We start from the raw sequence: 121,896 nt of genomic DNA, 5'->3' as shown, positions 1-121,896 counted from the left end.
TCGTTTTGTCATTTTCCTATATTTCTGTGTTTCAAGTGTTATTTGAAAGCCTCCTCAGGATCTGTTGAAAATCCCCTTCTATGTTTGCAGCTACTGAGACTCTGGCACCACTCTACCCCAGGCCATTGGGCCTGCAGAACCAATGGCCCTCCTCTGCTTGTTCAGAACTCCGCGGTTCCAGACAAGCTGGGCCTCAGGGACACTGTGCGCCCACCTGCCCCTTGGTAGATCCACAGCTCTTGGATCGCAGCCGGGTTAGGGTACTCACCACAGACCGCAGTGCCTCAGGAGCCTGTGATCCCTCCCTGCTTGCAGAGATATCCACAAACCTCCAGACAAAGGAAGGGCCTCCTGCGGGCACTCCGGATCTACCCCGCTCCTCCTCTGCACGCAGATGGCTATGCGTGGCTGGGCTCAGGCCGAGGTGCCTCAGGAACCCGGGACCCCTCCTCCTCCAGACAAAGGAAGGGGCCTCTGCAGGCGGCTCCGGATCCGCGCAGCTCCTCCTCCGCACACCGATGGCCAGGCGCGGCTGGGCACAGGCCGAGGTTCCTCAGGAACCCGGGACCCCTCCTCCTCCAGACAAAGGAAGGGGCCTCTGCAGGCTCTCCGGATCCGCGCAGCTCCTCCTCCGCACACCGACGGCCAGGCGCGGCTGGGTACGGGCTGAGGTGCCCCAGGAACCCGGGACCCCTCCTTCCCCAGACAAAGGAAGGAGCCTCTGCAGGCGGCTCCGGATCCGCGCAGCTCCTCCTCCGCACACCGACGGCCAGGCGCGGCTGGGTACGGGCCGAGGTGCCTCGGGAACCCGGGACCCCTCCTCCTCCAGACAAAGGAAGGGGCCTCTGCAGGCGGCTCGGGATCCGCGCAGCTCCTCCTCCGCACACCGACGGCCAGGCGCGGCTGGGTACGGGCCGAGGTGCCTCGGGAACCCGGGACCCCTCCTCCTCCAGACAAAGGAAGGGGCCTCTCTGTTTATTTGTTTTTTAGTGCCAGGGATCCAATTCATGACCTCGTGCTTGCCAGGCAGGTGCCTACTGCATTTAGTATTTTTAAATGCTTTATATTGCATATTTGTGTCAAAGGTATATATCACCCACTTGTCAGACTAATGAACAAAACTTGCAAACATTTTCCCAAAACAAAACTTGCTCATAAGTAGAGGACAGACTTACTGTACTAACTTTGTACCAACCAAGTAACTTACTAAAATTTTATTGGGCTTGTGGTTAACATATGAGTCAATCAGATTGTGAAGAATTAAATCATAAAATATTAAGTCTTTCTACATATGAACATTGAAGCTCTTCCTATCCACAAACACTGAATCCCTTGGATCTTTCTTGATTGCATTCATCAAAGGTGTGCAGACTTCCTTACATAGATCTTGTACATATTTTATACTTATACAAAGGAATTTTTTCTTCTAATGCAGACTACATTCTTTTTGAATTCCAACTGTTTGTTGCTAATATGTAGAAAAGCAAATGGTTTTTATATGTCAACCTGTATACTGCAATAATCTTACAATTGCTTATTTGTTCCAGTTTGTGATTTTCTACACAAACCATCATGTCATTTGTTAACAGTCCCTTGCCAATCTATGTATTTTTTACTTTGTCTTACATTACCTGGGAATTTCCATGTTATTATGTGGGAGTGATAAAAGGAAAAATCCTGATCTTACAGAAAGTATCCAAGTACCTTCCTTAAGAGCTGAGGGAGTCCCTCATCATTTTTTCAAATCACTGAATGAGTGCTGGAATTTGTCTAATGCTTTTTCTGCATCTACTGATATGGTTATGTGATTTCTAGGTTAGCCTGTTGATATAATAAATGTTGTTTTTTGAATGCTGAACTAGCCAGCCTTACAAATCTGGAATAAATCTCACTTCAAAATGTTATATAATTGTTTTCACTATGGGATTTCATTTGCTAATGTTTTTTGAAGATTATTGTATGTACATTAATGAGAGATATTGATATAATTTTTTCTTACATCTTTGTCTTTTTGGAATTAGGAAACACTCCATCTACTTCTATTTTCTGGAAAAGGTCATACAGAACTGCCATAATTTCATCATTAAATGTTCAATAGACTTCAGTCAATATGTTTGGGTCTGGTGCTGTTTTGGAAAGTAACCTTTGATTCAATTTAATAAATACAACCTGTTCATATGATTTACTTTCATATTAAGTTTTGGTAGACAGTATCTTTTAAAATTTTAACTATTTTGTGGTCACCAAATTTATGGATACAGCACTGTTCTTTTATTATCCTTTTAATGTGGGTGGAGTCATTGGCAATAATCTCTTATTTCTCATATTAGTACTTTTTGTCTTTTTACACTCTTAGTTTGACTAGTTGTGTCCATTTTATTGATACTTTCAATGAGCTAACTTTTGGCTTGAGTTTCTCTGATTTTCTGGTTACATCTATATTGATTTTTTTTTCCAGTTTTGAAATTTAACCTCTCTTTTCCTAAGCTACAAGCTTCATGTTTTACATATTTTCCTTTTATTCTAATACATTCAATTCTATAAACTTCCCTCAAAGAACCTTTCCTTGAATGAAATTTGATAAAATTTTGATTCCATTTTACAGTTTTTTTTTTTCCTGATGGTACTGGGAATTGAACCCAGGGTACTTATACTGTTAACTGCATCTCTAATCCTATGTATGTATGTATATATGTATGTATGTATTTATTTATTGTGAGACAGGATCCTGCTAAGTTACTGAATTGCTCTGGCTGTGCTAACTTGCAGACCTTCTGCCTCGGTCTTCCAGAGTAATGGGAGTACAGGTGTGCACCACTATGTCTGGCTTAGAAAATATTTTACATTTTTCTTTAGACTTCGTTGACCCATGTGTGATTCAGAAGAGTCTTGTTTAATCTTCAAGAATTTTGGGGATTTTCTATCTTTCTGTTATTGGTTTGCTGCTTCACTGTTGGACACATACACATTAAAAACTGTGTTTAGAAGAATGGACCCTTATCATTATAAATTCTTCTGCTTTGTTTAAAATGAATACAGGGACCTCAGCTTTCATTAGTGCTAGTATGATACATTTACTTTTCTCTCTCTCCCCTTTTACTTTTTTTTTCCCCCTCAATCATGTTCACTTTACTGATGATCCAATAAAAGGATTCTGCATTTGTTAGTTTGTATTTTTAGAATTTTACTTTTTCTTCTGTTTCCCTGCCTTTATTATCCATCTGTTCTTGCACAATTTATATATTCTCCATTAGTGCTCTTATCACATTAATCAATTTTAAATTCCCAATCTAACAATTCCAACCTTTAATAGCTGAGTTGAGTTCTGATGCTTGTCTCTTCAAACTATCTTTTTTCTTTTTTTGAATCTTGAAGTTGATGTACTGTACAAAGTAAACTCCCATGACTACATCCAGACTGATGTGGTAACAGGAAATAAGGAGCATTCTATAGTTCTATGAGGCCTTTAGTGAGAGTAGGTCTTTACACTTTTTTTTTTTTTTTTTTTTTTTTTTGCCCCTAACAGCTTTTAAGATTCTATTCTTGTGTGTTGAATTTCTGGAATCTTGACTATGATACGCCTGGTTTTAGATTTTTTTTAATCATAGCTAATTGGAGTTCTGTATCTGTGTCAAAATTCTTTTTTTCTACCAGGGGAGTTTTCTGTCATGATATCTATGAACAGTTTCTAATATCATCTTTGCTATCTCCTGTTTTTTTCTTTCCATTGACTCCAATCAATCTTAAGTTATTCTTCTTTGCCTCATCTAGCAGCTGCTGCATTGATTTCTCATAGTCCCTTACTATTCTTAAGAAATCTTTATTTTCATGATAGCTAACTGCAAGCCTGTCTTCTATATCTGAGATTCTGTCCTCACATTAGCTTAATCTGTTGCAAATACTTTCACTGGAATTTTTATTTTGCCAGTATCTGCCTGAATCTGCATTATGGATTCCATTTCTTTCCTATGCTGAGAATTCATGACTTTCATAATTTTCTTAACCTCATCTATTTTTTTTATCTGTATCTGCTCTAGAGTTACTGAGTATGATCTTCATTGTGGATACTATCTCTGAAGTTATTTGAGAAATTATTTCTCATTTGATTTTTTCCAGAGCCTCAATTATTTTGTTGTTACCACTTCAGAGAGGTCAGGTGGGAGGCTTTTGGAATGCCCCATTTCATTGTCCCCTGGGTTTGCCTTTGGTCAACTAGATGTCTGAGGTTACAGCTTCTTTAAATGTCTTCTCATTTTTTTTTCTTTTTTTAGTTTAATTCCTGTGGTGATGCTGCCTATGGTGGGTTGCTTTATTGGTAGTATTTAGAACCTTTAGGGAATGACTACCTCTGTGAGGTATCTTCTAGCTGTAGCTGGTTTTTGGATTTTGAGTCTGTTGAAAGATCCTACCTCTTCAATTTGTGGGGAGATGAAAAGTTGCTGCTTGTTTGACCCAGTACCTGATTCTTTATACTTTGCCACAGTATTTTCGGTGACCCTCAGTCAATCTCAGTCATGGAATACCAGGAAGAACAGCTGTTTAGAACAATTATATCACTTTTGTTTACAGTAGTACCATTAGCATCAGAACAGCCTAGAAAATGACAAACTGAGATAACCATTAATTTGCCACTTTTAACCATATGAACTAGATTTGTGGTTATATAACAAAGTCTAAAACAAACTAGAAAATTATATGTAGTTTAAAAGTCCTTAATGTATCAATTTTGCCCTCAGGGGTTAAATTTAACATGGATTAAAGAGAAAATAAAGAAGTGGAAGAAGAGGAAGAGATTAGAAGCTGGAGGACAAAGGTGATCATGTTAACTTTGGGAAACTGGTGCAGAACACTGGAGTGCAAGAGAAAAGGAAGAGATAAAGAAAACAAGAATAGAACAACCACCACAACGAGTAGAAACCACATTCATACTCATATAAAAAGATCAGACAATGGAGAAAAAACCCAAATAAAAAGTAAAAAACAAAACAAAACCACAACAATGAGAATGATGAGAGAGAGAGAGAGAGAGAGAGAGAGAGAGAGAGAGAGAGAAAGACAGAGAAAGAGAAAGAGAAAGAGAGAGACAGAGAGAGAGAGAGTGTCTATTTCCAGGTTTGTCTCTGCCATCACTGGTAGATGTGTGGAGACAGAGTCCTGATCTGTGCGCATCCATTCAGCAGGCCAGCAGGAACTTTTCAGGGGGCTACTGGATAATTTCAGTGAGCCTGCACTTTCTGGCTGAGACTATTCATTTGACCTGCAACCATCCACACACCTGCAGGCCTGAGCACAGTTGGAAACCATTTGATGGAGCCAGCAGCAGCTCTGAGTTCTGAGCTCAGCTGGACCCTCTCCTAGATGGCTCCTGGTCAATCGCTGTCTCGTGTGGGAGGACTGAGTCCTCAGCACTCACCACCAACTAGTAGTCCTTCCTGTCTGTTGCTATCCTCCACTGTGGCGTCCCCAGCTTTTTGTGTTTTTGAGATAGGTCCTCCACACTGGCTCAAACTTGCAATTCTGTCCTGCTTCATTCTCCTGAGTACCTGGAATTACAAGTGTGTGCCACCACATCTTGCTTTTCAGCTATTCTAATAGGTATTTAGTCATATTTCAATGTGGTTTAAATTAACATCTCCCTAGTGGGTACTGATATCAAACGTTTTTTTCATGTACTTATTTTCCATCCATTTTTAAAAAATAAAGTATCTGCTTTTTGCCCATTTTATTAATAGATTTTTGAAAACTTATTGGAGTTTTCAATGTATTCTAGACGTAAGTCTTTTGTCAATACTTTTTCTTAGTCTGTATATCTTTCATCATTTTAACAATATTTAATGAGGAAAAGTTTGTAATTTTGATAAGCTCAATTTGATAAGTTTTTCTTTTACGAACATTTTTGTTCATAATATTCGAACATTACGAATATTTAGTATAAACTTTTTACTAGAAGATTTTTTCCCAAAAGATTTTTACATTTAAGTCTATGACCCACTTTTGAGTAGTTTTTTGTAGCAGTGAGGTTTGGGTGAATCAATCAATCAACCAATTAATCAGTCTCTCTAATGAAACCTATTGTTCTTCCAGATAACTAAGTTTTATGAATCATCCGTATCATAAATTATCATCACAAGATAATCAGGGTACTCTTTACTGAAGTACCTGGCTGACAAGAATATAAGTTTTGACTGTGATAAATGTGGGCCAGATTTGATTTTTTGTAATTGCAGTGCAACTATTTGAGACACTAGTCATTTAGAATTAAGCATAAAAATACCAGAAGGTAAAGGTTCAAGAAGGGTAAAAAGAAAACAAGTTAAAAAAAAAAAAAAAAAAACCACAAAAAACAAACTGTCTTTCTTTTACTAGGGATCAGTTATGGCAAACCTAAAATTAAAAACCAAAACCAACCAATCAAACAAAAAGCTAGAATAAATTTTTATGCAACCTATGCTAAGGTATAAAGCACATCTTAAATAAGGTTTTACCAAATAACAGTTATCTCTGAATTACCTTAACAATTTGCTATATCCGCTTACAGTCAGGTATTACTTCATTATTTTTAGCTTAACAGGGAACTATATAATTTCTTTAACATTTTTTGTTTAACAGAGAATATTAATATTACTCCCTTAAAATTGATGACATACGTACACATGGTGTCAACACACTCATCAACTAATGCTTTAGAGACTGGATAGCATACTATGATTTATTACAAATAATATCAAGATTAGGTGATCAGGATTACTTTCCTACATAAGTTTAGCATGAAATCACTGCTCAATTTTACTGTGAGAATTTGAATGTAAATCTACTATTTTCATTAGAAATAAGCATGAGGTAGCAAAATGTTGCACTAATGGACATGAAATGCAACATACTTTGATAACAGTACACACAATTTTGTTGAAATTCTTTTTATGTTGTCAATACTGTTACTTTCATTTGTAAGTGGACTATCTGGGAAAAAGAAAAACTGTATACTTGACTTTTTAAAATCAAGTTTATCATCTATCAAATCTAGTTTATCATCTATCTATCTACCAACTTTCCACAGAAGTAGAATTTTATGTCCAGTATGTCCTGGACCAATACGTCCTGTTGATTAACATTTTTTTTAAAAAAAAGAATGAGCATAGTCAGGTTGTCTTAGTCTTAAGGATTTCTGGATTTCGTCCTTGAAGGAGATCAGGATCTTCCCAAGGCCTTGGGCCGCGAATATTCTTCCAGTCTTCAAAAGTAGAGTCTTTTATTTTCTATAGAACCACAAAAGTTAAAAGTATACATGTTAGGGTAGGAGCCTGTGGCTTTCATTAGGAAATCACTGAATAAATGAAGAGAAAGAATCCAATAGGGCCTCAAATAGAATTATAACACACATGTATGCTGTAAACCAAACACATTCACTGAAAAAGTTGTATTTCTTAGACTTTAAAACTTTTCTTGCTTGCTACTAATGATAATGGCTATGTTTTTCACCCAAAGTAATAAAACCACTAACACAGAAAAAAGTGTCAACATGCTTTATTTTTCAATAGCATAAAGAAAGGTAAGAAGCTAGGAAAACAACATAAATCTGAAAGGTGAACTAGCATAATAATTACTAAAAAGGTTAGCGTAACTGATTTTTAGAAAAGAAGCAAAGAAAACCTAGAGACCTGAAGTCTTCTATAAGAGACCACTATGATTTGTCTTGTACCTGAGAAATAAGCCTGAGCTTAGCCATAAAAACACTTTCCCCATATGAGCAATATCCTTCTGAGTAGTTAAAACTTGTTTCAACCACAAGTTTAATCATTTTACTTTCATTTAGTCTGAAAAGTCTCTCAAACACAGGAAGACAGGATAAAAGGAAAATAAAATGTTCCTTCTTGGGGCTGGGGGTTTAGCTCAGCGGCATAAGTGCCTGCCTTGCAAGCAGGCAGTCGTGAATTCGATCCCCGGTACCGATAAAAAGGAAAAAGACAAAAAAAAAAAAAAATGTTCCTTCTTCCTTGTACTGACCTTCACTCTGAAAAGATTTTTTATACATTTACTGCTTTGACTGTTCTGGAGTAATTTAGTAAAACAGAAAAAAAGAAACTAATACAATACAGGATAACTTCTAACTAAAGATGGGAAATATGGTCTAACTTTACCTCAATGTTTGGGTAACTAAGCATTATGGTTTTACTAATTAGCTATATAACCTTTAGCATTTATTTAAGCCATGAAGGCATTGATTGCCTCATAAGTAATAAGGAAAAGACAAGGATAAACATTTGATATGATTTTTTTCAGTGCTCCAATTCCATGGTTTCTGTAAGAACCAGAAGGAAAAATCTGCCAAATACATTTTTGTAGCATCATTCCTGATTTATTACTTACATATCCTCAAGTAGCAAGTAATAATTTCTGACCAAATAGGGAAGCAGTGAATAAAAGCACATGAAAAGACTGAATTAAATATGTATGAAGGAACAAAATTTTATTAATTTAGTATGGAAGAGGGTATTTTCAAGTGTTGTTATGAAATGATCTCAAGATATGAAAAGATTTTAATATAATAATGGCCATTAATGAAATGAGATGCATACACTAGAGAATTAAAATCAATCTTAGACAAGCAAGATTGATAGAACGAGGTCATGTAAAAGTTATTTCTACAAAAGACAGTGAATGAATGCTAGATTGTACGTGTGCGCAAGGAAAGACACTTAAGATCTACCAATTACTAGCTAAGTGCCACAGGAATCAGTGTGGAACAGACACAAGAAATATTGAAGAACAGCAATGCCATGAAAATTAGATTGTGAGCCTTGGCAGACTATGGACCTCTCCTTACTGCTAGCTAACACACCTAAAAAGCTGCTCTTTAGGAGCGGGGATTATGCTTGAGAAGAATACCTACTTTAGACTTTAGAAGAATATGACTCCATTTCATTTTCTTTTCAAATGACTATATACAGCAAAATTTAAAACCCAAGCACGCCCAAGGTTCTCTGGGGAAACAGTTTGAAGAATGAGTGCAACATCAAGTTACAGCCATCTAGGAAATGCCACAGCCTTTCTACAGGTTCTCCCTTTTAAAACACAAACCCAAGTTCAAAATGATCGCCAATAACTTGGCTGCCAGGTAAAATGAGAATCAGCACTTTTCAGAAATCTCTTCACGTCCAACTTTCAATAAAAAAATGGTCAGACATACAAAGAGGAGAATATGATTCAGTCAAAAAATGATTAAACTATAAATGGTCACCTCATCACATCCTGTAATACAATGTGCTATTAATATTAAGCCTTTTGATTTTTGCTAATCAGATTGATTGAAAATGACATCTTGCTATAATTTTATCATTACTGTTTTGGTAAGTTAAGCATTTCTTTATAAGTGTCAGAATAAAATATTATTTCTTTTCCTCTAAACTCCTTACATGTTTTGCCCACATTTCTACTGACCAACTGATTTGCTGACCTTTTCTGTTTTTGTACCAGGGATTGAACTTGCAACTTCTTGTTTGTCCCATACGCCACTGGACTAAATCCCCAGCTCTGCTGACCTTTTTCATACTGATTTGTAGATATTCTTCGTATTTATATTAACTAATTAGCCATGATAAAGATATAAAACATTTTTAGGATTTCTCATTTAACTTGTGACTTACTCTAGAATTTTTTAAGGCTGAAATTCTGGATTTTTAATGTATAAACTCATACATCTTCACTTTTGCAGTTTCTGGGTTTTACTCCATATTTAAATAGGCTTCTCTGACTTAATATTACAAAAAAATCTGCATTTCCTTCCTCCTACTACATTTAGTGTTTCGCTTAATTTTAGATCCTTGTTCCATATGCAATTTATTTATTCATGGTATATAAAATATGACTCCATTTTCATTTTCTTTTCAAATGACTATATACAGGCTGAGCATCCTTTAAAAATCTGAACTCTGAAAATTCTGGAGTACTAACACAATGCTCAAAAATTTCAGGTTTTGGGCTAGAGAGTATAGCTCAAAGATAGAGAACTACCTAGCATGGGCAAGGTCTTGGCTTTAATTGTCAACACCACAAAAAGAAAACAGCAACAACAAAACTTTTGGCAGTACTTTAGATTTTTCCAATTAGAGATGCTTAACTGGTAAAGTCTATCTGAAAAACTAAAAATCTGAAACACCAAATATTTCAGATAACAGATATTTAATCTGCTATTTATCAATACCATATATTTAAAATAACTAATTTTTCTACAATATTATCTTAAGGCAGAGAGAACCAATCATGACCACAGTAAAACTGTTATAAAACATAAACTATAACATCATACCTCATATTCTGACTCTAAAGATATTTTGTTCATTTTCAGCTTTTTTTCCAATTCAGGATCAACCTACAGAAAACAAAGAGGAACCATAAATTATTTAAATTTCTTACATTCCATTTTTTACTTTAAATCACAGAAGGGATGACTGGGCTAGTGTGACCAATTTAAAACACATTACAAATGTTCTGGCCTGTTATCTAGAGAGGCCCCCAAAGCCTTCTGTGCTCATGGGTGGGATTTTTAGGACTGGTACATGGATATGTGATACTGGATTAATTCATTTATTGGTGTAGCATTTTTCTAAGGTGTGGATGATGAACTTAAAGGGAAGACCTATCCTGGGTACAGGTTTCCAATTAATAGGCTTGTAGCCTGGATCGAACAAGAAAAGAGGAAAAATGCTTGCTGCTTCCTCCCCGCCAAATTAATAACTGTTTCTCTTTTGCTATGCCCCTTGCCAGGCTGCCCAGCCTTAGAATCAGCTGACTATGAACTCAAATCTCTACACACTAAACCTTTCTTCCTTTAACTTGTGAGGGTTGGATATTATGTCCCAACAATGAGAAAAGAACTAAGAAAGAGTTTGACACCAGGAGTGGGGTCATTGCTATGAAGCTCCCTGCCTTTGTGGTTCAGAAGCCTTTAGGAATGGCTAGCATGAGGATTTTGGAAAGTTTCAGAGATTCTAACTAAGAGCAGCCCTAGAATGCTGTAAGCCAAGCTGTTGGGAGATTCTGGTTAGAACTCTGAAGACCAGAATGTTGACAGTAATGCAAAAATAAAAGACCAGGCTCAAGAGGTTTCAGTTGAGAGAGACTCTACTGGCAGCTGCACTGCAGGCCATGTTATGCTTTGGCAGAAAATTTGTCTACATTTTGCCCATGTCCAGAGACACTTCAGAAAACTGAGCTTAAGGGAAAAGGACTAATCTGGTGGACCTTCAAGGCAATCTAATGTTGATGCAGTGGCAATGGCTACTGTTGGGGGCTTTTGTCTAACTGTATTTTGAGATTTTCAAGAGCAAACACAATAATTTTAAAAGTTTGTATCCAGCCAAAAAGGAAGCTCCAATAAAGTTGTGCCTATAAAGATGGAGTGGAGGACAACTTAGTGGCTGAAAAGATTAGTATTAAAAAGTAAAGTACTTCAGAACAGGCCAATAGAAAAGATGGCCTGAGATATCACAAGAACCAACAGTTCTTCATCCTTTGCAATCTCAAAACTAGAAAGGTAAAAAAGACTTTGTGCTAACAGGAGAGCGCCATAGCTCCATATTCCAGAATGGTGATGGCCTAGGTAATTTGTTCAAGATTGAGTTCACAGTGCTCAGCAATCCAGGCACTTGATTCTTACAGCTAAGAGAGAAGGCTGGTTACTGCTCCAGCTGGCAGCAGATCTGGACTTCATCCCATTATGCAAGTTTTAGGTGCATGAAGAACACAAGAGTTGTAAGGTCAGGAAGGCTTTTACCCAGATCTCAGAAGGCCTAGGAGACTAGGCAAGGTGTCCCTAAGAGGGCAGTGTGTAAAGCTATGAGTGTAAAGCTGCAGTGGAGAGCCCGTAAGTCTGGAGAAACCAGAAATATGACTCATCTGAGGAAAGACATAAGAAGTGAGCATGAGTGAGGCCATGGGGGCTGCAATCACCAGCACTGCTATAAGGTGGAACCCCACAAGCCCTCTGGAGCTCACATTTTGCCACAGGTTGCCCTGGAGGCTGGGGCAAGAATGCTGGGATTTAATGTTTGCCTTTCTGAATTTTGGCCTTGCTTTGGTCCCATTCCTTTGTAGTCCCCTATTTCTATCTTTTGAAATGGGAATGTTTACCTTGTGCCATTGAATTGTGGAAGTGTTTAACTTTCATTTCATTTTTACAGGTCTTGCAGTTACAAGTTATCCTTAAATCCCAAAGGAGAATCTGGACTTGGATTTTTCAGCAATGCTGAAACTGTCAGGAAACTAGCATCTCTCAGAGATAGACTAAATGCATTGTGCATAAAGGGATACACATCGGTCTTTTGAGGGGCTAAGGGTCAAATGTTACTTAGATGGCCCCCTATTATGGTTTGCATGTCCCCTCAAAGCCTTTTGCAGCCATGAAGGGCAGGCTTTTCAGCAGTGGCTGAATCTAGAGTTTTTGATTCATTCATGGTCCAGTGCTAGAATTAAGGGTATGAGTGCTACACCTGCCCTAGAGTGAGTAGCCTGCATACAACATAAGGGACAGAAAGAGCCTTGTCCTTTTTCTCTCTTGTTGCTTTTGCTGTCTTCTACTGCCATGAACTATTGACTTCTGCCATGTGCCTACCTTGGAGCTAGTTGATTATGGACATAAATCTGTACAAACTGTGAGCTAAACAAATCTTTCTTCTTTTAATTTTGGGTATAGGGTATTTTGTCTCAGCACTGAGACAGGTAACTAAAACATCCTCCAATCCACATACTTTCATAGGTGACTGCCATGTTGCCTTGCCTTGAAACCAGGTGACTATGGATTGAGATCTCTACAAAACTATGAGCTAAAATAAATCTTTCCTCCTTTAACTTGTGGGTGTTGGGTATTTTGTCCCAGCAATGAAAAAGTAACTTAGACAGCAAATCTCCACTTCAATCAGATAAAAATAACTAATATACTACCATCACTACTACAACTAAAAACAGCTACTACCTACTGAGCATTCATTATGTGTCAGGCATTTTGACATCTTTGTTTAATCCTCACAAAATCTAAGAGATATTATTTTTATCTCTATTATGACATGTAATGTATAGAACATAATGTGTTTGAACAACCTGTCAAAGAGGTAGAACATGTTTTTGAGCCTTGGCCCTCTGACTGTGGAGGCTAACCTAAATTACATTATATAGCAATAAGATTAATGATTCTAGTAAATATAATACGATACTTAAAAACTAAAAGAATACCTTCCAACAAGCAAAAATAAGGACTGTTAAAAAATAAGATTCCACAGTAGTACGTGGGAGTTTATATCATGCTACTTTTTATGGCATAGTCTTTAGGAAAGACAAATGTGACTGCTGAAACAAACAAACCACAAATTAAACAGAACACTGGATAGCAAGTGACTAAATGGAATGAGAACAAAGTAAACTTGAAGGATAACCAGAGGATTCCACTAGAAAGATGACTTAAAGAGATTAAAATGATGTGAATGAAAGAAAAGATGTACAATAAAAGCAAGACCCAAAAGTTCCAACATATGTCTATTTGTGGTTCCAAAATTACATCAGTACTAATTTCAGTTGTGTTTAATCATGTGCTACTAACATACATTAAAAAAAAAACCTCTACCTAAGATAGTATTCTACTGTATAACCTTTTGATTATCTTCCTGTGTCTTTCTTTTCAGTACATAATAAAATTAAAAATGTGTCCAATGATGTTCAAGTAATTTATAAAACAAAACAAAATCCTAGTATTGGCAGTCTTTTAGGGATTAAGAGACAAGACTCATTAGTGGAGCTTCCGCAAGAGCTGAAAATTAAAAAAATGAAAACCCATTTTACCCCCGTGAGTGCACTTGACAAACCTGGCACAGATTCAGAATCAAAACCAAGGAGAGAAACCAGGTAGATGGGTGCTACTTGGGGTTAGATAAATCATCACACAGAGCTACAATGAAAAAAACTGAGATTAAAGGACATACAACAGGAATCTCCCTGACAGCAAACTCAGACTGTGAAGTATACTAAACCAAAACATGTTATAGTTTGTATCTAGATAGCTTCACAAAGTCTCATAATCATGAGACATAGTTTTAGATGGAGCTTTTTCAGAAGTGGCTGAATTTAGACTGTACAGTGCTGGGATTAAGGATGCGTGATTAGTCAATCAGTCTACTGCCTAGTTTTGCATAATTCTGGCTAGGATTAAGGAAGGGTGTGAGCCCTACACCCATGCTAGGCCAGGGAGCCTGCATACAATATAAGGGACAGAAATAGTCTTGTCTCTCTCCCTTGTTGCTTTTGCTATCTTGTGGGTGCCATGAACTGTCCTTCTCTATGATGGCCCTTTGCCAACCTATCTTCCCTTGGAGCCAGTGATTATGGACTGAAACCTCTACAAACTATGAGCCAAACAGACTTTTGCTTCTTTATTTTTGTGTGTCAGATATTTTGTTTCAGCAATGAGAACAGTAAATAAGCATATACATATAAAGACATAAGTAAAACTCCAATAGAGTTCTTACTTTAATCTTCACAGCATCATATCGGATTTGTGAGAACTCACGGAGACCAAAGGAACCTCCAACAACCAGCAACTGAAACAAAAAAATCAGTTAAACTGGATGAGCAGAATGTGATAATGGCTGTAGAATGGGGAATATACTAAAAACAAGTAAGTGAACATTGCTGGAGAATTGTGTGTGTGTGTGTGTGTGTGTGTATGAACAAACAGGTCACTAGTCAGTTTAGAAAAGTAAATTCTAAGGGTTAAAGACACAGTATGGAAGTTGAAACAAACATTTTCAAGTGGTTTAGAAGACAGGAAAGAGTATTATTAGCATACATCTGGTAATCCAAGTCCCCCTCTATATTGTTGAATAAAGAGTACTAGGAAGTATTAATAAACAGAAAGAAAATACTGTAATTTCAACTTGAATATAAACACAGTAGTGATGGCATATTTGTCTAACACATGAGTATGAGGATGTGTTTCTTGAATTCATTCCAATAAAGTTGGATATTAGTCTTGAATACAGAATTTTGCTGTATGAAATTATTTACAGGTGTGGGGCCAATATTCAGAAACATGGCTCCTAGGTCCAATAGGATTCACAGAACAGTGAATCCTTCTTGGGAAGAAGTACTGAGATACTTTCCACTTCATGAAAGGAAAATCCTACAAAGTACTTCAATGTATAACAGTTTCAAAACCTTTGTTTTGGTAATTTTGAAAGGTGAGAACATCAAAAATGATTTCCATAGGGGCATGCTGAGGACAAGTCAGTGACCACAATCACACTGTTTCAAAGTGGCAGAGCAATCTGCAGAGAATATTTTTTTAAACATGCGCTATCTCTACATAGATATAATTACTGTTATTTTATAAAGGCAATTCTCCTCAAACTCTTCAAAAATATATTTGAAGTAGTTTCCTAGAGATGAAAAAAACTCAGATTCATCAGATGAGGGAAAAAAAACCTTTTAAAATCACCTTTTTCCCTTTAGTCCTGCTTAAATGCAAAAGCTGGTTATCTTCACCTGTGGCAATAGCTATACCAAAGCAATAAATTACTGTGTATTTTTTTAAAAGCTACTTTTGTTTATATGCTTAAGTTACTTTATTTATAATGACACGGAGGCAGAAGCAAAATAACTAGTCTGTGCTCACACAGCAACTAAAGCCTGTCTGGATTCCAAATCGGTTTGGTCTTATGTCAACCTAAAACTACCCTCATGACATCTTTCAGCAATTCAGCGCAAAATTCAATGCAGCCATATGAACACCAAAGCCGTTTCAAAACTTGCTTTAGAAATGGTAACACAGCAACCCCTTGAGGGCCCACTGTGTAGCGGATACTGTGCTAAACATTATTCCTGAGGTCTTGTTTGGTGTATTACAAAACCCTATAAACAAATTTAGTAATCACAGACACTGGGGTTACTCTGGTTTCTCTGAGACTTAGTTTACTCAGCTGTAAAACGGAGATAATAACAATCACATTCTCGATGGGAAAGATGTCACAGACACACTGGTAACTAACAGGAAGAGATGGGGGTGGAGGGATACTGCTATGTAGACGACTAGAAGTGTCTAAAAGTTCTCAGTCTTCGAGAGCTCGTTGCTAGTTTACATCCTATTTTGTTTCCTCTTATTACAAACTCGCCAAAGTTCTGATGCAGCAAACCGGGGGGGGGGGGGTCCCACTTTCCTCTCACTGAACTCACCAACATAGGGACTCCGTAGCGAAGGGTCTTGTTCTTACGCAACGCTCGCATCACCGCGGGTGTGAACATAACTGAAACTTCAGCCCGTTTAGAGTCACACCAGCCGACCTAGAGCGCCCTCCGACAATTCAGCGTCCTCTTACAACTCACCTCCTTTTCCTGGTGGTGTCCTCCCCTGATAAGTCTCCGGCCAGACAGAAATAATCGATCGATGAGTACACATTCCTTTGTCCGCCCAGAAATTTGAGACCACATATCTTTAGTTCCGAGATGGCGCTGTGTAGCTGGAATTAAGAGGCCGGAATGCGGTTTGCTGTCAATTTGATATGGAAGCCAGTATCTGGCGTATTCTTTTTTGACTACGTTTTCTTGGCGCAATAAACTCAAGTGGGGGGAGCAGTATTCTGAAGCTAATACTCTGGTCTGTATTCTTGCTTGTGGGTTGGGGAAATTCACCAATTTAATAAAGTGTTTTAACAGTAAATCGTTAGAAAGTTTAGAGTGAGCGTAACCAGTGTTACGTTTTGCTTAGCACTAACATTTCTGTTGTGAGAGCCTGTAATATTGTCATTTATGAAAACCTATTTTACAGGGTTCAACAATCATACAACTTTTTTGCAACCATTTTTCCGGAAGACTCTAGGAACACAAAAAAAGCTATTCTTGCCTTAAAGAAACTGGCTTTCTAACAGTCTAACAAGGCATTTCGCATTTCGAAAACACTGTGATAGCTTAGAGAACAAAGTCCTTAGAGTTCCCTTTGGCAGAGTGAATCAGGAAGCTTCACCCATTGTGCAGATAACAGAGTAACACCTCCTAGTCTATATTTGAAATCTTCCCATCTGTTCCTTTCTCCAATGAACTGAACTGAAATGTTCCTGGTTATCATCCTCATACCTATTAAAATAGTCCCTTATGTGGTATTTATAGGAGAAACTTCAGATCTATCTTTTAGACTGCTTCAATGATAACCATGCCTGGAAGACTATAGGGTCAAATAAAAAAACAAAACAGCTTCTTAAATCAATCCACAGTATTGGAAGACATACATAATAATCAGATTCCCTGATTTTGCTTACAATATCCACTCTATTTTCTTAGCAAGGCTTAAATTCTTTATGACTTTTGTGGAGCTGCAGTGAGACAATCAATGTGCAGTACTTATATGACTGTTGCCTTTTCGCCACTGTTCATTTCCATATTCCATCCTGGAAAAGATACTATTCCTTGAGTAGGCCATGAATTTCATTTTCATTACACAGCTCTGGGAATCTGAGTTTGTGTAGTACTTCTATTTATACAGGCAATGTAAATTATTCCCTCCTCAGAGCTCCAGTAGCCTCTCATACATAAGACAGAATATTGCTACACTGGATTATTTAATATAGTCATTATCACTCTGACTAGCATGTGCATAAGATGAAAATAGGTAAATGAGAGTATTTCAGAGTTTGAAGTTAAAAATTGGGAGGGAGCTCCATTTGCATTTAATCCAAGGGGGACTTTAATCAGGTCAAAGTTTATTAAAATAAGACAATTTGCTAATCCCTTTCTTCACCCTCTATTTCTCCACCTGACTTGGAAGAGAGTATTTGCAAATGTGAAGACTAGAACAGAAAGATGAGAGATCAATCCCAAATAGAACTGAACTCCCTGTAGAAATTGGAGGGTTTTTTTGTTTTGTTTTTGTACTAGGGATCGAACTCATGACCTTGTGCTTGCCAGGCAGGTGCTTATGCAATCTGCGCCCTGAGAAATCAGTAATTTTTAAAATTTATTTTAATTTTTTGAGACAGGGTTCTCACTACACAGTTCAGGCTAGCTTTGAATTCACTATGGAGCCCAGGCTGCCGTCAAACTCTTAGTGATCTTCCTAAGTGCTGGGATTACATGGTTGTACCACCAAACTCACATAGAATTTGGTAATATTAACTATTTCCTTGGAATTCACTCCTTCCACTCCAGTTCAGACTTTTGTTACTGTCTTTAGGATTGTAAACTGGAGTCTTTATTTCTTGTGCCTAAAAACTATTAAAACAGAGACTGCTGGGCCCTGTCACTAGTTTGATTCAGTAGGTGAGAGACTAGATTGAAAAAACTGCTTTTGTAACACACTTGAAGGTGATGCTTATCTGTGAACTTCTCTAGATAAACTCTTTCACTTGGGTATCGAATTTTTTGACAATGCAGATAATTTCTGGAACATTTCCAGAAATGAGGATTCTTAATGGTTTTCTAACTTTTCAATATCAAAATCTCAAGTTTTATTTTGGTCCTTCTCTCCATTTCCTGTTCAGTCCAATTTGAAACCAGTTAGTCCCATGAACTGCTTGTCCCATGAACATTTCTCTTATGATAGTGATTACAAATATTGTTTTAGAATATTGTCCTCTATTGTTCTGTTGTTTTTTATGATATAAGCTATAAGACAGTGATGGTGAATTTATGGCATATGTGCTGCAGCACTGCTGTATCACTAAAAGTTCTAAAAGGATCACAGGATAAATGGAATTCTCGCTGGCTTGAAGTAAATATCCAGTTCTGGCACTTACTAGCTATGTGTCTTGAGAAACTCACTAATTTCTTTAACTGTAAAGTTAACTCATCTCTAAAAATGATAACATTGATGCTGCCTTGCATAGTTGTAAGAATTTGCCATTGGGTATACAAAAGGGCAGCCCAGTGCAGTATGCTGAACCATGGAAAATAGAGTGTATCTGGAACTATAGGCGCACTGCCTAGGTTTAAATCCCAGTTCTGGCACTTACTAACTGTATGAGCCAGGCAAGTTACTTAACCCCTCCCTGTGTACCTCATCTGTAAAATAGGGCTAATAGCAGTTATTTAGAGTAGCCATAAACCTTAAATGAATAGATGTGAGGGGCTGCAAACAATAACCAAACTTCTAACAAAAGATTAGTAACTGCCAATTTTATTATTAGCAGTATATCAATGTAATATCCCTTACCTCCTAAGTCAAAGCTAGGCTTCAAAGTGATGATTCAGATTTCATCTTCCCACTGTTATGTCAGGTATTTTTCCAAGGAAGTAGCAGAAAAACAAGATATTTATTTAATGATCTTCAAGGTAAGGTGAAAAAGGATTATAAAAATTCAATGACAAATTCAACAAGATTTTATTGAATGCCACAGTTCACAAGGCACAGTTAGATACATTATCTCATTTGCTGTATCTGGTCAAATGGCAAAATTTCAAGTTATCATAGCTTTTGACAGCCACATTAACATACTTAATTTGTAGTGATAGTTCCTAAAATGGTTTTACGTCCACATGTTTTTCACATTGCTATTGGGCACCTATATGATCTGAGATATGGATTTGTATTTATGTCCAGGGATCTAAGCTGACATGAGAATCAGGTAGAAAGGAAACAAAAAACACAAAGTTTATAAGGAAGATATTCTTATAAGAACTAACACAGACTGGAGGTAAAATACAGTTCAGTAAATAGAAACTCATTCAAATCAGCATTGTAGGCACAGCATTAAAATGAGATTCACTTCTCTGTGTTCATTTGCAAAACTGCAAGTTAGGAAGAAAGATCATCTCCATTTCCGGGGATTACTCAAGAAATTTATGAAGGATTTGGGTGTGTGTGTATGTAAATAAACCTACTCCCCCCAACTTGAAAAATAAAGAGAATATTAACAGTGAGGAAAGCTTTTTATAACAGGCTGTAGTGGTTGCAATAATCCAATTTGTTACAAGCAGCAATACCATGTTATAATATAGATTCTTATCAAGTGTGTCAGGTTTTGTAGTCTACAAATAAATGTAAGAGAATATGGCAGTTAAGAATCTGGTTCCAATCAGAAATGAATTCCTTAAAATACTGTCTTCCTTTAGATCATAATTGATCTTTTGGATGTAAATGCTGGTCTCAAAAAGATTTGGGGTTAAAAGAGCAATAGAAAAAGGGGTTTACCCAGGGAAAACAGCCAACTCTCGGAACTTACTGTGAGAGGTAGAAAGCTTCAGAATTCAACGGTCTGCTTCTAGGTGATGTTAAAAAAATATACTTTAGCCTCAAGAGCCTCCACTCACATGTGCAATTTCAGCTTAGAGCAATCATATTTTATTTATCTTTCTATATTCAGGACCTAGCATGTGGCTGACACTCATGCTGAAGGAAAAAAGTTCTCATTTGTCCAAAGAAACATTTATATTAAAGGTGGCTATCATAAAATTTTTATTGGCTCTATAGAAACTACAGGGATTCTACTTGCCTCCATTTTCAACAGTCTATGGTTCTGTGCTTCATTTCTTCAAATTTATATACATTTAATTTAGTTTAGCTTTGTTTTTTAAAACAAGGTCTCACTATGTGGTTTAGACTGGCCTGAACTCACTAAGTATCCTAGGCTGGTCTCCAACTCAAATATATTTTTTAATTGCTTATTCACACGATAAAAAGAATACCCACTGCCAAATTCCATACTTCTGGGATTGAAAGAACTGATCTGACTGAGTAGTTAAGTTTTTCACGGATTGTTAAATGGAACCTCATGTTCCAATCATGAAGCTTAAAATATCCTTTAGCTGTCTATCAATTCTGGTCTTTCTTCAAAGTCCAAGAGAGAAGGAAATACACTGCGATAAAAAGGATAGTTTTGTGGGCATTCATCTAGTGGAAACATTCAAGACAAAAAAAGAGACAAAAAGGTGTATCTGAAACAGTCTAAGTCTGACTAAAATAAGGGTCATCTCTCTGAGCCTTGATCTTCTCACCTCTAAAACAGTCATCCTAGAACCTGTTTACCTTGTAGCTTTCAGTGTTCCATATTTGGATCTTAATAGATGCACAAGCTGAGATACTAATCATACATTTTGCTGGAGGCTGATCACTCTGTCCTCAGCACATCAAGAGCAAAACAATATTCCAACTTTTACTCCATATCTACACATGGAGCACAATCTCAAACAGCTGGGCTCCATTATTTTTATTGCTCAAGTGAAATTTTTGATCTTGGCTGGAATAGTGTCTATAATTTAATAATTTAAATAATATCTAGGTTTAAATGCCACAGAACAGTTTTAACTAAGGTTGTATAATGGAATCGTTTAATGAAATTTGTTTTAGTGCTATCTGAGTCTCAGATCCACAGAGTCCCATCTGAGATGCAGCTTGGGCATAAGGAGTTTCACAAGCAATTAAGGTGATACTAACCTGAGAAGTGGGAGAACTACTAACACATAGTGGTGAATCTTAAAACTTTAACATGAATTAGTCACCAAGAGGAATTTTGAAAAGGATTGCTGGGTGCCACATGCAGTGTTTTTCAATCAGTATGTCTGAAATGGAGCTGAGAATTTGCTACCTAACAAATTCCCAGGTAATGCTGATGCTATTGGCCAGAGACCTCACTTTGAGAATCATGGGTACTGAGGAAGTATCTCTGATGCTAGCACCTGAAGTTCTGCGTTTATCTCTTGATTCTATTATTACCACCTTTAGTATCTTAGGAAAGTAATTTACTCTCTAATGTTCAGTCTGTATAACAATGCTTAGATCTCAAGAGTTGTGACACATGAACCAACAGCATATACTGAGCAAAGTCTGGTACAGACTCTGGCAAAGAATGCAATAACAAACAAAACTTTTCCCATTTTACATAGTTAGGGTTTCAATTAATTAATGAAACCATTCACACAAAAGTTAAAACTTTGCAGTAAAAGAAATAATGATTGAAACAAGGAACATTGTATTACAACAGCATGTTATATATACAACACAAACATGGAGAAATAATTTAAACAGTGTCTTGAAAATATCTATATTTAATTTTCAAAACTTTCACCATTAATTTAGGTGGCAGAAATATTAGATTTAGTCTATACACAACATGATTATTTTACAACTTTAGTTCTCCATATAATCATTATAATGAATAGCATTCTTGCATAAAACTTTAAAATGTTTGGTTTTTGAATGCTGTTTCACATCCAAGAAAACCTAAATTTAGGAACTGACTACCAATGATGGGTCAGGTGTTTATTTTGTATACAAACAAACAAACAAAAATCTAAATTATTTTCTTTTCTACTTGCCATTTGCTCCATTTTGTGTCATAAGTTCTTTCAAGAGTTAATGTCCAAGGCCTGAGGGGAATCCTGGGAGGTAAGCAGGCCCACTGTAGCTGCTGCACATGACATCACATACAGGAGTGGGGAGATGAAAGCTGGAATACTGTTGGTGTTTCTCTGTAGAACCCACAATGAGTCTGATTATCTAAATGAGCTTCGAAAAGTATCAAACAATTCAGGTTGAAAGGCAAAAAGTATGCCAAGATTGTTTATGGTCAATAGTTGATCCAGAGGCAAGGATTCTTTATTTTTAAATGCCATATCTTTCCACTCTGATGCCATTAAGTGACAGCTTCCTTTTCTGAATTTCTAAAAACTGTGACAACAGTCATCTGCACATCTTTGTACTGCATCATGCTCTACACGGTTAACTTAATGGTTACTTAACCAGATGGATGATATACAGTACTCACCTATTTAGGAAATCTTTTGTTAACTACACTGTCAGCTCCTTAAGAGTCCTTAGTTTGTTCCCTTTCTCTGTGGGAACTTTCTGACTGGCCTCATTTCTCAGTTAACTTTTCTCTCTGCAATGTAAGAGTCTGCAATATAAAGCTGACACCAATTTACCAATCCCAACTTCTGCAACTAATTCTATTTTAAGTGTTTTCTTCCCAACTGACTCAGAAAGCCTTTTAGGATAAAGGTTATATATTTTCCTTCTTTGCAAATGAGTCTTAACAAAGCTAACATCCATCAGCATTTGTTAAATGGCTGCTTAGACTGTCCTTGCTAAAATTGGGTATAACTGATTATCTAAAGGACAGTTCTAATAATCTTAAGTCAAAATGATATAAAGCCTACAGTCTGGCCTGCTGTCTGGAGAATGGAAATTAAAGCCAGAAATTAGCCCATTTACTATCCTCAGGGCTTTAAAACTAACTTAAATACTACATGAAGAGGATAGATTCCACTTCACCAATATTCCTGGTATTTCATAGCTTCCATTCATCCATAGTCTATTCTCAGGTTTTCCCCAGAAAGCATCCACCAAACAAAACCCATTTTTTCCTTTTCCTGAAAAAGTTTCTTAACTTATCAAAAGCTGTTTTTTAAAAACCAGCAGTCCAGACAATAACTAACCCAGAACAGAGCTAATTTTATGCCTTCTTTCAGGTTTTGCCTGTTATTTAAAAACCAGAAATACTGAATAGTCTGAGAGGGTCAGATAATACACCTGAAGTACGACCTCGTTCTTTTAGAGTTGTCTCCCTGGGTTGGTTTGTCCCACTGCTAAAGCCCTGATCACAGTCATCTCAGCTGATCCTTTAATGCACTGCGGGGTACTGAGAAATCACTGTAATAGTCCAGAGGTAGCAGTGTGACTTATCATTAAACCTTAAGAGTATTTTTGTTTGGTTTGGTATTTTTGGTTTTTGTTTTTTTTTTTTTTTTTTAACATTCACTGAAGCAGGGCTGTTTTATGGCACTGCACCTCAATTTTACCATAGCTATTCTGAAAACAAATACTTTCTATGATTTTCTATTTGGCTGTTTATTTTTTAATGCCTCTGAGCATTAGTTTTTAAAGTTCACTTCCTCATTCCCGCTGTACATGCTCTACAAATAATTCTTTATATTCTTCAGTTAAAATCATTCCTTAAAAGAGAAACCTGGAAATCAGAGAGTAGCTTTCTTACCTCTTTAAGTCTCCACAAGATATCAATATGATACTATCATATTTGCACATGAGTATGTACTATATATATGTATTTGCTTTTTTAAAAAAGTAAAAAGCTCTCCTCAATATCCTGTGTCTAAATCAGGCACCCATGTATGTAATTAGAAATTATTTAAATAAAGGCCACAAACACTTCTCAAGGAAGATCATTAAAAGAAAAATCCCCTCTTCCTCTCATGTCTTACCACTGGCTTTCAAGATATGCCAGCTAAGAAAAAAGGTATCACCCATGGTGACAGGAAGACTGGACTTTTCCCTCTTTGGGTGGTAGCTGAATTTCTATTGGCAATCTTGGTAAAACACAAAACTCCCCACTTGTTCTAAGCAAGTCTTTTCTTCAGCTTTCCTTCAAACAATACCTTTACTCTCCCATTAGAATACAAAGGCTTGGGGATTTTGAACAGCAAAGTTCACAGTGGGAATCTTTCACTTTAAATCATATTTTGGCTACAAAGAGAGAAGGAAAGATATGGGAGAATGGTAGGGAAGGAAGTCGAGAGAAATGGTAAGTTCACTGGGAGCCAGAAGAGAACAAGCCTTTCAAAGCTGTTGCCGGTATCTCATGAAGGCCCAGGCTGCTACCACGGTGAGGGCAAACACTGGCAGCAGCACCACAGCTATGGGAATACTACTTGGCTCCCCTTCACCTCGATGGCTTGTAGGTCCATTCTGCACCTGTAACTGGGAGAGAAAGAAAAATGTTAACTCTAGTGACTACTGTATGTTTACCACAACTGAGTTGTCCAAGTTGATGCATCTCCTGGGCCTAAGGTCTGTAAGCCACACAAAGCCAGCAGAAGGAATTCTCTCTTTGTACTGAGCTAGTATATCAATGTCACAGACTCTCTGGAAAGAAAGTAGGTCTTATGGGGAAGGCTGTATAACCTTGTTGTCCTACTGCCCTAACAAGACAAGGGGAGGACAACTTTTTACTTGTTCATACTGCTTATATTTTTAGGAAAGTGTGTTTAATGTCAGGAAAATAAAAATATGAGATGAAACCTACTGACCCTGTGTGCAACACAGATGAGCAGAGGAAGGGAAATGAAGGAAGAATTCTGGAAATTTTTGCTTACAAAGATTATCTGCCCTCAGAATGCAGTAAAAGCAGATCCAGACAGTGTCAACACAAGTACATACTACTATTTGGAAAAGCTTTCCAATATTCAGGATGCACAGCTTCCCTCCCTCCAAAGTAAGGTCTTGTCTTTCATGCCCTAATTTATAGTACTAGACAGAGAAAAAGGCTCAGAAGTAAAAACATAAAAAAAAAAAAAAAAAAAAAAAAAAAAATCAACCATACCATCCTTATCTTTTCCATTGCCTAACTATGTCCCTTTGAGGCTGGATTGTCTATTTTGGTCATCTTTACCAAACACGGCCTTTCTTACTATCAATTTTTAATGGTTAACTTGCAGTCATTATGATGATATCTTATTTCAGTTAGTCAGTCTCCTTGCAGTAATCTATGAGATTCTGACATTCTGACCTCTGAAAGGTAAGATTCCACAAACTACCTTTTATATTCTCAATACCACCTTTTCATCCTTTACTTACGTCTTAATGAGATATCCTGACAGAATATGCCTTACATATAAAAAGACACAGTTTTTAGGTGAGACCAGTTCCCCAATCACCCAAGTTTATTTTATTATGAGCTATTTGTGGAGGTTTTATAAAATGAAAATTGCAATCACTTCCCACATACCTTCAAAAAGAACCCTATGTCTATAGTATGCCCTATCCTTACTTGCTTTTATCTGTTACATACATCCTCCCATGGTTTAGAAAGAGAAAAGTCAAGGCAGAAGCATTTGATGACCAATACTATCTCTTGTCAGTTTGTTTTTTAACCAACACACCCATATTCTGCTTGCAACCCTGCCTAATTTTTCAGATACCTTTCATGTTTTGCCTTCTCCATTTTTTTATTAGCTCTTTTCAGTCTTGAATGTCAGAGTCCTCACTCAGCTGCTGAGTAAGGCAGAGTGCTCCACTATGAAGGCACACTGAACCTGTGCTGTGAATATACATTCAAGAAATTCTGAGTGCTGTGGGATGAATTATGTTTACCTATACTTCTTCCATCATCTAAATTATAAAATAAGCAGATACAGGGACAGAAGCTGCCTTGATTGAATTCTGGATTTCATTTCCTTTTGCCTGGAGCTCCCTCTGAGCCCTAGAGCTTGGCCAAGAAGGTCACAAAGGTGAAAAGAGTTCATAGCAGTGACAGGAAAAAACAAATGGGGGAGACAAAAAAACTTACCATCTTTGCAGTGAGTTTTATCAGTTGGTTTTATAAATAATAGTCATCAGGTATGTGGGTCTTTCCTAACAAAAAGTAAAAGTGATTCTCATTCTAAATTATTTACCTATTTAAATTTGATTATCAAGTTTTATCTCTGAAGAATATTACCATTAAGGTACCAGAGGACCCCTGAGGTCAAGCTCTTCAATGTAGTGACAGTAACAAAACAAAACAAAACAAAACACATCCATGGATTTATTCCCAAGCATGATAGAAAAACCTGGCTGCAAGCAATACCTACCCTGTGTTGCACTTTCAGGGACACAGCATAGCCAGCATTACGGAAAAGGGCTACAGCATCTCGGTGCTGCAGGTTCTTTAGGTCGTGGCCATTTACCTGTCAAAAACAGCAAGAAAGAGTGGTAAGAAAAACAGAAGGGTAACTCTCATAAGTCAGCACTTTACTTTCTACTCTCATGTGGTCAAACTTGGAAAAAAAAAGAAAAAAAGCTCCTCAGGGTAAATTCCAACATCCTGGAGAGAACATGCGCAAAGTTACTTGGAGTAACTGTTTTCATTTTCAAAGTTATGTTTTCTCATAGCTGAGGTTCCATGGGCCATTCAAAGAAAATCCTGGTCAAGTTAAAGTAGATTCTCCTTCTCTGCCTGTGTAACAACTGAAATTCTGTTATTGTATTTGCATGTCTTCTGAGTTACCACCCTATTCTTTATATTCTCAATCCTTGGCATTGTCCCTTCAACTATGAAAATAATTCTATGAAACTCCCCCACAATTTATTTTGATATAGTATAAATCGATACTAGTCCATTTTGTTGAGCTTATCCTATTCTGAACAATTCTCCATGATTCTATGGTTACCCCAATTCTCCTCAAATTTACTAAAGCTCACACTCGTGTGATGACACAAACCTTTAAAAAATATTGGAAATGGGTCATTCGTTCCACTTAGAAGTGACAGGCATGAAGTAATACTGGTATTAATACTTTTTAGTGTTTGCACTAGCCCTGCCACAAGTGGTAACTTTCTATACAGCATAGCTTACTTGGTGCAGGATTACACATCTTTTACATTATGTTAATGATAACACCACCAACCACAGTAAGAACATTTATTTATTCTGATAAATTCTGTGCTTTATATACACTATCTCATTTAATCCTCAAAATAACCCTGTGCAGAAGATACTATTTTCATATTGGTTTTATTGAAGAAATGGAAACTTAGGGAGACCAATAAGAATAGGAACGAAGGCCAGAGCTTTTAAATAGTGGAAAGTACCCTCGCATGTCCCTGTTCCTTTTACACTATTGTTCTTCCACCCTGACTCACCAAGTATCCTCTGTTCAGCTGAACTCAAGCCATGAACTTTTTAACCCTCTCACCTTCCTTCTCATAACTGTCCTTTTCCAAGAGGTTCATAATGTTCCCTCCTACTAAGGTCTTTGGTGAATTCATCTGTCAATACTCTTACCTTGTAGACCATCTCTTCTGAAATTAATAGTTTCCAATTCTATTTCACTGTAGCAAATGCCAAATGATGTCATAGCTCCATATCAAAGTCATCAGTGCCAAAGTTTTATAGTAATATGAATGTAAAAGGGATAAGTGAGCCCTTCCATGGTATTTACAGTAGAAATACTGAGCTTAAAATAATCTTTTCCACATTGTTCAGTAATAACCGCCAGGAAATATTTAACATGTAAGGATTTTCATGTCTGGAATTGTTTATTCTTTCTACATATATTAACTTTAGACTTCAAAATAGTCCTTTAAGTTAGGATCTCCCACTTTAAAGTAATAAAACAAAAGTACCAACCGTGCAACTTGTCCATGGGCACACAGAATGGAAAAAGCAAACCCTAGATTCAAATTCAAGGAGCCTGGTCCCAAAGCCCTCGCTTTAAAAACACTATACAAACTACAGTATAAACAAAGATCTTGTTTCAGCAACATATCATTATCATATTAATGTTGTAGATTAAATTTTATGAATTTTTAATGTTTAAATATTTGAAAGTTTTAGATAAAATGTTAAATTTTTAGATGGATAAAAGCATAAGTTGCTTAGATATTGTATACACTGAAGTAACATTAAAACAAAAGATACAATTAATTGTCACTTCACTGACATAGTTTTTCTAAATACTGTAACTTCACAACATGTGTCTGATTTACTTCTTTCAATCTTTACACTATGTACTGCTCTTAAAGCTCAAATTGAACTGCCTTATATTATTCATTATTCTACTACAAGTAATGTGAAGAGGCTGTTATATGAACTCATCATTTGAAAGCCCTTATAACCCCTGAAAAGTACTTTGTATAATATGTAGGAAATGTCCCTTGCTTTCCTGAAGTTTGGCTGCAAAATATACTCTGCAAAAGCCGTAACTGCAGAAAGCCTGACTGATGAAATCTCAAAAGCATGCTGAGCTGAACAACCTCAAGTCCAACAGCAGCTCTACTTGCTAAAGATTCAGTGTGTTGTCTTTCATTTGAGTCTGATAACAGCAGGCAAAAAATACACTATAACAGAAATAAGCCTACAGGCCTCGTGACTGTCCTAGTTAAGCCTAACCGTATTACAATATAATTCTAATCACAACTGAAGAATGAAATAAGAAACCTTTTGGAAATATAAAGAGAATTCCTTTTTAAAAAGATAAAATGTTTCATATTCTTTGAGTAAGATAAACAAGCCTCATTAAACAAATCATGATTATGACTTTTTTCCCTTGATAATGTCATTCTGAAACCAAGACAGTAAAACAAATCTTTAAAAATCACAGCTTCTGTTTCTTAAAAGGATAAACTGTTCTCCAGCTTCCTCATGGAGAGGGCAGAAACTGTGGCAACCTAGCCCTGGTACCAAAGAGAACTCAACATCTCCTGGGTTCCTCTGCTGGGTCAAAGCCTCACTAAATTCACATGCACACTTCCTTGATTTTGTTCTACCCCTTCTGTAAATTGGAGTGCTTCTGTGAGTTCTGGAGGAATGGACTATCTGCCCTCTCAATTTGACTGAATTGTGAATAAGCTCATTTTTCCATTTTTTTTATGGCCATTCCTTGTACTCTTGTTAACATGGCAGGCAATCAAATCCAGATAGTTGCAGCCCTGATTCAGTACTCTGACTGAGTTTTCCAGGTAATGATTTCTACTCCAAAGTTTAATTTGCTTTTCAATACTTATCTACTCTAAGGATTTTAGAGTCTATAGATTAAGTTCTGTGGATTTTATCCCTAAATATTTGTGGAATTCATTCCTTTTACTACCATCCATCCTACCAGAGACAGTAGCTCTCAACCTCTAGGTTATTCTAAAGTTGAGTTAGTTCTAACCTACACCATCTCAGTCTTCCAGCTGGTTTCCACTCCCAGCCTATTTGTTCTATTTAATACATATTCCATGTACCTACAGAGTTTTTGAATGAATTTCCATTTAACTAGAGTAGTGATTTTTCAAATATCCATCTGCTGGCCCACTAGAAGACTGTGAAATTGATCCAATGGGTCAGGAAGAATATTTTTACAAAATGAAATCAAAAGAAAACACAAAAACATCAGCATTCATCACATACAGATAAATATTTTGTTACACACACACACACACACACACACACATGTAGTCCTATTTGATAAACAGAAAATATGTTTAATCATGATTTTAAAAGTTTGAAAGAGGCTAGGGATACAGAAAACACTTGCCTGGCAAGCACAAGGTTCCAAGTCCAAGTTCCACAACCAAAAAATTAATTAATTAAAAGTTTGAAAACCAGAAGAGTGCCTAATATAACAGTGGCTCAAAGTTTACTGTGTGCAGACTTACCAGGGGCAGTACAATGTAATGACAGTACAATTTTTATTCTGAAGCTCTGGGAAAAAGGCTTGAAATTCTGCATTTCTGCAAGTGCCCAGGTCTTTCCTACACAATGGTCAATTGGGCTTCGCTTTCAATACTAAGAGTTACTCAACTGACTAACTCCAGTTTCTTTAACCCACGGCATAACAAATTGTATTGAAACTAAGTTATGACAAATTTGCAATATACTAGAAAATTTTGCTGCCTCTGAATGTTCACAGAATCAGGATGGTGTGGTTCTAGTTAAGTGACAGGGAAACAAAACATTCTGGTTTACCTGTTGCTATTAACATCTTTTAAAATTGTGTTTCCTGTTCATACCTAAGCTGAGTTAAGATTAGTTTTCTTGGATGATTATAAATTTGAAATGCCTCAGGATGATGGAAAACAGGAGCTCTGACTCAAAGATAACATGAATATATAACAAGAAAGAATGGAACCTGTTTAAATGAATAATGATCTCAAACTATACTCTAAACACTTAAATTTTTTTACCAAACTCTTGAGATGAACTACTTTTTTTTCCTTTTTCCATCTAAGTTGAAAGAATTTAAAAAACTATCTAAATCAAATTAATCAGGCCCAGCTGAAAAAAAGTCACTGTCAAAATGAGAGTGATTCACTGACTAAACTAAATCAGATATTTACCCTACTGCCAGCTACAGATATATGCCCTGGAGAATCAGCGGAGAAGACAGACTCTAAAAGTGGTATTTTATCTAAAGGATTCTACTGTATACTTCAGTGAGTCTGCAGTTGACTGGATGAGAGTTTTGCTGGGTTTTACTATTGTTTTTTAATTTAATGGCAAAGAGAAGTCACATTTCTTTGTGAATTTCCATAGCACCTGGTATAGTATTCTGAAGGCTGGCAAGTACAATAGCTAATAAATGTTAACCAACTCATTCATTCATTCATTCAATTAAGAATTGTACTTGGAAAAAAAAAAAAAGAATTGTACTTAAACGTAATAAGAAATGCTGCTGGCTAATGGCCCAATCTGGGCTGTTTTGTTTTCTAAGGGATTTGGTTAAAATGCAGTATTCATCTTTATAGTATAATAACCACCTATATCACACTGAGCTTTATAACAATATAAAGTTCAGGAGGCTAGACTATGCCTAACTACCTCCTTTCACTTAGTTTACATTTCTTTTAACAAAAAGAAAATGTCCCTAGCTTCCATGGAAACCAATTCTAATATCAAACCATACTCATCAACACACACACACAAAACAATGAGTAAAGAATTTCCATCCCTCATCTGAACTTCAAAGTCTACTCTTCCATTACTAACACCTGTTTTTGTTTCAGGTGCAACAGGACCTTAAAATTTACTTACATTGATTAGTTAAAAATTTGTTTTCTTTTTTTGATTTTTTAAAATCATACACAGAAATCAAAAAATTACACTTTCAGAGCTGGGAAGATAGCTCAGTGGCACAGCACTTGCCTGGCAAGTGTGAGGTCATGAGTTCAATCCCTGGTACCAAATAAATAAATACACAACACTTTGAATAAGAAAAGAGGCAGGAGCATGACATACCCAGTAATTATTCAATTTTAGAACTTAAAATCAACATGTGGGCATTCTATCTGATAGAAAGATTAGTCAGTGATAGCTTACAGGAAATATACAAAATCACCTAATGATACTTCTGTTAATAACCTAAAATGGATGTATCCAAAAAAAGGAACACACTTTTAGTTTGGTTATCTAGCAAACGTTACTAGAAAAAAATGGGACATATTTTATAATCTAGGAAAAATAACTTACATCTGGAGAAAAACCCATAGAAAATAAATGGAATTTAATCTAATAAATATTTTGCACATTTTCTAGAGACATTAATGCCAATAACAACTGATTACAAGTATACTGTATCAAAAGGATGAAGTGAGCTAAACAGAGGGACCTACTTAACACTCATGACCTAACAGGGTTACTTAAGGACAGACCGACAATAGGAGTGAGTGAGGCAACAGAGACTCTTTCATAGGCCTCCTAAATAGAATAGAGAGGATATGCTGCCCTTTGCTCTGGCACATACTCCATCTTTGTCTGTCTCCCTTATTTTCTATATGGCTGTCTTCTACTTTCGCCTTTCAACTTCTGGAATTTTCTCTGCTCTTCTGCATGTTTTTTCATTAATTCACCAGAACAAAGACATTATTGTTTGCAATGTATCTCTTTCATATCTTTGTGATGTTAAATATATTTCTTCCATTTTTTATATTTTAAGAATGTAAAGTCTTCTTTGCTATAAATTTTAGTTCGGTGAACTAAGTTTTTTAGACATCTACTTTTCAAATCATGACATTTATCTCTATCTCTATGCCATACCCCCCTTTTTTTTAATGTGGAAGGTCTTCCAATAAGTGTGAAACAATAGCTCATGTAAGAAAAGTTCTTCATCTCATCTTTATCTAATACATTCTTTCACATTGAAGTTTATGTCACTTTTTCCTATTTTTATATTTCATAGAAAGATGAATTCAGTTTTTATATAAAACTATACATAACATCTACTGTCAACTCACCGGAAAACTTTTTTTTAAGATAACTAATCCCAGCTCCTTATTTACTTTTGAGAATGCATACTAATATACTGGATAAAATATTCTAAATTCAAGTATACAAAAAGTTTAGTTCTATGTCATTAGCATTGGGTAAGCTGTTTGACTTTGTCAAATTCAGTTTCCAGAACCACAAAATGGGTAAATAATAACCATACCCACATCATAGGATTACTATAATATTAAACAAGATTAAGTTTAAAGTTCCTAGCACTCGAGTTGTCATTTAGTGCCTGAACCTTCTTATCATTTTCACCTTGCAATAATCTACCGGTTACCAAAGCTTTTCAAATGCAGCCCTTTTCTGAAATCCTATTCTATTCAATTCTTTCTTTACCCACAGAATCCAGGCTCCGGTGTTTGGGAAGACTATGGTTTTATGTCAAAATATTAAATACACAGATTCTAACTACATGTTGTACCTTTATTTTAACAACCCGCTTCTCAATTTTTCCTTGTAATACCACTGACAAACTAATTCACAGCTTTATGATGCCTTTCTCCTGGGAGATATAGTACAGGAAAAAAGTTTGCTTCTAAACTCTTAAATATCCCTTTGAGAGAAAAAGTTGATTTTATCACTGTCTTTATTTCACACATACACAGGACCTAGAAGAATCTTGATAGACTGAAATATAGCAAATATAGTCCGTGAGAAAGACTGAAATAATGCCATCCATGCTACTACATTTATAATATGAATTTGGTAAGACATGTTCTTTAACTGGACACAGTGGTACATATATACAATCTCAGCTACTTGGAGACTGAGGCAGGAGGATCTCAAGATAGAGGTCAGGATGGCAATTTGCAAGACTCTGTCTCAAAATAAAATAATAAAATAAAATGGGCTGGGAAACTAATTCAATGGTAGAGTGCTTGCCTAGCCTGTGGGAGGTCTTGGGTTTAATGAGGAGTACTTCCAAAAAGGAAAAAATGAAGGGAGGAAGGAATGAAAGAAGAGATGGAGAGAAGGAAGGAGGGAGGGAGGGAAGAAAGGAAGGAGAAGGAAAAGGAAAGGAAAGGAAAGAAAAGGAGGGGAGGAAGGAGGGGATGGAAGAGGAAGGGAGGAGGACGGAAAGGGAAAGGACCCAGAGACTTCATACAAACTTCAATCACTAGTCAATTGAACTGCATGAAATACAATTCAAAGGGGAAAACGTAAAACAAAACTTCAAGAAGATTTTCTTATCTTGTGGAGACAGGTTCAAAATCTGGTATTTGAGACAGATACTTAACTCTCTTATCTAAAACTTTTCTTAGTATGTACGTCATTAATTTATTTCAGCGTTTTTCTGCCCTATTCAATTCATCAGAGAAAAGTATAGTTTTCTCCTTTTTAGACCACATGCCATGGTAATTTGCCCATATGGAGAAAAATGTAGGTTCTTCTACCATAAAAAGCCTTATGTTAAGCCCAAATTTCCCTTTCAGGATTGCATTTGAAGCCAGTTCTAATTCCCAGGAATACACCAGAAGGGTAATAGATCACCTTCTAAAAATGCCACCACTTTTTTTTTTTTTTTTTATTTTAAAGGTAGTAAAATACAACAAAACAAGACAGAACAAAACCAACTGAGACACTGCAGTGAACCTGCTACAGAACTTCAGAACAGGATACCGAGACAATAGTAATAGGTACCATAGTATATCTCATTATCTTCACAATAGTTGTCCATTCAATCAGGTATAGCAAAATCAAACCAAAAACATAACACTATGAAACCAATCAAAACAGAATACTGAATAAAGCAAAACAATCAGAACAAAGCAAAACAGTAAAAACAATATTTGCCTTCAAAGACAAGACAGAAGGAGATCCCCTATATTTGCTATATTGCATATGGTCATCCTCCCAAGGGATGCTCAGACCTCTGGCCCCAGGTCAGCAGAACCAACCCAACAGTACAAGCATTTAGTTGCTTTATGTACCTTAGCTGCTATCAACTCCGGCTGTCCTGGACACCAACCAGTTGCTGGGGGGGGGGGGGGCTTTCATTCTCAGTCCACTCTTGGGAGACACTGACTGGTTCTCTCCCTGGTGCATCTGCAGCTCGCTCACCCACTGCCACTTACCAGGAAGGAGGGCTCGTTGCTTTCTTGCTCAGCCTCCCAAGTTCCAACATGGCTGGATTTCAGGAGACGCTGACTTGTTCTTTTCTTGGCACGCCCAGTGCTTGCTCACGCCATTGCCGCTTACCAGGAAGGCGGGTTGGTTGCTTTCTTGCTCAGCCCCCCAAGTTCCAACATGGCTGGATCTCCGGAGATGCTGACTAGTTCTCTTCCTGGCATGCTGGCTGCTTGCAAGCAACTCTGCGGCTTACCAGGAAGGAGGGCTTGCTCTGTCCCCACTTTTTGTATCAATCAACCATATTGTTTCTATGTAACAAGCCGACCATATTTAGCTAGCCTTGACAGTTAATTTAAAAAATCTAACCCACATAACTGATATGTCATAATGATACTGTAGCCAACAGAGAAGAAGAGAAATGAAAAGTATAGCCAGAAGTATAATGCATTTTAATGCTTTTTAAAACTTATTTTGCTTGTAACTTGAGGTAAGCTTATTCTAATTTATGTTAAGGCTAGGAGTTCTTAGGCATTAACAGTTAACCATTTCATCTTTTCCTGAGTTTTCCAATTTGTTCATCTGTTATATATTAGGTACTAAGCTATAACATAAATGCTAAAAGAAGATATGGCTCTTGCCTTGGAGGAAATTCAATAAAATAACAAAGTTAATGATTACTATGTAAGAAACATTAACGAAGTAAAATAAGACTCAGTTGACAAGATATCCAAGTCAAACTGCATTCCAATTTTTCATCTTAATGAGCAAGAAAGGGATCAAAGTCTTCAAAAGATGCTTAATCCCCACATTCCTTCTTTGAAGAGTTAACTTCAAAGTTCACTCCATTTGTAACTCCAGAGTTAACTCCATATGTAAGAATCAATATTCCTTCCAAAGAAGACACAAATCAGTGTTGTAATCAACAAAAGAGAGCTGATGCAGCAAGGAAACAAACACAAAAATTGTGGGTTTTAAATCTCTTTTTCACACATAAAGTACTCACCTCCCTCTACTGTGGTTTTTGAATTTGGATAAGTAACTTCACATTTTACATTTAATTTGCTTTATCTGTCAAGTGAGGGTTGTACCATCCTCCAAACCTGAAGGTGGGATTGGAAGACTACTCAAGATACCTGCTATTCAACTATACAATCTGGATATTTGCAGATCCAAAAAAGGCAGGCAGTAAGCAGCCAAAGGAAGAGCCCAGAGACTAGGAGATCAACAGCAAAGGGGCTGGGAAATTAGCTCAGCGGCATAAGCACCTGCCTTGCAAGAAGGCAGTCGCAAGTTCGATTCCTGGTACCGATAAAAACAACAGCAAAGAAACCTGAAGCCAGTTCTCACCGAGAGGATCTTGTCACCCTCCTGGAGTCGCCCATCCTGGGCTGCAGCCCCGTTCTCTTTGATGCTGCTGACGTAGATGCCACTGTCATTAGAGACATACTGCTGATCTGTCCCACCGACGATGTTGAAGCCCAGACCTGAGAAAATCATAGAAGAGGAAAGGAGATGGGGCAAAAAAGAAAGAGGTTAGAAAACAGAGAAGAGAAAAGAAGAGGAAAGGAGAAGGGAGAGAAAGGAGTGGGAGAGAGATCCTTTTAAGAAGTAGCTGGTGAATCAGACTTCAAGGTAGTAATGGACAGTGGAGCAAATTCAATAAATAATATCACCCACAAGAGTCAAAATTACCGAGTTTCCTACTCAGATCAGGCAAGTCTAAAAATAGAAACACAGTGATCAAGATGACTTGTTGACTATAGAAAGATTTATAGACAATTTAAATAAAGAATCATGGTGATTCTTGTAAGGTTTAAGTGTATTTATTCATATTAAATTCTGACCTCATTGATGGTATTCAGAGAACCCAATTCCTGGTATTTCTGGTATTAATGTAACAGGATTAGCTATGTTCATGAAAAGAAGCTACACTTTTAATCAATTATCAAATTAACTACTACTAACAGAATAGGAAAAAGATTGCTAATTATACCATTTCCTCCGTAGTTTTCTTTTCCTAAGATTGGTAGAATTTTGGAAAAAGTGGTCATGGGATTTTTTTTTTTTTCTATTTTGTGTTGGGAGAAGGGACAGTAGTATAAAGAAAAGCCACAAAACACTTACAAAGGAAAACCCATTAGAACTACAGAAGACTTCTCAACTCAAACCTTGAAAGACCAGAGAACATAAAGTCAAGAGTTTCAAACTTTAAATGAAAACAACTTCCAACACAGACTGATGCATCCTACAAAACTATCTTTCTGAATTAATAAGAGAAACAAGATCTTTCTATGGTATACACAATGTTAAAGATTAATGACTAAAAATCCAGAACTCCATAAATTCTCAAGGATATCCGTTAAAGTGGCACCTGAAGCCAACAATGCCAAAAAGCCTAACAGAATGAAATTACCAGACAGAGTTAGCTATTAAGCAAAAGGGGAAAAAAGGCACAGGGAAATAATGCAATGGGAGCAGTAAATCAGTACCTTTTGATAATAACTCTGTGTGAATGGTCTTAATTCCTCAATGATAAAACACAGCTTGGCAGAATGAATTAAGAAACAAAATCTAGGGGCTAAGCTCAGCGGCATAAGCGCCTGCCTTGCAAGCAGGTAGACGTGAGTTCGATCCCCGGTACTGATTAAAAAAAGAAGAAAAAACCAAAATCTAATGGTATGCTATCTACAAGAAACATCTAGTCCGAAAAGAAACCATAGACTAAAAATCAAAAGATGGAGCTGAGAATGGAGGCACATGCCTAAAATCCTAGAACTCAGGAGCCAGATGCAGGAGGATTACTGCAAATTCAAGGCTGGCCAGTGCTAATAAATTCAAGGGCAGCCTAAACTATATAGTAAAACTTTATCTCAAAATCAATCAATCAACCAATCAAAGGTCTGCACATCCGGTATCTGAAAACAAGAGAGTAGCTATCCTATTTCTGGACACAGTAAAAATTTAACCCAAAATGTTCAGAAAAGGCAAAGAAAGTCACTAATAATTTAAGGGAAAAATTAAACAAGAAGAGATAGCAATTATAAACGTAAAAGCACTGAACACCTACACACTCAACTCCATAGAACAAACACTGCTAGACATATAAGATAAGATAAACATCAAGACAGTTTTACTAGGGAACCACAATAATCTACTACCACAAAAAAAAAAAATCAACTAGACAAAAACTAAAATCAACACAGAAATATGAGTTGAAACACAAAGGAACTTAACAGATATCTATACTTTGATCAATCCAACAATAGAATGCACATTGTTCTCATGTGGAAATTTCTCTAAAATAGACCACATGATAGCCCATAAAATATGAATACATAAATGCAAAAGAACTGACGTTATACCATGTATATTATCAAATCATAGCACAATGAAACTAGAAATCAACAGCAAAAAATAGAAATTATGCAAACCCATGAAAATTAAACAATACATTCTTGAATAAATCAATGAGTCACAGAAGACATCACACAGTTCCTAGAATCCAAGAAAAAGTGTGTACATCACTGTTTATAAGAATCAATGTAGCATAACAAAAGCAGGCCCAGGAAGAAAGTTTACTTCTGTGAATGCTGACAGTAGAAAAACAAAATGAGCCCAAATAAATAGCCTAAAGACCCACCTCAAGGTCACAAAAAAACAAGAACAATCTCAATCCAAAGCTAGTGCAAGGAAGGAAATCATAAAATCAAAGTAAAAATTAATGAAATTGAAAGTAAAAAGCAATAAGAGCATTAATGAATTGAAGGTGAAGTTCTTTGAAAGAATAAAAGAAAATAGAAAAATCCTTAGCCAATCTTAGCAAAAAGAAAAGACTGAAATCAATACAATTAAAAATGAAAAAGTTTGGGGCTGAGGATTTAGCTCAGCAGCATAAGTGCCTGCCTTCAAGTGTGTGGTTGTGAGTTCGATCCCTGATACCGGTAAAGAAAAAAAAAATGAAAAAGTTGGACTTAGCTCAGTGACTCAAGTGCTTGCCTGGTAAACCTGAGATTGTGAATTCAATCCCTAGTACCAAAAAAACAAAACAAAAAAAAAAAAAACAAAAAAAAAAAAAAAAGAAAGAAAAAGGTGAAATCACAGCAGGTATTACCAAAATTCAGACTATTATTAGCTATGACCTCAGAAACCTATACAGTTTGACAATAAACAGGAGAATTTAGAAGAAATAGAGAATCCTACATACATAATTACAAAAACAACCCAGAAATATAAAAACCCTAGCAATACAGTAAGTCAATAAAATTAAAGCAATAATAATTTTTTTAATCCTGCCAACTAAGAAAACCCAATACTTGATGTACTGACCAGAGCAACCCAGTAACAGGCAATGAAATTAAAGCCAATAACATTTAAAAAAGAAAGAAAGAAAAAACCCTAACCCTCAAAAAACCCCAGGATCTGATTATTGATTGCTGAATTCTATAAGAATTTTAAGGCAGATCTAATTCCAATACTCCTCAAACTCTGATGAAATTAAAAGGGAAGAAGTAATTCTGAAGTCATTCCTGAAAGCTAGAATCACACTGATTATGAAGTCAGAAAATGATCCAAATAAAAATAGAACTACAGACCAATCTGTTTAATAAACACCAAAGTCATCAGTAAGATAATGGCAAACAATATAATAAATCATCAGAAGGACATACAATATGATCAAGTAGGATTCATTCCAGGAGTGCAAGGATGGTTCAACATACACAAATCAATAAATGTAATATGTCATATAAACAGAAGCAAGGATTTAAAAAAAAAAAAATCACACGATCATCTCAACAGACACATAAAAAGCCTTTAACAAGTTTACACCCAGGGCCCAGGAATTTTGCTCAGGCATAAGCGCCTGCCTGGCAAATGCAAGGTTGTGAGTTCAATTTGCGGTACTAAATAAATAAATAAATAAATAACAAAGTTTACATCCATCCTGAAAAAATCCTGAAGACCACAGGTATCGATAGGCCTTATTTCAATACAATAAAGGCCATGTATGACAAACCTTTGGTAACATCATTAAATGGGAAGAGGCTGAATACTTTCCCTCTAAAAGCAGCAAGACAAAGATGTCCACTATCATCACTGTTGTTTAATATAGTACTGAAAACATTGGCCAGAGCAATCAAGTAAGAAAAGCAATAAAAGGGACACATATAGGAAAGGAAGAAGTCAAATTATCATTATATGCAGATACATGAGCTACAGAGAAAGCCTAAAAAATACCAAAGGATTTCTAGAATAACCAAATTCAGTAATGTAGCAGGATATAAAATAAATATAGGAAAATGAATTCCTATACACCAATACTAAACTGAGAAAAAATTAGAAAAACAACATTTACAATATCAAGAAAAATTATAAACTTAAGAAATAACCAAACCAAGGAAGTAGAAAAAACTCTATATGAAAGTCCTACAATTGCCTGAAAAAGGAGATCAAAGAAGATATCAGAAAATGAGAAGATACTCCCTGTTCTGGATAAGTAGAATCAATATTATAGCCAAAATGGCTGTACTTCCAAAAATGATACACAGATTTAATACAATCCCAATCAAAATATCAATAGCATTCCACAAAACTAGAGGAAAAAATCCTAAAATTTATATAAAACCATAAGAAATCTAGCATACAAAAAGCTATAATGCTAAATATCATAGAGTTTAATTTGAAAAACTCCAAATATTAATAATTTAAAGAGTAAGAGAGTAGAAAACAAGAGGTAAAATTTGTAGAGATAAAGATTTAAGGAAGGGCAATGATTAAGTGCAAGGAGAAGGAGAAATAAAAATGACCAAATGTGATTATGTATATATACAAATCTCCCAAGTGTTGGGAAACTATAAATTATAAATTGAATCTAGGGTATGTCCATACTTCTTATCTTGTCCTTAAACCAGACTGGAACACAGACACTGCCTGTATTTTTTTGGTCATAGCAGGAAGCCCTATGGCTAATGACTGCTGTATTGCTCAGAAAAGTAAGACCTGCTGGAAACTACTGGCATCTGGGGAAAGTACAACTGCCTTATGGCCTCACCTGTCTCTTCCTTGTCCTCATGCTTACAAGAATGCTTTGTTCTTGCTAGCCCACCACAGTCAACATTACTATTCCTGGAAACATCCATTACCCTTCACTCATTGTCCTTGACTCAGACATAAGGAATTAATATCAAGGATCTGGGTGGCTCATGGAGAACAACTGGTCACCCAAATCCCTGCTGCACCTCTATTTTGTCTCTTGGTCTCTTTCTTTTCACTGCACTCCATAACTCCAAACAGGAAATCAGGGACTCACCACAGGGATCTCTGATAACTGCCACTGTGAAAAGGGTCCCTAATACCTAAGACAAATGTAATTATCATGCATTCACAAACTACACCAACAATAAATACAAACATACATACATACATACATACACATCAGAAACAAGGGTGCATACTTCCATATCATATCCAACATTATACTGGAAGCTTACACACTAGAATAAGAAAACTTTCTCTGTTCACACCTTTAGATTAAACTATATCTCCAGCCTTTTTATTATTTTTTATTTTGAGACAGAGTTTGGTAAATCACTAATTTATCCAGACCAAGCTTGAACATGTTAATCCTGCCTCAGCCTTCCAGAGCACTCCCAGGCATGCACAACCATGCCTCACTACTAGCAGACATTTTTTGCAGAAGCTGACAAAAAACTGATTTGAAATTTACATGAAAATTCTTATTCATAAAATTCTACTTGAGAATAGTCAAGACATTTTTGAAAAAGAACAAAGTTGAGAACACTTATTTATTTCAAGGCTTATCACAAGCAACACTTATCAATATAGTGTGGTATCTGTATGACAATACAACAATGGATCCAAACAGAGATCAATATTGGGCCCACAGATAGACAACCAAATGACTTTTTAAAAAATATAAACAAGCTTTTTAATGGGGAGAGAATATTTTCAACAAACAAGGGTACGACAATTGGATCATCTGTATAAGATTTAGATAAAAATGAACTTCAATGCTATACTCAAACCATACGCAAAATTAATTTGAAATGAACCACAGAAATAAAGGTAAATATTAATCTATAAAATTTCTATTAGAACTGGGGATAGTGGCACACCCCAATAATTCTGGCACTCTGGGAAACTGAGGCAGGAAGAATGAAAATGTGAGCCCAACCTGTGTGAAACTGTGTCCCTTCGAAAAATAGGATTAGGGATGGTCCTTAGCACGAAGGTCATGGGTTCAATCCCCAGTACTGTAAAACAAGATAAAACAAAATTTCTTTAAAAAACACAGGAGAAAAATCTCTCAAGGTAATTTCCTTACACAAGATATAAAAAAAATTAAAAAAAATTCTTATGTTATTTTTCATACAACCTAAAACTCCCTACCTTTCAAAACACTCATCCTACCCCAAAACTGGAAAGGCAAGCCAAACCAGGAAAACATATCTGCAACACATGTATATGAAAAGGGATACATACCTCGAACATATAAAGAATTCTTATAATGCAGTAAGAAAACAACCTAATAGAAATGAGCAAATGAGTTAAATAAGTGCTTTAGAATATATATGAATAGCCAATTGGTATATAAAAAGAGGTTCATCATCATTAGTTATCAGGAAAATGCACATAAGAACCACAGTTCCACTCTATAACCTTTATAATAATTCTAACACCATTTTTTTAATAAAAAAAAAATAAAAGCTTACAAAGCCAAATGTTAACAGGAATGTGAAACCACCCAGACTGTCATAGTGACACAAGTAAAAATGATACAAAAACAGTTTGGCAGTTTCCTTTGAAAGATAAACATATACTTAACAACAAAATCAGCAATACATTCCTATGTATTAGCTGTTTGAGATAAATTAAAACATATGTCTGCACAAAGACTTGTACAGTATATGAATACTCACATTGACTTTACTCATACAGCCAAAACCTAGAAACATCCACTAATGGTGAAGAGATAATCAAACTGATACACATTTGTACCACAAAAAACTACTCAGTGAGAAAAAAGAAAAGCCTGAGTGAAAGAAATCTAAATGATTGTTATAGGACTTCATTTTCATAAATTTGTAAGACTAATCTAAAACAACAGAAAACAAATAAGTGACTATCTGAAGCATGTGAAGTGATGGTCAACTTTAGGGACACAGAATTTTCTGAGGTGACGGGTTCTACTCAGACATGAGTATTTAATCTGTCAAATTCCTCAGAACTTTAAACTTGAAATGGATGTATTTCACTGAATGAGAATTATGCCTCAATAAACTTGGCTTAAAAATCAACTTGGTGCGAGTTCCATGCCTGGTACTACAAAAAAAAAAAAAAACCATCAACTTGGTGATTGTAAAGTACAAAAAAACAAACTTTCTAAGTATTGATCATTCTCGCATTTATTATCAATAATATGAATCCAAGGTTATGCAAAGCACCAATTATTTGGCAAAAAACCAAGGGAAAATACTGGCGATAGAGTATTCTTTACAAAGGACCTGCTCTACCATTCTTTATGCAAATTTTTTAAAGAGAAAAGCAATAAAAAGAGACAAAATTTCAAAACAAGATAGTAAGAGTAACTGTTAATACATCGTGTATTGTTATCTTCAAAGTAGTTGCTCAGATTATAAGGTATATACATGAAAAATTAATCAAACAATATAAGCACAAACCTTCCCCTATGTAAATCTGATAAAATAATTTGTTAAATTCTAAGAATATCTCCAAGATTAAATGCTACCTTGAATGGTAACTGAACGTAAAATATAAAAATATTGAAATTTTTAAAAGGAAAATACTGATCTTGAAATTCAAGTTCCAAATGTACTTCAAAAGCTATCCCTGGAAACTCTCTAGTTTGCACTGTACAATAAATAAAATTTAATCACTGCTTTCTTCTTGCTTTTATGCTATCAAACTGTTGTACATCTCAAAAACTTTAGATATCTTCTTCCTTTTACCTAGAAACATACTTCAAGGAAATCATATGTGTAACTATCTCTTTATACTATGGCAATATTAGTTACCAGAAGACAAACTAATTAGCTTACATTCATTTTCATGTTTACTGTTCTGATATCCACGCATACATCTACCACACATACAGAACGCAATCGCTCTCAACTGACAATAATGGTGTTGGAAATAACAACTAGATTAGTGATTCCTGGCATTTCTAGCTGTGGGGGAAATGTAGCAAGGTTAAAAATGTCTCTATGAGCTTTTAGCAAGAAAAGAAACTGACAAACAAAAGTGATAAAGAGTGGGAATAAAGGAGGGAGTCTGCTCTGCCTGAAATTCCCATAACACAGGTTACCGAACTTTTTCTGTTATTCAGCTCTTGCCCACTAAACTCTTGCCCACACATCAGCAGTAATGACAAATGCCATCTAAATATGTTAAATGGATTAAATAGTTTACTTTGTGGTAAACTGCTTAGAAGAGTACCTGGTACAGAATTAACACTAATAAAAGTATTTCTAATAACAAAAGTGTTTAATCCTTGCAACCCTGAGTACATTCCAATATATTTTTATTTTATATCTGAGGAAACTGAGGCATACAGAAGTGAGGTGGCTTGTAGAATGTCACATTAGCAATTGCATAAGGTAGAACTGAGATCTGAAATGAGTTGTTCTGGTTTTCGAACACAATGGTACTCTTTTGTTCTGCTGCTTGCTGCAATGTACACTGTCTCAGAGTAGTGGCTCAAAAATATCTATGGACTGAAAACAACAATGAATGAGTGATTCAAATTACTAACAAGGTAAAATAATTATGTATTTTCCATTTAAAACTATTGTATGGAGAAACTCTCTGGTCCAAAGATAAAATGTCTCTTGTTTGTTCTCTCCTAGCAGAAACAAATACGCATTGGCAAACAAGTAGAAAATATTTAACCTCAAAAGAACAGAAAAGTTATGCAATAATAAAAGTGTATGGTGCCAAGTCAATCCCTCCTCATCCTAGTGCTCTATCTGACAAGGGAAGAATATGATGTAATTGCATAAGGTAGAGTATCTGCCAGGACAGTACACTGCAACTTCTTTATATTGTTTCAGGCAGTATCTGCCAGGACAAGTACACTGCAACTTCTTTATATTGTTCCTAATTCATTCTCATTCATTCTCGCGCTCTCTCTCTCTCTCTCTCTCTCTCTCTCTCTCTCTCTCTCGGGTAGGGTGGGGTAGGAATCGGCATAAAGCTTCTCTTTTAAATATCTATGTGGCATCTTTTTGTTTTAGAATAAACTGTTGCTCAGGTAAAAAATACATATGTTTGTTCTCTACTAGATCATACTTCTATTGAGTCTCTTGTTTTCCACAATGAAATGATTCCATGTCTTCACTTTTATCTCGTATTATATGAATTCATTTCACTTCAAGTGCCCTCTCTTCAACTTTCTCTGACCCAATGCTGTTTTATTTTTTGAATATTTTTGCCCAATATCTAGTAAACTGTACATTATACCAGGCACAAACATACCATGGTGTTACACAAAGGAGAGACATTAAGTATTTTTCAAACACTTCTGAAAGGCATGATAATTTCTTAGGTCTCTGGTCTGCAATGGTCCTTTGAATCTGAACCTATAAGGAATAGAACTATCTCATAAAGATCCACAGTTCTTTGATTATGCTACCTCCTGAGGGTATGTAACGTGCCCACTGTAATTATCATGTTATGTTTTTCAGGTGTCTACTAATGGCCCAGGTGTTGAAGGCTCACTCGCCAGCCTGTAGCACTATCAAGAAGTGGCAGAATTTTTGAGAGGCAGGACCTAGTTAGAGAAAGTTGAGAAAGTTAAGTGATATTGGGACCCTAGTCCTTCCTCTTCTTTCTTTTTCCTTAACCATTAGCTATGACCTACGCAGTTTCTGCCACACACACCCACCAGTGTACTTTCCTGCCACAGGGCAAAAAGTAACAAAGTCAATCAACAATGGAGTAAACTCTCTGAAACCATGAGTAAATTGTTATCTCAGGTATTTCATCACAGTGAGAAAAAGCAAACACATCTTTAAAAAGAGCAATCATTTGTTCTTTATTCCAGTAGTCATAATTTCTAACCACAGTGTAGGCACATGGCAAACATTAAATGAGTTTTAAAAAGCAGCTTCACTTTAATTTTGAGGGCTCTAAAATCAGTAATTCTGATTTTATCATTTAGGTATAGTTGGGTATCTTTTCCTCAAAAATCATTTTACATTTATTGAAACATAATCATTGTTTACTTTGTCTATTCATCATGTCGCTTCACAAAATGTTTCTATACTTGAACAGCTGTAAGTTTGCTTTTCTATTTCTTCAAAATAATGCCGAGGTATCTTACTTAAGGATTCCCTTGAAAAGACCTTAAGACTAATCCTTGAAGCAATCTCTAGACACTTGTACCATATATTCTCTTTCCATGGGATTTCCCATTTATTCCTTCTTTTTATGATACCTTACCTACTTTCATAGTAACACATTATGCCCAACCTCATTCTCTTTTTTTTTTTCAAATTGCATTTAGTGGAGAATCTGCTTTATGACTTTTTAAAAAATTTTATTTAAAGAAAGATTAAACAAAACAGAAAATGGATAGAAATAATACATACTTTCAAAGAAAAATAAACAGTAAGAAATCACTAGTTGATTATTACATATTGTCCTCTTACAAATAGTTATTCAAGATACAAAAGTGAAGCATATAAAGTGGGGATTCAAACAGCAAGACTGCAACCAGTTCTGTTCAACTATCCAACAAAAACTTGGTAATATGTTATCAATCCTATACACTTAAACATACATGCAGTTATCCAAATCTTCATTTATGCTGAGATTGAACAAACCCAAGCAGGCTAAAATCACTCTGAACAAAGAAAAATACTATTGCTGGGTTTCACATTATGACACTCCTGGTTCAGCACTGGGTACTGTAGTGTCTCTTTTTCTTCAAAGTATTTGTTCATTTCATCATGTGTCGTAAGATCAGTTCTCATAAACTGTTAACAGGTTCTAGCATGCATGAGTCTTAACACGTATTTCTATCTTTTCTATATTAGAGGGAGAAACAAAACAAAACATGGCAAAACAAAACATATTCCTATAAACACATGAAACAAAAAAAGACATATAAGACCACTGTACAAGGAGTTCTACCATGGTTATTGTGTTGTCTCTTGTTATCTTCAATAGAATTAGCTATATCATCAGACATAGTATAATTGAATATATCAGTACATAACAGTATTAATAAAAACACAACTTTGTATGTAGTGTAAAACTTCAAAAACAGGCAATAATCAAACCAGAATGGGTATCATAATGAGTCTTGTCATCTTCAGTGTAGCTGCCTATACTCTCAGACTTGATACTATCAATCATATCAGTTTTGAATAAAATCTGTCAATACCAAACAGCAATCAAACAAACCAGATTTAACTAAGATCAGTCATGATAAAACAGTATAAGTCATACAGGGTTCCAGATTAAGTTAATAGGAAATTAAAGATGATTACTGTGCTATACCCTGACGTTTTTGGGATAGCTGTCTGTGCCCTCAAATCTAATGCAAGTAGACAAACTGGGACAGAATAAAATCTATCTAAGCAGACTGGTGCAAGTAATATGGGTTTTAATTCTTGATACACTATTAACAATATCTTCTGCCATCTTTTTTAAGACTATTGCTCCCCTTTCACTTCCCCAGGGTGCACTGTGCATTTTTGGGCCTCACCAAGACACTCGTTTTTTTTTGGTTTTTTTTTTTGTCTTTTTCATTTTTATCAGTACCGGGGATTGAACTCACGACCGCCTGCTTGCAAGGCAGGTGCTTATGCCGCTGAGCTAAATCCCCAGCCCGACACTCGGTTTTAAATTGGGGGCAATCTGCTATTTACCTAAGTGGTTCCAAACCTTCTCCTTCCTGGACTTGATCTCTAATTGTATTACTTTACCTATTAAAGCCTGTCTTTCCAATCTATCCACAAATACTGGTCTAGTGGCCCCTATTACTCTCTGGTTCCCTGTCACATAGAGCATTGTTTTCTTATATTTGATTTTCAGTTCATGTACCCTTTTTCAGGTTAATTATATTTCCTATAAAGAGCATCTCGGTGGACCCTACCTTCTGATCTACTCTACCTGTGATTCTCCTTTTTCTTAATTTAGTGTATCAAGTTCATCTATATTAGAGATTATAGCCAACCTTCACTGCCTCATTTCTATTGTGCTCTTTGTTTGCCATTAGTTGTCTGCTTGTTTTCTTCATTTGCTTTCTGCTCCATTCATTGAGGCCTCTCTGCCACTGTTCCTGGAATCCTGGTACTTTTCTCTCTCTCTAGAATGCCCTGCAGTATTCTCTGTAGAGTTGAATTGGTGATTACAAATTTCCCCAGTTCCTCTTTGTCTTGGAAGCATCTTGTTTCTCTACTGATTTCTAGAGACAGGGTATATCAATCTGGCTGGAGGTTATTTTCTTTCAGGGCTTGGAATATTTCACTCCAAGTTCTTCTTGACTTGATGGTTTGTGTCACGAAGTCTGCCATGCCATGATTCTGATGGGCCTTCCTTTATAATTGATCTGTTGCTTGTCTCTAACAGCTTGTAATATTCTGTTCTTATACTGAATTTCTGGGATCTTGATTATTATATGCCTGGGTGTGTCTCTGTTTTGGTTGTAGGTGGCTGGAGTTCTGTATGCTTCATATATCTAAATATCATTTCCTTTTCCTGTTTGGAAAGTTTTCCTTAATTATTTCTGTAAATAGCCTTTGTAGTTCCTTTGTTTGTACCCCTGCTTCTTCATTCACATTCTTTATTCTCAAGTTATAGATCCTCTTGTCGTCTTCTAGCCTTTGCTACTGCTTGTTTCCTTGTTATTTTTAAAAAGTTTCTCCTTTCATAATCCCACATTGCAAACCTGTCTTCCAGTTTGGATAATCTATCCTTAGTTTCTTTCAAGCAGTTTTGCCAGCTTTCAATGGAGTTTTTAATTTCCTGGTAATCTCTTTGAATCTGCTTCATGTATTCTATATTTTCTTTATATTCATCAAATGGTTCTCTCCTTTGTGTTCTCTATTCTTCTGTCTGTGTCTTCTTGAGAAGTGCTTAGCATTTCTTTTATTAATCTATTTATATCTTGCTTTACTTGTTTAAATATTTCACTTTTGAACTCGTTTATGAGGTCCCAAATATATCTCTTTATGTCCACTGCTGCTGTGTCTGATACTGCCATGTTTGCTGTCCTCGATCTCTTTTGTATTTACCTTTCCTGGATCAATGTTCTCAGTGTTGGGGGCTGGGGCTTTTTGTTATTGCTTCCCAGTCCCCTCCCCCCCCCTTTTTTTGGCTCTGGTTCTTCTAAGTGCTAGCTAGGTGATCCTGCCTACTATACTGTGCTATTAAGGTGCAAACAGGGGCAACATATGCTGGTCCCTCCCCTCCAGGTCAGTCAACCTGCTGAGGCCTTTACTACATCAGTGCGCCCTCACATAGGGAATTGGTTTGGGACAGCTTATTGGGTCTCAGCCATGGGCGTGACCCAAGCTAAGCAAACCCCACCAATCTCATCTGGGCATGGAAAGACTGACTGAAGTCTCTGCCTTACCTTGTATCTGCCAGTCCTGCCTGGTTCCAAAATGTCATCCCCTTTCTCATGGAAGGGTTTTATTCCCAGGACTCACCACAGGTCAATGCAGGTTCCTTACCGGCTCTGTTCTCTGCTGGTCTTGCCAACCTCCAACTTCAGTGCGCCTGCGGTTCCCAACAGTTGAAGCAGCGGCAATTCGGGCAGTTTGCTGGGTAGCAGCCACACGAGTTTGGGCAGGCCAACCAGTGCAGTTCTCTGGTTCACTGCTCCCTTTTGCCTTCACATCTCCCCACCAAAGCCTTCAGGCTTGCCAGCCACCAGCTTCACTGGCCCATGCATCTCCAGGTTCCAACAGTGCTTCTGGCACAGTGGGACTAGCTCTGGTGAGAGCGCCACCAGCCTTCTTCTGTTCAAGGTATTCTTTTCAAAAATTCTTTCTGTGGGCCTCAATTCTCACTTTAGCTTCTTCCTGGGTCAAGGAGACCTTCATCTTTCCTGCTTTTCTTTTCCAGAATGCTATATTCCAGTACCTGGGCTGTTTCTCTCAAAGAGGCTTTTTACTTTGCTCCTTACTGTTCCGCCATCTTCCCAGACCCAAAGCTTTATGACTTTTTAAAAGTAAAAACAGGCCATGTTACTGGTTCTCTTAAAAACATTCTACTGTAGTATTCTGCCATCTAACAGTTTAATCATTTCACTTACTATTTTGTGCCATGTTAGACAAAGCATTAGGAAAACAAGGAACAAAATATGTATACTTTAAATCAGAAAACATCACAGTGAAGTGGAGAAAGGAGACACAGTGAGAAAGTTTTTAAAAAATTAAGTTATCTGTAGTGTTTCAGGATTTTTAAAGTCACACAGGCCTGGATACAATTCTTAAACCTGCTCCGTAGGAGCATAGCTCAGAGTTTCCTCTTTTATACTTTTATCACTTTATATAAAAAGTGATAATAATAACTACTTTATCTGCTCCTTGTTAGGAGAAGATAAGGCAAAATGCTTAGCCTGACAATTCATGGTAAGTACGCTATACATTATGTATGGTATTGGTAATAAGGAAATATCTACCATGGGTAAAGAAGGCTTCCTAGAAGAGCTGTTTCTGAAACGAAGTCTTAACCTATAAATAGGAAGAAGTATCAAAATGAAACTTTAGAGAAAGTTTAATTTTTACCCTCACACTAAAGATTCTCCACAATCCACTCTCTGCTTATGTTAACAACTTCTTCCCTTCTGAATCATCTCAACAAAAACTCTCTTCTGTTCAGCCTGATTTATTTAGATTGAGAAATACACTTTGCTAATTTAATTTTTCTACTAGTGTTAAAGCCACACATACCCCAACCCTACCATTATCCTAAGACCTGTTCACTGTATAAGACTAGTTTTTAAAAATTGACCACACTCGTCTTTAGCTCTTTTAATTTTTCTAGTATGGGATCAGATTACCATGCTCCTTTACACATTTCCTACTTACTTTGCCCTTCCACTATATATATACTTCTTACAGTAGTTAACCATTTGCACCTTCTATACACTGAAACTTTAAATTTGCATGTGAACATCATGTCTCTATTGGATTGTAAATTCCACAAAGCATTTTGCATATCCACAAAAAATAGGGCAAAGATATTAGCACTTCAGTGTAAAATCTATTTGATAGCTGAACACAAATAACAGATCAAAAAGCTGTTAGTAACAGGCTCATTGTTTAACAGAGTACATGACTGGTGTGTAAAAGTTTAAATGCTTGGATTTCATGAGGTTCCTGTTTTTAAAATTCTCACTTCCATATACTCTCAGCTCTATCAAGTGTCAACAACAAACATTTTCCACTGTGTATTGTGTTAGTAATTTAAGATGACTCAAATCCTTCTGGGAATAAGCATGATATAGCAAAATAAAGGCCAGGAGAAAAGGTTCAACATCTTAGCCGTGTCTTGTATAGTAAAAGGACAGAAACTGACAGGTATAGAGTAAAATCCTTTGAAACTTGCTGCCCTTAGATCTTGGTCAAATTCTTAACCTCTATGATACAATTCTCCATCTAATAGTGTAGATTAAATACCACTCAGGGTTCCTGTGAAGATTTTAGCACCTATAAAATATAAATATATACAGTATCTAACACACTGCTAGAAAGACATTTCCTTAATTAATCAGAATTATTATACTATCAACCATCCCTTCCTCTGCAAATCTTTTAAAAATAAAACAAGGAAATACTCTCTTCTTCCTTCTCTAAAAATGACATTATAAGCAACTTGTTGAAACCCATTGAGCCTTTACTCCTAAACACAGTGAACCCGAATATTACCCCATGTACAACAGGATTGTCATAGCCAAATTTCTACTTGTTACAGAGAAGAACAGTTACAGTATCACTACACTTCATAGAGTAATTAAATTTTCCCAACATTAAGAACTCTCAACTTGATAAAAAAAAAAATGAGAAGTTTACACTAAAAACAAGATGGACTCCTGTGGAAAAGAAAGAGAGATAATGTTTCACAAAAGATAAAAGATGAACTGTTCAACACAATTTCTGAAGGCATCTGAGATTGTTACTACTGCCTTTAACAATTCTTTAGATCCTCTAGTCCAAATGACAGGAAGTAAAAAGATAGGTAATAGGAAGCAGGAAGATAGATCTTTTACAAGTAAGAATGGGATATACAGATAAAGGGAAGAGGAAGGGGCAAAGGAGGTAGAGGGAAGGTGAAGTAAAAAGAATTTAAATGGTTAAGATGTGTTACATACACCACAAATGTAATCATTATATACTGCAAAAGTGTACTAATAAAAATTTTAAATATTAAAAAGATAAATAAAACACCTCCCATATACTAGCAAGAAACAAGAATCATTTGTTTGTTTGTTTGTTTGTGACAGGGTCTCACTATATAGTTTAGGCCAGCCCTGAACTTGCTGTGTATGCAGCCCAGGTTGGCTTCAAACTTACAATCCTTCTGCTTCAGCCTTCTGAGTATTGGGATTACAAGTATGTAAATAATTTAAAATAATGTGTAGTGGGCCAAAAATATCAAGAACTCTTGGAAATAAAGAGATTTCTGAAGTCACTTAAACCAAGCTTCTTCAAACATAGTCAAGAAAGTAAGCATAATACATGTCAAGCTTTTTTCCGCCTCATTAGACATTCACTTCGTAATTTTCCCATGATCTTATTTTTTTCTCTTGTACCAAGACAAAGTAGGTTCATTTGCCTTGCAAACTGGACCTAAACACTGAAAATATGCAAGACTCCTGCTCCTGACAACACTGGCATAGCAGGGCAACAGAACAAATATTCCTGCAGTAATCTGACTAAACCATCATGTCCCTGAGTAGGAAGATGTTAAAAAAAAAAAAAAAAAAAAAAACAAAGAGGGACAGTGCTGCCTACCAACAGAAATAAACAATTAGAATTACATGTTTTCATATTTCTCCTACAGAAACAAAGATCTCTATAAGGCTATCATTATGTAGAATTTTCTGGTGATAATTACTGACTTCTCCCCCATGTACTTTCTCAATGACACCATGAGAAAAAGCTGAATTAGGCTGAGACCAAGCTACAGAAAGTGATAAACAGAAACTAGCAACATTTCTTTGTTGCTGAACCAAACAAACTTTATTTTATTTTATTTTCAACAATAAAACCACCCTTCCTGCAGGCAGCTAGTCTGGGCAGAGAGAGCTAGTAGACCCGCCTCCACCTGCCAGCAGTGGCCATCAGAAGGCTGCTTCCTGTGGGCAGGGACATGTAGCCCATAAGTTCCATGCACCTGCAGGCCACCACTGGAGGTCCTTGGTTCCTTTGGACAGCTATCACCCACCAAGAGAATCAGACAAACACATCCCTGTGTGCCTGCCACCATTATGGGACTCTTGGTGTAAACATGCAGGCTGAGAGAAACAGCCCCACCACCATGCACCCCTGGCAATTGGGGAAGTCCCAGTGTAGCTATACAGGTCTGGAGAAGCCTACCCTATGCCCTGTTACCTCCCTGTAAATCTGCAGTCAGAGGAACCCAGATGTTTGTCCCATTCTCCTACACAGTCAAGGGATGCCAAGGTGGGAAGTGCCTGGGACCCCAAAACTGGCTTGTTGGGAGGAACCCAGGAGAATGTCAAGACAAAGAAGCAAAAGATACTCTCAGATCTCCAGCCCACACAGATCACACGTCTGGGAGATACAGTCATGGAAGAAAACAGAAGTCACATACCTAAAACCTCCAACAGGATAGCAACTGAAGTAAACAAACAGCTTCGTGACACTGTAAAAGCAATCAAACAAAAAATAATGTCTCAGGCAAAACAAGAAATCACAAACACAAGAAAACAATTGCTCAGCATATCTAAAGAAGACATAGACTTAAAAAAAGAGGAGCATAGGAAAATGATGGAAACCTTGAATGAACAATATAGAAAAGAATCACAATAAATGAAGCAGATTCAAAGAGATATCCAGGAAATTAAAAAGTCAATCAAAAGCTGGCAAAACCACTTGAAAGAGACTGAAGATAGACTTTCAAACCTTGAAGACAGGATTGCAGCCTAGCGATCATGAAAGGAAAGATCTCTTAAAAATAAGAAGTTAGGAAATAACAATTCAATGGCTGCAAGATGATGCAAAGAAACATAATTTAAGAGTGACAGGTATCAGTAAAGAAACAGGGGTCAACACAAATGAAATTAAAAGGCTATTTACAGAAGTAATAGCACAAAACTTCCCAAACATGGGAAAAGGATCTGGCATGCAGATAAGTGAGGCATATAGGACTCCAACTAGCCATAACCAAAGTAAATCTACACTCAGATATATAATAATGAGGATCCCAGAAATTCAACACAAGAACAGAATATTAAAAGCTGTTAGAGAAAAGAAACAGATCACCTATAAGAATCATGGCAGACTTGTCAACACAAATCAAGTCAAGAAGAGTTTGGAGTGAAGTGTTTCAAACCATGAAACAAAACAATTTCCAATCCAGATTGATCTACCCTGCAAAACTATCTTTCAAAGTTGATGGAAAAACACGTTATTTCCATGATAAAGAACAACTAAAGGAATACATGACTACCAAACCAACCCTACAGAAAGTGCTAAAGGATATTCTAGAGAGAGATAAAGATGACCATGGTTCCAGGAACAGCAAAAGGAGGATCATCAAATAAGACAGGCAACTGAATAAAGTGGAGAAGTAGAAGGCCAATAGCAGGAGGATAACAAGACAGAGACAAACCAATGTATGCTGGTTGTAACCATTAATGTAGACAGCCTCAAGACAGCAATAAAAAGAAATACAGGAGAGTGGATTAAGAAACAAGATCCATGTTGTTATGTCCTCTTTTATCTCAATCTCCCCCTTTTTTTAAAAAGTGTATTTATTGGGGCTGGGGATTTAGCTCAGTGGCATAAGCGCCTGCCTTGCAAGCAGGCAGTCGTGAGTTCGATCCCTGGTACCGATAAAAAGGAAAAAGACAAAAAAAAAAAAATGTATTTATTGGGGCTGGGGATTTAGCTCAGTGGCATAAGCACCTGCCTTGTGAGCAGGCAGTCATGAGTTCGATCCCCAGTACTGGTAAAAAAAAAAAAAATTTTTTTATTTATTTATTTCATTATTATTTTTTTTTAATTAAGGGAAAAAATTTTTAAAAAGCAGGATATATTATAGTAACTTTTTTGGTTTCCTATGAACTTGATTTGAAGGCCTGTATTGCTCCCACCATCTTGTTTTGACTGATTTTACTCTGTTCTTTTCTGTTTGATAGTATCAAGTTTGAGGGTATAGGCAACTACTTTGAAGGCAATAAGACTCACTATAACGTGCATTCTGGTTTGACTATTATCCTCTTTTGAACTCCTGTAATGTCTCCAATGTTTAGGTTTTATTGGTCTTGCTCTGTACTGTTTTGTTCAATTTTATTATACCTAATGATATAGGCAATTCTTTTTAAGGTAGCAAGAGGCATTATGGTAACCATTGTCGATTACATTGTATTCTGTTTTTACATCATGTACTATGTCCATCCTTTGTTTTGACTGATTGCTTTGTTTTGTCATATTTGGTTTTATTCTCTTCCAAAAAAAAGTAATAAGAACTATGGGAGTAATAAAACCCAAAATGTGTAAATGTTGTTGTAAAAAAGAGGGGAAAAAAGTGCTCTAAAGGCTACAACTGCAAGTGTGTTTAGGTGTGTTAAGATAGATGACCATATTACTAAGCTTTTGTTAGATCACTGAACACAACTTTTGCAGTCTCACTATTTGAATGTCTACTTTGTATGCTTTAATCCTGTAACTTGAACAACTATTTCTAAGATGACAATATGTAATCTATTAACGAGTGATTTCTTACTGGTTTTTTTTTTTTTTTTTTTTGAAATTCTGTATTACTTGTACCCTTATACTGTTTTGGTTTTTTCCTCCTTTAAATAAAATTAAAAAAAAAAAAAAAAGAAACAAGATCCATCAATATACTATATACAAGAAACACATTTCACACAAAATGAAATTCACAGACTGAAAATCAAAGAAGAGAAAACAATAGTTGCACATGACAGGAGACCAGGAAAAAAGCAAGGGTAACTTGCTCATCAACTGTAGAATGGATAAGAAAGATACGGTATTTTCATACAATTAAAAGGTACCCACCTATAAAGCAGAATAATCTCAAGGCTCTTATAGGTAAATGGACGCAAATGGTGATCATGGGTAGAAGTTTGAAATCACACGGGTGAACCTTAGCATAAAAACCATAGCATAGTGGGATCCAAAAAGCACAACAGATATTGTAAAAGTGATAGGGGAGGATACACCTGGGAGGGGAAGTTAGTAACTACTGTTAATTTTTTATTATCTTGTTTTGAACTGCTGTATTGTTTTTACAATTTTGTTAGATTTGACTTTGTTCTGCCTTGTTTTGTTAGGCTTTACTTTGCCTGGGAAGTTATTTTCAACATAATGGGATGTATTATGACATCATGGTTGGTTTCCTATTATATTGCTTTGAAGTCTTATAATACTTCCGTTTATTTATTTAATTGGTTTTGTTGTGTTTTGTTTTGTTTGATTTTATTATGTGTGATGGTATGCAGTTATTTTGAAGAACACAAGACATTATGGTAGCCATTGCTGATTTCCTATCATCTTGTTTTGAAGTCCTATTATGCTTTTACTCTTTTGATTGATTCTATTCTGTTGTATTTTATTTGATTTTATTATGTGTGATAGTATGGATAACTGTTTTGAAGAAAACGAGGTATCAGAGTAACTATTGTTCATTTCCTGTTATCTGGTTTTGAAGTCCTGTAATACTTTCATTCTTTGATTGGTTTTATACTTTTTTATGTTTGATATTATTTTGTGTGCAGGTATGGACAACTGTTTTGAAGAAAACAAGAAACATTATGGTAGCCACTTTGTATCCTGGTTTTTGTTTTAAAATCCTGTATTACTTGCATTGTTCTGTTCTGATTTGCTTTGTTCTGTTCTGTTTTGTTTAGTTTTATTAAGTAAAAAAAATTTTTTTAAAGAATAAAACCCACATGTATAAATACCGAATAGTCTCCCTAGTATAAGAAGTGGTAACAGTATGTAAGAGTTTATAGTAATCATTATTCCCCATTACATTGCTCTGAAGCTTTATAATGTCTGCATTAGTTGGAATGGTTTTATTCTAGTTTGTTTGATTTTATTATCTGTGATAGTATAAACAGCTATTTTAAAGAAAAGAAGACATTAGAATAGTCAGAGCTGATTTAGTATTGTCTTACTCTGAAGTCCTACTATGCTTTCGTTTTTCTGTTGCCTTTGGTTCTATCCTGTTATATCTTATTGAATACTATTATGTGTGATAATATAAACAAACTTTCTATGGAAAATGAGATAATACAGTAGCCATTGTTCATTCTCTGCTATTTATTTCTGAAAGTCCTGTAATGCTTTCATTCTCTTGAATGGTTTTATACTGGTTTGTTATGCTTGCTACTATCATATATGAAGCTATGCTCAACTACTTCAAAGAAAGAGACACTGCGGTAGTTACTGTTAATTATGGGTTCTCATGTAGTAAAATGTGTATTATTTGCATTGTTCTGATCTGATCTGCTTTGTTATGTCCTCTTTTGTCTTAATCTCTTTAAAATAAAAAAAATTTTTAAAAAAAGAATAAAACCCAACAAAATAAAATAGAATAAAGCCAATCAAAACAAAATAGTGAAAGTGATACAGGACTTCAACACAAGATAATAGGAAATCAACAATGGCTACTATTATGTCTCTTGTTATCTTAAAAATAGTTACCCAGATACTATCAGATAAAATACAACCAAACAAAACAGAACAGAATAAAACTTCAAAACAATGAAAGTGACAGAGGATTTCAAAACTAGATAATAGAAAATTAACAATGGCTACCATAATATATCTTGTTATCTTTGAAATAGCTTGTCTGTGGCCATCTGAAATAGCTGCCCATGCCATTAGATATAATAAAATCAAATGAAACAAAACAGAATAAAACCAAACCAAACAATGAAAATGATACAGGACTTTCACACAAGATAATAGGGAATAAACAATGGCTGCCACCTTCAGAAGAAAATTCCCCACAGTTGCTATACTACATACTGTTATCCTCCAAATATATCCTAGGACCATGGGCCTTAGGCCTGCAAAGTCAATCAAATACTAAACATTGTAAGTATTAAGTTGTTTTTTTCTACCCCAGCAGCTATCATTCCAGCCTGTTTCTCGGCATCAGCCAGCTGCTTGGTGAGTTGGGGAGAAGGGGGAATATCTGCTTTTATTGTCTCCAAGTCCATGCACCAACTGGCTCACAGAAAGAAGTTGTTTCCTTGTTTCTCTTCCCCATGGCCCATAACTGCTACTGATACACCGGAAGAGATTGGCTTCTTGTTTCTCCTCCTCATGGCCGTGACTGCCACTGACTCACAGAAAGGGATACCAAGCAAGCTTTAAGTGATTGTTTTTATTGAAATCAGTCCTAAATTTGTGGTCCTGCTCTCCCAGAAACTTATATTAACTTATATGACTAAGACTAGAAAATTCATGAAATCATGCAGTGGATTAAATCATTTTGAACAGATATACAATACAGAAATTAAACCACTTTGAGTAACATATATCAATTCAGTAAAATTAAAGTATAATTAACTCTTTTATTTAGTCCCTTAAAGTATGCCCTACTTTGAATATTTCAAGCAAACAATATAGCACTAAGAACTTTAAGTCTCCAACATCAAAAGGTTTAGAAAGTTTCATAAATGATATGCTGAATATTTGAGAAAACCTGGCAAATATCAAAGAAAATGAAGTGATATTATACATTTTAAAAGTATTTAGTTCACAGGTATAGGCAAGAACTTTCTGAACAGAAATCCAGTTGCGTAGGAATTAGCACCAAGAGTCAATAAATGGTATGATACCAAATCAAAAAGCAAAAGAAACAACAAACAATGAAAAGATTACTTTCAGAATGGGAAATATTTTTTGTCAGCAATTCTTCAGGCAAAAAACTTCTATTTAGAATATAGGAAGAACTTAAAAATATTAGACCCCTCCCAAAATAAAAGACAATTAAAAAATGGGCAAGTAAAATGAAAAGACAACTCACAGGAGAAGTAGTAAAAATGGCCAACAAATACATGAACAATTGTTCAGCCTCACTGGCCATTAGAGAAAAGCAAATGAAAACACTGAAACCTTATTCCAGAAAGGTTTAGAGAAAAGCAAATGAAAACACTGAAACCTTATTCTATCATCAAAAACTCAAACAATAAATGCTTGCAAGGTTACAGACAAAAGGAATCCTTCTACATTGCTGGTGAGACTGAAAATTAGTAAAAGCATTATGGAAATGAGGATGGAGATTCCTAAAAAAACTAAAAATAAAAATTCCATTTGGCTCAGCTATTCTCAATGTTGGTATTTTCCTAAAAGAGTTAAAAGATATATTACAGTGATACATGCATGCCAGTCGTTATAGAAATCTAACTCCTAATCCCTAAATTTTGGAAGTAGCCTACATATCCATCAACAGAAGAATAAAGAAAATATAATATATATATATATAATATTTATACAGAAGGCAGTACTATTCTGCCATAAAGAAAGATAAATTTGAGTCATTTACAGGAAAAATAGATGTACTTAGAGAGCATAATGTTAAGTGAAATAAATCAGATGCACAAGCTTAAATACAACACGGTTTCTCTTATATGAGGAACCCAAAATGTAAAGAGCAAAATAAAAGAGATAAAGGGAAGAGATAATGGGATTTTTCAAATGAGAATGGGATGAAGAGTTGGAAGGGTAGGGAGGCCAGGAAAGAAAAGGGATGAAGTAAGGAGTTAAGATATTTTTGGGATGCTGGGTATTAAAACCAGAGCCTATGCAAATAGGCTAGGCAAGTGCTGTACCATTGAGCTACACTCCCAATGCCAGGAATTAGTATGTGTCACGTTCAGGTACTAATGCCCCATAAAGAATGTAAACATTCTGTACTACAAACATATATAATAAAAAATTAAATTTTTTAAAAATAAAAATATTTGGTGCCTACAACAAGAACTGTAATATCAAAATTCTATGTTGCGCTCTAGTCAGGGGATACTAGAAATAGTGTGCATACTGCAGCAAAGGAACCACACCAAAGTAGATTAAACTCTTTTTAAACATGTGGCAAAAAGCAGATCTCAACAACCCAAGAGGTAATGCAATAATACAATATTTACACTAAACAAGGAAGAGGCAAAACGATTAGATACCTTTGTAACTAGCATAGCAATCAAAAACTTGTACTGTTTTAACTAGTCTTAAAAGAAGTACCAATTAAAGTAAATAGATAAACAAATTTTGTTTTAAAAATTTGTGCTTACCATTTTGGCCTCAAAAGTTAATAAGTATTGAGAAGAAATTTATACACAGGTGGAAAAACTAACATAAGGAATTTAGGCATAATGAATGAGTTTGAATAAGAGCTCAGAAGCTCACCTGGAGCACGACTAAATCACAAAGACTGACAATGAATTACACTCCTATAACTAAGACCAACTTTCAATTTTTTTATAACATGAAGAAAGACACAAGGCAGGGCTAATTGTGAAAACTACAGGTTTTTGTTTTTGTGATACTGGAGATTGAACCTAGGACCTTCACACTGAACTACATCCCAATTTTTTTTATTTTTTATTTTGTTAATTGACTCAGGGTCTCACTAAGTCGCTAAATTGCCCAAGTGAAGCTGGAACTTGCAGTTCTTATGCCTCAGCCTCCATGAGCACTGGGTTTATTAGCGTGTGCCACTATACCCAAAAGGAAGCCACTTTTGTAAATATTCTATTGGTGATTAAACTATTGGAAACTTTCAGATAAGAAAGGCAATGAACTACTGTTCTAGGTAGTAGCAAAGGAAACAAAAGAATGAAAGGTTTCCAGAACAATTTAGAGATACTGCTTATAGTATTTGACGGTTTATTCATTTCTGGGAAGAGTATATAGCAGGACTTGCTTTATCAGTCTAGCCATTAATCCATTAACAATAACAAGAGTAAAAAACATACACTGTGAGAAATTAACCCGTTTCAGTTTCACAACACCATGAAAAGTATTCCATAACCATCCTTGTTTTACAGATGAGAAAATAAGGCTCCTATCAGTTATGTTAATCAATTAATATGTACACACACACACACACAAGGCACAAGATTTGACTCTAGTGCAATCCTAAGCAAACGCTCCTGATGGATAACTAAATAAATGTCAAGCGAAGACGACAAAGTCACAGGAAGACAGTACGTAGTAACACCCAGAGCCCAGCCTAGTGAAGAGGGAAGGTCCCGGGGGAAGAAGACAGCACAAGTAAATAAGGATTTGGCTGTATTTGAATAACGGAGTGTTTTTTAAAAAAATTCATATCCAGGCTGGTCCGATGGCAGTGGGTTATCAGAACTTATTAACATTAGTGCCACTAAAGTTGGTATACCACCCCCCCCACTGCTAAATTTGACTGGCTTTAGAAAAAAATTCATATCCAATATAATCCTTGAAGATAGAACCTAGAAAACTTCATTTTAATTTTTCAATCAAAAAGCAAAATCATAACAATCAGTAATTTTGCAGCGATACTAAGTTTTGAGGCTTCGGTAACAGATCTTTGAGGTCTCCTCCTGCTCCAGCATTGTAGTTGACACTATGAATGAATTTCTCAGAAATCAAAGGAGACAGGCAGGGCTCTCTGCTCCAGGAAACTAGTTATGTATTCACAGTCCACATCGTTTATGTTCCCATTTTTACTAAACGTTTCATCTTACGAACAGGGCTGGAGCAGCCAACGGGAGACAAGGATGTGGTGTCCACGATATGATGGGTCCAGAAGCTGGTCTTTTCCTATTCTTTTCTAGCACCGTTACCAGAAAGAACATTTCTGACTATAAATACCGCTCGGTTATCGAGTGAAGTCCCGTTACCTAGCCAATGACGTATGCCAATACATTCTTTCTACGTGCCATAAAGAGTTACGGGAAACGTCTAGGTCGTGGCCTCCCCGCTCTGAGGACAGGTAAATCCGGCCCAGAAAAACTACTGCAATTCCACAAAGTCCCCTAATCCTACCTGAGGGTCCTCTGGTAAGATTGATCTCTTCCTCTGTGACCAAATAATCCACTCTTCCGTTCATGTTTTACTGGTCGCCTGGCTTCTTCTCTGGACGGCCCCGGGCGCCGCACAGGTGAGAGTGAATCACAGCCCTTTCAGCTTCCGCAGCCCGCGGACCGGAAAAGGAAGCGGCGGGCGACTGGAGCGCGGGGAATGCCGGGAGTCGGCGATGGCGGTTTGCGGCTCCCGACTGCGCTTTCAAGCACATGTTGAGGTAAACCTAGGAATAGCTAAAGCAGACGTATTTTACCATTGAAAGCCGTTAGGAAGGTGGCGGCAGAGGGACGCTAGCAAAGATTGGGGACATGAAGTAAATTGATTTTGACCTGGAAATTGTTCAAGTTCTCCACCTCTCCCAGAAAAATCACATGTATAGAAAACGACGGAAGAAAAAAATTAGTTTTATTATAGTACTAGCGTCAAACAGAATGCGATGACTGTCACAGGCAATCTAATAAGATTACAAAATCAGACAGCAATCATCCTTTTTATGTAGCCAAACAATTGCAATCCATTGTGTGTATATTTGCACATGGGAGGATTTAAGAGCACATTTACTATTCTCACACTTTAATAGTTGCCCTTTGGAGTGGCTGTTCGTGTTAATATATCCAAACGCATAACAAAACTCTTTCTGGCAAGCAGTCTCTTTCTTATAGCTTGGATCAAGACATTAGGAATAGTGCTCATGGTGTCAGAAAATAAGAGCGCTGTATTCCTTGATGTTGACATTTTAAAAGATTCTCGGGACTTTAAGGAAAAAAAATTGAGCTTATATCAGGCAAGAGATTTATTTAACTGTTCAGAGTTTACATTCCTGGCTTATATCTAACAAGAAGCTGATTTGACTTTTAACAAAGATATATACGTACTGACGTAAAGAAGGATTATAATTACAAATTTAATCAAGAAAATCCTCTGAAAAAAGGGAGGAGGAAAAGTGTTTCTTTTGACAATGGAGAAGATTCCATTTTTTTCTTTACTTTTTCTTTTAACCACTTAACAATAAAAAAAAAATACCTTGCTGTGACTTTAACCCAGGTTGCTTGACTTTGGAGTAGAACATGTTTTTCAAAACAGTTTTGAAGGAAACAAGATAACAAAAACACAAAAGCCTTGGGAACGAAGAAGATGACTCAAATATGTGAGATAGTCACTAGGATTTGGGGGCAGAGGTGTTAAGGGGATTGGAATACAGGCCCTCTGTACCAGCACCAATATGTAGGCACTCAAATTTAAAACAGCCAGCATCTACTCTGCCAAACGAAACAAGACAGGCAAGTTCCATATGAAATTCTCTTATTTGCTTATACTCAGAGAAGTTGACATGGAATAATGGCAAGAACACAGGAGATGAATCTGACAGGATATTGCATCTTTTTCCAATTGTGGATTTTGAACAAGTGACATAGCATTTCCAAACTGCTTCCCCATTGGAAATAGCTCACTAAAGATATTCCCATGATTCAGTTAAGTATAATTTTCAAAATTACATTTCTATGTAGAACTCAATCGGATTCCTGCTATCCTAACTTATGACCCTCCTTCATATATGTTGGCTAGATGGCTAGATGAGTAAATAATATGATCTTTCTTTCTTGAGGTTTTGTTTTTTGTTTTTTTGTACCAGGAGTCAAACGCACGACCTTGCGCTTGCCAGCCAGGTGCTTATGCCGCTAGCTAAATCCTTGCCCAATTTTTTAAAAGACTGAAAAAGATGAGTAAGTGGCCCTGGAATGCCAAGAGAAAAGAAATGAAATAGAAATTTTAAAAGAAAATTTGGAAAACACCCCACAGATTCTTGTAGACCACTGGTATGAAAATCAGTACTCTGTACGTTAGAAAATTCTTTTGATCGGAGCACACAGCTTTAAAGGACTCACGCACATGGCAGTGAAAGAAGAAGGAATCATTAAATAAGTCCAGAGATGCCAGTAATATGTGGAGTGACGTATTGCCTTTATCCCCAAATGGAAGTAATTTTAAGAATAAGAAGCTAATATATAGAAACATAGAAAACAGGAAACGAGTTTACACTTAGAGAAAAAAATACTATGAAATTGGAATACTGATGGGGATATTTGGGGAATATAGAAAGGAGTGTGGAGTCCATGAGGTGATGATGCTGACAAAATAGGCTACAGATAGCTTGTGAAAGAAAGGTAGAGCAAAAATAAGCACAGAAAAATAAAAAGGAAGAAGCACTTAATTCTATATGCAAGTTTTTCTCTCACACTAAAGAACTCTAACAATAGACTGCCAAGGGTTATTGGAAAGCTCCTGAGTCACCAGGAGTGCCAAGTTGCTTCCATCTTTCTGTCCCCATCCCCAAGATGTGCCATTTTATTATGAGTGAAGATGGCAAAAGGTATTTTTGGAGTTTTCCAGCATCATATCCACATTCCAAGAAAGCAGTGAAGAAAACTTAGAAATACACACTTCTTATACCTCATTGACCAGATATAACCAGTTACATGGTTATATCTACCTGTAGGAGAAACTAAAGTTATATTTTATTGGGGTGGAAATATTCCAACTAAAAAATCAGGTTTATTATTAACTAAGGAAGAGAGAATGAATATTGGAGACCATTGGTAGTGTCTTCATGCAAGAAGTGAATTTGTATCTGAGCTAGCCACTCAAAACCTATGTCCTTGACATATAAAAGAAAGGAATTCAATAGCAAGTTTAATCTACCACTTATAAGATCAATGGAAACCTTACCTTACCCTTACTCATAGTGGGTTCTACTTTTGTGCACTTCAGGTCATATATTCACTTGATCTCTCTAATCACTTAAGTTGCTTTAACATCCCTTCCTACATCAGTATTTTACTTTATGACTAGCTTATGGATATATTTGCATTTAGGACATGCCCACCCACTTTTCCTTTGACGTAACAGTTTTTCCAAATTGCTGCCCTATAGCTGACCACTTTGGTTTCAAAGTATAGCATATCTCATTTTTCCTGTGCTTCCTTATATGATTAAATCACTTTCAAACTGATTTCTTTTTACTTTTTGTGTTATATTTATTAATATGATATTAATTTGTTAGTTACCCTAACAGATACCACAGAATGGTGGTTTCAACAATAGAAATTTATTTTTCCACACTTTTGGGATCTGGAAATCCCAGATCAAGGTGCTGATTTCCTCAGTGATGTCTATCTTCAGCTAGCAAATTGCTACCTTTTCCCTCAATCTTCAGTCACATGATCTTTTTTCTCTGCAAATGTTTATCCAAATTTCCTCATTTTTTAAATACATCAGTCATATTGGATTAGTATCTATCTGGAAGACCTTCCTTTAACTTAATTTTCTTTTTAAAAGCTTTATTTCCGGGGGCTGGGGATTTAGCTCAGCGGCATAAGCACCTGTCTTGCAAGCAGGCGGTCATGAGTTCAATCCCTGGTACCGATAAAAAGGAAAAAGACAAAAAAAAAAAAAAAAGCTTTATTTCCAGATAACATTACTTTCTGAAATACTAGATATATTCCACATATGAATTTAAAGACACACAATTTAGCACAGTGGTAGTGAACCTATGGCATTGTATGCTGTAGCCAGCTGTTTGTTTTTGAAAGTGTGAAAAGGTTCACCATCACTAGTTTGTTTAGCCTATAGCACAGATTCTAGTGAAGTCACAAATACTGGAAAGCAGCATTGTGTATCTCGGCTACAGCCTATTACACACTGATTTCACAGATTAATCCTTATAGCAGTACCATCTCTTTAATTTCCACATTTTTAGGGAAAGTTATACTCTAGGCCCCAACTACAGCAGGAGTCATTTACAGACTTTTCATTTTCTCACAACATTCTTTGTCTTTATTCTCTGTTTCTATGTATATATACATTCTCTTTGCAAGAAATCTCATTCATCTGGCTATAGATGATATTAATATGCTGGTACTCACCTGTCTTCGTCGACCATCTGTTTTGTGTAACCTGGTTGCCTACGTGGCATCTCAAAATTTGGCTGCCTAATATACATCTTCATTTACCATGTTGAAAACACAATTGTTAATCCTTAAAACCCTTAAGCTGATAGTCTTTTATCTTTTGTCGAGTAACATAATTAACCTTAAAATAAAAATCATAACAACCATTCTTGATTTCATTCTTTTCCTCTTACCTACATTCAACCCATCAGAAAGTAAAGTCCATAGAAAATACAGTTTGTATCTGACCATCCCTACTACTATTGTCTTGTTATAAGCCACCAGTATTTACTGCCTCTACTTCTGCTATTTCTCCTACGAGTTTGGCCTGCTGCTCACTGTCTATCCTTTATTCTTTCTATAACTGAAGCAGCCTCTTACACAAATGTAAATCAGATCATGTCATGCCTTTGCTTAAAATCCTTCATCAGTTTCATCTCACTTAACACAAAATCAGTATCCTTAATATTGCTTCTTATACACCACACAGTCTGGGCTCTGTATAGTTCTTTAACTCTTCTACAACCACAGCTCCTTTCCCTTCCTCATTATTTTGCATCTACACTGGACGTTTTTTCTCAAACAAGTGAGTTTGGTTTTGCTATGGATACTTGCATTTGCTGTGTCATCTCTCCCCTCTTCTTGTGTAATACTCACCTCTAGTACCTGAAAGAGTTACCAACACATAGTAGGTCTTCAGTGAACGAATTTCAAGGATGATAAAATTTAAACTCAGTCTCTTGCTGAAGGTCACAATGCAATTTTCATTCACTGTCTCGCCACCTATTACACCCACTTGTGTCTTAGCTCTGCTGCCTGTATTCTCTAAGCTGTTTTTATTCATATTGTTAGTGTACATAACATAAAATGAATCCAAAATAATTTGTTTCAAATGGCAGCCTCATTTTCTTCAGAACTTAAAAGAAAAGCTTTTTTAAAAAAGATTAATGATTGGGGGCTGGGGATTTAGCTCAGCGGCATAAGCACCTGTCTTGCAAGCAGGCGGTCATGAGTTCGATCCCTGGTACCGATAAAAATGAAAAAGACAAAAAAAAAATTAATGATTGGTTGTTACACCAGATTAGCAGCAAAAAATAAACAATGGCCTAGAGGATATCAAATAAACCCATGCCAAAACAAAAATCACAGATCAAGTTTTTCCACCATGCTGATATTTTTAAACATTTTTACAAAAATTATGCCATGTAAAATACTACAGGCCTCTATAGTTAAGAGAGTAAGTAGCCCAGTATGCACAGGTAGCTCTATATATTGATGTGCTGCAACTAATTTTAGTCACAAACACATGTTTTCAAACATGAGCTTTTAAAACAAGAATATCCCACCTTACCAAATCTTCATTTGATTCATTTTGTCAGTAAGTTAAAATGTATCTAATATATGTTCATAAAAACATGAGAATACATATATGTATAATACCTCCACAAAGTTGTGAGTCAGAGTTCACATTCTCAGTAATCAGCAGACTTTTCTTTACAAGCTACTAATAATTATTCCCAAAAGCCCCCCGCAATTTTGAGGAAACCACAAGTATCTTTTTGGTTGGAGGTTTGCAAATAGTATAAAAACAGTTATCAGTTCTCCTTGCTATGATTAGCTGCTGCTGTGTAAGACATCTCCAGCAGATACACCAGAATCCTGCTTTATAACAGTTTCCTGTATATTTGTAGCTTTTTTAAGAATGCTCAGTTTTGTTCTAAAAGCCCTAAGATCCCTAGGTTGCTGCCAGAACACCCTTCACCTTCTAGTTTTATTAATAAAGTTTTATTAAATTACATAACTGTGTGAGACACAGCGTAGTTAGGATTTAAAGTATCAAAACAGGCATAGATAGGAGTTTTCTGATCATACTTGAAATTAATGGATTTTCACAATTCGCAGGTGCTCTAGGAACATAACTTCCACGAATTTCAGGGGTCCACTGTACGTACATGCACATACATATATCTACATAAATCCCTGAAAAGGATTCAGATTTTTTCTCTTGTAGTTTCCTCCTCTTCCTAGATTTAAAGACAATTTCCTACTTCAAAAATCACATCCAACACTATCACTATCTCTCTTCTGTCATCAATAACTTCTTGTCATCAATAACACATTGTTGATATCCTCAAAATGAAATCCAGAATAACCTTAAAGACTGGGTACTATAAAAGATGAGCTTCAAAAGGCAGACTCATTTTATTCACAATTCAAAATAAAAACTTTTAAACAAATAAAGAAAAATAGGATAATATGACTGATTAACAGCAAAAATAAACCATTGACTGTGTAAGAGTTGGCACCAGTAACCTTCACATTGTTCAAACATTAACTATAACATATATATATATATATATATATATATATATATATATATTCAACCAATACTAAATCCATTTCAAAAATCTCATTGTTCTTCCAATTCTGGATGTTATGAGAATCATGAATTAATAAGTTATACAGTAATTCCTCAGCAAATGAAATAACTCATTTAAAAACACCACTGAAAATTATAGTTCTCCATCCGTAGAAGTATAGCCTTAAAGGCACTGCAGTGTTACAGCTGCTTAATCTTGAAGTTCAGATTCTCAAACAACAAAAGCCTCTAACACCAAGGTAAAAGCAATAAAACAACATTTATATTAATAAACTGTTAATTGACACATACATGATTACACAGAAGAAAGAAAAAGTACAGGAAGAAAGTTATATCATCAAATCAGAAGAGCTTTAACACCTGAAATTCTAATTCCAATACTGGGGAGTCCTGATATACAGCTTTCCTGGAAGTGTCAAGTGAGAACGTCCTCTCCATGGATGAGACTCCAAAGTCACTTGACCAATGAGGCCCATTAAGTAACAGCTGAGGCAAAAGTGACAGAGTCTGGGAACTGTGCATATGCCCAGGGAAGCAGGGAGTTTGTAGCCTCCAGGAATTGGCCAAGAACCTGAAGGAGCAAACATTGAGGTCTTCTAGATAGGTAAGAAACTGTTGTTGGGAGCTGGCCAAGCTCATAAGGAGTTTCTTTTCATATTGGGGTGTCCTACCTTGATATCTCAACATCTGATCTTTATAATAAGGCCACGTCACTGTGTTATGAACAAGGAAGATCTTTCTGAACTTGATTTTAACCCCTTAGGAAGGAAAAAGAACAAATTTTGGGAAATTTGTCAAAGAAGTCCCCTCATCCATTGAAAATTCTGTGTTTCATAAGTGGAAAAAAATGACTAGATAAATCATTACAATATACTGTGGAATAACATGAGTTAAATTGTGTTGCACTTATAAATGGATGAATTATCATTTTTAGGTTTGCAACAATTTTAAAAAGATTTGCAAACTCTATAGCCTAGAAATCTTTTTAAATAAGAAAAAATTAGGTAACTCTGTGGTAGAAGACTTGCCTAGCATGCATGAGACCCTAGACTTGATCCTCACCACTGTCAAAGAAAAGGTGAGACAGAGAGGTGTTGAAGGAAGAGAGTAAAAGAAGCATGTCATTAGTACATAAAATATATGCAAATAAGTTTTGTATCATTTGTTACCTCAAATATATCTTTAAAACTATCAAAACATACTTAAACATAGATGGTGGTGTCATTTACATTAGAGATATGTAAACAAATGTAAAGATGTAATGTTAACTTCTAAGTGAAACTTTGATACAAACTGTACTACTGTAATAACTTTGTAGCCACTTCCTCTTGCTGTTATAGTGACCTCAAGGCTTTTGAATATTTGCTTTAAAAATACCTACTGCTAATCATGTCTGCCTGAGCAGTTCTAATAAATTGCATGTCACTATAAAAGTGTCACCTGCTTATCACATATAAAGTATATGTAACATAAAAATACACATTATCCAACATTTGTGTTATTGATAAAACATCTAGTCAACAACAGGAAATTGAGGAGCAAGATGACAGATAGATAACAACTGGCTACAGAGGCTCTCTGAGATAGTCAACTTAGAATTCAACATAAAACAGAGTGGGGAGCCCCAAACAGAGGGAGATGAATTCTCTCATCCCAAGAAAAAATTAAGGTGACTTGCCGACCATCTGAGGTCCCACTGCGGTCCCGCTGGGGCTTGACGAGGTCCCGCCCCAGCGTGCCAAAGTCCTGCCCTGACTTGCCGAGCTGTCCGAGGTCCCGCTGCTTCAACATTGAATTCAGGGGCCGATGAGCCAAAGAGAGAGCTGAGTTGGCAGGGTGCCTACATCGACCTGTGGTGAGTGACAGGAGTGGAGCCATTCCATAAATAAGGGGGCTCCAGTGGACGACATTCTGGGACAGGGCAGGACTGGCAAGTATTAGGGGCAGCAGCAACTTCAGTCAATTGCTCCCTTTCTGAATGGGATTGGTGGAGTGAGCTAGGCCTGGGTCACGTGACCTGATTGAGATCCGACAGGTTATCCGAAATTAAGTCCCTACAGTGGTGGCACACACTAACCACACTAATTCAGTGAAATCTCAGAAGTTTGACTGACAGTGCCAGCCACAGCAGCTTGACTGACCCAGAGGGGAGGTGGTTCAAAGAAATGCAGTGCACATCACAGCAACTTGACTGATCCCCACACCACCGCACTCCACCTGCCACCTGTGGCACCTCTGGGCAGCTGGCGAGACCTGTTGCCATGGGCCTGGAAGTGACTGGGTGCCCACCGCCTGCCCCCACCCCTGGCCCCACTGTGGCTGCTGACCCAGAGGGGAGGCGATGCAAAGTCTGCCACCACCACTGCTGCTGCTGCAGCCACATGCAGAGGGGAAGTGATGCAAAGTAATACAGTGCAGGCCACAAAGCTTGACTAATCCAGAGGGGAGGGGCCAGCATACTCTGTCTCTGTCTGCAACTCACTAGCACACTGCAGTGGGAAGAGTCATCTAGCCAGCGCACTTCAGAAGAATTATAACCAACAAAGAAAGAAAAATGGGCCTCCTGGAAGAAGCAAAAAATATGGGAAGAGGAAGCAACAACAAAAAATCCCCAGGTCCCAACTCTGAGAACATTGACCTAGGACAGGTAAATACAAGTGAGAATGAGAACAGCAAACATGCAATATCAGACACAGCACTTTATGGACATAAAGAGATATATTCGGGACCTATTCGGTCCCGAATGAGTCCAAAAGTGAAATATTTAGCCAAATAAAGCAAGATATAAGAAAATTAATTAAAGAGACACTAAGCACCCCTCAAGCAGACACAAATGGAAGAAGAGAGGAACTCAAACAAAGGAGAGAACCATTTGATGAAGAATATAAACAAAATATGGAATACATGAAGCAGATTCAAAGAGATCACCAGGAAATTTAAAACTCTATGGAAAGATGGCAAATCAGCTTGAAAGAAACTAAGGATAGATTATCCAAACTGGAGGACAATTTTGCAATGTGGGACTATGAAAGGGAAAACTTTTTAAAAATAACAAGGAAATAAGCAGTAACAATACAAAGGCTAGAAGATGACAAAAGGATCTATAACTTGAGAATAAAGAATGTGAAGAAGCTGGGGTACAAACAAAAGAACTACAAAGGTTATTCACAGAAATAATTAAGGAAAACTTCCCAAACATAGGAAAAGGAAATGATATTCTGATATATGAGGCATACAGAATCCCAGCCACCTACAACCAAAACAGAGCTATACCCAGGCATATAATAATCAAGATCCCAGAAATTCAATATAAGAACAAAATATTAAAAGCTGTTAGAGACAAGAAACAGATAACTTATAGAGGAAGGCCTATCAGAATAACGGCAGACTTCTCGACACAAACCATCAAGTCAAGAAGAGCCTGGAGTGAAATATTCCAAGCCCTGAAAGAAAATAACCTCCAGCCCAGATTGATATACCCTGATAAACTGTCTCTAGAAATTAACGGAGAAACAAGATGCTTCCAAGACAAAGAGGAACTTGGGAAATTTGCAATCACCAATCCAACTCTACAGAGAATATTCCAGGGCATTCTAGAGAGAGAGAAAAGTACTAGGATTCCGGGAACAGTGGCAGAGAGGCCTCAATGAATGGAGCAGAAAGCAGAATGAAGAAGATAAGCAGACAACTGATGGCAAACAAGAGCATAACAGAAATGAGGCAGAGAAGATTTTATTCAAAACCAATATGATTGATAGTATCAAGTCTGACAGTATAGGCAACTACACTGAAGATAAGACTACGATTCTGGTTTGATAACTGCTGGTTTTTGAAATTACATACTATATACAAAGTTGTGTTTTTATTAATACTGTTATGTACTGATATATTCAATTATACTATGTCTGATGATATAGCCAATTCTATTGGAGATAACAAGAGACAACACAGGAACCATGGCAGAACTATTTCTACAATGGTCTTATATGTTTATTTCATTTCATGTGTTTATGGGAATGTTTTGTTTTGCCATGCTTTGTTTTGTTTCTCCCTCTAATACAGAAAGGATAGAAATACATGTTAAGACTCATACATGTGTAGAATCTGTAAACAATTATGAGAACTGAACATATGACACATGATGAAATGAACAGATACTTTGAAGAAAAAGAGACACTAAAATACCCAGTGCTGATCCTGGAGTGTCATAATGTGAAACTCAGCAATAGTATTATTCTTTGTTCAGAATGATATTAGCCTGCTTTGGTTTATTCAGTGTCAACATAATTGAAGAGATGGATAACTGCATGTATGTTTAAGTGTATAGGATTGGTAACCATATTTGGATAGTTGAACAGAACTGGTTTCAATCTCACTGTTTGAATCCCCACTTTATATACTCCACTTTAGTATCTTGAATAACTATTTGTAAGAAGACAATCTGTAATCAACTAGTGGTTTCTTACTGTTTATTTTTTTATTTGAAATTATGATTTCTACCCATTTTCTGTTTTGTTTAGTCTTTCTTTAAATTTAATTTTTAAAAAAAGACACTACAGTACCCAGTGCTGATCACAGAGTGTCATGATGTGAAACCCAGCAATACTATTATTCTTTGTTCAGAATGATTTTAACCTGCTTTAGTTTGTTTAATCTAAGCATAAATGAAGCTATAGATAACTGCATGTATGTTTAAGTGTATAGGATTGACAACCATGTTACTAAGTTTTTGTTGGACAGTTGAACAGAACTGTTTGCAGTCTTGCTGTTTGAATTCCCACTTTACATATTCCACTCTTGTACCTTGAACAACTATTTGTAAAACTACAATATGTAAACATCAACTAGTAATTTCTTACTGTTTATTTTTTTCTCTGAACGTATGTATTATTTCTACCTATTTTCTGTTTTGCTTAGTCTTGCTTTAAATAAAATTTTTAAAAACAACAGGAAGTTAGTTAATAGGGGATTTTCATATTATTTTGACTGCATAATAATGCTTAGTGCTTTTAACCTCTGCATTGTTCATGTGTCAACTTATTAAGCCATTACTAAATAGATGCACTTAAACGATCTCAACTTACTTTCCTTCATATCCTACCAACTTACTATTGCTCATAGTTAGGTAGATTCTCCTTTTAAATAACCTGTAATTTTTGTGGCCTGTTTTTCCTGGTTTTGATAAACTTTGTTTTAAGAAAACTTTTTTTTCATGAAAATTTCCCTATTTCAAAGAAACGATAAGACTACAGCACAAAGAACTGAGCTATTCTTTCAAGCATTAAGATGAGTCACCCTGACAATCTAAAAATATGAAAGAGGTGGGCAACAATAACCTTTGCTAAATTCTGGTTTTTAAATATCTGATCCAGCCAAGTGGTGGTGCATAACTATAATCACAGCACTTGAAAGGCTAAGACAAAAGGATTGCCATGAGTTTGAGCCCAACCTGGGCTCCATAATGAATTCAAGGCCAGCAACCCTGTCTCAAAAAAAAAAAAAACTGACCAAGCATTAAAGGAATAATTAACAAAAGCCAACTTTCTGGTTAAAAAGTAATCTAAAAAACAAAAAGAACAGGCAATTTTATATTCTACCATCATGAAAGAACATTAAAATCTATTGCTTCACTATGGTAAAAGTAAAGAGAAACTAAAGTATGAATTCAGTTCTCACACTTGGAATATGTGGGCTCTGAGTAATAAAGTTACATTAAAAGCAAAAACAAGTTCTCATTGGAGTACTGAGGAAAAAGAAGTAATCCCAAGATTAATTCTGATGGACCATAAAGATTAAACTAGATCAGGAAACTGACATTTCATTTTTGACACAAAGTTGGTATGAAAGAAATACCAGTAATGCTTCCAGGCACAAGGCAAAGAAGCTAACAGATACAATATATGTTGAGTAATTCCCCAAACCATTCACCTGGTGCATCATCTGTGCACCAACTACACTAAAAGTTTGAACAAGGATTGTTTCTTAACATCACTTAAAGTTACAATGAACAAAAAAACTTTTAAAATTTTAGGCCAAATGGCAAAGAAGAACCAAAATACTCACCAAAACCTTATACCTCTCAAGATACATAGATAAAAAACTGTTTCATCATATGTCAAACATAAGGCACATGTGACAGTTGGGCTTGTCAACTTGATGGGCTTGTGAGCTGCACATAGGATTAGTAAAGCACATTTCTTGGTGTGTCAGTGTGTGTCAGGACAAGACCTTGACTACTATATCTGGGCCCTGGCCCCTTCCTCTGTGGCACTATAGTCATGCTCTGCTTCCTGCCCGCCATAAATGAAATAGCTTTGGTCTGTCACACCCTTCTGCCATGATGTTCCTACCTTGGGATCAGCTAACCATGGACTGAATACTCTTAAAATCATGAGCTAAATAAACCTCTCCTCATTCAAAATGTGGATGTCAGCTATTTTGTCCAGAAACAGGAAAGTAACTAATTTATAACAGAAAAAGTAAACAAATTCTGAATAAGAATTAGTATTTCAGTAAAACAAAACACCTTGAAATTAATCTTTTTCCTAAAAGAAAACTTTTTATTTCCTAGAAAAGAACATAAGTTTGTCCAACCATATTATAGACTTCAGTATTTTCCTTAAGACTATAAACATTTTTTAAAAGGTTTATTATAAGTGGCTTATGAATGAAATTATTTTTCTATAAAATTTTCCAAGATCACATTACTTGACAAATAAGTATTGCTTTGAAATATAAAATGCAGTTTTTAAAAACAAAATTATCAGTTATTCTATCATCATAATAGATTCTGCCTGGATTGCCTTATGGGTTTTATCTAGATGTGCCCACCCCCACCCCAAAGCCTCATACAGTCATAGATGGGACTTTTTGAAAGTGACTGGATCTAGGGTATGTGAGCTGGGATCAAGAATGTGGGGCTGGTATTGATTCATGCAATATTAGTGTTAAGGCTTCTCCCATTCTGAGGGTGAGTGCTACCTGCCCTAAGGGCAGATAGCCTGAATAGGATATAATGGACAGAAAAAGCGTCTCTGCTTGTCTCTTGTTGCTTGCTGGTTGCCACCTTACGGCATTCTGCTTTCTGCCTGCCATGAAGTTTTTCTCCTCTGTGATCCAGCTCCAGCCTTGGAGCCAGCCAATCTTGAACTGAAACCTCTATGAAATATGAGCCAATAAACCTTTCCTCTTTTCACTTTCAATGTCAAATATTTTGTCTTAGCAATGAGAAAAGCAACTAAGACAGATTCCACTTGATTTCCCTGGCCACAGTTGATACTTTTCATTTTTTTCCAGTCTTTAAAAAGTAGATATAGCCAGGGATTCAGCTCAGCGGCACAAGTGCCTGCCTGGCAAGTGCAAGGTCATGAGTTCAATCCCCGGTAACCAAAGAAAAGGGTAAATATGCATGTTTCAGAGGAATACTATCAGGAGCCGATCTACCTTCTGATCTTATGGGTGAACTTATAGAAAGGGCTAAATAAAAGCAATTACAAATATGATTTGTGATGAGTCCAGGAAAGTCAGAACACTCTTGGAGCTAACACCAAGGATAAAACCCAAAACTTCTGTAGCTTGCCCATATTTATTGTGTCCTTCACAATTCAGTGGGGTGCAGGAGGCCGAGGCACATCTGAGGCAAAAACACACAAAAGTGAGCAGGGCCTTGAGGCGTTAGAACAAAGGCAATAAATCTTGCTAATTAAGAAAACTATTTGATCTCTAAGGTTGCCAGTTACTGCTATGGAATAGAGTGTCAGCCCTGCAGCTGCAGTCCTATCTTGCCTTCAGAGGCTATGAATCCAGAGAGCAACCTGGTCAGCAATTTAACTATTACACAGCCCAAACCTCAACAGAGTATTATACAGTGGAAAAAAAGTCACTGGAAGAAAGATGTAAGTTTGTGTATCTGTTTCTAATATGACAATGTGTTTATATATTTTTAAAAAATCAACATATGGTAAATGTTTTAAAAAGTAAGCATAATTTCATATATGGATGAAACTTAACTAATTTTAAAAGTCTGTGTATTTAAATACAGCATTGGCACAGAAGCAGACATGCAAATAAGTGAAACAGAAGATGCAGAAAGCAAACCCAGGCACCTTTAGTCATTTAATCTTTGACACAGAGGCCAAAAACATATGCTGGGGGGAAAAAACCTCTGAATGGTGCTTGGAAAATTGGTTGCCCATGTGTTAGAAGAATGAATCTAGACCCATATCACTCACTCTGCAATGAAATAAAAATGAATCGAAGACCTAGGTATTAAAGTTTTATCTTAAAGATAAAAAGTTTAGGTAAGAACTTTCTGAGCAAAACCTCAATTGCATAAGAAATAATAACAAGAATCAAAAGACTGGATTATATCAAATTTAAAATCTTCCCAGGAAAGGAAACATCACCAACAGAGTAAATAGACAATCGACAGAATGGGAAAAAGTTGTCAGCTACTGCACAGATAGAACTAATATCTAGAATAAAAACCCATTCAAGAAGTTGGCAAGACTTCTCAGTGGAAGAGGTACAAGTAGCCAATGAGTATATGAAAAAAAATTTGGCTATTAGACAAGATATTTGGCTGTTAGACAAATGCAAATCAAAACAACACTGAGGTACCATCTTACTCCAGAAAGAATGGCTATCATCACAAACTCTAAAGCAAACAAATGTGGACAGGATGTAGGAGAGAAGGAACCACTCTACCATGTTGGTGGGAATGTAAACTAGTATACTATAAGTACTATGGAAATCAGTATGAAGAGTCCTCAAAAAACTAAAAATAGAAATTACATTTGAGCCACCTGCACTTCTTAGGGATATCATTCCAAAGAAGTAAAGATATTATTTCACAGTGACATGTACATAATTATATAGCAGTGCAACTCAATAGATACATTTTGAAAATGGCCTATACATTTTTCAAAAGATGATTGAATAATGAAAATGTGGTGTATATCACGGTGAACTAATACTCAGACATAAAGAATGATAAAATTGAGTCATTTGTAAAAAAAAATATATGCACCTTGACATAATGGTAAGTGAAATAAATCAGACATAGAAGGTTAAATATTTCATGGTTTCTCTGAATAAAATACCCCAAGTATAAATAATTTAAAGAGCTAAGTAAAATACAGAAGATACAAAAAGGGAGGGAGACTTTTTGTAGATGGTAAGGAGATGTAGGGATGAAGGGAAAGGGGGAAGTGGGGAGGACAAGGGGAAATAAAAAGGATTGAAATGTGAAATGACTAGATAACAACTTCTCATGACAAATGTATTCATTGTGTATTGCAAACATGTACTAATGAAAATGTTTTTAAAGAAAAAAATTGGTAAATTTAAATTTTCAAAGTACTGAGGAGTTTAAAAATATGTAATTCTGACTTGAGCCCAAATTAAAGAAACTTCATTCTCTTGAAATATTACTTAACATAGGGAATTACATTTTTGGAAAAATATTATTTTCATAGAAATCATGGTAGAAATAAATACTTTGATTACAAAACTGATGGAATAGAAAAAAGGGTTACGAACATTGATTTCTTAATATACCCAAATATCACACCCAGAAAAAGTTAGTTTTTTGTGGGAGAGACAGAATTGGTTGTTGGCTGTTCCAGTCCATGTGTAAAGACTCTCCTAAGTTATAGTCCAATTTGAAAAGGAAAATTCACATTAAAGTGAAATTGTAGATTTTGAAAGGGAAATGAAGGTGGTGATCATGTTATAAAGCTTAATGAGGCTGTGGATTACTTTTTTCACAGACTCTAACTGAATAAGTAGCAATTTTTTATCTTTATGAAAAAAAATTAGTACTTTCTCTGAATTTCCAGCTTCTGTGAAAAAGTTATTCATATAATCCACAGAAATGGCAGGACAAATGTAGGAAATGCACAAAGTAACTGATGGTGGAAAGATATTCTGTAAGTTTTTAGAGCCATTTTTTTATTTATCTTATTTTTTGGTACCAGGGATCGTACTCACGACCTCACATTTGCTCATGCTTTTTAAAGTATTGCAAAGAGCCAGATGTGGTGGCACATGCCTGTAATCCCAGCACTTGGGAGGCTGAGGCAGGAGGACCATTGTAAATTTGAGACTAGCCTGGGCTACAAAGTGAATTCAAGGCCATCCTGAACTACATAGCAACACCATGTCTCAAAAAGACAAAATAAATAAACAAACAAACAAATAAATAAATAAATAGCATTGCAAAGGTATTGCTGAAATCCTTTGACATAATTTGATCTTCTTGCCCTCTGATGGAAGCTCAGTGCTCTACATGGTGTAGAATGAAGCACTTTTCCATAAAGTCTCTGACCACTTAGATGGTTCATTGCAAGCTGAGCTTGACCTACATCTGCAATCTGAACCAAAGAATTTTTATTCTTATTAAATATAACTTTCACTTGATGTGTATCACCATATATGCCTTGTAGGATAAAAAGCCAGAGTTTGATCCCGGGTACAAAAAAAAATGTATAAAAAGCCTATGTTGCATGATAAGATCAGCATTGAGATTGGTGACACCCAGAACAGAATATAATCTACTATGCCACTGGCCCAGGAATGGTCATCCCTCCAGGGATATCCGAGGTGATCATGAGAGGCCTAAGATCTCCACAACTTGTTACATGAAGATATACAATGACAGGAGCAAATCCAGAAGCACTTGCATGTGATAGAGATACTATACTGGGTACACTACAGCTATAGGAAGTCCAAGGGCTAGCTGGCCATTGGCAGCAGCAAGGTCTAAGTGAATGATCTGGTTTTTATATTATTTCACACCAAAGGTGGTGGTATTGGAGAAGTTAATTTGCAGAGCACAGTATGAATTTGTAGATATCCTATCACCCAGAGACATTCTGGTATAATATGTATTATGTAGAATGAAGCAAGGCTTGAAATTTATTCTTTGTAAAGATGGGGTCTTAATGGCCATGCCAGGTTTGGGAGACATATGATAAATAACTTCCAGAGTAACAAGGTAAAAGACTTTTTCAATAATTATTTGGAACATAGAGATCTAGCAGATGGAACTGTGCCTTCATTGGAGAGAGTTCCAGGAAGTGGGTAAGGCTTTTTGACAGGACAGCATTCACAAGCTGTGCAACTTGGATTAGGTAGATTGAAACTTGATTAGGTAGATTATCACTCCTAAATTCTGGGTGCTTAGAAGACTGGATTAAATAGGCTGCTTTAAAAGTGAGAAGTATCAGCAGTATAGTAATTCTTCATAGTAACAGCTTCAGAAGCTGTTTCTAAAAAAGCCTAGGTTTTCCTTCCAACATCAAAGGATTTATTACTTTGTCAAACCTTAGGATAGGACCACAGCTTTCATGGGACATACAGAATGATGTGAAGATGGAGAACATGGGATTGTGAATAGGGAGGGTTATTTCCCTTCAATTTCTTGTTATTTTCATTAACTATAGATGGTATACAATTGTTCAGGATTGAAGATCTATTAATAATGCCAAAAGAAGCTCTTCAGATACTCACCATCCATCCCCAGATGGAAGAGTGAACAGTGTAGGGTGGAGGCAGCTGGGTAGCTCTGAGGACTAACTTCTGGCATCTCTGGAGCCCAGCATGTTGAAGGTAAAAAGAGAGTCACTGCACCCCCAAAATTTGTACCACTAAAATAGTAGTTATAAAAGGAAATATCTTATTACTAAGAAATGACTAACCTACATATTATGCTTCTCTGCAGAGTTTATGTAAGTGGATGAGGGCTCTTTAAAAATTGAATTTATTGGGGCTGGGGGTTTAGCTCAGCGGCATAAGCACCTGCCTTGTAAGTAGGCGTTCATGAATTCGATCCCCGGCACTGATAAAAAATGAAAAAGACAAAAAAAATTGAATTTATTATGGCTGGTCTTTCCTGACACCATATCATATTGTCATAGCAGTTGTCCCTATGGACACTTCTGTTCGGGGACAAATTTTTGTTTTTCCAATATTAGACCAAGATATATTCTTAGATCTTGCTTTGTAATTGTACCTTTCTTCTCTCCTATTGGACAGAGTTGACCTGCCTGCCACTTTTAGCTACATTTCCTTCAACAGTTGATATGTACATGATGTTTTTACAACCTTATGAAAATAATTTTCAGGATTTTTATTTTAAAAAAACAATTAGTCACTTGGGTAAGTAAGTTTTCCTGTTATATGAGGCTTCAGATCTGTTCCATGTTTGTCCAGTTTTCTTTTTTACTCACCTAACCTGTTAGATGTTAATAAAATTTGATATGTGCTCAAATTAAATTTGTATAAGAACTATTTTGAAAAGTCTTAACAGTCCTCTCATTTAAGACATGTAAAAAGATTCTCTTACTACTTTGTTCTCTGTTTAGTTGCATGATATCGCTGTATACCCGATAACCAAAAACAAAACCTGAGAAAGAAACTATAGAGTTCTGCCTCTGGCATCTGTGTCCTACCTGTATTAGGTTGTATATATACCTAAATTATTTGTCTCTATTCATGTAGGGTTAGAGATACTGGGGATTGAGCCCAGCAGTGTTCTTTCACTGAGCTATACCCACAATCCTTCTATTACTTTTTATTTTGAGACAGGGTTTTGCTAAGTGAGCTGATTTTAAACTTGGGATCCTCCTGCCTCAGCCTCTCAAGTAACTCTGATTGCAGAAGTGCAACACTGCACTCACCTTTTGTCTTCATTCTTAAACTAATTCCTTTAGTTTTTATTCTTGGAATCTTACTACTTTAGGAATATCTTAAATCAGTGGTGGCAACCCGTGGTGCACGTGCCACAGCGAACACACAAAGCCCTCTTTATGTGATGATGTTACAAGGGGTATGAGTTATTTTTTCCAAAGTAAAACCTCATTATTCAGGTTTAATTGCAGTATTGGCCCTTTGTGAGAAATAAGTGGGTTTTGAGTTGCAGTTTGAGCACTTAGCCTCTCAAAGTTTCACCATTACTGTCTTAAATGGTCTCTTTAATGACAGTTTTATTAATCTTAAATTCATCCTCTACATATTTCCATATTATCTTTCTGCAATTCAAATTTTATTCAATGACTTTTCCAGCTTAAAATTCATCAGTAATTTCTCTGATTCTTCAGGTAACAGCAAAATTCCTTAAGGTAGAGCACACATAGTGATTCATGATTTGATTTTGTCTATTATTAGATTCATTTCTCATAATAAAATATAAAATTGATTGTATGACTGCTCAGAATCAAAGTGGGTTTGATTCCATATTTGTTGTAAGGAGGCTAATTCTACTCAACAATCTTGATGAAATTAAACTGACCTATTTAGCCTGAATTAATTCAACAAGTGAAAAATAAATACACAGCAGAAAGAATTACACAGCAGCATCTTGGTTAGTGGTTTCTTCTGTCCCTGGCTGTTACATTTTTAGGCCCTCTCCTCATCTTTTCCTAGAATGCATTAAACCACAAGGTTACAGGGATACACAAGTGAGACACCCACCATTTCATATAGAAATGCTTTTCTGAAAAATGAAATCATGTCAGTTGCGTGAAAACAAATGGAACATGTTAAAAGAAAGACCAGTCAGACACAAAGTCAAATATTGCATATTTTCTTTCATGTGTTTATACATATATATATACATATTTATACATATATATACATTTGGAGGGAAATGGAGAGAGAAAGAATATGAACATGAATGTAGAAGGGAGCATATTAGAAAAAAGTAAGATGATTCAAGGCTAGAGGGAGAGGAAAATAGTAAAGGAGCATAAAGAGGGAAAGAGATAAAAATATATGCATGTACAAATGTGCCAAAATAAAATCCACTACCCTACTAAATAATACATACTAATAAAAAGAGAAAGAAAAAAAGGATTTTCCAAATACATGTCATTTAGCTTCTATTGAGAGAAGAATTGGAATTTTCTAAGGAAAAGGAGTGGAGGAGGATGGTAAACAACATTTGGGAGTAGAAATTGTACACATACATAGATGTGCAGAAGATAACACAACCAAATATATTCTAAACAGAAAATAGAGGATGCAAGGTTTACAAAGCAAAGCATAATAGAAAATTATACCAGAATGCCATGTGACTAAAATTTACTGAGTACTATGGAGAAATGACCTGCATAATATAAAGGGTATCTAGCTAAATCTATTTTCAGGAAGTGGTCTTTCAAAGTGCTCAGGCAAAACTGAAGAAGAAACAAATCGAATACAAAAAGACCAGCAAAGTGCATTAGCCATAAACAGCTGAATTTAAAAGCTGACCAGAGTGATGCCCCCAGATGCTAAAGTATTATTTTATTTTTCCTAACTTAATACTCCATTCATTTAGTACTCCAAGTTCATTACTTCATTCAAATAGTATTAGGCACAGTTCCAGGTATTGATAAGAGTGAGCAAAGCAGGAGAAGATTATTCTGCCCCCATGGGGGCGGTATTTGATTTTGTGTCTGACTAGTCCTTCTTAACATGTTCCATTTGTTTTCATGCAACTGACATGATTTCATTTTTCAGAAAAGCATTTCTGTATGAAATGGTGGGTGTCCCACTTGTGTATCCCTGTAAACTTGTGGTCACTGATTTATGGTTTAATGCATTCTAGGAAAAGTTTATACTTTGCTATTCAAAGCAATAATCTACATGGGTCATGTTATGTTAAAACATTAGAATCTGCCAGCCTGGCTAGGAAGCTCCTGGGGAATGAGGTCAAGAGGGTTCATTAAGCAAAGAGCAAATCTGTTGATACTCTATACTCATTCTCTTTGTTGTACACCTCATAAAACCAAGAAATTGAGTGAGACAATTATCATCATTCCTTTCTTTTCAGATTTTGAAACAGAATGTCAAGAATGTTAAGTAGTTTCCTGAAATTACTACATGGCAGTTGACGGGAAGATTTTCTTTTCAGCTTCTGAAGCAAAATGTCAGAAAATTTAAATAGTTTCCACAAATTACTAAGTGGTAGTCAAAAGGAAACTCACCTTTGGACATTCTGAGATCTGTTTCTTCCCTTTCCATGAGCCACATCTGCCCCAAAACACGAAAAGACTAAATTGGGTTGTCGAGGGAAGAAATACAGCTTTATTTGATGCTTTAGAAAATGAACAGTAGGTAGGAACATGTTAAGAATCACATGTACTTAATGACAAAGTTCCTGATCCCTACAGAAGGAAAGATTCCTATATCTTTCTGTAAATTGTCACAGATGTGCTCAGTTTGGGGGCACATGCTAACATTTCTACTGCCCAGGAACTAAATCTAAATCACGCATAGGATTTTAAATTAGAGGCGTTTTCTTGACCCGATGCGTGAGCCTCAGTCTTCTTGGGACCAGAATGTATTCGATGATATATATAAAGCCCAACAGTCGAGAGACAAATCAAAACAGACAAAAAAGGAATCACAACTTGTTTCCAAGAAACTCTTTCAGTTGTAGATGCTGGGCCACTGTCGATGCTACCTCCATAGCCTCTGTGCAGGCAATCAGGCGGGGACCACCCATAGGCACAGTGGCAGTGATGTTTGTTATTGCAGGTCCCTTTCATATTGCAAGTCTCAGGAAGGCAGTCTTGTGACAGGACAGACAGACTAACACACTTCTTGCGAATGCAGATCTTTCCTGCTCCACAGGTGGTACCATCTTTCACTTCGCCAATGTCAGGTATGCTCGCCCTTAAGTGATGGCCGACACTCCAACATGTGAAACCAATGACAGGAGTGCTCTTCAAAACAGAATGATCTTGGAGATGTGGCATGTTTTTCACACTTTCGCACTGAACTCTCCCACAAAAGATGTCAGGCATATTACATTTCAGATATACTGTGCCGTTTATACCACAGTGGCCAAAGCTGTTTCCCTGAGAGTTGATTTCTCTATAACAATTCTGAGATGCACTCTTTGCACTTTGGCCAAAAATCTCTCTGCATTGTTGGTCATGGTTATTACATTGTTTTTGATAGCAGTAGGCACTTTCACTACAGGGAATCCCATCCTGCACATATGCATCTTGTGGACACTGGTGGGATGTCCCATTGCACCACTCTGGAAGGTCACATTCATTGACCTGTTGTCTACACAGTTCCCCTGGCCCCATGAATTTGCAGTCTTTGCAACACAGCCCAAAAGCACAAGCAGCTCCAGGACTCAGGGTACAGTTCAACAAACAACAAGGATCATGTTCACACTGCTGTATATCTCCACAGTCACATTCCTCTTCTGTTTCAACTACACCATTCCCACAGCGCTTAATCAGAAAGACTTTTGCTGGTCTTGGAGAATTGTGCAGACATGATCCTTGGTTTAAAACGGTTTTCATAAAATCAATATAGCTGCAATTGGAGAATCTCTCTGCTTCTGGTATTCTGTAAGTGCTCATGATGCAACCTTCTCCCCCACATGAACAGAATTCCCCATTATCATGCTGCATACCCAAAATATGACCTAACTCATGGGCCACAGTGTTAGCAAAGAGAGACCACGGATCCCCCTGGAAATTACAAACTCCACAGTCAATAGGAGAGCGACATATTCCTGCAACATAGGCCAGACCAAGTGTATTTATATGTGGATTTTTTATGAAAATGTGTGCAGCATCATGCTGTAGTTGGGAAAAACTGATTTTTTTCCACTCAGAGAAATCTCCCAAAACCTGTCCTATGCTTATCATCTGGAAAATGTTTCCTTGATTCCAAATCTCAATCCCAATCAAAGTCACATAAGTACTCAACTGACGGAACATGGAATCCACTATACTGACAACAAGAAATACATCCTCTTGAACTTTTGACAAGTTGCCTTGAGAGTAAGTGAAGAAATCATGATCTATTACTATAACCAGCTCCAAAAACCATGTATGGGTCCGCCAATCATGAGCAGAATTGTATTTCGGAGCTAAGTTCTCACCCACTTCAAATTCCAAGTGCTGGTGTGTTTTCTCCTCTGTTAAACCACACTTCATGGGTAGGAATTGTGTATCATTATTGTTTAACTTATAAACCAGATGTTCAAATGCAGTAGAGTGCCTGATGGGTTCAATTTCATACATGAGGTCATTTATTTGTAACATTCCCCGTAAGCCCCCAAAACAGGCACTGAAAACAACCAGAGACTCAAGGGCCCCTTCCACATAACCATGATAGTAACAGTCATCAGGGATGAAGGGGTGATCCTCCAAGAGAGCATGCTGCTCTGTGTAGGTACGTACAGAAAGGTGTGTGGAAACCAACAGCTTCTTGACCCTCATACGAACAACGTGTCTCTGGCCCCCAAATAGCAGGCTGTAGGAAAGCCATCCTGGAGTCTTTATGCCTCTGATCCTGCTGTCCACTTTCAAGGGAATCACCACTTCTGGGGAACCGAAGCATTGAGTGGGCACAGCCTGGGAGAAGCTGGAAGAGGACAGAGACACCTCAAGCCAGAACCACAGAAGAGCAACTCTCAGGGATGCCCCATCCTCCACAGCCCCCATTATGGAGCTGTCTGTTCCAGGCAGAAAAAGACAAAGTATGAGACACTGCTTGTCCTGCTCCTTCCCATGTGGTGCTTAGGATGCAGGCTGACTTTTATGAATCTGTGTCCTGGCAGAGTTGGACCATCACAGTTAAAATGCTGAAAGTGAGAATAAAAAGAAAAATGAGACAAGTGGTCGAATTGAATAAGGAAGTCAGGCAAGAAATAGAATGGAGCAATGAAAACTTGAGGAAATAAAATTTGGATTTTCTCTTCATAAATGGGGATCAAGAACCAGGAGAGAGAGAGAAGATAAATTGGGTTTTATGTTGATAATGATTGAAGCTGGAAGATGGGTACTTATACAATTATCTCAATCTTTACAGGTGGAATAAAATACTCATAATAAAAAGTGAAAGCAAAAATAGAGAGCTTCAGGAATAGGGTGACATTGACACAGCACTGCTTTAATGCCTGTTGTCCATGGACAACTATTGAAAGGATTTCATTTGTCAAAACTGAAAACATCAAAAATAACCACAGATCTTATGTGGATTTGCATCCATGTCATGCTTTACATTAGTTTTTTTTTCTACATTTGGTGTCTTCTCATTCTATTTTCCTTTATTCCCAACTTTAGTAGGCTGCAAGTTCCTTGATCACAACAATTATTACATATACTCACTTTAGTGTCTTTTAAAACATCTTGCACAGTTCTGTGTACAAAGAAAAATGGGAAAAATAGAAGAAGTGAAGTACATATATTCATGTTTAATTAAATTATTAGAACAGGAAATAAATTCATCAAAATCTGATGTCTTTTTAGCATATTGGGAGGACAATGTTGTTCTAGCAGGAAGATATCAAAGAGAAAAGGCAGTGCCTTCAGAAGGGAAATGAGAATCCATGCAGCTCAAAAGCCCTGGTAAAAGAATCTTTGTGTTATTAAGGCAAAGGCATCAGAGTGTCTGCTATTTCATTTCATTTTATCTTACTTTATTGTTTTTAGTACATGTTGGCAGTACATGCAGTTTATAGCCATCTTTGGGAGTAAGCTTATGTGCATAATACAACTTATTTCTAGGGCTTTTCAATCCTCCTCCCTCCCTTCTCCTCTAATTCCCCTTTCGCCATTTCCATTCTTGTAGATAGTATTATGCATAGCTCATGTTTATGGATATAATATTTATGTTCATTGAGGTTATTAGATTCCTGTACTTCACATATCTTTATTCTACGTATTTTCCTCTTCTCTTTTCCCTCCTCCTGTCCTTAGTCTCTTGAACTCCTTACTATACACAACATGATCAAGATATTCCCTTTCTAGGTATCTTTCCCAAAGAGTTTAAGACATCATACTGCAATAAACATGAATACCAATATTTACAGCACTGCATTCAAAGCTAAATCCTGGAAGCAGCCTATAGACCCATCAACAGATGATTGCATACAGAAAAATGTGGTACCCATACATAATGGAATAATACTTGGCTATAAAGAAAAGCAAATTTGAGACATTTGTAGGAAAACGGATGCACCTGGAAAATATAATACTGAGTGAAATAAACCAGACACATGAGTTTAAATGCCATATAGTGTCTCTCTTTTACAAAGAATCAGCACCTGCTATTTTAGACTTGCCAGGGAAGGGTCTCAATGTTTGCTCAAATATATTTACTGCTAGTTTTTGAACATGGGGAATTTTTGTACCTGGCATTCAATATGACTGGCAATACCTATTCATTTCTTCGTCATTATAAAAACGTGTTTAGAACAAAGAAAGTTCAGGATGCTGTGCCACGTATTAAGAAAAGAAAATCAAAACACAGATGTTAATATTGATTTGGTGCAGACACTGGGAACAGGAACAAAAATAAGCTCTATAGGGATATAATATTGTAGCCAATACTTATCTTAATACCTTAAGAAGAATTCTTTTTGTGTGTTGAAGAAAATATCCATAATTCCATCATTGTCTCAACAGACAAAAATGAGAGTAAAAGGCGACAAAACTAAAAACTGACACTTATTATACATTATTTTGCAAGTCAGATTAATCCCAAGCTACATGCATTATGCTTTAGGAGTCCTCTTACTGGGAGACCCCATAAAGGCTTCAGGAAGGGCTCAACATTGCATTTTATGAAACTCACTGTAATTCATAAATGGGAGACTTGATAAAAGTTTTCTGAAATTTGACAATAAAATATGTAATTATTACCCTCAATAATAAGTTGCAAAGCTGAATTTTTTTCTAAACAATAATAAAAACTACCCTTGAGCCCCCCCCCAAGACAAAACTAAGAAACTACCCTTGGATCTGCCTTAGAAAATGTAGTATGATGAAGTAATCCTCAAAGGGACATAAAGAATCAATTTAAGACACTAAAGAGAGCTGGGGATTTAGCTCAATGGCATAAGCACCTGCCTTGCAAGAGTGCAGTCATGAGTTTGATCCCCAGTACCAAAAAAAAAAAAAAAAAAAGACACTACAGAAAAGTGAATGATACAAGTGTGTTAGGGAGGCTTAATTAACATATATATTGGGGATGTTCAAATTTTGTGATGTTTATGATACTTTGAAAATTTACAATTTCTTATTATTCCTTTGTTGTACTAAGCAAACCTTATTTTTATGCTTTTTGCATTTGAAATTTGGTGTCCTCTTTTTTATTTTGAAGAGAATAAAACCAAATGAAACAAAACAGAATAAAGTCAATTAAAACAAAAGGATGAACATGGTACATGACTTAGAAACAAAATACAAGGAGATCAACAATGGCTACCATAATGCCTCTTGTTATCTTCAAAAGAATTGCCCACACCATCAGGCATAATAGAATCAAACAAACTAGTACAGAGTGAAACCAACAAAAACAAAACAATGGAAACAGTATAGGACTTCAAAAGAAAATAATAGTAAAACCACAGTGGGTATCATAAGGCATCTTATTGTCTTCAAAGTAATTGCCTACACCATCAGACATGATAAAATCAAACAAAACAAAATTGAATAAAATCAGTCAAAACAAAACAATGAAAGCAATACAGGGTTTCAAATCAAGCTAATCAGAAATCAAAAATGGTTACCATAATATATTTTGTTATTTTTGAGATAACTGTCCATGCCATGAAATAAAATACAATTAGACAAATGGAAACAATAAAACCAAGCAGAACGATGAAGACAATATGAGTTTCAAATCATAATAGATTAACAGTGGCCGTTGCCTTTCCTTTTTAGATAATTCCTCCCTTTCATTTTTACAGGATATGCAGTACAGTTTTTTAAAAATTTTATTTAAGGAGAAAAAGAAAAAAACAGAAAAAGGGCACAAGTTATACATAATTTCAGAAAAATAAACAGTAGGAAATCACTGGTAAATAGATTACATATTGTCATCTTGGAAATAGTTGTTCAAGTTACAAAATTAAAGCATATAAAGTGGACATTCAAACAGTGAGACGGCAAACAGCTCTGTTCAATGATCCAACAAAATGATCCATTCAATGATAGTAATATGGTTATCTATCTTATACACTTAAATATACATGCAGTTATATCGTTTAGAGCACTTTCTTTTCCTCTCTTTTTTACAACGACAATTACACATTTTGGGTTTTATTACTCCCACAGTTATTACTTTTTTTTGAAGAGAATAAAACCAAATGTGACATAACAAAACAGTCAAATCAAAAGGATGGACATAATACAAAATGTAAAAACAGAATACAAGGTGATCAACAATGGTTACCATAATGCCTCTTGCTATCTTAAAAAGAATTGCTTATATCATCAGTTATAATAAAATTGAACAAAACAATAAAGAACAAAACCAATAAAACCAAAACACTGGAGACATTACAAGACTTCAGAAGAAGATAATAGTCAAACCAGAATGGATGTCATAGTGAATCTTACTGTCTTCACAGTTGTTGCCTATACTCTCAAACTTGGTACTATCAAGCAAAACAGAATAGAGGAAAATCAGTCAAAACAAGATGGTGAGAGCAATACAGGGTTTCAAATCAAGTTAATAGGAAATCAAAGTGGGTTACTATATCTTGCTATTTTTTACTTATTTTTCCTTAATTAAAAAGATAAAAATAAAAAATAATTTTAAAAAGGAGATTGAGATAAAAGAGGACATAACAACAAAACAGCACAGGTCAGAACATAACCATTTAAGCAAAATAGTGTTTCAGATATCCCAACATAAAAGTAGTTACCATAGTGTCTCTTTGCTTGAAATCTTTGAGTATAACTTCATATACCGTAGCATCAAACATATCAAAACAATGTAAAACCAAAAGAATTACAGGATTACAGAGTATTTAGAACCAACTAACAGAAAATGAACAATGATTTCTGTATAATCACCTTGTCTATAACAGTTTTTGTTTATATTATCACATATAATAAAATCCAATAAGATACAACATGTAAGACCAATGGAGACAGAAGAACAAAAGCTTGATGGGACTTCAAAACAAGATGATATTAAATCAACACTAGCTAGTATGATGCCTTGTTTTCTCCAAAATAGCTGTTCCTACCATCCAACCTTCTCTGCCTCATTTCTGTTGAGCTCTTTTTCCGTCATTAGTTGTCAATTTGTGTTCTTCATTTCACTTTCTGCTCCATTCATTGTGGCCTCTCTGCCACTGTTTCTGGAATATTGGTATTTTTCTTTTTTAGAATGTCCTGCAGTATTCTCTGTAGAGTTGAATTGGTGGTTGCAAATTCCCCTAGTTCCTCTTTATCCTGGAAGCACCTTGTTCCTCCATTAATTTCTAGGGACAGTTGTGCAGGATATATCAATCTCGGCTGTAGGTTATTATCTTTCAAAGCTTGAATTATTTCCCCCCATGCTCTTCGTGATTTGATGGTTTGTGCCGAGAAGTCTGCTGTAATTCTGATGGGTGTTCCCTTGTAAGTGATCTGATTTTTGTCTCTGACGGCTTTTAATATTCTGTTCTTATATTGGATTTCTGGAATTTTGATTATTATATGCCTGGGTGTAGTTCTGTTTGGGTTGTAGGTGGCTGGGGTCCTGTATGCCTCATATATCTTAGTATCTTTACGTTTTGCTAAATTAGGGAAATTCTCCTGGATTATTTCTGTGAATAGTCTTTGTAGTTCATTTGTTTGTGTCCCTGTTCTTCCTATACATTCTTAATTCTTAAGTGATAGATCCTCTTATCAATCTTCTAGCCTTTGAATTATTGCTGTTTGTTTCCTTGTTATTTTTAAGAAGTTTTTCCTTTCATGCTCTCACATTACAAATCTGTCCTCCAGTTCAAATAATCTATCCTTAGTTCCTTTTATGCCAGCTTTCAGTAGAGTTTTTATTTTCCTAAATCTCTTTGAACCTACTTCATGTATTCTATGTTTTCTCTATTTTCCCCATCAAACAATTCTCCCCTTTTTTTCTGTTCTTCCATTCCACCATCTGTTTTTTCTTGGGCGGTGCTTAGCATTTCTCTAACTATTCTACTTATATCTTGCTTTATACTTGGTTAAATATTTCACTTTTGAAGTTGTCTATGAGGCTCCGGAGATATCGCTTTATGTTTATTGGTGCTGTGTCTGATATTGCATGTTTTCTGTCCTTCTCCTTTGCATACTTTTCCTGGATCAGTGTTCTCAGGATTGGGGACTGAGGACCCTTTCTTGTTGCCTTCTCTTCTCATATTTTTTGTTCCTTCCATACAGGCATATATAGGAGGCCCAGTTTCTTTCTTTGTGGGTTACAGTTTGTTTGAATCCACTGGCTAGGCATGCCCACCCACTGCAGTATACTAGGGAGATGGAGACCTGGGCACCCTCTGCTGGGCCCGCCCCTCCAGGTCAACCTACTGAAGGCTTCACTGCTAGGGTGCACTGCCAGGTGCTGGGATCTGGTTTGGGCTAGCCTACTGGGTCTTAATCTACAGCTTCACCCAAGTCAGGTGCTCCCCACCAATCCTCCTTGAGAAGGGAATATGCAACTAAAGTCACTGCAGCACCCTGTTCCGGCTAGTCTGCCCAGTCCCAGAATGTCCTCTTGTTGGAGCCGCCTTATCTGTGGTGGGTCCCATTCCTCTCACTCACCGCAGGTTGATGCAGGGCTCTGTGCCAGTCCCACTCTCAACTTCGTTCACCAGTTCCTACTCTCAGAGCTTTCGCGTCTCTCTCCCTGCTGTGCCAATTCAGACACTTCTGCACTGAGATTTTATCTGTTCTGGTCATAGCATCAGGATTGCATTTCCAATTGGTTTCTCTCATCTTAGTTCGTTCCTGGGTTGGCAGGATATATCTCCCCTTACTTAGGACTCCTCACACCACACCATTCCTGGATTCTAAGCTGGCTATCTCAGACAGCCTCCATAACTGCTGTTATCTATCCACCATGTTCTCCCGGAAGTCTGCAGTACATTTTTTATCCCACTAACCCTTCTAGTTTTTATATTAGGTAGGCAACATCCTATTTGCCTATGTGACTCTGAACCTGTTTACTTCTGAGCATGATCTCAAGTTGTATTCATTTACCTACAAAAGCCTCAAGGTTATCTTTCTTTATAGCTGAGTAGTTTTCCATTGTATAAAAGTGTCATGGCTTTCTAACCAATCTGCAGCTGATAGGCAAGCTACCCCACTTTTTTCTGGTTTCCTGTCACATAGAGCACTGTTTTCGCACTTTTGACTTTCAGTCTATAAAGCCCCTTTCCAATTAAATGTGTTTCTTGTATAAAGCATATTGATGGATCCTGCCTCCTAATCCACTCTGCCTGTGTTTCTTTTTATTGGTGAATGGAGGCCATCTATATTAGTGATTAAAACCAACATTTCTGCCTCATCTCTGCCATGCTATTTTCCTGCCATTGGTTGCCTACTTTTCCCCTTCATTCCATTGCCTGCCCTACTTACTGAGCCCCCTCTGCCACTGTTCCTGAAACCATGGTATTTTTTTCTCCCTCTCTCTCTATTGTATCCTTCAGTATTTTTTTGTAGGGTTGGTTTGGTGGTCATGAATTCCTTCAGTTGTTTTTTATCATGGAAATATTTTGTTTTTCCATTAATTTTGAAAGATAGTTTTCCAGGGTACATTGATCTGTGTGAGAAATTATTTTCTTTCAGGACTTGAAATACTTCACTCCAAACTCTTCTTAATCCGATGGCTAGTGTTGACAAGTCAGTCCTATTCTGATTAGCTTTCCTTTATAGGTGATCTGTTTCTTTTCTCTGACTGCTTTTAATATTCTGTTCTTGTGTTGAATTTCTGGGATCTTGATTATTATATGTCTGGGTGTAGATTTATTTTGGTTATGGCTGGTTGGTATTCTGTATGCCTCACTTATCTGAATATCATTTCTTTTCCTATGCTTGGGAAGTTTTCTGTAATTATTTCTTTATGACTTTCGTATTTCATTTGTGTTGACCTCTGCTCACATTTATTATTCTTAAATTATGCTTCTTCATGTCATCTTGTATCCTTTGAGTTGTTACTTCCTGGTTCCTTGTTATTTTTAAGAGATCTTTTTCTTTCATGATCACAAAATGCAAACCTGTCTTCAAGGTTTTAAAGTCTATCTTTATTGCTTTCAAGCAGTTTTTAATTTCCTGGTAATCTCTTTGTATCTGCTTCATGTATTCTAAGTCTTTTTTATAGTCTTCATTCAAGGTTTCCCTCATTTTCCTATGCTCCTCTATTCTTCCATCTATGTCTTCTTTAGAGGTTCTTAGCAATTCTTTTATTGTGTTTTACATCTCTTCTTTTACCTGAGATATTATTTCTGTTCTAATTTCTTTATGAAGTTGTTCCTTTACTTCAGTTGTCATTATTTCATAAACTTCAGGTGTGCAACTCTCGATCTCTTCCCTGTTTACATCTCCTGGACCAGTACTGCTTGAGTTGGAGGCCAGAGACTGCCTTTTGCTTCTTCCTCTTGTCAAATTCCTGGTTTCTTCCAGACAAGTGGGTAGTAGGGTACCTGGCAATTCCTGTGTGGGCTACAATTTCTGTGAAGTGAGACTGTGAAATTTTTCTAGCCAGAGCTGGCTAGGGGTATCTGATGGTGACCATTGTGCTGGTGCAGGGCTGTCTGTCTGTTGCTTTTCCCAGCCTGCTTTGGCTCATTGGTGGCTGGTGGAGTGCAAGCAGAGGTGGGGCTGGCTGCCACTTCCTTCCCAAACTGTTAACAGCAGGGAGCCTCCACCACATAGAGTACATGTATGGGGTGGAATTGATTGGGGATAGATTTAGGGAAACCTCAGCAATGGCTGTCGGACAGTGATAGCTGTTGGACAGGAGCGGGACTCAGTCCAAGCAATTTCTACCAGTCTGCTCCCAGTTAGGAGCTGCTGGAGGGAGGGAGCTTGCTGCAGTTCTGGTTCCAGGCTTATCCTGCCTGACTCCAAAATGGCTCCCAGCTAATGGCCCTCTCCCATGGGAGGACTGAGTCCTGTGCACTCACCACCAGATAGTGCAGTTCTGTATGTCCGCTGCTCCCCTCTGCCATGGAGTCTCTTTGCAGAGGCCTTTAGGCTTGCCAGCCACCAGTTGCTGTGACCGTGCATCCCCAGATTTCAGCAGCTCTTCTTGCATGGTGGGTCCGGTTCCAGGTGAAGGCACTGTCAGGTACTGCCTTCTTCTTTGTTTAAATTTTTCTTTTTTTTACTCTCTCTATGGGCTTTAATTCTCACTTTAAGTTCTTTCTGGGTTGGAGGGACCCACTTCCTTCCTTCTTGTCCTCCCCATGATGCTATATCCCAGTATCTGGACTGTTTCTCTCAGAAAGGCTGTTTTCTTTGCTGCTTACTGTTCTGCCATCTTCCTGGGAATCTGGTATTCTCTTTCTTAAAGTGACACCTCATCTTATAAATGCATGATGTCCAAAAACTTGACTCCATCCCTGACTGTGAGAAGCATACTGACAGAAGTAAGTACAGTTTCTCATAAGAACAGGGTTTCTCATAATATTTTTAATACACTACTGTGAAGCTTTGTATAGAAGATATGAAAAATGAAGATGCCGAACCAAGTACCAATCAAATCTTGGACTCTGAATTTCTTTCTTTCTTTTCTTTTTTTTTTTTTTTTTTTTTTTAATGTCTTTTTCCTTTTTATCGGTAGCGGGGTTCGAACTCACGACTGCCTGCTTGCAAGGCAGGCGCTTATGCCGCTGAGCTAAATCCCCAGCCCCTCTGAATTCATTTCTAGTTCATGCTTCATTTACCATGATTCAAGTTCCCCTCCACTTCCATGCAACTTTTGTTTTTTATAGCAGAGTGGGGCAGGGGGGAAGGAGGGGAAGGAAGAAAGGGACAGAGAATTAGAAAAAGGGAAAGATGGAAACAGGAAAAGAGAGAAGAGGGGATAAAGAGAGAAGAGAGGGATGGAAGAGAGAAGAGAGGAGAGGAGAGAAAAGGAGAGGAGAGGGGAGGGAAGGAGAGGAGAAGAGGGGAAGAGAGGGGAGGAGATGGGAGAGGAAGGGAGAAGAAGAGAACAGCAGCGAAGGGAAAGAAGAGAAGAGAGAACATAAAGTGTACCTTCAACCTCTTTCAGGAAAGCTGGGTACATTTATGCACCTCATTAAACATGCACTCTAACACAAATTACTGCTTACTGCAGACTCTGTTCAAGAAACACCATTCTCAGAAGCTTCATATACATTATGGATCAGATTCTAGCCTCCTGTTCTTAGAAGCCCACAAAAGCAATACTAAATCATTCATCCTGCAACATCTAACTATACTAACTACTACGTTTCTTATTAACCACCTTTCTACAAACTTCAAAGGTTTTGGCATCAGACTGATAAGTCTCTGCTAAAAATCTTAACTGTCGATGTTAGCAAGTAAAGAATTCATCTGAAAATCAGAATGCTTTTTACATTTTCTTGAACTTCTTCAATTTACGTTCAGTGCAATTCAATTTACTCATTCATAGCTTTAATCTCACAAAGAATAAATAGTTACCAGAATTTTCACCCTTATAAACTTATCAGGATCAATACCCTTATCTTCTTCTCTTCTGTACGACTCTCCATCCCAATCTCAGTGGAGTAGTTGTGCTCCCTCAGAATATAACTCCTTGCTTTGTCTCCTAGAGCATATCTCCCTTTTCCTTGAGGAGATTCTATCAGTCTTACTCATTCTCTACAATATTTTTATGATCTCCTATTTTAACAGGCAACTAGATTAGCCATCTAATTCACCTTGATTTTCCTGGAACTACCCTGATTTTAAAACCAACAGTTTTGCATCCCAGCAACCCACTCAATATCCACAAAACCTAAATGGTTGGACACCCTATTCACAATACCTCACTGTCTAACCTTGCACAAATAATTCATATCTTTTAAAATGAAAATTTTAAAAATTAAGAAATTTTATTTTATCCTAGATATTTCTCTGGATATCAATTTATGCATAGATCCAAACATGATGAGTAACTAATTTATCAGCAGAGAAAACATTGTCCTTTCTGTCTCTACCTAGTTTGTATGATCTTTATCAACAGATATGTACAGTTGAGACCACACAGAGGAAAGACAAACATTAGCACTCACCCCTTTGTCTTTCATGTGACTAAGTTCTATATTTAGCTGCCTAGCAACAAGGACCTCTCACCTGAACATAAATAGGAACTACCTCTCCAGGATACTTTGTTCTAGCTCTGCCATTTCTATACAGCTTTATTTCTCCATTTAATATAATTGGAATTAAATAGCCTACACTTTTTTAGTACATATTTGCAGTACATAGTGTTCATACTCTTCCTGGAGACTTAGTACATGCACATAACACATTAATTCTTTTTTAATCCCCTCTCCATCTCTTGGACCCTTTCCTATATGAAAAAAAAGTTCTAGCTATTTATTATTATCTACCTTTTATTTTCCTCTTTATTCAAGTCATTTGTTTTTCATAGAAGAGAAACAATGCAATATTTAAGCTTGTGTCTCTCATTTATTTCACTTAATATTATGGTTTGGGGGTACATCCATTTTCCTACAAATAATATGTTTATTCTTAATGGCACAGTAGTAGTCTATTACAAATAAATATCACATTCGCCTTATCCATTTCTTTATCCACTCATCTAATGGTGAATGTGTAGGCTGCTTTCAAGATTTAACTGTTGTGAATTGTACTGCTGTAATTGTGTATATGAACGTATCACTGTAACAATGTTTTAGCTCTTTTAGGAATAGCTGAGTCAAACAGTTTTTGTTTTAGTTATTTGGGGAACCCCCATATTGATTTTCAGAATAGTTATCCAAGTTTACATTCCCATCAGTAATATATAAATGAAATAAAGTGCCTTGTCAGCATTTGTTCTCTCTCATCTTATTTCTTGGTGATACCTATTCTTTCTGGAGTAAGATGGAATCCCAGCACCATTTGTTGAAGAGGCTATCTTTCCTCCAGAAGACATTTTTAGTCCATTTGTCAAAGATTAGGTTGCTCAAAGTACTTGTTTCTCCATCCTCTATTCTCTTCCATTGATCCACATGTCTGTTTTTTCTTATATCATACTGTTTTTTTTATTGCTGTAGCTTTGTAGTATAACTTGAATTCCAGGATGGTTATGCCACGTGCTTTGCTCTTGTTGTCCAGAACTGCTTTTGTTATTCTGTCTTTGCTTGTTCCCTGTGAATTATAGGATTGTTTTCTGTCTATGAGAAATGTCATTGGCATTTTGACTGGGATTGCATTAAGTCTGTATATCACTTTCAGAAGTATGACCATTTTGACTATATTGGTTCTGGCTATACACAAACAGGAGATATCTTCTCATTTTCTGAGATCCTCTTTGATTCCTTTTTTCAGAGTGCTGTAGTTTTTGTTATAGAGGTTTTGCACTTCCTAGATTAGGATAATTCCTAAGTATTAAATTTTTTATTCTGTTATGAGAAATAGCATTTCCCTGATTTCATTTTTGGTGAGTTTATTATTGGCATATAAGAATGCTAATGATTTTTGTGTGTTGACTTTGTATCTTACTATGCTATTGAATTTGCTTATTAATTTTAGAAGTCTTCCAGTGGATTTTATTTGGTTCCTTATATAAAGGACCATGTCATCTGCAAATAGCAATAATTTGACTTCCTCTTTTCTGTACAAATCCTTTTTCTTTATTTATCTTGCCTGATTGTTTTAGCTGGTATTTTGAAAATATTGAACAGAAGTGGTGAGAGGGAGATTCTTGCCTTATTTCTGATTTTAGAGGAAAAGCTTTCAAATTCTCTGTTTAACATGATGTTGCTATTTCTTTATCACAAATGGCTTTTATCAGATTGAGATAAGTTCCTTCTGTACCTATGTGTTTCAGGGTTTATCATGAATTGATGTTGGATTTTGTGAAAGGCTTTTTCTGTATCTGCTGAGATGATAATGCTATTTTCATCCTTGCTTTTTTTCACATGATGCATTACATTTTTTTCATTTACATATGTTGAACCTTCTTTGCATCTCTGGAATGAATCCTACTTGGTCACAATATATAATCTGTTGAGTAATTTGTGGCATCTTGTTTGCCAGTATCTTGTTGGGAATTTTTGTATCTATGTTCACTAAAATGATTGACTTACAGTTCTCTTTTTGGTTGGGTGTTTTTCTGGTTTTGAAATAAGGGTAAGCCAGATGTAGTGGTGTGCACCTGTAATCCCAGCATTCAGCAGGCTGAGGCAGGAGGATTGCTGTAAGTTTGAAGCTGGCCTGGGCTTCATGGTGAGTTCAACATCTGCCTACAACACATAGCAAGACACTATTGAAACACAAAAACAAAAACAAAGAGAGAAAAATAAATAAATCAGAGCAATGACAGCTTCCAGAAATTACTTTGAGAGCATTCATTCTCTTTCGATTCATTGAAGAGTTTGAGGAATGTTGTTTTTAGATCATGCCTAAAAGTAGAATTTGTCAGTAAATTTACCAGAACCTGAGCTTTTCATATTAGATAGTTTATCACTTCTTCAATTTCATTGACTAATACTGGATTATTCAGGGTTTTTATGTCTTGTTGGCTCAGCTTTGGCAATTCATATGTGTCTAGAAATCTACCCATTTCTTCTGAATCCTCCATTTTATTAGAGTCCAGTTTCTCATAGTAGTTTCTAAAAATCTGGATTTTGCCAGAGTCTGTGGGAAACTACAGAGCTGACTCTCCTTGATTGTTCTTGAAAAGAAGAGCAACTATCTCCATTTTGGATAAGCTTGTCCTTATCCCCATGTATTGATATATGCAGAGTTGGCTAAGCTATTTCTTTGTAGCTTCAATTGGCCTTAAGCAATGAAAATTAGACTGGCTGAGGAACTGATGTGTAATCTCTGAAGCAAAGTGACAGGTCAGTGTTACCCCACCCAGTGACTCCACAAATGCAGGGTTCAGCCAGGCAGGATGGAGAGCCATGTTCCACTCTGTTGGCTGGGATGGCAAGCCATGTTCTACTCTGTTGGCTGGGACTGAGCCTCAAGAAAGTGGCTATGGCTTCCCAGGGCAAAAAGAATTGTACATCAGAACTGAAACACTAACCTCAAATTGTTAGTTATTACCTGAGCTATTATGCAGATTGCTCGCTCTGCACTTCTTCCCCTCTACATAGCACAGAGTATCGGATCTCCTACCCAGCTCACAGCAGTCATGGAAGTCATGTATTTCATCACTCACACTGTCACTCATCCCTCAGCCACTTCCCTTGTGGGGAATAAAATCTAGGAAGGTCTCTGGGACTAGCTTCTTGTTCCAGTGAACCACCATCTTGGCTGGACTTAGGCCCCCTTGGCTCCCCACAACTGTATATATGTCTCAAGTGTTTTTCTTCTTGCTGTGGATTGCACTGGAAGTGGTAGATTGGAATTAACTCACTGTAAGTCTAATAACTTCTTTTTGGGATTACAGTTATAAACCTTCTTGGACTGCATCATATTGATTTGGGTTGATCCATTCCTACTTTTATTTTGTTTTGGTGAAACCAGCTTGGAGTTAATCTATTTTCTTTATTCTTTCAAGGACCAGCTCTTCAATTCATTGATTCTTTGTATTGTTTTAGTCTCAATTTCATTAATTTCTTCTCTGAACCTTATCATTTCCTTCCTTTGACTAGTTTGGATTTGGATTACTCTTACTTTCTAGGACCTTGAGCTGTATCATTAGTTTATGTAATTGGACACACTCTTTTTCTGATGTGAACATTCACAGTTATAAACTTCCCCCTTAAAATTACTTTTTTGTGTGTCTTCTATAGGTTCTGTAATGTGGTACTGGCATCATTGTATGATTCTAGGAATTCTTTAATATTTTCTTTGATTTCTTCTGTGACTCATTGATTATTTGAGAAGTATTGTTTAATTTTATGTGTTTGCATAATTTCTATGGTTTCTTTTGTCATTGATATCTAGCTTCATGCATTAACATCTGATAATATGCATGGCATAATTTCAATTCTTTTGTATTACTTAAGCTTGCATGTGATCTATTTTGGAATAAGTTCCATGTGCTACTGAGAAAAATGTGTATACAATTTTTAAGTGAAACATTCTGTAGATATCTATTAAATCCATTTTTTCAAAAGTTTGGTTCCACTGTAATATTTCTTAGTTAAATTTTTGCCTAGTTGATCAGTTTGTGACAATGGAGTATTGGGTTCCCCCATTATAATTATGCTGGTGTTTATCTAATTTTTTATGTCCAGTAGTGTATTGTATAAAGCTGGCGGTGCTACTGTTTGGTGCATATATGTATATAATTGTTATCTCTTTCTGTTGAATTGTTACCTTTATTAAAGACAGTGACTTTCATTACCAATTTGGATTAGTTTGGCCTAAAATCCTCATTGTCTGAAATTAGGATAACTACTGATTTTCTCTGGGTTCCACTGCACAGAATATTGTTTTCCTTTCTTTGATTTTTAACTTCTGAATTTTTTGGAATTTAATGTTTTCTATATACTCCATATTGTTGGATTTTGTTTCTTGATACATTCTGCTGATTTGTGTCTTTTGATTGGGAAATTGAAACCATTCACATTGACATTTATTAATGAGAGATGATATTCAATCCATCTGTTGTTGTTTTGCATGTTTGGTTTCATTATCTCATCTTAGGATATCCTTGGGAATTATTTGGAGTGCTTGTTTGGTGGTCATGAATTTTTTCTGGTGGTCTTTGTCATGGAACCACCCTCTTTTCTTTCCTTTCCTTTTCTTTTCTTTTTTTTTTTTTTTTTTTTTTGTCTTTTTTCATTTTTATCGGTACCAAGGATTGAACTCAACAACTGCCTGCTTGCAAGGCAGGTACTTATGCTGCTGAGCTAAATCCCCAGCCCCTCTTTTCTTTTTTATACCAGGGATTGAATCTACAACCTCACACTTGCCAGGCAGGCACTTAGGTCACTGAACTAAGTCCCCAGCCCCTCCACCTTATTTTCACATCAATTTTGAAGAAAGATTTTCAGGATATATAAATCTGGGTTGGAAGTTGTTATCTCTTAGGGCTTCATACATTTCACCCCAGACTCTTCTGGCTCTTAAAGTTTAACAAGTTAGCTGTAAACCCTATGAGTTTACCTTCATAAATGATTCATTACTTTTCTGTAACAGTATTTATTTTAAGATTCTGTTGCTGTGTTGGACTTTATGTATTTAGACTATAATGTGGCATGGAGAGGTTCTGTTTTGCTTATAGTCATTGAGTGTTCTATATGTATCACTTCTGTGTATTTTTAATTCTTTCCCTATATTTGGAAAATTTTCTGCTATTATTTCTCTAAACAGGTTTTTATGCCCTTTGTGCCATTTTCTGATTTTTCATTTATTCAAATTAATCTTTGATTGGTTTTCTATGCACCATTTAGCAGCTCTCGAATACATTTTTCATGTCTCTCATTCTCTAAGGAAACTAAGAGGCACCTCTCTAAGGTATCTGAGTAAATTGGTCTTTGAAATCATCCCTAAAGTGGGGCATGGAGGTGTGCGCATGTAATTCCAGAATTCAGGAGGCTAAGGCAGGAGGATTGTTGCAAGTTTAAGACCAAGCTGATCTACAAAGTGAGCTCAAGGCCAGCCTGAATTTCATATCAAGACTCTGTCTCAAAAAGATAACAACAAAAAACATTTCTATAATTCTGATAGTCCACCCATTAATTGCATCTGTGCCCATACTTTCAACAGCCCAGATTTCTGTCTGTAAACTTCTCATGGACTCAAATTTTTTACTAGTCGCTCATGTTTTGTATCGTTTTATTTAGGCCAGCTAACTTCCTACTAATATGTTGGATAAGTCAGGTGTGTTTCTTGTATACAGCATATTGATGGACTCTATCTCCTGAATCACTCTGAACGTGGTTCTTTATATTACATTACTTTTTTACATTAATGGTTATGGTTGACATGCACAGGCTCATCTCTACCATGCCCTCCTGTGGGCCAACGCCCTCCACTTTTCCCCTCCATTCAATTACCTGCCCTGCTCAGTGACCCCCTCTGCTACTGTTCCTGAAATTGTGATCATCTTTGTCAATCTCTAGAATATCCTTCAGCACTCTTTGTAGGACTATTTTAGTGGTCATGAATTCTTTCAGTTGTTCTTTGTCATGAAAATATCTTGTTTCTCCATTAATTTTGAAAGATAGTTTTATAGGGTACTTCAATCTGGGTTGGAAGTTGTTTTCTTTCAGGACTTGAAACATTTCACTCCAAGCTCTTCTTGACTTGAGGGCTTGTGTTGAGAAGTCTACAGTGATTCAGATGGGTTTTCCTTTATATGTTATCTGTTTTTTTTTTCTCTAACAGCTTTTAATATTCTATTCTTGTGCTTAATCTAGAATCTTGATTATTATATGTCTGAGTGTAGATTTATTTTGGTTATGACTAGTTGGAGTTCTATGTGCCTCACTTATCTGAATGTCAGGTCCTTTTCCCATGCTTAGGAAGTTTTCTGCTATTACTTCTGTAAATAGTCTTTTTATGTCGTTTGTGTTGACTCCTGCTTTTTTGCTGACACCTATCAATCTTAAATTATTTTTCTTTGTATAATCTTGTAGCTATTGAATTGTTATTTTCTATTTTCTTATTTTTAAAAGAGTTCCCCTTTTGTGACTACTAGCTGCAATTCTGTCTTCACAATCTCCAAGTCTACCTCCAGTTTCTTTCAAGCAGTTTTTCCAGCTTTCATCAGAGTTTTTAATTTCCAGGGTAGCTCTTTGAATCTGTTTCATGCACTGTAATTCTTAATTGTTCATTCACAGTTTCATCATTTTCCTATGCTCCTCTTTTTTATCTATGTCTTTGTATTCTTTAGATAAGCTTGGCAATTATTTCATGTTTGTTACTTCTTCCTCTACCTGAGATATTATTCCTGATCTGGTTACTTTTACAGCCTCATGAGGTTGTTTCTTTACTTCAGAAATTTACTTTCAGAAATTTTAAGTGTATGGCTTCTACTTTCTTCCATGTTTATGTCTCCTACATTTGTTCTGTATGGGCTGGAAGTCTGAGACTGCCTTTTGCTCCTTCATCTTGACAGTTGCCTGGATTCCTGTGGATAAGCCAGTTATGGGTTTTCAGGTGCTTCCCATGTTGGCTGTCCATCTTCACTGTAGTGTAGAAGTGGGCCAGGCACCTGGGTTTCTTTTAACCTAGGTTCCCAGGGAGGTGGTGAGATGCAGGGAAGGCTTCTCCAGAAATGTGTAGCTGCACTGAGACTCCTCCAATGGTTGCAAGTATGTGAGGGCTTGGCTGGCTGCTTCTTCTGGGCCATACTTACTACCAGTCTCAATGGCAGCGAACAGGCTTGTGAGGATGTGGCTAGCTAGTTTTCCTGGCTTGTGCTGACTATCTGTCTTGATGATGGCTAGCAGGCTCTTTGTATTGAAACCTAAATACTAAACTCCTGTCTACCTGGGAGACCAAAAACTCTGAGGGTCTGTCCCAATGTTGTTCATCTTTGTTTTTATAACTATCTTAACTATTTTATATACATATACATACACATATACATACACTTTTTCTTTCAACTTGTTACACTAATGAAACAATACGATGTTTAATTTATCTTTGGGAGCCTTGTGTCAGATAACAATGCACCTGATGTTTCCTTATTTCAGAGAAACCTCTCCAGCCATGAGGAGGTGTCACCTAAAGTCACCATACAAAAGGGTGGAAGAGTCAGGATGTTGCACTCTTCCTGCAGGCTCTGCAGAAACCCCATTGGGAAAACCCCACTGGGTGATCAGACAAGGTTCTTCTCCCACCTCAAGGCAATTTCTAGATTTCTTTCATGTAAAAGCAACAAGTGTTAACAGGTCCTATGCCTCGTGGAATGCAGGAGCAGAATGGAAGGAGCAGTGCTGCCTCAGTGAAGAGGCTCTGACTGAAGCCCAAGTGAGTACGTCCTTCAGCACTCATTCAGACCTACTGCACAATGCTGGAGAAGGTCATTTCATAATGGTGAAGAGATAAATTATCAAAGAGACATCAAAGACCTAAGTTGCTATATCCTTAACAATACTCAAAGGGACAAAAGGAATTCAAAGGGACAAAATTGATACAGGAGGCAAAATCTGATAGTATTATGTATTCATTAACTAAGACTCCCATAGCAAAGTAATGCAGTCCAAAGGCTTACACAACAGAGATATAATTTCTCACACTTATGACAGTCAACAGTCTTAGATCAAGGTGTGAGAGTTTTTGTTTCTGGGTTTGTTTTTTTTTCCCTGAGGATCATGAGGGAAAGATCTGTTCTCAGTCTCTCTGCTTGGCTTATAGATAGCCATCTTCTTCCTATGTCTATTTGGATGGTTCTGCCTACACTGGTTCCTTTAAAATTTCCCAGAATTAAATACAATACATTTAAACACAAGTATGTTCACACTTCTGTCATTAATGCTGTTAATGTTCCCAGGTAGAAGAAGTGATCCAAAAAAGAAAGCATAGGAGATCGAGTGAACTCAGTAATGATTGTATCCCAATGGAGTCTATTTAAATGCAGTTCTTGGTTGAAATAATTTTTGAAAAGTTAGGAAGGTGGCCTCTGTCTTAGTTACTTTTCTGTCATTGCTGGGATCAAATACCCAACACTCAAAGTTAGGAATGAAAGGTTTATTTAGCTCACAGTCTGTGGAGGTTTCAGTCTATAAACTGCTGGCTCTGAGGCAGAGTGCCATGGTACAAAGGCTGTACAGTTCAAGGATGAAGAAGACAGCAAAAGCAACAAAGAGCACAAAAGTGGAGGACAAGCCTCTTTTCCTCCCTTATATTGTTAGGAGGCTACCTGCCCTCAGGTGGAGGTAGCACTCACACCATCTTATTTTGCACAGGCTCAGGATGTTTACAAGTGAGGACCCTGACCACTGCTGAGTTGCTAAACTTGTCAAGCTGACACAAATATCAAGAATTACAGCCTCTGCGATACATTAGTGATTGGCTCTCTCCAACACCACACAGAATCTAAAAAATTGACTCATCTGTTTAAAAATTGATTCATTTCAGGCATATTTACTACATGAGGAAAAAATTTTGTTTTTTTTTTTTAAGATGAGTTCTCACTGTGTAGCTCAGGCAAGCCTTGGACTATGTAACCCAGGCTGGCCTCAAACCCAAATGATCCTCCTGTCTCACTCTCCTAAGTATTAGAATTATTGGTGTGTGCCACCACATTTTAAGGAGTTAGTTTGATGAATTTTTGTTTGAACCCAGCGTCTTGCTTAGAACATTTGATTCTATTCTCCATCATACAAGAAAGGTCCCTCCATACATCATTAGATTACAATTATATCAGGGAACTATCAATTAAATTAAATGTGCCATAGATGAGTTTGCAATGTTCTAGGACTTCATCCAATTTAAACACGCATTTGGTGCTCTGTTTGATCTGGTTTCTTTCTCCCTTCATACTATATGTGAGGTTCATCTAAACTCTTGCGCCTATCAGAAGTATATATATCATCTTATTGCTGAGTATCTTATCACTGAATAAATACATCATTTTTGTAACCACTCACACATGAAAGACTAGTTCTCTGTTTCCAATTTTTAGAATAATCTTCATAATCGTGCCCTTATGAACAGACGAGACTATGCATACAATCACCTCGGACTAGAATTGCTGAACCATAACATAGAAAAGGTTGAACTGGATGTGGATGTTTTTCTTTTCCTGACCACTGTTTAGCCTAACATTCCCTCAGTCACCACCCAAATTCCATTGTTATCATAAACCTTAAACATTCTTGGAGAAATGAACATCCTCTTAAAATCACAGAACCATTTGAGGTTTCATCTTTATTACATGTTAAATCTTTATCTCATATCAGTGTAAGAAAAGACATTTCTACCATAAAATTGTATAAGACCAACTTATTCTTCTCCTCCTTATGACTTCCTTATTGTTTCTAGGTTCATTTTTAATTTCATGGTAATCCCTTGCCTCATTGTAGTTTGAGGGAAAAAAATCATAACAGTCCCAAGTTGCATCAATTCCACTTATCCTTCCCCCATGTAGAACTTCTATTTAGGTTTGGAGACATTTCAGCCCAGGTATACACTACTTTACCAAATAACTCCCACTGTTTCCTTTCCCTAAACACCCCACCTTAGAGACTCCAGCTCACTGACTCACAGCATTGTTATGTAATAGTCTAGTCCTGCTCTTTCATTGGCCAAGACTACAGCTTCACTCCATCCTCCCCAAAACAGACTAATCGGAAAGTCCATGTCTGAGGAACAGCCTTGCTTATCTTCCACTTGCCTGCATAGGCTTAGCTTCAAGGCTCCCTTACTCATGGGGCCTTCCAGGGCTCAAAATCTCCTGACAGGTGCTCTCTGCCTTTCTGTGTTCTCGGCAGTCCTATCCCCTGTCTGCTGTTCCCATGACCCACCGACATGGCACTTCACTTCCTCAGAAGTTGTTATCCCCAGGAAAGTGCCCCACAAAATGGATGGAAGCAAGACACCAGAACAGCTCTCCTACACTATGCGCTTCCGTGGCCAAAGACACGTGATCCATATGAAGCTCAAAAAGAACTTGCTGCCCAAAGACTTTATGGTTGCTACCAACAATGACCAAGGGGCGATACAGGAGGACTACCCATTTGTCCCTCGAAACTGTTACTACAGCAGCTACCTGGAGGGAGTTCCTGGCTCCACAGCCACACTGGACACTTGCTCTGGAGGTCTGCGTGGCATGCTGCAGCTGGATGACTTTACTTATGAAATCAAACCACTGGCGGCTTCATCCAAATTTGAGCATATAGTTTCTCTACTTGTGGCACAATATGTATCAGAGAAAGATAAAAAGTGTGACATTCCTGAGGACGAGGCAGATCAACTACTTGAAGAGGTAAAACTTGTTGAAAGTTCAAGGTCAGCTCCTGTCTATCTGTGGCGGATACATAGAAAACAGATCCATGTTCACTACACAATAAGTAACTCACTCTGGGCTCAGGATCAAAATCAGTCTCGTGTTGTAGAGAAGATAGTGATTATAAACAACATAAATCATAGCATTTTTAGACCAATGGGCTTAAATGTATTCGTACGTATGGTGTGCATATGGTCCGGCGGCGATCAAGTAAGTTTAGCAGGAACATCACCTTCGAGAACGATAAGTCATTTTGGTATATGGAAAATACACAGATGGTATCAGAACTACCCTCATTCCGTTTCAGCAATCCTTACCGGACACAGCATAGGAACCTTCAATTATTATGCTAATCGTGATGGTATGTGCAACCCCAATTGGGGAGTACTTTATTTGTTTATGTCAAGGTACCACATATTTATGTCTGCAGCAATACTAGCACATGCAATGGGTCATAGCATAAATATGCATCATGACTCTGAAGGTTGTGTCTGTTTTCGAAGAAGCCATTGTCTTATGTCTCCTACACCTGGTTTTTTTGATACAGCAAGCAATTGTTCTTTTACAGAAGTACACAGGAGAATTCATAGTTGGGATGTTTGTTTGAGTAGGATGTTCGTTCCATACAATAATTTTCCTTATGTAGCTCCTCGTTGTGGAGACAAAATAGTAAATAACAATGAGGACTGTGACTGTGGGACCCTTAAAGCATGTGCCTCGAGTAAGTGCTGTACAACCGATTGTGTTTTTACGGCTGGCAGTGTATGTAATTCAGGGGAATGCTGTGTGAAGTGTGAATACGCTCTCCCTGGAGTTATATGCAGAGACACGCTTGGTATTTGTGATCTGCCAGAATACTGTAGTGGGAAAAATGAGAGTTGCCCCCATGACTTTTACATCCAAGATGGAACCCCATGTTCACCTCAAGCTGTTTGTATGCATGGAAACTGCAGTGATCGTGACTTACAATGTCAAGCTCTGTTTGGATACGAAGTAAAAGATGCTCCAAAACTATGCTATGAGAAATTGAACATAATAGGCGACCGATTTGGAAACTGTGGACTTAGGGAGCAGAGACCAGGAGTTATACCTAGTAAATGCGACGCTGATAATGTTCTTTGTGGAATATTGCACTGCAGCAGTCCTGGAATAGTTCCAGGAGGAGGTGAGCACACTACATTTCATGATATAATAATACAAGATGTTAAACAGGAACACTGCTTTGGTTATGATGTACACCTTGGGACAGAGATACCAGAAATGGGACTTGTAGTAGATGGTGCAACCTGTGGCCCAGGAAGATTCTGCCGTAAACAAAATTGTACTTTTCATGACGACATGGGTTTTGACTGTGATGTGAAGAGCTGCAATTTCAGAGGAGTGTGTAATAATTTAAAACACTGCCACTGTGCACGTGGTTATAATCCACCAAATTGTTCAGGGCGAGGACTAGGTGGCAGTGTGGATAGTGGCCCTCCACCTACCAGAGAAGAAGGTATTCGAGCCAGAATAATTTTCGCTGTCAATGAGACGTTACTGCTAATTATTGTTCGATTTGGTCTTCTTCTGGCTGCAATGGTCATTGGTGGATGTATAAGAGCAAAAAGAGCTGTAGAAAAGAAAGTATATCAGGAGGAATATGAGGAAAGTGAAAGTGAAAGCTCTGACTAAAACATGGGAGCTACAGTGAAAAGCATCACAGTGGCACTTGTTGAAAGAAATGATGGATGATCCTTCTATGAATTACATAATTCATAGTAGTAATTCTGACATTGCTGTCTTGGAATAAAATCACAAGGGAATAAAAATGTGTCTGTGTTTAAAATTCTTTTTTTTTTTTTTTAATTTTGAAGCCAGGGTTACACCTTGGAGCTTGAGTGGGCCAAGTAAGTATTCTGTCAAATTATCTTCAAAATAGTGAGATAGACTGTTGTAACTTTAGGCAAAGTGTGCTCTGTTAGTTTGATATGCATGAATAATATTTAATAGTTCAAGTTGTGGGTTATAAACCAAAACGGCAACAGTGTCAGCACTGAGACACTATAGGAACACTGCTTAAACTGGTATTTAACTGTTACCAGAGGTCTGAGACAGACTCAGCACATCCTTCTCTACATAGTTGCATTTAATCAATCATTGCTGGTACATAAACCTTCAAGTGAACCTTTACATGATTTTTTTCCTGTTTATGGAGTTTTAACATATGGAGTGACAGCTGAAGCTGCAGATGAAATGGTTACAGGTCACTGGAAGTGAAAGGCAGGGGAATGAGCAGGAATGCAAACAAAACAAAACAAAAAACAGAGATGCGGGTAGCAGAGAGATTGGAGAGGAGTAGGAGAATAAGAAAAGGAAACAAAAGGAGACAGAAATGAGCAGTTTGTTGAAGAAGAGCAGAATATCAAATTGTTGAAAAGGGCCCTCAAAAGACTTGAGACTGTAAAAATGATTTACTTGGTTGACTCTTTTGGAATCAACTAAAATATGCTACCCATGGTATGTATGTTGCCTTGGGTTTTTGCCCTTGTAAGAAATTACAAAAATACTCAAGTCGGACATGCTTCAAGTAACCACTGCACTTTAAGATTGTACTTTCTGAACTCATACCATATTAAGCGCAAACAAAGAAAACTACAATTTTGTGCCACACAGTATATCTGTACAGACTTGGCCTGATAACTGCCTAGATTATGTATTTATATAGTGAAAGAAATAGTTCACACAACAGACTCACCTAAATTCTCTGCTAATCAGACTTGCTTAAATTCTTTGCTCATCTAAATTCTCTACACATCTGAAATCAACAGGAAAATATTGACTTAGATCTGAACAATGAATGGCCTAAAAAATAACGCCTGCAGCCTCTATCCTATGAACAAAATCAGGAGATAGGAAGGCTTACCTCTTCAATAAAGGAACTTAAGTTTCTTTGATACATTATATTTTTGACTCATAACCAAGAAGTGCTGTGGTTTGTCCACATTTTCCCAAGTAATGGCCTCCATCTCTCTTTAAATTATAAATTATAGACAGATATAGATAGAAAACATACTTTTTTCCACATAGAAATTAAGGGCTCTATTCACTTGAGAAGACATTACAGGTGAGCACTCACTGGGAATTTTACAGGATGGAAAGCATAAGGGATGTAAGTAACTCTAGTTCTCATATTAACCAAAACTTGCGGGTGGGATTTCATCCTGTTTACTTGGTCCTGGTTTGGAGAACTCAGTCCAATATAATGGTGTCCTGGTAACCAAGGCTCACACTTTGTGAAGTTTTTGCCTAGTCAAGGAATGTGGTTCAAAAAAGAAAAAAAGAAAAAAAAGGGGGGGACAAAGGAGGAGATGAGTAGCTAGAGTACTTGGTATAATGTGCATTTTAATCTTTTGCATCTTTGTCCCTGATGGGGCTCAGATATTCACAGGTCTACATTGGTACACATGTCCATCCACATTACTGATGCCCAAGGGTAATTCCAACAGTTTCCTAAGTGAATATACTAGGTTCCAAATATAGATTATATATTTCTGCCATTTCTCCACTGAGGATCATCAGCTTTACCCTCCAGATGCTAATCAAGCTCAGTTCCCCCCAGATAGAATGATGACTCTGCTTTTCACTTTCTAGTGCACTGGCACGAGTTGTCTGAGATGTGATAACAGCAACTATGCATGGACTGTCATGGTGGCCATACTATGCCCCCTGAAAAAAGTGTATTTTAATGGATGGAGACCTACAAATACACAGAATACACACTTGCAAGGAAAGGAAACAGAAAAACCACCAGTGGATCACGAAGAATACTGGTGAACAGAGCTACCAGTTTCTCCTCTTTGGTTGTTGTTATTATATATTCTTCCTAGTGGATATTAGGCACCAAATAGGAATCTTAACATATACATGCATAGTGAAGGATGGTACTTAATTCTTGAGTATTATCCTGAGCTGCCACTCTGTGCCTTCCGTATGCCATTGTAACCAACAGTGCTATTTGATAAGTAATACAAGCAATACATTCTACTACAATGGATCCATTCTCATACTTTAATCACTAAAGTGTCATCTGTCCTCATGCTTAATGGTGTATGGTTCCATGGTGCTGGCAAAAAATTGCAGGCAAGACAGGTTGCCATTAGGTAAGTACCCTTCTCCACCCATATTTCCACTGCCATGATATTCTATCTCAGCACAGGGCTCATAGCAATGGAACAAGTCTAAAATGGGATGAAATCATCAATAAAAATCTAAAAACTCCATTATAGCATCTTAGAGGCAGACATACTCATAGGCTTCTTCAGGACACATCATGGACAGGAGATACATGGCTGCAGTGGGTGAATAAGTGCCTCTCAGTGGGAAGGCAACTTGAAAGAGAAGGCACAAAAATTAAATTCAGACATCATGGTTAATACAGAGAGCAAGATATCACTAGATTCTGGCCAGTGCCTATAGACCAGGATAAAGAACATACCACCTTGGAAAATGTACAAATCCCTCTAAGGGAAAAAACTGAGAGCTGTTAACATCCAGCCCACCTGCTACCACCCAGTGTGCACTGGGCCTAGTTATCCCACTGGGACATATAGCCAATGAATGACAGGTTTGCCAGGTAGCCCTTCAAGGACCAGGGAACCATGGAAAATGCAGCTAGAGACTCATTCAAGAGGCAGTGGCTAAGATAGGACCAGTGTGGCCCAGTACTGAATGAAGAGGAGGGCACAGTCCTGGTCACAGCCATAGAACCAGTTCCTGTGAAATCTGTGAGGCAGAAATAGAAGGGTTTTAGTGACTCTGACCTGTGAGAACCATAGGTGGAGAAAAAATTCCAGTGACCTTGATGGGGGCTTTCTTCTGCTGATTCTCAATCCCACAGAAATCACAGACTAGAGAAAGACCATCAAGAAGTTGAATAGCTAGGAAGCTTGTGACTGAGAGTGGAGGAAATATTCTGGATCAGTTCCTACAGAGGCTTTTTCCTGATGGTCCCAAGAAGCCACTGAAACCACGGGGCAGATAGAAACTCACAAAGCAAGACCATTAGAGTGATCTGTGTATAGGGAGGCATCAGATTGGTACATGGGATATGGAGATACAGCCTGCTACCCGACCCTTCCATAACACTGATGTTGTGGACCAGAGAGAGGCTTGGCAGAACAAACGCACAGCTATAAATTGAAATTTCCAGGGTATTAAAGATGTATACATGAGAGAGCAAATAGCAGATCCCATGGCAGGAGTACAATCAGGATCCTGAGGCTGAGATACAGAAGAGAGTGGAACACGAGAACCCTGCCAGCCCCCTGAGAACACCAAAGACTCTAAACCATGTCTGCCTAAAGACAACAGCATAGAAAAGCCAATTTAAAATATTCACCCTGGGTTGGGGGTTTAGCTCAGTGGTGTAACTACCTGTTTGGCAAACACAAGGTTGTGAGTTCAATCCTTGGTACCAAAAAAATTAAAATAAAATATTCATCCTAACTAAAGAACCATAATTGTCCCTGTGCCTTTTTTTTCCCTTTGGCTTGAGCTTGGTCTTGTTATGGATGTGTGTATGGACATAGCTACATGTATAAGGTCCCTGTTGTTGCCTGGTAAGTGGCTGTGGTGTGGCAGACTGTGGCCCCTCCAGGGGGAGAACCACCAGCAGCTCCTGAGATCCACGCCATGTTGGAACTCAGGGCCCTGGGAAACCCAGCAAGCAGCTTGCCTCCCTGCTAAGCAATAGTGAACCTACTGGTACACGGCCTAGAGTCAAACATCCCACTTCCCTTACCCTCCTTTTCCTGTCCCTCCATTAGCAAATGGGAACCAGAAATCTGAGCATCTCTTGGGAGGTTGACCATAGCAAATAAGGGGGATTTCCTTCTACCATCTCTTTGAAGGCAAATCTTTTTATTACTATTTTGCTTTATTCTGATTAATGGTACTGCTCTATTCAATATTGTTTTTTGATAAGTTCTATAATGTTCTGTATTTCATTTTATTTTGATATATGTGTTTGAAAGAACAACTATTGTAAAGATAATGAAATATACTGTGATACCCATTACTGTTATCCCAGTAACCTGCTGTGAAGTTCTGTACCAATTTCACTACACGGTCTCAGTTGGCTTTATTTTGTACTGTTCTGTTGTATTTTACTACTTTCAAAATAAAAAAAAAATCTGTTGTTTTTGAAATGTTCTATGTGTTTAATTATATATGTCCTCATTGGTATTGGTTTTGTTTTTATATATAACTTTTCATGGCTAGCAATTCAACCATGGGATAAACATATGTATCTTCCCTTTATAATCTCTTCCTTCACTCTTTTTTTTCCCATAGATTCTTCTATTTCTCAGCTCCTTCTCCTAAAACTTTGTCTTCCTCTGTGTTACTTTTTCTTTGATCCTCTCCTCACTTTTATACATATGTATTACAATTAGCCCATGTTTCAAGGAGGTTTAATTTTTTTCTACCATATTTTACTTTATTACTTTCCCTGTCATTTCCTGGGATAGTAAGAGTACATGTCCCCTCAAACAAGTTCCTAATAAATTGATAGTAATATAGAGCTGGCTTCTCAAGTGTCAGTGTTACTGAGAATTACTCTCTCCTCTCAAAACAATGCTGAGGCTTTGAATCTAGAATTTAGAACAGACTATAGGGAAACTCTCACACAGACACAAATCAACAACCACAGGCACATTACAAAGAAAGCCATTCACCCAGAACAGACACTGAAAGATGCAATCTATGCAAATGAACATCACTATAATGAGAAAACACAATAACTAATTCCTACAAAAACCCCTAACTTAACAAAACTAATTCCACAGACATTGAAGTAGATGAAATTTAAAAGAATTAAAGAAGTTTAACGTAAAATGATGAGATCAAAGAAAACACAAATAAGCAGCTGAAGAAAGTAATTTCTAAAAAGACCATCACACTTAAAGAAAACACAAATGATCAAGTAAATAAGGAAAATAACACAAGGTTAAAACAAATAACTGCAGGAAAGAAAGATTACAGAAAAGAATCAAGCAAAATTTCTACAAAAAAATTCAAATGGCAGGAGGTAAGATCAATTAGAAGAAAGTATCAGGGCTTGAAGTTAAGGTGGAAGGAATAGAACATGCTGTGGTGATAATGAAAAAACAAGAGACAATCAAATGATTATCTGTGAGTTCCTAAATAACTCTAAAAGAACAAGCTCAAGGATCACCTGAATTGAAAGGAGCCAAACTAATGGTTAAAGGTGCGAAACTTTATTCACTGAAAATATTGCATAAAACTTCACAAATCAAAGGAACAAAATGGATACCCAGGTAAAGGAGGTATATAGAACTCCAAATACACACGATCAGAAAAGAACATCTCTGTAGCACATCGCAGTCAAAATGCCAGAAATTTAGAACAAAAAGAGAACATAAAGAGCTATTAGAGAGGAGTGTCAATTGACCTGCAAGCTCAGACCCATCAGAAACATGCCAGATTTCTCAACACAAACCTTAAAGTCCAGGAGAACTTAAAAGTGAAGAGTTTCAAGCTTGAAAAGGAAATAATATAGTAGTGTGGGTTGGAAATTATATCATGCATAGCTAACCAACCACTTCAAAAAAAGAAAGAGAAATTTATTGAACTAAAATTATGTAGACCACACGGTCAGCCCACTGGGGTGGGGGGCCCAAGGGATATCCTCTTAGGTGAGGTCCCAAGGTTGAAGAACACATATGTGCAAGACATCAGCAACAACAGCAGGCAGCATGGAGCAGAGCAGAGCAAGAATAAGAGCATAAGAGCTGCCTGCATCTTCATTGTATAATTCTTACACGGTTGTTAACTAATGTTTACAGTGCTGTAACCAGGGCATGCAAAATTTACCTGTGCTAAGTTATGGTTATATAACTGTATCCCACTGTGTGCCTGTGATAGACAAGCAGGATCATGTCCTCAGGTGTCCTTAGACACTCCTGAGCTTTGACACAGTCTGAGTGGTTGCCCATATTCCAACCCTTTAAAGATCAGAGGTATGTAAATGTAACAATCTGTAATGTAACAGGGCACAAGCACCTCCTTGCACTGTTGTTAACAAATCAAGAACCATGTGGTTTTGCAAAACTACTTTTTTCAGATGAACAGTTTCAGCCATAAGCAGCTTCAAAGCCTAGTATGTAACATTTAAGGGCTGGCTGGGCCGTATGTTGAGCAAGAGCTTCAATTTGGAGGGCTAAGTCTGTGGTTCTTTCCCCTAGTCAGATGCTATGCCTAGCAGCATCCCATACACAGCAGTCAATTTTTTTTTTTGTCAAACAATATTCCTAGTGGCCAATCTTTGCAATGCCTGGTCAAGGTATCTGTTAAGTCATTTCCTGGCAAGAGGAGGGGCTTATGTCCTGAACCATGATACACTACACAGTCAGTTTTATGGCCACACTCCCATACATCTTGCCATAGCTGGCACCCCACAAGTGACTATTTGTCACTCTTTTTTTTTATCCTGCTATTTTTTTATTTTTCCCTTAATTACAAAGATAAAAATAAAAAAGTAAATAATTTAAAAAAAGGAGACTGAGATAAAAGAGTGCATAACAACAAAACAACACAGGTCAAAGCATAACCATTTAAGCAAAATAGTGTTTCACCACAGGATATCCTGACATAAAAGTAGTTACCATAGTGTCTCTTTCCTTGAAATCTTTGAGTATAACTTCGTATACTGTAGCACCAAACATATCAAGACAATGTAAAACCATTCAAGAGAATGACAGTATTACAGGGTATTTAGAACCAACTATCAGAAAATGAACAATGGTTTCGGTATAATCTCCTTGTCTATAAAAGTTTTTGCTTATATTATCACATATAATAAAATCCAATAAGATACAACCTATCAAGACCGATGGAGACAGAAGAATAAAAGCTTGATGGAACTTCAAAGCAAGATGATATTAAATCAGCACTATTATGATGTCTTGTTTTCTCCAAAATAGCTGTTCCTACCATCTGATCTTCTCTGCCTCATTTCTGTTGAGCTCTTTTTCTGTCGTTTATTGTCAGTTTGTCTTCTTCATTTCGCTTTCTGCTCCATTCATTGTGGCCTCTCTGCCACTGTTTCTGAAGTCTTGGTATTTTCCTTTTTTAGAATGTCCTGCAGTATTCTCTGTAGAGTTGAATTGATGGCTGCAAATTCCCCTAGCTCCTCTTTATCCTGGAAGCACCTTGTTTTTCCATCAGTTTCTAGGGACAGTTGTGCAGGATATATCAATCTTGGCTGGAGGTTGTTATCTTTCAAAGCTTGAATTATTTCCCCCCACGCTCTTCGTGGTTTGTGGTGAGAAGTCTGCTGTAATTCTGATGGGTATTCCCTTGTAAGTGATCTGTTTCTTGTCTCTGACAGCTTTTAATATTTTGTTCTTATATTGGATTTCTGGAATTTTGATTATTATATGTCTGGGTGTAGCTCTGTTTGGGACTATTTGTCACTCTTGAGGTGCCTAAACTAACAGCCAGAGCATCATCCCCCTCAAGATAGCCCAACTATCTGTACATATGTAGGGAGCCTTCTTCATGCATCACACACAATTACACTGTCTGAAATTCTGCCCATTGTTTTGACATGCCTGTTCTGGTTTCAAGGCAGAGTACTTCTGTACTGAGCTGGACAGGAACTGCTGTCCATTTCAGGTTCTGGTCACAGATAGACCCATTAGTATATCCGATGTTAGCCAGAGGTCCCTTTCTGCATAGGGACTTGGGGTCAAGTCCTGTAGTTTGTCTTCCCAGATGTGTTCTGGGCCATGTATATCATGGCTGCCAAAACTGCCAGTTTGGCTGCCAACAGGGTGAGAAAGAGACCTGCTGTTGGAGGTATATCTGCCAACAGAAGAGTGGAGCCCTGGGCCACTCTAAAAACACAGTTGTCCACATCCATACCCAGTCCACTATCTGTCCCATGATTCCTTACAGGCATGCAGAGCAGCTTATATCACTGCTGTTTCTCAATAGTGAACCCCAGCTCTCGGCTCCCTTCTACAACAGTGGCAAAAAAATGCAATACGGTGCTTCTTCTTCCCCTGTTTTTGCCACTGGCCCCACTCAAATTCACCATCATTCATACTGATAGTTAGGATAAATGGCAGATTAGGATTGATGACTCACAGGGCTTGCACCTGTGCAAGAGCACTATTTGAGTCCAGCAAGCAGCTTCCACTGTGCCTACACAGCAAGCAGCTTCCACTGCATCTGTCCAGCCCTATGTTGTACACCCTTTGGACATATGCTATAAAGGGCACAGCAAAGTAGCTACGTGTGGTACATTTGCCAAAAACCTAGCAAGCCCACGTACGCCTGTAACTGGCGTACTGTCATGGATCTGGTCTTACCCAACCATATAACATCCAAGAATTTGATAGACAAGCTAGGTCCCTGGACTTTGTCTTCATTCATGGCCAATCCTCAAGTCAACGAAGTCTTTCAGACTGCGCACTGTGGCTTTTAAATCTGCAAGACCATCAGACCTTACTGTAATATCATCAATTAAAAAACAGCAACACACAGAATGCGACTTGACCCAAGTGGCATGGTCCTGGGCCACCAGGCCATGACACAGAGTTGGCCTATGCAAATAATTTTGTGGCAACATCTGGAAGGTCCACTGTTTGCTCTCCCAGATTAAGGCAAATTGGTCCTGACTGCCGGCATCCAAGTGAGACTTTACAGTCATTCACCATTGCCTTTCTGGCTTTTGTACAGGCCATACTGAAGGGCTCTGTGCAGGGAGTACCACTTCTGCTTTTTCCAATTTCATGACTGTCTTTCTCCTCTCCCATAGCTGCCAGGTAACTGATTTTTATGGATTGTTATGGTAACTGATTGTTATGGTGGTCAACTTAACAACAGCTGAGTTGAATCAGCATGGTGCTGGGTGTAGATGGCTCACTTGAGGAAAATTGCCAGCATACAAGGAGACCTGGAAGGAAGAGCATTGGCATTATAGGTTCTCCTAAGTATTGTTGTTTAGAGCCATTGGTTCTCCTGGAGGAGCCTGTCATACTGGCTCCCCTGATATGAACTCAACTATAATCATCAGAGGAGCTCGGAACCTTGTTGCTGAGAGTGGCTGTGATTCACTTTGGAGGAGCTCTGGTCCTTACTCTGAGCATTGCTTCCTGGCTCCAGAGGGGAAGATATGTGCTGTGTAATCTCTAGGAGAAGCTTGTTATGCTGGCTTCCTGATACGAACTCAGCTCTTGTGGTCAGAGGAGGAGCTCAGGACCTCATTTTGCTGAGGATGGCGGTGGTTAATTTTCAGGGGAGCCCTGGTCCTTACTTTGAACGTTGCTTCCTGGCTCCACTGCAGAACCCTCAACCTGCTGCTACAGATCCTTTAACTTGCTGTCATGGACTTTCTAGTTTCCACTGCTGACCTTTGGGTCTTCACAATGCAGATTCATGAAACAGTCTTGTATGAGGCATTGTCATGGGCTCTAGGTCTTCAGCTGGACCCATACAGGACATTGCTGTGGGATCCAGGCCCTTGGCTGGATTTTCTATGTCTTTAGTGTTGTGAACAGATTTCCTGTACTTTCTTGTATTTGACTCTGGGTGACCAACAGGAAATAATATACATTCTGTGTGCTGTTTGTAATTGTTCTCCTTGTAACCCCTGGCTACAACACTAATAGTGCTTCACACATAGAACCCATGTGGCCTGTGGGAAAGTCAATGGTGCATCATGTGGATGGCCTTGAACTATGGTTTTTATGATACAGCTTCACCACTATATGCATGGTGTCAAGCTGAGCACCAGTATTTCCACCCCAGTATGTTTTTTGAAACAGGGGAAATGTAAGCATCACACAGGCATGGAGACAAGTACCTGAAACCCAAAGTCACCTGGGCTGTAAACGTAACTACCTCCATTACCCTTCTATGCATGCAGTAGGTTCTGAAAAATGGTCTGGGCTGCTGTATATTAGCATTAACTCAGTTCCAGTATATGCTACACATACTTTGGGGACCAGTAAATAGTAGATTCTACACATAGCCTCCAGTCTCCTGGGACTCCCAAGACCTGGGTACCTCAGCCTGCCTCCTAATCAGGGTAAAAGGAGACCACTGTCATTTCTTCCAGCTTCACCAGGGCTGTTTTGACCTACTGGCTGTGCCCACTGGCCAGTATTGCTGCTCAGAATGTAACTTCCTTCTCCACTGTCAGCCACATATCCAAAGGCTGCCCACCTAACTTATCTGTGACTAGGCCGGCAGTGAGTAGATACATCCAGATCTGGTGCTGACCCTTCAGTGGCCCTAGAGCCTGTCCTTGGGGAAATGGTCCCACTGGCCTGACACCCCACCCCTTTCTCCATTGCCAATACAGTTTTTATAGACATTGCCTTACTGTGGAGCTTCACTTCTACATCTCCCAACCTGGCCAAGAGGCATCAACAGCATCATGGATTAGGTGATCTGTAAAGGAGGCTAAAAGGATTGCCACTCAGACATCTCGACACAAACCACCAAGTCAAGAAGAGCCTGGAGTGAAATATTCCAAGCCCTGAAAGAAAATAACCTCCAGCCCAGATTGATATACCCTGATAAACAGTCTCTAGAAATTAATGGAGAAACAAGATGCTTCCAAGACAGAGGAACTTGGGAAATTTTCAAGCACCAATCCAATTCTACAGAGAATACTCCAGGGCATTCTAGAGAGAAAAGTACTAGGATTCCAGGAACAGTGGCAGAGAGGCCTCAATGAATGGAGCAGAAAACAGAATGAAGAAGATAAGCAGACAACTGATAGCAAAAAAAAAAAAAAAAAGAGAGAGAGAGAGAGAGCATAACAAATGAGGCAGAGAAAATTCTATTCAAAACTGATATGACTAATAGTATCAAGTTTGAGAGTATAGGCAACTAACTACACTGAAGATGACAAGACTCAATGATACACATTGTGGTTTAATAACTGCGGGTTTTTGACATTGTATACTATATACAAAGTTGTGTTTATGTTAATACTGTTATGTACTGACATATGCAGTTATACTATGTCTGATGATACAGCCAAGTCTATTGGAGATAACAAGACAACACAGGAACTATAGTAGAATGATTTGTACAATGGTCTTATATGTTTATTTCATTTCATGTATTTATAGGAATGTTTTGTTTTGCCTTGCTTTGTTTTGTTTCTCCCTTTCCCTCTAATATAGAAAGGATAGAAATACATGTTAAGACTCATGCAAGTGGAGCTGGGCGTGGTGGCTCATGCCTGTAATCCCAGCACTCGGGAGGCTGAGGCAGGAAGATTGTTGCCAGTTGGAGACCAGCCTGGGCTACAAAGTAAGCTCAAGGCCAGCCTGAACTGCATAACAAGACCTCTTCTCAAAAAGAAAAAAAAAAAAGACTCATGCATGTGTAGAATCTATAAACAGTTTATGAGAACTGATCATATGACACATGATGAAATGAACAGATACTCTGAATAAAAAAAAGACACTAAAATACCCAGTGCTGATCCTGGAGTATCATAATGTGAAATCCAGCAATAGTATTATTCTTTGTTCAGAGTGATATTAGCCTGCTTTGGTTTATTCAATGTCAACACAATTGAAGAGATGGATAACTGCATGTATGTTTAAGTGTATAGGATTGATAACTATACTTCTAAGTTTTTGTTGGATAGTTGAACAGAACTGGTTTCAATCTCACTGTTTGAATCCCCACTTTATATACTCCACTTTAGTATCTTGAGTAACTATTTGTAAGAAGACAATCTGTAATCAACTAGTGATTTCTTACTGTTTATTTTTTATTTGAAATTATGTATTATTTCTGCCCATTTTCTGTTTTGTTTAATCTCTCTTTAAATTAAATTTTAAAAAAAAAGACACTAGAGTACCCATTGCTGATCATGGAGTGTCATGATGTGAAACCCAGCAATACCATTATTCTTTGTTCAGAATGATTTTAACCTGCTTTAGTTTGTTTAATCTAAACATAAATGAAGTTATGGATAACTGCATGTATGTTTAAGTGTATAGGATTGACAACCATGTTACTAAGTTTTTGTTGGACAGTTGAACAGAACTGTTTGCAGTCTTGCTGTTTGAATTCCCCCTTTACATGTTCCATTCTTGTATCTTGAACAACTATTTGTAAAATAACAATATGTAAACATCAACTAGTGATTTCTTACTGTTTATTTTTTTCTCTGAACATATTATTTCTACCTATTTTGTTTCGTTTAGTCTTTCTTTAAATAAAATTTTTAAAAAAAGGATTGCCACTAACCCAAACATACCAGCCAGCTCACCAAGATTATGTCCTTCATGCATACCATCAGCAGTTCTTCTGCTAGGCTACAGCACTGCAGTGTAAACACCATCTGTCACATGCCTATATCTGTAGCATAGTTATCAAGTCTAGATAGGTCACCTGGATTCTCCCAAACAAGTGAGCCGCTCTCATCAAATTTATCACAGTCTGATTATGTGTTTCTGGGGTCGTCCTCTGCACATCCTGCAGAACCCATCCCACAGAGGTGGTGCTAGCTATGCTGGCTATTTGGGACATCTGCTGTGGGCTTAACTGTGAGTTATCACCCCCCCCATCACCCCACAGCCATCACAGCCACACAGATACTGTTTCATCCACCTTCTGCTTTGTTTTGTCAGCTCCCACTGTTCGTGGCTGTATAGGTTGAGTATGTTGTGTGCCAGGAG

General features: G+C 37.0%; 4 protein-coding genes and 1 pseudogene across 6 annotated transcripts; 1 reads left to right on the top strand and 4 right to left on the bottom strand.

Annotated features, from left to right (window-relative positions):
- Positions 1-6,346: 6,346 nt before the first annotated feature.
- LOC106024969 (cytochrome c oxidase assembly protein COX16 homolog, mitochondrial) lies at positions 6,347-22,408 on the bottom strand. 2 transcript variants are annotated; one of them, XM_023566103.2, is made up of 6 exons: positions 22,285-22,408; positions 19,184-19,235; positions 16,366-16,499; positions 14,514-14,585; positions 10,307-10,369; positions 6,347-7,256 (listed from the first exon to the last, which is right to left on the bottom strand). In XM_023566103.2, exons 3-6 carry the CDS (start codon positions 16,468-16,470, stop codon positions 7,140-7,142), a joined length of 357 nt encoding a protein of 118 aa, XP_023421871.1. In that variant the 5' UTR covers positions 16,471-16,499; positions 19,184-19,235; positions 22,285-22,408; the 3' UTR covers positions 6,347-7,139. The 2 variants fall into 2 exon arrangements, with proteins under 2 accessions (XP_023421871.1, XP_005004855.1); XM_005004798.4 differs by lacking the exon at positions 22,285-22,408 and having other exon boundaries at positions 16,216-16,499; positions 19,184-19,232.
- On the bottom strand, positions 19,333-62,202 carry Synj2bp (synaptojanin 2 binding protein). 2 transcript variants are annotated; one of them, XM_063241090.1, is made up of 5 exons: positions 62,030-62,201; positions 53,616-53,666; positions 36,132-36,268; positions 26,554-26,649; positions 19,333-24,682 (listed from the first exon to the last, which is right to left on the bottom strand). In XM_063241090.1, the coding sequence occupies exons 1-5, from the start codon at positions 62,091-62,093 to the stop codon at positions 24,542-24,544; spliced, it is 489 nt and encodes a 162-aa protein (XP_063097160.1). In that variant the 5' UTR covers positions 62,094-62,201; the 3' UTR covers positions 19,333-24,541. The 2 variants fall into 2 exon arrangements, with proteins under 2 accessions (XP_063097160.1, XP_003472435.1); XM_003472387.5 differs by lacking the exon at positions 53,616-53,666 and having other exon boundaries at positions 62,030-62,202.
- A 15,874-nt stretch (positions 62,203-78,076) lies between these two features.
- LOC111757580 (polypyrimidine tract-binding protein 3-like) lies at positions 78,077-79,982 on the bottom strand (annotated as a pseudogene).
- A 3,545-nt stretch (positions 79,983-83,527) lies between these two features.
- On the bottom strand, positions 83,528-86,040 carry LOC100715048 (disintegrin and metalloproteinase domain-containing protein 21). The gene has a single exon (XM_013155152.2). It carries the CDS (start codon positions 85,849-85,851, stop codon positions 83,647-83,649), a length of 2,205 nt encoding a protein of 734 aa, XP_013010606.1. The 5' UTR covers positions 85,852-86,040; the 3' UTR covers positions 83,528-83,646.
- A 20,448-nt stretch (positions 86,041-106,488) lies between these two features.
- Positions 106,489-108,970, top strand: LOC100715325 (disintegrin and metalloproteinase domain-containing protein 20-like). The gene has a single exon (XM_063240861.1). It carries the CDS (start codon positions 106,535-106,537, stop codon positions 108,851-108,853), a length of 2,319 nt encoding a protein of 772 aa, XP_063096931.1. The 5' UTR covers positions 106,489-106,534; the 3' UTR covers positions 108,854-108,970.
- The last annotated feature ends 12,926 nt before the right edge of the window (positions 108,971-121,896 follow it).

Source organism: Cavia porcellus, unplaced genomic scaffold, assembly GCF_034190915.1.
Source record: "Cavia porcellus strain 051 isolate PalLab524CR breed Dunkin Hartley unplaced genomic scaffold, mCavPor4.1 scaffold_31, whole genome shotgun sequence".
Lineage (NCBI taxonomy): Eukaryota > Metazoa > Chordata > Mammalia > Rodentia > Caviidae > Cavia > Cavia porcellus.
The sequence above is the reverse complement of the archived record's forward strand: the minus strand, read 5'-3'. Positions and strand labels throughout refer to the sequence as shown.

Bases quoted from the DNA above. Each gene is read 5' to 3' on its own strand.
- LOC106024969 (XM_023566103.2), bottom strand. From the start codon at position 16,470: ATGTGGTCTCAAATTTCTGGGCGGACAAAGGAATGTGTACTCATCGAT. The intron at 10,370-14,513 runs GTAAGAACTCTA...TGTTTTCTGTAG, and splicing joins ATGATGCTGTGAAGATTAAA to GTTGATCCTGAATTGGAAAA. The intron at 7,257-10,306 runs GTATGATGTTAT...GTGGTTCTATAG, and splicing joins CTTTAGAGTCAGAATATGAG to AAAATAAAAGACTCTACTTT.
- LOC100715048 (XM_013155152.2), bottom strand. From the start codon at position 85,851: ATGGGGGCTGTGGAGGATGGGGCATCCCTGAGAGTTGCTCTTCTGTGG.
- LOC100715325 (XM_063240861.1), top strand. From the start codon at position 106,535: ATGTCTGAGGAACAGCCTTGCTTATCTTCCACTTGCCTGCATAGGCTT.
- Synj2bp (XM_063241090.1), bottom strand. From the start codon at position 62,093: ATGAACGGAAGAGTGGATTATTTGGTCACAGAGGAAGAGATCAATCTT. The intron at 26,650-36,131 runs GTGAGAACTGGC...TGTTTTTGACAG, and splicing joins AGGGTGACAAGATCCTCTCG to GTAAATGGCCACGACCTAAA. The intron at 24,683-26,553 runs GTAGGTATTGCT...TTTCTCTCCCAG, and splicing joins CCCTGAAAGTGCAACACAGG to TTACAGGTGCAGAATGGACC.